We start from the raw sequence: 119432 nt of genomic DNA, 5'->3' as shown, positions 1-119432 counted from the left end.
TATATATTAGCTGTAGAGTTGTTGCAAGTGCCTTTATTCAGGTTAACAAACTTTCCTTCTAATCCTAGTTTACTGGGAGTTTTTATCACAAATGGACGTTGAATTTTCATCAAATACGTTTTCTGTATCTATTGAAAAGATTATAGGAGTGTTTCCCCGCCCCCAACCTGAAAATATGGAGAATTACATTGGTTGATTTTCAAATGTTAAATGAAACTTGTATTCCTGGGATAAACACCACTTGGCTGTGACGTATTATTTGTGTTATTAGTTTAATCAGCTGAAGTTTTGTCAAGGATTTTTATATCTGTGTTTGTAAGGGACAGTTGTTTTCTGCTATTGCCTTCGTCTGATAGCAGTGCAGGGTAACATGGACCTCATAAAATGAGTGGAGAATTCCCTTCCACTTTTGTTTCATGGAAAGATTTGGAGGCGGGCAGGGGGGGGTGGGGGGGGGGAGAGGGAGAGAGAGGTCGGGGGAGGAATATGAGAACTTTCTGGTGTCTCTTGTGAGGATAATAATCCTACTAGATCAAGGCTCCACCCTTAGGATCTCGTGTAACCTTAGTAATTTCCTTACTCCAAATTCAGCTATATTAGCGGTGAAGGCTTTGACGTGGGAATTTGGGGGGAACTCAGACATCCAGCGCGTGACAACACCTTTCTACCGACTCTTTCCCTTGGCTAGTTTCTTGGAGGTGGCAGCATAGCCAAGGGCATCCCTTCGTATACATACCTCCGGTACCTTGTCTCCGGGCCTCTCTCTCCTTTTTGGTATTTTGCTCTGGAAATTGTAACTGCCTCGACCTCCCCAAACTCTGACCTCTGACTCTTGAACTCAGACCTCTGGGCTCTGTGTGGGTTCCCCATCCCTGTTCCACACCCTGAACCCTGCCGACTGGCTGTAGGCTCCTCTCGTGCCTTCCCTCCTCTTGAGAACCACAGCTTTGTGCTGCTTGTTGTCAATGTCTCACAATCATTGTCTTACGTATATATTTGGTTTTCTAGTCCTTTAGGTGCCAGGGTCGCTATGACCCCTGTTACACCATGATGTCTGGAAGCAGAAGTGCATGTTTAGTATAGATTCATTTAATTACAGTGTAGGTTAATTTAATTAGATTAAGTTAATAACTGTGGTTATTCCATGCCTATAGTTGGGGCATTTGTCTGCCTTACCTTCCATATTCCTGCTACAATCTGAAAGTATTTGAAAGTGCTGGAAAGTTTTCCAATGAGAGTGGCCGATAGTCATGTCTTCCCGTCACGTAGCACCAAGGACGGTGGGTTTCAGAGACCTAGAGTTTCAGGGTCCTCACGTTTTCACCCAATCAGAAATTATTTTGCCACAGTGACGTGGATCCCTAAACCCCCAAAGGAGCTGCTCCCCTGCAGAGTGAAATGTCTTTATTTTACACGTTTTCATTGGCTCTTACAGTACTGTGCTTATTTAAAGTGTAGAAGCCTACCACCATGCTGAGGCAGGCAGGTGTGTGCACTGTACACTGTATTTTTGTGGTGAGGCTTAAACTCTCCTTTTCCAGTCTAATGGGATTGGAAATCACCTCGAAAAGATAGTTGGTGTAATTGAAATAAAACGTGAGTGTCAGTTTTTATCTGAAAAGCACTTTTCTCCCATCCCTAGTTTTTGTATTCAGAAATCTGGCTTGAGCAAAAAAGAATGTTCATGAGTAAGTATGTCATGAAAAGTTCTGTCTCCATCCTATTTCCAATTTCATAGAAGACTCTTTTAATATCAATATCACTTTCCAAAATCTGGACTCTTTCACGTCCTCCTAATTTTACTTGTAACTATGGGGCCAGATCTCTGTGCTAGGAAGAGAAATTTGTCCTTCTGGCATCTTCTGAAGGCTCTGCCATTTATTTTGGGTTGGTTCTTATTTTCATCCTGGTCCACTCAGCATGTGCATGTTGAGCATCCGCTTTGCAGAAAACCCTCTGTGAGGTGTAAAGGAGATTTGGAAGTAAGCAAGACTCAACCCTGCTCTTGCTCTAGGAAGGAGACCGCTAACGCGCAGAGCGGTGGGCCATGCCGGAGAAAGTCCAAGGAAGGGAGACACCGTGGCCATTTCTCTGGTGGGAGACACGGGGGAGGGGACGGCTTGGGGACAGGTTCATCAAGGCAGTGGTTTAATAGAGAAACTGATGTCTGACGTGGTGGTGGGAGCTGAAAAAATGGGGACAACATTTCAGGCTGCAGACACAGCTAGAACACCCCTGGAGGAGGAGGCCGTGTGTTCCTTGACAAGCAGGGGAGTATCGTGGGAGGCCTGGATTCACATTCACTTGGCTGTTACGTGATCTCGACTTAACCTCTCTGAGTTTCACTTTCCTCAGCTATAAAATGGGGTTATACTTGTTAGCATGTCTGAAAAGAAACTATATCTGTATTATACATATTTTATATATTTAAAATCTATCATGTAGCACTTAACATGCTTCATCTTTATCCTCTTGAATGCATAAACTATAGTTAAAATTACTCTCTTTATGTCCATGGCTACTAATTATAGCTTCCACATCCTTTGAGTCATTTTCAATTGATTTTGGGTTTTTTTCTCATTTTGGTTCCCTTTTCCCAGCTCTTTTGCGTGCCAGGTGCTTTTTATTGGGACCAGCAATGTTGGGCGCCGGGCATTTTTGTGTTCCTATCCCTGTTAAAATTCTTGAGTTTTGTTCTAAAATTCAGTTACGTGGAACCAGTGTGATTCCTTCAGGTCTGCGTGTTAGGCTGTGGGGAAGGGGCCGGAGCTGTGCTTAGCTTAGAGCTGCCTCTCCCACGGCTGCTGCAGAGCCAGTCCCCACTGGGTCAAGAGCTCTTCCCTGCTCCGTGTGGTGCGCTCCACGCACGGTTCCCTCTCATTCTTTCGGGGGCTTCTTTGCTCAGCCAAGGGTCCTTTTCCCTGCTCACACGTGCTCATCTGTCCCTCAGAGTTCCCCAGGCTCTCTCTTTGCAACTCTTTCTTCTCTGATACTCTGCAAACTGTGGTCACGTCGGCCTCTCAGACTTCCAGCCCCTCAACCCAGGGAGGCTGGCGGGATCCCCAGCTTCCTCTCCCCCATTTGGAGCCTGGAAATTCTCCTCTGGCGCTGTGCTCAGGATGGTAGGGGTCACCTCCTTCATTTCCCATACCTCAGGGGGCCCACTCTCCTTTGCCGCTTTATGGCCAACGTCTTCAAAATAGTTGTGTCATCGATTTCGTCCAGTTTTTAATTATATTGATGATGAACAAATCCAGTCCCTGCTATTCCACCTTCGCTGGGAGCAGAAAACCTCAGAGGCAGTGAAATACCAAAGAGTTAACCTCAGATTGAACGTGGGTGAAGAATTTTGTTTTAATTGCCGTCTTTTTTAACTTTTATACCGTGGGTCCTCTCTGGCCATCTTGTGAAAGCTGTGGACAGCTTCGCAGAATAGTGTTTTCAAAGGCACGGAGTTGTTAGCGTTGGTGGTACAGCGGTGAGCAGAGCTGCCTTTCAAACGCACAGAGTAAAACACAGAAGACTACCAACCCAACAGTCGCAGTGCCGATAGAATATTTTTCTAAGAGACTTAGTAGTCTCTTGTGGAATAGTAATACTCGTACTTCGTAATGCATTCCATCACAAGACCCGGCAGTGGATCTAATAAGTTCTGTGATTTTCACATACCATGGGCGTAAACAGTGTTCTGAGATACGCACAACAGCAATGCAATTTGAATATGTCCACACTCTCTGTGGGTGACAGCGTCAAAGTACTGTTACTGTTACTGTGGTTTTTGTGGCCAGCGTGCATTATGGGTAAGAGACGCTGAATTTCAGTCAGAGCCTAGTGCAAATGAACATGAAATCGTTCTGGCTCCACAAACCCCTTTTGTTCTGAAATTAAGCTACTTGGAACCAATTTGCTTCTTTCCTAACCCTTAGAGCTCTGTGGGTCCAGGGTAAGAACCCCCATTTTAATGAATGGAAACTGGAGTGCCCGGAAATGGCGGATTTTACACAGATTGGCGAAGCTTAGGAAATGGCAGTGATTTTATTTGAATCCACCATGGTGGCCATAAGGTTCCGCGGGGATGGGTGGGAGCGGAAGAGGGACTACGGTGTCCACAGGGCAACTGAGAGAGCCCGTCTGGCCGAAATGGGTCTTCCCTCCACAGACCGAGGAGGTTTGCTCCTAGCGCCGAGGGGCCCACCTGTCAACTCCCATTCCTTAATCTCAAGCCTCGTCACTCACAGCTGACAAATTGGGCAGGTCTGCTGTTTATTTTTGCCCCTGGTCCTTTGGCCAGGCCACAGGCTCGCGGGTTTGTGAATACGCGGTTCTGTTCCTACCCAGTGTGTCCCGACCAGCCAGTCACTGTAATTTTTGGTTTTGCTCCCACACTCCCTCTAAGTGTCATTAGTCATATCCTCCTTCCCATCTCTGCCTTGAATAGGCAGTCATTATGCCGAAGCCAGGCTTGTTTCAGAGCTCCCTGAGAACCACGGTGTCAGGCCGGCGCAGCTCTGGAGCTGGAAATGGAAAAGGCTGTGATCCGGGGCTGGCTGGCACCGTCCCTATGAGTCAGTGTGGAAACACTGTCCCCGGATGCTGCCGAGCGGGACCGGGCTGCTGGTGAGTCCATCTGTCAGAGGAGATCCTCACCCTGTGACATCTCAAAACATTCCATAACATGTGGGATGTGGGGCCTTCCGTCTGGTTTCCTGGTTACAATAAAATTTGGGTGGTTTTATTCTATTTTTGGTTCTCTTGCAGTTTCCAGTGTGTTAAAAAAAAACAAAATACTTTTTTTTTTCAGATTACAAAAATAATACGCATTCATTGTACAGAAATTGAAAAAGACAGAAAACCACACGGAAGAAATTCCACCACCAGAGATATAGATGTTTTTTTTTCCCCTAACGTGTTGCATTTCCTTTAAGATGTTATGTATATGATACTTTTGTAATTCGTTTTAAAAACTAAAACAGTGGAACTCACACAGTCCTCATTTTTAAAAGTATAAAATTATATCATGTTTGCCCTAAAGGAGAACTTACATAAGATACCTAGTTAAACACACTCTGTCTAAAAATGAGAAAAAGTGAATCCCAAGAGGGCAGTTTGCCCCAGGCTCCCAGCTCATCAGCCACGGAGTCAGGAAGGGAGCCCTGGCTCTTGGTCCCGGCATCTTGGTACACTGTGACCTGCCCGAGTCTGCGCTGGTCTCAGACGCGGTCAGGAGGGGCTCTGGGCGCTCAGCCTCTTGCCCTGAGGATAATGTCTGTGGGTTCCTGGGCGACTGAGGAGGAGCTCTGCCCCTGCCTTACTTCGATGCGGGGCCGGCGGCCTCGCTGAGTTGAGGACGGGCGTTTGCAGTTCAGGGACACTCTGTTGGGAAACGCAGCCGTTCTCGTGCGTTTCCAGTGCAAGTCTAAACTGGCAGCAGCTCGCATGGGGGGCATTTGGCACTATCGGGCAAACTTACTTTTGGAGTTAGCAGTCTCATGCTGGGGACCTGATCTTACAGATAGACTTGCACGGGTACAAAATGACACACGTGCAGCGTGGCAACAGTATTGTAGCGTTGTTGCTATTAGAAAAATACTGAAATGTGCAAATGTCCATTTATAGGGCGCTGGCTAGACAAAATGTAGCACATTTATAGATTGGAAGGCTATGCGTCCAAAAATAGGCATCTTGTTTCTGAATATATACAGCAGTTCTAAATAAAATATTAACACATCAAATCCATTAGTATATTAAAACTAATGCATTAAACCCCAACTAAGGGTGTGGTTTATCCCAGTTGAAAGAGGGGGAAGGGAATGTCCTCTGGAGAGGCCAAGAAAAAGCGGTTGACAAAATTGAATGTCAGTTCCTGCTAAAACTGCTTAGCAAACTATAACATCAGGAGGAAATGCTCATTACCTCGACTGAAGGTGTGTGATAGTTATTTGTCCCGTTCACCATATACTCTGGGCTTTTCTCCTTTCCAGCACAATGCAAGGTCACAAAGGCATAGACCAGCCATCATGAAAAAATTGAACTGAACTCCTATGCTGTACTACCATAAAAAAAACTAACTTTAGATACATTAACTAACAAAGCAAATCTTGTCAATAATTAGAAGAAAATATGGGAAAATATGTTCATAACTCCTAAAGGTTTTCTTAAGCAAGATCCATGCAAAAATGGTTACTCTATCATTTGACACTGAAGAAAGTATTCAAAAGTCAAAACATGGGAATGGACCGAGAGAAAATATTTTAAGACACAGAAAGAGGGTCACCGTCTAGACCAACACTGTCCAACAGGACTTTCTGTGATGGCAGCAATGTTCTTGGGGCTCCTCAGCATCCTACCTGTTAGTCACTTGTGCTCAGGAGCACCTGCCATGTGGCCGAATGCTAAATGTTACTTAATTAAGTGAGTTTTAAATTAAATAGACAGGTATGGCTAGTGGAGACTCCTATCGGGCATGAAATATGAGAATATGAAAATGATCATCTAGAGAATATGAAAAACCTTACAGATAGCAATGAAAATCAAATAAGATAAACGGCAGAAAAACTAGCCAAGAATATGAACTGACAAGTCATAAAAAAAAGAAATATAAATGCATATGTAAGAAATACTTTACCCTCTTCCTCATTAATGAGGAAAATCCACTTTTTAAAGTAATGGTATGTTCTTTTGGGTAAAATTTTAGATTCTGTCCATGTCCATGTTGGGGAAGGTGAGGAGAACCGGTCCCCCTTTTTCATTGGTGGGACTACACAGTGTCCCAGTCTTTTTGACAGGCAGCTCAGCAGTATCTGTCAAAACTTTAAATGTGTATAACCGTCACCCAGCAGTCACTCACATTTTTATGGCACTTACTCAATGTGTCCTAAGATTCACCTAGAATAAAAGCGCATGAGGAAAAACAAGAAACTTTTTGAAAAAGAAAAACAGGGTAAGAGAAGGCTCTTGCCCCACCAGAAACCTCTTTCCTAGAAAAATACTAAATAGGAACAGAAAGAGGCATTCATAGAAAAAAAAAGACAACTTTGAGCGTTGGTGATATTACAGGACAGCGTGAATGCTTATACGTTTCTGGAGGTTGTGTAGATTGATATGGCCACTTTGGAAAACCATTTGAAGTGTCTACAAAAGCTGAACGTTAGTATACCCTAGGGGTATACTCAACAGAAATACATATATATTTGCACCAAAAGACACAAGAACATTCAGTGTCGCACCATTCATAGTATCCTCAACTGGAACCTCCCTCAATGCCCATCTGTAGTGTCCTGGCTTGGTAATGTACAACATGTTCATTCATAAGGTGGCAAACTCTACAGCAATGGAAACCACTGCACTACTGATACGCTTACTTACGCAATCGCATCAGTCAGTCTCCCAAGTACAATGTGGAGTCAAACAAGCAAGGTTAAAGACACACCTCAAAGGATCCCATTTATATGTGTCACAAAGAAGCTAAGATAATTGGTGGGGTTAGCAGTCAGGATAATGGTTACCTTCAGGGACAGGAGAGTGACAGCTACCGCAGCGCGTCTGTCCCCTTACGGTGTCTGGTCGCTGGTCCCTTAGGAAGTGGGGCCTATTTCCCACCGGTCCCTCTCCCACCAGGATGCTACACCACAAGGAGAGGTTTCTTTCTCTTGACTCCTGTCCACCTGAGGCCCTGCATTGAGAACTAGCTGAATCTTGGCTGACTCGATGCTTCCCTGTCTAAAGTCGCTCAGGGAGTCTGAGCTGGAAACCCGTCAGTAAACGAGTCAATGAATAACGTGTTTAGAGCCGTGCCTGGCACATCCTAAGCACATCTGTAGGTGTTCGTTCTAATCATCGTTACGCCTTACGTATCCAAATGTGACATTTGTCTCCCCTTCCCCACCTCCAAGGCAAAATCATCGTGTGTAGAGCTTGAAATCCCAACACGCCCCTGAGTTCCCTAAAGCCTGCTTCCTTTCTACACCCATCATTAAAAAATGTTTATTTTGATTGTAAATGTTTCGAAGGTACAAAAAAGTACAGAGAAAAATATTACACATCTCCTCAGAGCCTCCACCTCCCAGATTTAATAGACGTTGGTATTTTGCTCTATTTGAGCCTGATCTTTGTGGGCTTTGTTTTTCTTTTTCTTTTTTTTTAAGTAAACAGAAATAGCTAAGAGTCCCTTCCCTCAGTTCCTCTTTCCTCCACTTTTTCTTTCCATCCCAGAGGGTTTCACTCGCTGAAGTTAGTACATACCACCCCCATTTTTACTTTAAATGCACCCGTTAAACAATAGAGTCCCAATTTAATTTTTTAAACAATTTAAATTTGAAATAATACACAGTCTTGATGATGCCCTTTTTTCAAAATGTCTTTCATAAACAAGGGGGAAAAAACTCTCGAGACAAAAAAAAAAAGTCCATTGGTGGGAGATTTGGTGGAATCAAGGGGCGCTGTTCACATGCGGGATAGGAACCGCCTCACTGTGTCAACAGTTCGGGGACCACGGCCCATGCACAGGCAGCTCTTTCGATTTTAAGCACTAGCATCATCCACCGCAGTGGCTGACCCACAGCACATGCTTCACAGAATGTCCAACAGCTGAGTGAACAAGGTATCAACTTCTGGACGACAGCAGTTAGAGGTGGCACCTGCTTGTGGCTGTGGGCCTTGCCTCCCTGAGGCCCGGGACAGCTGTGACCTGCAGGTGGGGCCCCTGTGGTTCCTTAAACCCCTTCGCACCCCTCAGAGACCTGCTCCCGGCCTCTTTCTGTGGCATGCTCAGGAATCTGTGGCAGCTCTGCTGACAGGTGCCCCAGCACCTGTCGGGGTGAGGACTGCGCTGTCACGTGTCACCTGACATGAGACATGGCGAGCTGTCCTGATCCTAAGGCTTTCTCTATCACGTGGGCTTTTGCCCCCCAGCGGGGCTCCCCTGTGGATTCAGCCCCTGCTGTCAGCACCTTGGCTGGCAGGTGACTCAGGGAACATACGTCTGTGTCCACATCCGAACTATCTTCCTTCACAGAATTGATGGCAATGCTTTTTTCCTTATAGTAAGCACTCAAATACCAACAGATTACGGGATGGTAACCATAGTAATAACAACAAGAACAACAAGATGTTTATTAGTATTTGTTCAGTGGCATTACTCCTATCTGAAGGCTCATAGAGGTGCCATTTTACCGTACGTTGAAATGGCTACAATTTCAAAGTTTTAAATTGTCCTTTGAACGCAAGCATCCCTTGCCTCTTTCGCATTCTGGCGTTTTTTTACGCTGTCTTTAATAATGTGTTTATATCGTGTGCATTTTTAGAAATAAAAAGGAACCCTAAGAAAACATTTTAAATGGTCTGTACCCTTACCGTCCTGATAACCTCTTTTGATAAGTTTTTATAACATGCATGCACATGTATGTGGTCAGACCATTTAAACCAAGTGGGGGACTGATCGCCAAGTGAGAACTGCCTGACGCATGTCCCCACCCCGTCTCTTTCCCCAAAGGACCCGCTGCCGTGCGTTTCTTCCTACCAGAAAGCAAACTGCATATGCTGGGATGGATTTTAAACATAGGTAACCTAGACAGAAAGGAGTCTATTATATATACTGTTCTGTAGTTTGTTTTTTTTCAGGTGCTATATCATAGGGATCATTTCCTATCATCAGGCTATTCTGTAGAATGACCGTGGTATAATTCATGTAACATTTTTCCTCTGGGCCTTCTGCTTCGTTTTAGACTCTTGCCAGTTATAAACAATGATGCAGCGAACATCCTTGTTGCTCTATCTTGGCAAATTTTCTAGATCAGGTTTTCTATGCTAAAGTTGAATTGGTATTGAAAATATCTGAAGAGATCGTTAATTATTTGGATTATAGGAACTGCCCATTCAAGACATAAGGAAAGTATATCCCAGAGGTTGTTTAGCTTATTCACGTACGTGAAGAAAGGAAAGGGTATTCTTTTCCTGTCTGTGCTGCCATGTTTGGGAGTCTACACGAGCAGAGGTGTACTTCGTTTTTGAAGTCAACACATCAGTGATACTCCTGTCTCTGGGTGACCAGAAACGGCCTAGGAATTTGTGAATTCAAAGCCGTTGTTCTCATCCTTAGCTCGCTCACTGCGTCTGCCATTTGCTCTAAGCAAGGAGGCGTGAGGCAAAAAGAGGCAGAGAAATGCCTCCTGGGATCCTTGCGGCTCCCGCTACCCTGCCCGAGAGAGCCTGAGAATGCGCATTTTAAAGCTGCTTTGATAGTTAGTACATTAAATGCAGGCTCTGCACATATAAAATTTTTATTGGGACAAAGGGTTTCACCCTGTCTTCCAGCTTCCCTCCTCAGAGGCAGCTGCTGTTGTTATTTATGAAAAACTTCCAGATTGTCTAGAAGAAGGGTTTGTCAACCCCAGCGCTGTGGATATTTTGTGCTGGATGATTCTCTGTGTCTGAGAGGAGGGCTGGTCTATGTGTTGGAGGCTGTTTGGCAGCATAATGGCCACTAAATGCCCCCTCCGGCTGATTCCAGATACTGTCAGGTGTTCTTCCTGTTGAAAACCACTGACCTAGGGACACATATGCGCTATAGATATATGTAACTTTGATAGGTATTTCTTTTTTGGATTCTATTGCTGCTATAAACAGTTCCATAATGAATACGTGTGAGTATCTCTATGGAGTAAATTCTTATATGCAGAGTTGCTGGGTCAAGGGGTAAGCCCATATAAAATTGAGACAGATATTAACCAAATTGCCTTCCAAAGAGATTGGATCACTTTCTATTCTTGCTACGCGCAAGAGTGCCTGTTTCTACGTGCCTTTGCCAAGTCAGCGTGTTAACAAACCTTTTTGTATCTTTTAGTCCAAAAGGTGGTAAATTAGAGCCTTTCTGTAACCCCAGCTCTGCCACTGTGTTCAGGTTGGGGACAGGTATTCTGAAGAGAAGTTGCTCCAGAAAATGCACCCTTTTATAGAGCCAAAGACAAGGACAGAAGATTCTGGTGAAGGATTTTGATCAAGTTCTGTGCTTTTTCTTTTCTTTTTGGTTTTTTTTTTTTTTTTTCCCCATACTGAGTTCAACTTATCCAAGCTGCTGGAAATTGCAAATGACTGTCAAGGAGAGAACCCAGCCCCTTGAAAACTTGTGCTTAATTCACACAACGTGCCAAAGCATGACTTCTGGAGAGGCCTTTGGCGTTCCTGTAGATACATACACGATAAACTTAGCTTTATCATTTTCTGTGGCGTTCACCGTCATGGTGCTGAGGGGCGCTGTCGGCCTTAATCTGCGCACTGAATTATGGCTCTAAATGATGAAGTGAAGTCAAGACAAGGATCAAACCTCATAAAAATCTTGCCTACAGCAAGTACCCAGAAAAGTCCATTGTGCCAAGGCTATGCAGGCCAAGAGAAGCCAGGGGTTGTGCAACTACCCAGCAGAGGTTGAAATTTCTGACAAAAACAGGGACCTCATTGAAAATGGAAGTATAAAAATGAAGCCTCATTTAACAACAACAACAACAACAAAAAAGGTCACTTTGATAGTTTGCTAATGTGAACATTGAAAACCATGCTTTCTGACCTCTACTATTTCCTTCCTCTCTGAAGCCCAGGATAAAATAGATTTTCCATTCTCGGATTTTCTGGGTTGGTCACTTTGGCTCTAACTTAAACCGAGTTTGCAAGCAGTTGCATCAGACCAGAATGTTCCACACTTTGCCTTTGCCTTGATGGAAGACAAAGATCCTTTCTCTCACTCAGGGAACATTTACTGGAAGCCTACTATGTGTCAGGTCCCCGGCTGGACTCTGGCGAAGGCGCTGGTGAGTAAGACACCACGCCTGCTGGGCATTCCTCGGATTAAAGAAGAACATCTGAGAAGAAAGGCTGGGAGCCGGGGCGTGGAGAGGCCAGTGTGGGCAGAGGCCCCCAGACGCCACCAGCAGGACCTCTCAAGGTCAGGGCTCAAATTAACCCAGTGCAATGGCTCTGCCGGCTCTTAGAGGAGTGATGGAAGCCCTGGCCAGATGGCTCGGGTGATTGGAGCATCGTCCCCTATGCCGGGGGTTGCAGGTTCCATCCCCCCGTCCCCAGTTTGGGAGGCAGCTGATTGATGTTTCTCTTCCTTCCTTTCTAAAAAAAAAAAAAAAAAAAAAATCAGTGGACATATCCTCAGGTGAGGGTTTAAAGAGGAATAAGGGGAAAAAAAGCAATCGAAGTCTGTGTTCTGATCATTTCCTACTCACCCTTCTGGTGCAGAAGGGACCCCACCCGAAGTAATATGAGATGGTTGACACATGACGGTGGACAGATGAGACTGGTAGAAGTTTATTAGTCACTTAGGCTCACAGCCTGGGGAGGAGGTCACCCAACACCAGGCGGGGCTGCGGGAGAGGCGGGGTTGCACCCGGGAGCTGAGCACGCCAGCCAGAGCTGCGGGAGAAAGGCTTTGTGGCAATGGGGGCGGGGGGGAGGTGACCCTGGGACTCTGAGATTTGGGACCGGGTGTGTGTGGCTGGCTGGCCTGGCTGCTCGGGGCACTAGCTGGGTAGGGATGTGTGTATCTGATGGGAATGGGGGGGCTCATGGTTAAGATTTTGGGACCCTGCAAGGATCAGAGATGTCAAGGCAGCACACGGAATGTCAGGCCTTACAATACCGTCTGTTGGGTGTTTTTAGTGACAGTTTTCCTTCCGTGTCTCACTCCTGTCAGGAGCCCAGAGTCAGCAATAAGGATAGAGGACGCGTGCCTGCCACCCACACAGCCCGACTGCGAGCCATGTGGCAGTTGGGGATACCCCCGAATCTTTCAAACAGAGAGTCCTCCCTCTTTTCATTTCTCACTTCTTTTGGTTTGCCTGAGATTCCTGTCACTCGCAGCCAAACAACGGCTGACTAGCAGGGTTTCCTCGCTTGTCCCCTTTGAACAGGAAGGGAGCAGTTTCTATAAGCCCGCTGGTCTTTGGATCCAGTGCTTTTTCATTGTTTTCCCAGAGAGGTAACAACGGTGCAGTAACAACAACTCTCCAGCAGCTTAAGATCCACCCCAGGCCAGGTCCAGCCGCCCTTTTGCTCAGTCCCGCCCAGGGGACTTTGCTGTCCCCTCCACCTGAAATTCTCTTGCCCAGGTCTTCCTCTGTGCAGCCCCTTTTGCCACCCAGTTTAAATGTCCCTGCCTCAGAGAAGCGCTCCCTGCATCCCTACCTAAGGCATCCGCTCTGTTCCTCTCCCTCTCGATCTTGTGATATTTTCATTATGGCCCGACTTGTTTATATATTTTCTATTGTCTGCCCACCCATGACCATAAGCTTCATGAGAACGCGGAGCTTCTCTTTATTCTCAGTGCTTAGAACAGGGTCTGGAACACAGTGGCTGAGTGGAAATTTGTGGAATCAGTGAAGGATCACACATGTAGCTACTACCTGCACAGGTAACGTGTAGATTGGGCAGGTGCTCTATGTGGATAACTCAATCCTTAGAATAACCTCAAAGAAGGATGACTGTTATCTTACAGGTAGGAAAATTGAGGTTTGGAGAAGCTGAGCAACTTGAAGCTGAGCAACCTGCCCCAATGTACACACCCGGAAAATGGTAGCATGTGATTTAAACAAAGGCCCATGAGACTCGTCTTACCTTTTCAGGGACTCCTCCAAGAGATGTCTCAAATTTTAACCTTCTAACATATAAAAATCCTGGCTAGATCATAGCTTGCAACTTGGGAATGATTTGTATAATGGGACTGTCACAAAGAAACCTTTCTCTGCATGAGATCTTAGGGCTTAGGGACATGTAGGCCCAGACTAGGTCTGAATGGACATCCCACAGACAGGGCCTGGTAATGCCTGGGAAGCATTTTGAAAGAAATTATTGCGGGGGAACTAGACAATTCCAACCTTTAGAAAAAATATCTGTGACAAAAATACACAGGCAAAAAGGACAGTAGAGAGAGGCCATGGCCTCATATATACCCTCAGTGTGGGGAGGGTATTGGGCGTATGTGGAGAGCAGCCCTTTTTTGGATAGGCCACAAAACGTGAAAAGAAAATACACACAAGGTTTGGAATGACTCTAATTGACATGTGAATGTATTGTTGGTTGTGGAGAGAATCACAAAGTGTGAATAAACTCTGCACGGAGGAAAAAATACAACCTAACAAAATGACAACGCATAATAGAAATTGAAAGACTTATTTGAAGTTCGACTGTATAAAACACCCAGCTGTCAAAGATTCAGTTTCTTACATTTTCAAAGTTTATTTAATCTTTATGTAGACTTTGACATGTAAGAACATAAACTGAGCAAAGGGAAGGCCTTTTATCTCCTTCTTTGAGAACCTGAATTCCTCATTTTCATTATCAGGCATTCAAGAATAAAAGTCCGTGTGATATTCAAATAAGAAAAGTGCAAACAGCGTTTTTAATGCTTGAAGAAAAATGTAACGGGCAACGGTAGAAGTTACACATGCGTATCACGTTCTGATGTTCAGGAATAGCCACATGGCAGACATGGACCCTGATGCCATGTGTTGTAACTAGAAACATCTCATTCCCCCCCCCCATTCAGAACATTGGCCCCCTCAAAACATTCATACTTATAAACAGTTTACCAGTAGTTTTAATGTTGCTCAGTTGGAAGTTGAACATACTATGTATTGTAAAAGTTTTATACAGTTATGTACACCCCCATGAGGGTTATCATTGGGGAGTTGAGTAAATTATAGAATACTGTTTTATCATTAAAAAATATTTGTAATGTTCACATACTTTCAGACTTACCAAAAGTTGCAAACACAGCCCACACGGTCCCCCCCCCCGCCTCCCCCCGTGTTCTCTTACATTAGGATAGCACAGTGCTCACCCCCGGGGAATGAGCACTGACGTAGCACTATTCACCAAACTGTCGGCCTCGCTCGAATTCCACCCGTTTTCTCTCTGACGTCTCCTTTCTGTCCCAGGGTGCAATCCAGGGCTGTGTGTTGCACGGAGTTGTCCTGTCTCCTTGTTCTCTCTGATCTGTGGCAGTTCCTCCATCTTTCCTGGTCTTTTATGACCGAGACACTTGATGAGTGCTGGTCAGTTATTTTGTTGAATGTCTTTCAAACTGGGATTATTGATGTTTCTCATGATTAGGGGACACGTTTAGAGCAGGAATACCAAAGAAGGGACATGCTCTTCTTGTCACATTATTTCATGGGGTGCCCGGTGTCCATATACCTGGGTACTGGTGATGCTGGCCTTGTTCGCTTGGTTGAGCTGGTTTCTGCTGGATTTCTCTCTTATAAAGTTACTAGCTTTTTCTTTGTAGTTAGTAAATATCTTGCCGGGAGCTACTTTGAGGCTATGCAATGATCCTTTTTGTCATTATTCTTTTACCCACCACTTTTTGCATCCATTGATAGTTCTTGCCTACTATAGTTATTAACTGTGGTGTTTTCCTAAGTTTGTATTGCTCTCATTTCCTCTACATTTTCAATTGGAATTCTCCTGCAAGCGAAGTATGTCCTTTTCTCCCCCATTTGTTTATTCACTCAGTGATTTATTATCAGTATGGACTCATGGGTGTTTATTTCATTCTGTGGGTTTTAATCCAACACTAGCATGATTTGCCATGTTGTTCAAACTCTTCCAGCTTTGGCTACTGGCGGCTCTTTCAGGTTGACGCCTATGTCCCTTGGAGCACAGCCTCACAACTCTTTGAGTACTTCCTTGCTTTCTGGCACATAGATTTATCTAGTTTGTTTGTTTGTTTGTTTCCTTCCCCAGTCCTGGAATCAGGCATTCTCCATGGAACCTGGATCCTTTTATTGGAAAATGGCCTAATATCTGGGTGTTTATCCTAAAACTGGCAACAGAAAAGAAATGTACAAAAAGACTGTCCTGCACATGTGCATTCGTGATTTTAGCTCTCAAGAACTGGCACTGTACAATACAAAGTGGATTATGTTTTTATCTTTAGGTTTAATTTAAAATGGGGAATTTTGATTTTCTGAAATATTTAGAAGTCATTAGATCTTGTGTCAGATTTACAGGTAAAATTTATGAGTAACCTTACAAGCATATGTAATTTCCCTCACATGTGATATTTCTCAATAGGACACAAGACCTTACACAGAGTTAAATTTGGAGAATTCACTATTTTAGGGGGACACTTAAAACTTTCCATTTTTAATTGATTATATTCACACAAGATTGAGACATCGTGGAAATTATTTACTGAGACACTGTGCCTGGTTCACATCATGTTTAATAAGCATCAAGTGTGTTCAAGTATGGGGACCCAGGCTGAGCACGGCATGGTATGATTCCTCTGAGCAGCATACAGAATTAAAACGCCCCTGAGGCTCTATTTTTTTTTTTTTTTACCCTGATCAATTTTGCTTCAGTTTTCCCTGGTTTGGGTAAGCTTATTTTTTTTCCTCTATGTATCCATCTTTTTTTTTTTTTTTTTTTTTTTTTTTTTACAGTCCCTCTCCCCCCATCATCATTCTTCTACTCCATAAGTCCTTTCCCTCTTCTGCAGTCTATATTCCTCAGTTTTAAAATTCTGCTGAAATGGATCCACCTTCAAGAAGCCCTCCCTCCATGATCCAGGCTCATCCGGTTGTATCTTTCTCCTGCCCCGCGAGGCCAAGGCTCTTTGGTCCCCCAGGCATCTCAGGTTCAACGGGAGCGGGTGTAACCCATCTTCCTGCCCTCACCCCTCCCTGTCCGACTCGTCTTCCTCCAGTGCTGCTAGTATCCACCCCGGAGCCCACACCAGGCGCCTGAGGGGCATCTGAGGCTCCTCTGCTGTCCCTGTCCCCAGACGCAGTGGTCAGGCAACTGTTTCCAGTCAAGGCCTGTCTCTTCCTTATCTCAGTCACCATCTGTCTGCAGTGGGTCCCCTGAAAGAAGACCCGGCACAGGGATTTTGGTGCGGGTATCTCCTGTGAGAGATGCTCCCAGGGAGTGCTGTGAGGGAGTCGGGAAGCGAGATAAGGGAAGGGGGAGACGGTAAGAAGCGTGCAAGTGAATGCCTCACTCCTGAGGGCCACCGGGGACCAATCCACGGGACCCCCGTCGCTGAGACATTTTTAGGGAACATGCCTCAGAACTGCCTTCCTGAGGCATGAGGAAGCTAGGGTATTTAATCTCTTGATTTAGGCCCTCTTCTGGGGTCAGAGCAGGTCCTGAACAGAGACCTGCCACCTGCATGCGTGGGGACCGTCTGGGGAGATCTTCGGGGAGGGGACATTCTGACAGCAGTGACTACACCTTGAGTGTCCCCTCGCTGGTTGTCCTGCCATGTCTTGCACCCTCCCACCCCCAACTCCCTCCATAAGTGATCATTTTAAAATGCCTAATAGATCAAGGTACTCACCTGCTTAAAATCGTCAGTGGCTATCCACTGCTTTCCGAAACATCCAAATGTCCTGGCTTCCCGTGCTAGGGCTCTGCATCAGTTCACTCCCGGCCGCTCTTCCAGCCTCGCCCCCCAGCACTTGATCCGGACTCAAGGGTGCAGGGACACTGCACTAGCTGTGGCTTCTCTCTCGAGCCACACTTGCACTAGCGCTTGCTCATAAATATTCAACAATGTTTACTTGACTGTCTGCTACACGCCAGGCACCGTGCTAGATATTGCAGATCAGTTAAGGAGTCAACCACAGTTCTTGTGTTCAAGGAGCTGCCCCCCTAAAGCAGGGAGAGAGGCATGCATAAAGGAATGCTTACCTTCCATCTAGGCACTATGCTAGAGAAGGGCCCTTAGAGAAAACTACGCCCAAGTGGAGACTCGATGGATGCAAAGGGGTTTACCCTGCAGACAGGAGGAAGTAATTTGGTGTGTGCAGAGAAATGGCGCCGATTTCTGAACAGCGATGGTGAGGTGTCTGGTGGGAAGAGGTGAAGGCGATGCTGGCCAGGTGGTCTGGATCCCCTCCCTCCTAGGGGGCTCGCGCTTTATTCTGCAGATCAGGGTCTAATAAAAGAGCTCCCTTTTTCATCCGCAGGCTTTCTAGATTCACTGTGGGTTGCCGCCTCTACGCAGCCCTCCCTAAATTCTCTTCCTTCTTTAGATTCTTACCATCTGTGCTCTTCTAATAAGTACCCTGGGAAACCCCTCTTTCGGTGGCCATTTGGGTGGCTTGTGTTTTAAGGTGCCCCTCCCCCCAAAGGTGTTAGCCCCTTTGAAGGAGTATCGCAGTGCCTGGTACAGTGTGGGTCCCTGCAGCTCAGACACACCTGAGTCGTTTAACGAGGGTTCCGAAAAGTGGGAGGACGGACAGGTGCTGCTCCTCAGAAGTTACCTCCAAGTCAATGGCGGGCATAAGTGCTCACACGTGGTCCATGGCACGTTGTGCGCCGGAAGTTCCCAAAGACGCTGGAGCGCAGGTAGGTTTTCAAGACCTGAGCAAAGGCTGGGATGATTTCCTGAAACTGGTGACTTTAATGACAAATAAGAATGGTTAGTTTTGCTAATGGATTTCGCTGTGCTCTAGAATTTTTAAACTTACTCTTCTTTCCTCCTTACCTCTCCCTGCAATTCTTCGACAACTGCTTTGATGTCCAGGGGGTGCTGGGAGGAGAGAGGTGCTCTCTTAGGTGAAGCAAACACAACTGTTCATTTCTGCTTTGGCTGGACTGACAGCCAAGTTCTCTGTCTGACTTTCTGGAGTGACCAGTGGCATTTGAATGGGTAGGAGGTGGTCAGTGTGAGCGGAGTCTTCTGTGCCCCAAGAAGGTTGGCTTTTGCAAGGGTGGGGGATGGGGTAAAGCCACAAGAATGTGAAAACATCTTGTGGAACAGCCTGTTCTCCTTCCAAAGAGGAGGGCAGGTGGGAATGAGGGAGCCATTGATCACTGTCCCCCACCCCCCGCCCCCCAAATCTCAGACTGTAGTCTTTGAGGGAAAGCTGTTTAACTTTTATGTCCCTGGAGCAGAGAAGCCAAATCTAGCTGGGTTTGCAGCTCCTGGCAAGTTAAAAAGCGTGCATTTCCACATGACTTGCCGAGTTACACCAAATTGTAATGTATTTAAAAAACCTCCCCGTTGGCCCTGTGGCTGGCTCCTCTGAACAAGGACATTGTGGGGCCTCTGAGCAGCACTCTTAAGTTTATTTTCCAGTGTCTGGTGTTTATGCGCCACTTTGGAGTTGGGTTTTCCCCAGGCCATTGCCTGCTCCTTGAGGGAGGAAGCCTGCGAGCCTCCGGCTTCCTTTGTAACTTCCCAGTTCCTCTGCCCACAGCCTCTTGGAGTCTGCTCACCCACCCCGGTCACTTTGTTTTCAAGTGCTGTGGGACTACATTTCTGATCTTCCTAGGGAAATGAGCATTTGCCTTTGTGTCCGTTGCATAAGAGGTGCAGATGTAGGCAGTGTGGCCTTGGAAAAGCTGCCGAGCCGAGCGCCCTTCAGGACGCGAGGGCCAGCAACGGCTCCCCTCCTAGCGACCTTCCGCCACAAAAGCAATCACTCCACCGACAGAACAGCAGTCCCGAGCACATCTCTGCACCTCCCTCAGAAAAGGCAGTAGGCAGAGCGGTTAGTAAGTTCAAGCCCTCCGTGCCCTCCTCCTAAGCTCTGTGACCCCAAAAGGTCACTTTAGCTCTCTGCTTCCCTTTCCTCTTCTGTAAAATGGGAATAGAAACTGAATCCCGTGCATGGCGATGTTGTAAGAAATAATGAGCCATGCTTGGCACATAGCAGAGCGCTCAAGGCACACTGGCTATGCCTATTAGCAATTGGCTCTCACTAATAGAAAAGATTAGGAGGCTGTGTCTCTTGCACGCCTGGGTGAGTGTGGCCGAGCAGTCCCACGTCGCCGTCCTTCCAGACTCCTACGAGCCCAGCTCTCTCCCGGCCGGGTCCCAGCCGTCTCGCCACGGGCCCGGGTACCTTCGTGATGGCTCAACGAGGTGGACCTGGCGGCGGCCAAGGCGCGAGCACAGGTGCGGCCCTGCCCACAAAGGGCTCGGGTGCGGCGAGCCCAGGTCGGGGGAGGCCGTGCGTGCGGGGAGGGGTGGGGGAAGGTGGGGGGCTGGCCCCGCAGGCCTGGCAGGGGGCGCCGAGGCTGTCGCGAAGGGCGCCGTCTGCACGGGACTCCAGGACACCGCGGAGCTTTTGCACCGAAGCCGCAGCCCCGCCCCGCGGCGCCCCGGGTTGGCTGCTGCCCGCGGCCAGGCGCGGCCATTTGCCACGCGCAGCGTCACTAGCTCTGGGCTCGGCCCCCGCGGGCTGGTCAGGGGGGCGGGGGCCCGAGGTCCTCGACGCCACCGGGACGCCACCGGGCCGCCCCGCCCTGGGAGACGCCCCAGCCCTCATCAAGTGACCAATATCCCTCCCTGGAGAACACGCCTTCAGAGGGAAGCAAGGTCCATCCCGCAGCCCGGCGCCAAACCGCCGTCATCTCCCTTCCTGTGCTGGATGATCTGTCTCCTCACCCACCCGGAAAAACATAGTCCGCCCCGCTTGTCCTTGTGGAGTAGCTCTGGCTTCCCATCATTGTGACTGTCTTAGTCCGCACCCTGTCTTTCCCATTTCAAGACTCTAGCGTCCAGCAAGGGGACAAAGCAGCTCCAAAAAGAAACCTTTTGGGATAAGCGCGAGAGGAACTTGGGGACGGGAACGGGAAGGCGAGGCTGGCGGAGGGACACCGAGGCCCTCGTGCGTAGTGCGCATGCGCGCGTGCAGGAACGAGTTCCGGTCTGGCCCAGGCCTGTCTCCTAAAAATAGCCCCGGTGTGGGGATCCGTGCGCGGATGTCCCGGCGAGTCCGGGGCTGAAGGAGGCGTCTCCGGGCGACGCAGAGCGCTGGTGGCGGGTCCTGGCTGCAGCGTGTGTGCGTCCGCCAGCTGCTCCGGAGACACGGTGAGGGCCGCAAACGGCGGGGCTGGGTCCTCGGGGCCGGTGGTGTCAGGCCCGCGTTTCGACGAGGGGGCCAGGTAGGGGCTGCGGGGCGGCGGGGCGGGATGCGGTGCGACCGAGGAGGGGAGCCCGCCGGCCCCAGGGACACCAGGACAGGGCGGCGTCCGGCTGGCAGGAGGCCGGGGCTCAGGCTCGGGGCGCCGGGGCGGGTGGGGTGCGGGTAGGCGGCCAGAGGGGGTCGAGAGGGGTCGGCACCGAGGGCGAGGCGCCCGGGGAGGTGGGGGCGGGGTGCCCCGAGGGCGGGCCCGGGGGCTGAGGGGTGTCCGGGAGGGACTGGGCAGCGCGGACTCCGCTCGTTGAACCTCCCGGAGCACGCACGGCGTTTGGGGCTGGGGGGCGATGGTGGACGTCACCTTCTTGAAAGTTGAAGGAGTTCCCTGGGGGCCCGGAGCCTCTCCCGGGCGGAACGCCCGAGGGCCCTTCCCGTCATCGTTCGCTCCGAGGCGGGGGTCTCCCCGCGGGGATTGACCCCCAGTGTGGGGGGCGTTCTGCGCTGTCGGGGGACTTGACGAAGTTCCCCCACTTCTGCTTTGGGAGAAGGTTGGTGTAACGGGGCGGACCGTTTAGGTCCGCACTCTCCATGGGTGTAGATGTCAATGGCGGGGTCGGCGTTCGGGGGCCGCGGAGGCGGCCCGGGCCGGGGGCACCTGCGGGTGCCGACCGCGGACCCTGCGGGGAAGCGTCGCGGGGAAGGAGGCGCCGCGTGCTGCCCCGGGCGTCCAAGTATCGCAGACCCGGCTCGCGGGGAAGGGTTTGTGTGATAGAAACTTTGCCTTTGAGCGCGATCTCTTCTGCCTTGGAACAGCGAGAATTCAATTAGTAGGTGACATAGTGCAAACAACTTCGGAAGAGGTGAGCGTTTCTGAGTGAGGAGAACCCCTGTCCCCGTGGAAGTGCGGACTGGACGCGTGGCTGCCGAGATGCGAAGCCAGCCTCCTTTCCCGGTCCGGCAGGGGACCGCGCGTGGCGCGGAGGAACCTGCGTTTCAGTTCACGGTGGGATTGGGCTTCCAGCAGCGGTGCGATCAGAGAGGCCTGCTGCGATGCGGTAACAATAGTGTGTGTATTTTAAAACAAATAGTGTGTCTTTTTTTTTTTTTTTTTTTTTTTTGAGCGCAGTCTGTTTCCTTTGTGTCTTGTATCACGTATTGCTCTATGAAGGGAGGGTTTTCTAAAGCTGTAATTAGGTGTACGTTACACAGGAGTACTTTCCCTTTAAGAATCCAGCTGTGTTGTTTTGGCAACTGCCAAGTACTCCAGTTGTCAGTTTTAAAATCTGTTACCTTGGCAGTACTTGAACAGTCGGCCTGTGGAAAAGGTAAACAAAATAGCTCTAAATTTTTTTGGAAAGGAGAAAATAACTATTGTGCTGTTGTAGCTTTTGTGTGTCTACTGTGTGTGTGTGTGTGTGTGTGTGTGTGTGTGTGTGTGTGGTTTTTTATTTTTGGTGGTGGTTGGTTTTTCTGGTTTTGTTTTTGTTTTTTTTTTGTTTTTTGTTTTTTTTTGGTGGGTATATTTTTGGAGGGCTTAGTCCCCTCATTTCTTTAACTGTATCGTAACTTTTGTTTTAGGAAGAAGTAAAACACGTTTTCACTAACGTGGATGCCTTTTACTTAGACTTTAGCACGTGTAATGACCACAGGTTATGTGTCATAAACTATTAAGATTAGTTTGTTCTATATGGTGATGTTCTAATTGATTTTGGAGTCACTTTCAGTTTTCAGTGAGCATATTGTAAAAAGTTGTGATAATGTTGTTAAAATAACGAAAGTATCCTGAAGAGCTACAACTGGGATTTAAATACTTTGTAGACTCAGTTTTGAGATTAACAATTTGTTTGCAAGATTGTTTCCAATGGAAACTGAGTTACTGAAGTAGTTAATATCTTGAAGTCAGAGTGCCCTCGCGAAACAGATTTGCTTATTTGTTTCATTTAATTCACATGCATATGAAACAATTTTATACATGTGTATAAACATTTTTTTCATATTGGAACAAAGGCGATGAAATTATAGTTAACTAAAAGCACTTTACAGTGAAAGTTAAAAAAAATTAAGTGCTGTGAGTGAGGGGCGGGGGTTGTTCAGTGGAAAGAAAACAGCTCATTGGAGCTCAGAAATAATAAGAGTAATGTCACCATGTTGAATTATGGTTTGAGAATAATCTCTTTTGACGTTCTTAAAAGTTTTTATGTTTCCTTAATAGGTATGTGTGACAAAGATTGTTTTTGGTAAATGCAATTGGAAATAGCCTTTTAAAGATGTTGATCATTTTGGAGCGGTGTTTTATCTTTCAAAACAATTGCATTATCGCTTTGTATTTTCCATTTAGAATGCCATGCAGGTTAGTACTAATTTTATTAATATTTAAGCAATAGCAATATTACTTATTTGGTTACCCAGAGAGAAATAGTGAAGTGTATTCTGAGCGTGGTTAAGTAATTATGGAAATATTTAATAGAACTTGATTTTAAAATTTGAACTATTTCAATTAAATCTTTAGTAGATTTGTGTTCTGATTTACAAGGAGGAAGCTGTAAACAATTTTGTTATTGGGAAGTAGCCTGCTCTCAATTAGGTTTTGGAAAGCCTTTTTTTCCCCCCTCCCTTTGCTGCATTTAATCTGACAAAAGGCTGATGATGGTTCTCAGTTGTCCATGGGCACTTATTCTGTCTGCTAATCAGATCATACTGCCATTTTTCCCCCCAAGATATACTCATGGTACTTATGAATGTTACAAAGTCTAGCTGAAGTTTTTTTTGTTTTTTTTGTTTTTTTTTATCAGTGATGGGACAGTGAAAATACTGCTTTGTGGATTGAAAATGATCAGTAATGCTTTTTTCTAGATTAGAAAGAAAATCTGTGAGCATTCTTAGGAATGGAGGAGTGCCCTCTCAGAGTGTAAAAGTAATGAGAGAAATAGAAATATGGAAAATCAAATCAGCCTTTCAGCTAGATAACCTCCTTCAAAGGGACACTTCAGTATGTGCTGATTTGCAAGTCCTCACGAAGGGAGACTTTCAGTTTGTCCTCAGACCTCGGTTCAGATCTCAGCTGTCCCACTGACAAAGTTATGAGACATGTGTAAAACCCAAAGAAATTACACTACCTGCCCCTTGGAATTGTTAGGGTCAAATGAGATAACTGGCGTGAAAGCGTCTAGTACACTGCCTCAGGCCTAGTGTACAAAAGTGCACACTGCCTGGCCTCCCTTTATTCTTTCCTCCATACATCCCTTCGCCTAGTCCTTGTGTGTGTAGTGTCTGTGAGCAAAGGACCCCATTTCGTGTGTAAGTACAGGAGAATGCACATATATTTGTGTGGGGTACAATACCCACGCCTCTTGAATTCGCTGTCACATCAGACATGAAATGTTTAGTCGGCTGTCCTTCATTAGGGTTTGATCTGCAATCGCTGTTTGATTCTAACCTCCGTAATCTCCCCAAATATTAAAAAAAAGTTAGAGTTAAATATAAGTATTTTTCTTGCTCTTCAGTGAAATGTGTCCTTTAGGAATTAACTGGGTCTTCAAGATACAGTAATTAAAATTTAAAATGAGAAAAAGTTTTACAACAGACCTGGAATTAGGTATATTTTAAAAATAGCGTTTTATTTTTTTTTTAGTAGTGAACAGGGTGGGGCAAGAGCAGGTTTGCCGTTGTGAGTGTGTGAAACAGTTTGTTCTTGTATTATTAATTGTATTCCATACAAACAACTGCAAATCTACTTCTGCCCTACCGCGTATACTTTTTTATACTTCGTTTTATCTGCTTTGTGGAACTAAGTGGTTTTACCTGCGTATGCTTCAGCTGTGCTGTCTGTAATATACGGACCTCCGTCCAGTTTATATAACTCACTGTAAAACCATCTCTTCGTGTCTTGGGCGTAGCATATGATGGATGTTGGCACCTCGTTAATAGGTGCTGTATTTTAATGTAAATATTTGTTATTTAGATGTACTAAATACTACTGATTTTAATATTCGTACTTACTGAATTTAATTCCTATTTCTCAAACATAATATTTTATTTGATATTAGTAAGGGCTTGGTGAAATCATAGGCGCGTCAGTTAAACAGGTGGCCGGTTTCTGGGGTGGAGTGCCCTTGCTGGACCGAGGGTGCGCGACAGCAGGCGACTTCTCTAGTTGAGTCACTGATGGTGCTGAAAGCCAGAGCAGTGGTTGCCGTGGGTGAAAAACAGACACTAGTCAGTAAGACATCTAATAAAGATCGACCAAGGTGCATCTTTTTGTGGTTGTCTTGAATCAATACTAATTTTATTTTCTTCCTTATACAAAAATATGAACTTTAATCTATGAACCTAAAAGAATAAACCCCCTCAACCATCAATAAAATTACGTTTTGGGAAATACTTTCGTAGTGGGTGGCAAGTGTGTACTGCACGAGCTGGATCCTTTGACCAGGTTATTGCTGTTACCAGCACATGCCTATGCAGGTTGAGGTGGATTATTTTTGAGGTGTGGTTTGTGACCCTAGGAACAAAGGGGCGCCCTCCTCATTTGACCTGGGAAGGTAGCTGATGGCTCATTGAAACAAGGTGCTCCTGCATTGACTAAGACGACTGTGTTCACCCCTCTCATGTCTGTTCCCCTCCCTAACAACCCATCTTTTCCATAGACAGGGAAGTTACATTTCTACAATTCAGATCTAAATGCCGTTCTTTTTTAAAGAAAAGCTTTGAAAGCATAGAAGATTAGTAGAGGGGCAGTCATTTAAGGGATAAGAGATTGGGCTTTAAAATCACACTGCCTGAGTGAGAATACCCACTCTAGGACTTGGTGTTCTCTGGCAAGCACTCAATCTTTCTGCGGCTCAGTGTATAAAATAGTGATTATAATATTATCTACTTCATAGACTTGTTGAGATGATTAAATGAGATGTGTATTGTGAAGACTGCAGGGCAATGCTTGGTGCCTAAAATGCAGTAATTTTTGTTCCCTGCCACTGCTGTTGCTATTATTTCAGTCATGGTTCCCTTCTTCATATGATTCTATCGTCTCTCTCCAGGTTCACTACCAGCCACTACCCTTCAATTTCTCTGACCCAGTTAAGGCCAGCTGTTTGCTCTTCCCTGAAGAAGGCCGTGAATGCTGCTGATGACCACTTTTATTTTTCTAGCCCAGAATTTCCCCTGAGTTTGATATCCACTTGGGAATCCCGTTGGAATCTCAAATGTAATATTAACCATAGGATTACGCTATCGCTATTTATTCCTTTCCCTCGATCTTCTTCCTCTCTTCTACCCCCAAAGGTTGGCATCTTTGCTGGCTTTTTCTCTCTCGGAAAATGGCAGCACTCGAGTCAGAAACTTAAGATATCTCTCTGGATTCATTTCTTTTCTCTCAAATCCAATTCATCCGCTCGTTCTGTTCCTTCGGAATTTATCTCGAGCCGACCCACCCCCTTCGTCTTCACTGCCACCTCTGAATTTCAGGGCGTTGTTCTCTTTTGCGGGAATCACCGCGGTAGCTCCTCTCGGGGCTCCTTGTTTCTTTTCTTGCTCCTCAGAAGTTCTTTTCTACCACACAGCAGGTCCAGGGATTATTTTAGGAGCCAAATCGTGTCACGTCTCTGCTTAGAGTCTTCCTGTGACTTCCCAGGCCTCGTGACATAGAGCCTGTATTCTTTCTTTGGCCTGAATGGCCCCGATCTTCCTCCTCACGCTGCTCCCTCGCATCATCATTCTCCCCATTCTTTGGTGGCCACCCACAGGGACCTCTCAGTGTTCTTTAAACGCTCTGCGTCTTTAATTTAGGGTCTTCTGCACTTTCCCTAATACCCACTTAAGACGGTCTCCATAAGACGCGTATGTCTAAATCCTTTGGAACTTGGCCCAAATCTCTCTTTCTCAGTGAGACCATCCTGTTTAACGTTGTACTTCATTAGTCACTCTCACACACCTTGTTCATCCTCTTTAAGATACCCATGGTTTATACACATCTTGTTTATTTAGTTATTGCTGACTTAAGGTCTTCCTCCACTACCTGACCGTAAGATCCGTGGAGGCAGAGGCCCTGTCTTGGTGGCTGCATCTCCAGGCGTCAACGCACACCTGGCACTTGGAGGACAGTGGGTGCTGGAATGAGCGCTCCTGTGTCCTTGTTCGTGGTTTGCCAGGGATCGGCACGCTCCTTCGCCCATACGCCTGTCGCACCGTGCGTTCTCTAAGCGGTAGCTCAGATGTCATCTGTGATACCTATTTTAGTCTCTCCCGACGAAGTTTCTCTGCCTTGTTCTTGGTACACTATATGTGGAGTAAATACCATTTTGGAATGTTTGGAGCCCTCTCACTGATGTCACTCTCCTCTGCTAGGCTGAGCGCTGCATCAAAGGCGGCCTCGCTCTGGACGCTCGGTATCCTCCAGGCTGTCGTGGCACATAGTGAATGTGCAGTAAATGCTGAAGTTTTCCTAATCAACTGTTGGGTCGGCCAAAAAGTTTATTCGGTTTTTTTCTGCACAATGGCTCCAGTAGTGCTTAGTTGTCTTTTAACTTCATTTGAAACAATTTTGTTAGATTGTATTGTGACAGCTGTCACATGAGTGTGCGTTAAGAAAAAAAAAAAACTCAGCAGAATTGGGGAATTTTTGTGCAGCCATTTTAACATTGAAGATGGAAGAAAATATGCAACGTTTTTGGCACATCATGCTTTATTATTTCAAGAAAGGTAAAAACGCAACAGAAACACAAAAAATGTGCGCAGTGTAGGGAGAAGGTGCTGTGACAGATCGAACCTGTCAAAGCGGTTTGTGAAGTTTCTCGGTACTGTTGACACTTCGACCAAATAATTCTTTGCCGTGGGGCTGTCTTGTGCATTGGAAGATGGTTAGCAGCACCCTGGCCTCTCCCCACTAGAAGCCAATAGTGGGAGACACCGACATATCAACATATCCCAAATCAACTGGGGAAAATTAAAAATGTGTCTCTTATTTTATGGAAAAAAACCATACGGACTTTTTGGCCAACCCAATAAAATGACCAACCAAAACTAGTTTTCCCAGTCCGCCTTTAAAAATTATAAAGGTACTTTCCAGACTATAAAATACTATCTTACAAATTTGTATACCTATTAACATGCTGTCATCATCATTCTGGGTCAGGGCGGTAATCTCAGAGCTGTTGAGCACAAGTGGCATTTCCTGATATTCCATTTTGCCTTCTTGCTGGGCAGCGGGTAGACATCTTGCTGAGGGCTCTGCTTCCAGTTGGAAATGCCTCTCCCTGTAAAAACAGGGTTAGACAGTGTAGTTGGTTGCTAGTTGCTCCTCACTAACCAACACCCCCTCCATTTCCTCCCTTTAGCTTATCCACCGAATTTTGTGTTATTTCAGAAACGCTGCGGGGAGGGGACTCTGCAATTTAACACAGTACACGTGAAATACAATACTAATTCAAGTGTATTGCTAACAAAGATTTACGAAGAGCTTTTGTGGCCAACATTAGGAACCTAACACTATTTGTAATAGTGAAAAATCATTCCACATTTTAAACAGCTGACTTACAAATGGGCTTTTGGAATATATCCCATTTGCAAGTTGGGGACTACTTTAGCAAAATATTGATTTTGATACTGAAAACCTTTTTCTTAATCGTGTTAACCTTAATTTGACATGGGTTATGAAGGGAAAGGGAGTTAAGATCGTGTTGTTTAGAAAGGGCTCAGTTACCCAAAGTAAAACTTTAGTATTGGCAAAAAGGTGTTTTGTTTTTAACTTTGTGTTTTGGAAAAAACTGAGAGGAAAGTTACAAGAACAGTACAATGAACTGCCATATGCCTGTCACCTAGAGCCATCAATTGTTAACATTTGGCGTGTTTGCTTTATTACTTTTTGTATTTACAGAGTGGCCCCAAAGTCTGGAAACAGATATTAGTATTATTTTACTTACACTTTGAAGCTCCTTGATTACATCTTCTGCAGTATGTTGAGGATGGCAGTTTGCTCAGTTAATGTCAGAGGCTTATCATCTGATGTAAAATATCACAGATGCATGCAAGCGATAGATGGAGATGTAGCATTAATGCACTGTGTATTTTGGTAACAAGGAAACCGCATGTTAAATATATAAGGTCATTGACCGTCTGTCTTGTAGAGTAATAGCAGGAAGCCACTCTATAGATCCCCTTTGGCCTCTTCTCCTTCTTCCTCTTTTTTTCCCTCTTTCACTTATAAATATTTCCATTATTGAACCATTTGAGAGTAGGTTGCACACATCATGATCCTTTCCCCCTAATTGCTTCAGCTGATATCTTTGAAGAACAAAGTCATATTCTTATGTCACCACAGTATGATGGATTCAAAGAAATTTAATATTGATACTATAATATACAGTTAGTTACTGTTAAGATCTCAATTTCGCCAATTGTACCCTTTAGTACAATTTGTTCTAATCCAGTATTACCTACTGTATTGTAATTGTCATTGCATTATTGTCATATCTTGTCTCTTTTAATCTGACACAGTCCTTCAGCAGTTTTTCCCTTTTTCCCCTGACATTAAAAGCTTGAAGAGTACAGGCCCTTTGCTTTGCAGGATGTCTAGTAGTTTGTGTTTGTCATACTGCTTCTTTGTTGTCAGATTCTGGCTAAGCATTTTTGGCAGGAGTGCCACGTAAGTGATGGTACAGCCTCAGCGCCCTACGTCACAGGCAGTGTGATGGCAGCTCGACCCGCTGTGGGTGAGGTTTACTCGGGTCACTCAGGTAGGGTTTGCCTGCTGGTTTTCTCCATAAAGTCATCATCGTCATCTTTGTTATTATTGAAAAATTTGTGGAGACGCAATTTATTGAGATTGTAAATACTCAGTCGGAGGAACTAAAATGTTCATATGATAGTTTCACTATTCATTGATTCTTGCCTGAATCAATTGCATAACGGTTCCCAAATGGTGTTTTCCTATTATTCCTTCCACATTTATTAGTTGGCATTTCATTCCATTGTAAAGAACAACTTTCCCTTCTCATTTCTCATTTAATAGCAATATAAATACAAATACCCGATTACCTGTTAGTACAGTATTCGTGTTGATGTTCCACAGTTCCTCACATTGGGTCAGTGGGTGCTCCTTTAGCTCAACTCATTGATTGTTTTCACATGTTCCTGTCATTTTTGGAGCACTTCCTCCTTTTGGGACAAAGTGTTATTCCAGACTCATCTTCTGCTTTTCCTGCTGCTGTCTTAGACTCAGCCATTTCTTCAAGGAGTCCTGGTTTCTCTCATTGGGTAAGAGTATTTAGAAACTAAGAACTGGGCAGCGGATAACGCTTGTTGGTAGTGAAGTTGCGTTATTTTAGAGCCCTTTCGGCTGACCAGGCTAGGAAATTCTGAGTGATTCCTCAGGCAGTAGATTGTAATTTCTCTTCACATTTCCTGAAACTCCTTAGAAGAAAGTCTTTTCCTTTGAAGGTGTTAACAGTTTAAGTGACTGCTTTCACCTAATTTTTCTATTTAATTTTGTAATGGTTGGGTGTTGTTTTCCAAAACACCGTAAGCTTCTTGGGAGTAAGAATCTGGCTTTATGTTTATATATTCAGTGAATATGTTCCACAGGGCCTTGAATATAGTTGATACCTATGTTGTTTATAACATATAATTACATAAATGACTCAGTCAGTATTATCTCTATTACTCTTATACCATAATTAAATATTCTTATGTTATAACATTTAGGTAATTTTGTGGATTCTTTAAAGTGAATTGGTGATTCACTTGTTCTGTTTTTAGTAGCTCTGCTATCCTAGAAGAAATGAAAAACTTTAAAGATCTTACACTTCAAAATTTAAAATGCTAATTCCTGAGATTAAAGTATGTAAATAAAGAACATCAAAATGCCTAATCCTGGCATTGCTATTTTATAGCGTTTTGTTCTTTAGCCAGTAATAATAAGCTCTCTGGGCATCGCTTTAATTATAAAATGAGTTGATACCTAGATCCTTCTTAACGTTACGTGCTCATACCTAATTAACATTGAATTGTTTATGAAAGTAAAATTAGGCACCACAAAGTATAGCGGAAAGAATACGGTGCTCCCGAGCCAGGAGTCATCGGGCCTTCGTTCTTTGTAGGCGCCGTGTGCCTCCAGCGACTTCCGTCACAGCCGCGGTCACGGCCGTGTCCGGTCCGTGCCCTGGGCCAGGCGATGAGGCACAGCAGCAGGCAGGCTGGGCTTTCACGGTCGGGCGGATGCGAGTGTGGACATATCTGTGTTTACAGTCCACTTTGTTGTGTGCTTGATGTGGACAGTGCACACCAAGGAACATAAAGAAGAGGCGATTCACCCGGTTTAACCGAGGCAGAAAGATTTATTCCAGAGCAAGTGACACTCTCCATGCAGGCTGAAGCCTGCAGAGCGAAGGGGATGAGGGATAAATAGGAGCGGGAGGCGGGTGCTTACCAGGCCTGTGTTAAGGACAGAGATGCACTCAGACAGCTTGAACTGCCCGGAGAAAGTCAGAGTACGAGCAGGCGTGGGTCAGCGCGGGAGAGGGCAGGCACCAGGGAGGGAGGGAAGCGGGGCTGGAGAGGCAAGCAGGGGCCAGGCTGTGAAGGGCCCTCAAGCTATGGTAAGGAATTTGTACTTTATCCTGGGGAAGAGGGAAGCCCCTTAAGCCTGGAAGGAGACTGAGTAAAAGGATGCTCCTGATGGCACTGTGGAGAATTCCCTGGAGAGGGCTAAGACGAGCAGGCAGGGAAAATAGTTAGGGGGCGTTGCGACAAGTTACTGATAGTTAAAAGGGGTAAGGTGGCCTGGAGTACCAGAGTGGGATGAGGATTGGAGAAATTGGTGCATCTGAGAGCTACAGGAGGTAGAACGAAAGGACTCAGTGATGGAGGGCACGTGGGAGGTGAAAAAGAGTTACCGGTGCAGGTGAGGCGCCTGGGCAGCGGAGGGAATGAATGGGCGTTGGCTGAAGTAGGAAGCGCAGGAGGAGGAGCAGGTTTGCGAAGACGGTGGTGCGGCCGCTTGTGAGGCAGGGCCTGGGTGGGCGCAGAAGTGTGTCGGGGTGGGGGGCGGACAGTTCACCACCAGGAGAGGGACAGCTCCTGGGCATGGCAAGGCCTGATGTCCTGGCCGTGGAATGGGTATTTGAAGAGGAACGGGAGCGAAGATGTGAAGTGGGTAGGGGCCTGGGAGGATTTATCTGCAGAAGTGTGAGGACAAGTCTTGATATTAACTCATTCTTTTCTTGTCTTTGTGATCTGGATGCTTTTGAGAAGTACCAGTCCTTACACTTTAGAATGTCTTTCCGTTTGGGTTTGTGTGATGCTTTGTTATGATTCACATGGGATTTTGCATTTTTGGCCATAATACCGCAAGAACAGTGCTGTTACACCAGGAGATATATTTTATATCAGCAGGTATATGACATCAGGGTCTTATTACTGGTGATGTTAATTTTGATCACGTGATTAAGGTGGCCTCTACGGGTTTCTTCATTGTAAAGTTGGTTTTGCTCTTTGAAAATGGTATTTTGAGGGAGAGTCTGTGTTAAATTTCCCGTTTCTCTTCAGACTCTCACCCACTCATTTTAGCATCCATCGGTGGAACTTACTGACAGCAATTATTTCTGTAATATTTACCTAATTGTGGTTTTGTAATTTTTTCTTTCATTTACCAATTGAAAGTCTTCTGTAATGAAGAGTGGTCCCTTCTCCGCCATTTATTTATTTAGTCACTTATTTATATTAGTGTAGACCCACAGATACTTTGTTTTGTAGGCTGTAATTTTATACTCTCATTATTTATTGCTCAGGTTATGCAGCTTTGGCCAGTGAGAGCTCCTTCTGCTTGGCTGCTGGGTCCTTTTTTAAGAACCTCTTCCTTTCTGGTACTGTAAGAGACTCCAGGCTCCACTTGTAGTTTACCTGTCCCAGTCCTGTAATTGCCTTTTCCAAAGAGCGCTGGCTTTTATTGGAGGATGGCATTTAGAAGTCAGGATCTGGGTGCTCGGTGTGCTCATTGCCACTGAGGTGTCATTGTTTCTAGGCCTTCTCAATAGAGCGAAGGAGTATATGTGTCTGTGTACACACACATCTACAGTCAGTTCTATGATATGGCCTACATGTTCCTAAATTCGCTGAGCTATGTGAAGTTGTGCGATAAATTCCACAGGGCTGCCCCGGGCCTGAGGCTCGGTTGGTTGGAACATCGTCCCGTGCATCAAAACAGGTTGAGGATTCCATCCCCAGTTGGGGCACAAACAAGAGGCAACCAATTGATGTCTGTCTCTCTCTCCCCCTTCCTGTATCTGAAATCAGTAAACATATACTTAGGTGAGGATTAAAAACAAACAAACACAAGGCTAATGGGATCCTTGGAGGTGGGAGAACAACCTCAAAAACTTTGTCAGTGACACATTAAAAAGAAAGAATAGGAACCTAATAAACCTATTTAAAATAGCAGCATGGTTTTAGACATCTCAGATGGTTAAGTAAATACAGAGCAAATCCAGTACCTCACTATGAAAAAAAAAACCCAAACCCAAAACGTAAGTTTGCTTATGCAGGCAGTGCCTGAAGGGCCGTAAGTTGCTGTGAAGGGGCCCTGGCTGATAGTGCCGTTCCCGTAAGCCAAGGTTGCGGGGTTGGCGCTCCAGTCAGGGCGCAAGCAAGAGTCAACCAATGAATGAATGAATAAGTGGAACGATAACTTGATGTTTCTCTCCCTCGTCCTCTCTCTCTAAAATCAATCGATTAAAAAAACCCCCCCAAAACGACCACCTCAGTGTGGAGTTGTGGGTAGAGGGTTATCTCACATCAGATGAAACAACATCGGGTGTGGACGCAGGTGGCCCGTCACCTGCGCGGTGCACTGTGGTAGCCCATTTTTATTGGAGTCAGTTCTCCTGTGCCTCACTTGCAGTCTATTCCTCACGTCAGTAGTAATTTTTAATATTTTTTCCATTTCGTTTTGGAACTCAGCCAACTTTTTTATATTTGGTCCATTTTTGTTTGTAATGTTTGAATGTCTGATTCAAAGTGGTTTTCATATCCTCACATACTTGTTTGAATGTATTTAATTCTGTTTGGAGGATTGACTTGCCTTTCCTCCCTGCTGCGTTGAGGTGGTTGTTGGGAGGGGGCTTTCCTCTGTGGATAGGTGTCGAATTCCCGATTTTCTGGATTTCACGTTTCCTTCCTTTATTTCTGTGGTGTCGGGTGTTTTGCAGGATTCCCAGTTTAATGGTGTCCTGTCAGAGTACAGCTGTCCCGTTATCTCAGTGGCTTTTGTTTGTTTGTTTTAATGGTCAGAGAGTGGTTGTGAGACATCCAGTGTTATGATTCTCTTTGGTCTTATAACACCTTAAATTTTCTCCTTTTTCCTTTTCCCTTTACTGTTCAGTTGCCGAATGTGGTTTCCCCCTTCCCTTGGCCCCTTTTCTTCGCCGGAAGCCACGTGTGGCGAAGTTGTGCCCCTGGACAGGGCAGAAAGCCCCCCTCCCCCCAGTGGTGCCTGCTCCCTTGGGTCACCAAAACTTTGAAGTGCTTCCCAATTCTGATGCACCAGACGTGTTTCCAGTATATTCAGGTTTAGGGAGGGTTTAACATTTTTGGCGGTCCTTGCAGAGGACCCGCAGGCCCCTTTGCCAGCCGCTGTGGCTGAGCGGCCTGAGAGGGACTGCCGGAGACGTCACGTGCTGGGACCTGGTGCATCTTCTGTTCTCAGTCACCGGTATTTTGCAGTGTCAGCATGCTTGGTGTTCCGGCCATGCTGAAAGCATGGCTCTGTGTAGAATTTCCTTTTCCATTGTTTTTTTTTAATACGGGTTCGGGAAATATTTTTGGAGTTACTTAGATAGTCTATGACCATTGTTCTCAATAAAGTCCCCACTCTTGGGGGAGAGCGAGTGGGAATCCGTTGACCATGCCAGCGATTTGCGCCCGGGGTGCGCAGGCGCACTGGCGCGCCGCAGGAGCTTTTAAAACATGCCGTACCTGGCTATGTCGTCAGGGTCACTGACCTCTTTTCCTTTAGACTTTCAAATAAAAAAAAAATAACACAACAAAACAATAGCCAACACAACAATAGCCGCCTGGTGTGAATGAATCAAAATTATACCTTTTTTTTCCTGTCAGATCGGCAAATAATATATTTTTTGGCGTGCCGCAGAATTTTAGTAATTAGTGAAAAAGGTTGAAAATCGCTGATTTATGCTGTCAGCGCTACGCAACTTTTAGGTAAGATGAGACATGGGCGGTCACCTTCCACTGGTGAGCCAGACGCTCCCGAACGTACCTCGTATGAGAAATAAACTCATTGAGTATAAATACTCAGACTGCATTTCGATAGCGTGCAAATACAGGTTCTAGGCAATGGCAGGAGCCATAAGTGCTTTCCTCTGTAAAGCAAGGTTATTAAGTCAAAGGTTTGTTTCTGCAATGTATACTGGAAGTGCCTTGGTATTATTGTAGCATGAATGAGTAATAGGCCTATACTCAGCTAAGGGCCTCTTTAGTACATCTTTATTCTAATGGCAGTTGAACACACGAAGTTGTCAGAAAAGGTAACCTCTACATTTAGGATTTATCTGATGTTAACTTCTTTGGAAATTAAGCCACGTGTGTACTTTTTAAAATGATTTTTCTACCTTCTTTTGGTTGTCTCAGTTTCATTTTATGATCTTGATAATTGCACTTTGATTGTAATAAATGGTAGGTGTGGTGCTATTCCCTGACTCTATAGTCCTTACTGTGTTTAATGAGGTGGCACTATGTCTGTGTGCTGTAGCACAAGTTAATTGGTTCTCTGTCTTTTATGCTTTTTAACATGAGAAATTTAACAAAAAGTTGGCATTATACATGGGAGTGCTTTATGATTGGTTTCTAGAATATAGTTGTTTAAATATTTACCTTTAAGCATTTCCTTTTCTAGAATTAAAGTTTTTTGTCAATGTTTGATGTTGTTGGAGTGGAAATGGACTTGCGTTCTTTTAAAAAAGAGCAGAGGCTGCGGGAAGAGGTGCTGGGCCTCATGGGGAGTTTAGGGGACATGGGTGGAGGCAGAAGGGACAGTGGGCATTTCTTGGCATTAGAATCCTATTGCGTATGACACAGTGCTGCCTTCTGTACCCTCTGGCAGAGGATGCAGTGGGTTGTGTTTTGGTGGGGACTGGGTAGGAAGCTGGCTACCAAACCCCATTCAGGGTTTAAAGCTGGAACTGTGCTGTATTCCAGTTGACAGGATTAGTCTTGCCTTCCTCCTCTCTTTGCATTTTTTTGTCACGTTAAATTCAAATGCTTCCCTGTTTTCAAGGGTGTGCGTAATTGTGTTGTGCTGGCTGTGGGTGCTGTGCCCTGCTTTGCTCTTTCTCTTCACACCCACTCAGGCTTGCGGCTTCCTTCTTTCTTACCCCCGGTAATTGGAACAGTCCTGAGTGATCCAGACTCTCACTTTCTTCCTTCAAGTGCATCTGTGAAGTTTTACTGACTTAAAGATGTTGTTTCTTGTGACTTAGTATTTATTTATATGCTTATAAATCTTTGTAAGGCCTTAGCAGTGTTTTCTTTTTTTAATTTTAGTATCAGATATTAAATTATTTCAAATAGAATCCAAATCTTCTAATTTGGATTTTGCTGTAACGTTTGCCTTTCTGTTGTTGTGAACAAAGCAATGAGGTTTTAATAGGAATGTTTTTAACGCATTGATTTCCAGTGACATTCATGCGTTCCACGTGTCCATTTTCCGGGTTATTTCTTTACGAATGTGTTGCCCCTGCAATAAGTAATTAAAATTATTGTGATGAGGGTGATGATTAAAAAAACAGCCCAAGTGATTAGTTACTGTATGCCAGGCACTATGCCAAGCACGTTACATGCTTATTGCCTTCATAAACTGCATTTATGAAGCCTATGAACTGTACTATAGTACAGGTGAAGAAACGAAGGCTTGAAAGACAGTGCTGATTGGTCTGGCCTTAGCTTGGTGCAGTTAGGACCCTGTGTATGTAAGCGGCGCTGTCCGGCGTTGAGCGCTGGCCTTCACAGTATGTGAAATTTTGGATTTTTTATGTTCTCTGCTGGTGGGTCAAAAATTTACAAATTTATTCCTAAGTGGAATCATAGGATATGTACTCTCCAGAGTTTGGCTTTTTCCTGTCACCCAAATGTTTTTGTGGTTGAGTCCTGTGTGTACCAGTCGTTTGTTCCATGTCACTGTTGCCTAGTGTTCCATCGTATGTTTATACTACAGCCTCTCCATTTACCTTTTATGGGCATTTGGGTTGTTTCCTGTTCGGAGCTATTATGAATAAAGTTCCTATGTACGTTTGAGTACAAGCCTTTGGGTGGACATATGCCTTTATTATTCTTGGGCAAATACCAAGGAGTGGGATTTCTGGATCATGTTAAGATTATGCTTCACCTTACAAGAAATTCTAAAACTGTTTTCTGAAGTAGGTGTATAATTTTACAGTCCTACCAGCAATGAGAGTTGCAGTTTCTCCATATCTTCAGCCACACTTTGCGTTGTCAGGTTTTTAAGTTTAGCTATGTTAGTGAACCTCCTACTGTAGATTCACCTGCTACTGTAGATACAGGAGGTGAACCGACGGGAGGTGGCGGGGCGGGTGTATTCCAAGACTGCCAGGTGGGTGCCGGAAGCCAGGGAGAGTACGGAACCTATATACACATACTCTGATGAAGTTTAATTTACAAATTACTTACAGTAAGAGAGTAACAACAATAACTAACAGAACAGTGATAACAACATAATAAATGTTATGTAATGTGGTCTTTCTCAAAATATCCTATTGTGTTATACTCACTTTTTCAACTAAAGGAAGCACTTTATGGCTTCTCTTTGGGGCCATTGTTAAGTAAACTAAGGGTCACCTGAGCATAGGCACTGCGGTCCCACGACAGGGTGTCTGATAACCTGGGAGTGGCTAGTGGGGGGGGCACCGGCAGTGTGGATGTGCCGGGCAAGGGACGCTTCACCCCCAGGCGGAACGGCGCTGGGCAGCGTGAGATTTCATCACACCTCGCAGAGCAGCGTGCGGTTTAACACTTAGGCATTGTTTAGTTTTGGAATTTTTCATTTAATATTTTTCAGACTGTGACTGAAACCCCGGAAAGGGAAATAAACCACAGCTAAGGGGAGACGACTGTGTCCTGACATCTAATTGTAGTTTTACTTTCCGTTTCCTTGATGAGTAATGATGTTAAACATTTTTTATTTACTTATTGGTTATTCATGTATCTTCTCTGGTGAAATGTTTGTTCAGATCTTTTCCCCATTTTTCATTGGATTGTATGCCTTTCTGTTACTAAAATGTAAGAGACCTTTATATATCCTGGATAGAAGTTTTCCTTTTCATTCTCACCATTGTAGAATATTTTCTGCCACATGTGGCTTGATTTTTATCTTCTTATGGTGTCTTTGGAAAAACAGAAGGTTTTATTTTTGATAAAGTTTTGCCAAATTTTTCATTTATAGTACTTGCTTTTTGTGGCCTTTGTGATAAATCTCTGTGTTATATGGGAGAGTGGACTATTTTTTTTTTTTTTGTTTTGCCATGCATTTACTTTTGGAAGTTTTACAGTTTAGCTTTTACATGCAGGTCGGTGATTCTTTCTGAATTAATTTTTGGGAATGGTATGAGGTAATATCAAGATTTATCTATTCTTGTACCATTTGTTGATAGGCTTTTCTTTTGAATTACCGTGGCACTTTTGTTGGATACCAAGTTGACCATATGTGTATGAAGTTATTTCTGGATTCTCTATGCTGTTTCATTTATATATGTGTGTGTGTGTGTGTGTGTGTGTGTGTCTCAGCAATCGCATGCTATATCCTTCAATCTGTGTTTTTTTACAAAGTTGTTTTACCTACAATAAATTTGAATGATGTTTGTCAGTTTCTACAAGAATGCTTACTGGATTTTGACTGGAATTGTGTTGAATATGTAGATCAATTTAGAGAGAGTCAATATCACAATAATATTGATCGAGCGATGTGATCCATGAACATGATCCCTCTCCCTCTTCCTTAATTTCTCTCAACCGTGTTTTCCAGTATTCAGGATAATAGTCTTGCATGTCTATTGTGACATACATCTTTAAATAATTTGTACTTTTGATGCTAAGATGAATGGTATTTTATAAAAATTTAATTTTGCATTTGTCATTACTTGTATGTTGAAGTATGACTTTAAAAAATTTTTCTTCTTGTGTCCTACACCCTTGCAAAACCAGCTTTTTAGTTCCAGTATTTTATTGTAGATGTTTTGGGATTTCCTGTGTATTGTCATATCATGTGCAAAAAGAAGCTGTTTCTTTCTTTCTTTGCCATCTGGATGCCTTTCTTTCTCTTTCTTCCATTATGGCCCTTGTTAGGACCGGCAGTGAAATGGTGACTAGAAATGGTGAGAGTTAGTATCCGAGCTTTGTTTCCAGTCATGGCGGGGATGGATGTTGTCTTTTACTGTGAAGTACGATGTTATGCGTAGGTTTCCCTAGATGCCATTTATTAGGTTGAGGAATTCCCTTCAGTCCTAGTTTGCTGGGAGGTTTCTCCACATCCCTCAAGGAATGGGTACTTTATTATGATTAGGTGCTTTCTCTGCATCTGTTGAAATTAATTGTGATTTTTCTTTTATATAGTATGTTAATGTGAACTACAGTCATTGATTTTTGGATACTAAACCCTGAGACAAACCCCACTTACATGTATTGCTGGATTTGACCTGCTAATAGTCTTTTGGTGGTATTTGCATATACACACACACACACAAATGATACTAGTATGTAGTTTCTTTTCTTGTGGTCTCCTTGTATTGGTATCAAGTGTTATGCTGCCCTCTTTCAATATGGGAAATATTCAAAGAGTTTGTGGAAGGCCAATTATATCTTCTTTACATGTTGGAAGAATTCACTAGGGCAGCCATCTGGGTCTGGAGTTTTCTTTGTGGGAAGCCTTTTTATTTTGAATTCAATGTCGTTGTTAAATAGAGGGTTATTTAGACTTTATTTTGTGTCAGTTTTGGTAATGTGCATGTTTCAAGGAGTTTTTGTCTATTTCATTTGTCAAAGTTATTAGCTAAAATTGTACTTAGTATTATCTTAATATGCTTTTACTGTTTGAAATACCTCTCTTTCAGTTCTGATGTTGGTAATTTGAGTCTTCTCTTTTTCTCTTCTTGACCAGTCTAGTTAGGGGTTCTTTTCAAAGAACCAGCTTTGGTTTTCATTGATTTTATCTATTGTCTATCTCTGATCTGCTTCACCAATTACTACTTTTTATCATTTCCTTACCTCTGTTTTTCCTTTAATGTGTTTTTTTTCCCTTAGCTTCTTAAGGTGGAAGCTAATTTAGAACAATTATGTTAAATTTTTAGTCTTTTCTAACATAAGCACCAAGTATCCTTGTAAATTGCCAAGTATCCTTAGCTCTACCTCACATTTTTGTTGTCATTTAGTTCAAAGTATTTCTTAATTTCTCTCATGATTTCTTTGACCTGTTAGTTTTTGAAAAGTGTTAATTTCCAAATACTCTGAAAAATTTCCAACATTTTTCTGTTATTGTCCTTTAATTCTTTCATGGTCAGAAAAACACTTTTATATGATTCAGTTCTTACGTTTTTCTGGGTGTCTTGTTTTATGATATATGTTCTCTTAGGTCATAGTATTTATTGTTCAGGTCTTTCATTTCTTCACTGATTTTTTTTCCTACTTGTTTTACCAGTTGTTGTGAGGAAGTGTAGAAATCTTCAGCTATAATTGTAGATTTATCACTTTCTCCTTTTAGTTTCGTCAGTATTTTAAATTATTATTGGCTGTGTAAATATTGAGGATTATGTTGGATTTCTGATTGACAGTCTAAGTAGTAGGATATATGTCACTTTTTATACCTTGTAGTAATCATTCCCCTGCAGTCTGCTTTGCCTAACATAGGAACTCCAGCTTTCCTACGATCGATATGTATATGGTATATCCTTTTCTATTTTATGTTTAACCTATCTATATCATATTTAAAGTTAGTATCTTTATTCAACTTACCAGTGTCCACTTTCAGTCTGATAGTCTCTACCTTTTAATTGGGACATTTGACCATATATATTTAATGTAATTATTCATATAGTTGGATCTAAATCTACCATCTTGCTATATGTCCTCCTTTTTTTATTTTTTTTGTTCCGTCTCTGTTCCTACCTTTTTTTGGATTGCATGTTTTTTAGCATTCCATTTTATCTTTCTTCGTTCATTAGTTTTATTTTACTGTTTTCCTTCTTTCTTTCCCTTCCTTCCATTCTGGGGTTTTACAGCATGCATTTGAACTTACCACAATTTACTTTCATCACTGTATGAATGTAAGATCCTTACTCCAGTGTTCTTCCAATTTTCTTCTCCTCAGTCTTTGCTCTACTTTTGTCATGTATTTCATTCCACGTGTTAATTACTTTACATTATTGCCACCTTTGGTTTACACAACCAAGTACCTTTTTAAAAAGTTAAAGAAAGTAAATGGTAAACTCATGTATTTATCAGTTCTGTGCTCTTCCTTTGTGTACAGCTAGGTTTCTGTCTCCTGTTTCTTTTTTAATAGATGTACTTTTAGAGCACTTTTAGGTTTACAGAAACAGTAGATGTATTTTCTTAGAGCATGTTAGGTTTACAGAAAGTACAGAGTTTCAACACGCTTGCCCCGCCCGCCCCCGTCCCCCGCTCAGTCCCAGTCCCCGGCAGCGGCTTGCGTGGGCGTGGTCCCCGGTCGCCCGGTGAACCGATACTTGCACTGCCTGGGTAGCGAAGGCCACAGCGGGCACGGGGGCTCGCGCTCTGGGTTCACCGTCTGCCGCCCGTCCCTTTCTGCAGGGCCCTTGCCGTGTTCCTGGTAGTGCAGGCCTGCTGGTGACGGAGTCTCAGCTTTTGTCTGAAAATGTCCCCCCGCCCCCACCCCCCACTTGTGAGGCTATTTTTGTTTTATGTAGATTTTGGTTTACAGGTTTTTTTTTCCTTTCTAGCACTTTAAATGTGTTGTTCCTTTGTTTTAAACCTGTTTGCATTATTTTTGACGAGGAGTTTGTGGTAATTCTTACCTTTGTTCCCCTACAGGTGTGGCCGTCCCCCACCTTGGCCGCTTTTAGATTTTCTCTGTATCACTGGCTTTCTTAAGTTTGACGAGTATGTGCCTTGGTGTGGTTTCTTTGTGCTTAAGTTGTTAAATTGTTCATGGAGTTTCTTGAGTACATCGGTTCGGTTTTCCTAAGCGTGGAAATGCTTTGGCTCCTACTACTCAGCTCAGATACTCCTTGTCTGCCCATCCTTCTGGGGCTGCAGCTATACAGCCTTTTTAGGCTGCCCTTGTATTCTCACAGGTCCGCATGCTCCTCTTTGTTTCTTTTTTACATCTTCAATTTAGGAATCTTTTTTTCCTGCTCTGTTTAATCTGTTGCTAAGTCTGTCAGTCTTTTTTTTTTTTGTTTGAGATACTGCCTTTTACATCTTTAGAAATCCATTTGAGTCTTTAAAAAAAAATTCTTTTATTTGTTTTTCTTTAAATACTTTAATATGTTTATAATATTTTAAGCTTTACATATCTTTAAAGATATCATCTCTCTATTTCTGGCTCTGTTTCTTTTTTCAGGTTTTTCTTCTTGGTATGGATTACACATTTTTCCATTTTCTTATGTTTAGTAAGTTTTGATTGACTCTTGGACATTCCTCACACCATTGTCTGAATTTTGTTGATTTCCTCTGGAGAGATTTTAATTTTGTTTTGGCAGGTTGTTACATTTCTTGTAGGTCATTTTGAGCCTTTTAAGGCTTGTTTTCAAACTTTATTCTGGCAGGTCTAGAATAGAGCCTTTACTGTAGGACTAGTGTAGCGCTGCCACCAAGTCGCAGCTCTGCTTGGGTTTCTACAGGTTGCCCCACGGGTCGGTTTCAGGGAGTTTCCCCTCTCTGGTTGGAACTGGAACGCCCCCAGCCTTACTGTAATCTCTGGGAATTTGGGGCCTGCTTCTTCCCGATCATTGTTCTTTGCGTGGCCGTGTAGAGTTATACTTTACTCGTGTACGACTTCGTTCCGTGAGGCACCTCATTGTCTAGTATGGCAGCAGTTAGCCACAAGTCGCCATTGAGAGCTTGAATCTTCGCTAGTTCAAATTTAAGTAAGCTCTAGGTGAAACACACACTGAATTTTAGTCAGTTATATCCTGAAACGATAAGGTTTTGAGCACATTGGGTTAGATGAGTTATATTAAAATTAGTTTCAGCTACTGCATTTTACTTTCAGATATGGGTACTAGAAAATTTAAAATATGAATACCTTTTAGGTCTACCTTACATTTCTTTTGGGCAGAACCTCTCTGGAAACCCCTGCAGATTTCAGGAGCACGATCCCTTCTTCATCTCTGCCCTCTCTGCTGCCCTGCCCCACAGGGTCCTCCTGCTCCACGGGGTCCCGCTGCCCCAGCCGCCCTCAGGCCAGTTCTCTGCCTCCGCTCGGGGAGCCCGCCGTTGGCTGCCCTGCCGCCCTGCTCTGCACCGAGGCATTCGTTTGTAGGAGGTGCTTGCCCTTCCTCCAGGCGTCACAGGGCCGGCTGCTTCTTGTCCAGTGTTTTAAAATTATAATTTTATACATCTGACCTTTTTTTAATGAAGTTCAGTGGGAGGAGAGCACGTCTGGTACTAGTTACTCCAGCAAAGCCGTCTTAAGGCGCGAGTAGTTCTATGAGCACCATACATGAGAGCTGGCCCTCATTTGAAACAAAAACACCATCGCCACTAGCCCAAGTTTTGATTACTAACTGAAATTCATATTTGAGCAAAGATGCACTTTGTGTTGTGTTTACAGGCTGTTTTTCGTGTTATCCTTTCACCTGTTTCATTCTTGTCCTGACAGGGATTGACTTTAAAGCTGTTTATTTTCAGATGGAAACCTCGTTTCTTGGGCTCTGCATTATGCTCAAGGCAGAGGTGTTCAATGAAGTTTTGATAATTTCTAATGTAAGACAGAAATTTTCTATATAAGTGTACTGGGTTTTGTTTTGTTGTTTTTTAAATCAAGATTTGAGGAGATGCTTAGGTTTGCAGGCCCTTAAGGTTTGAAACTAGACTCTTAACATGATGTCAGCAGTACTTTGGTTTCACTTTGCCTTCGAGCTTATAGGCATCCACTGATGAGGCACTGAAATAGGAAGCTACTGTAGCAAGAGATAGGAGGTAGGGAGCCGGTTGTTTATTTTGGGTCATTCAGGTCTTCAGTTATCATCAGCGGTTGTATTAGGAGCTGTCTGTTTGCTGGGTAAAGTGTAGCTGAAACATTTGAACAGAGGAGTTTGAACCTTGGTCATTCCGTTTAACTCTTGTTGAAATGGGCAACTGGAAGTTGACAGTAACTTGTGCCACTGATAGTCCCTTCAACGGTCTCATTTGTTTCAGAGCCCCTTCTTTAAAAGCTTTTTTTTTAACCACATGATTTTTGTGATACTGTCCTGTGTAATCTTATTTGTGGTAACTGTCATGTAGAAATTTAAAATATATGTTCCAGGTTGCTGAGAAGTTATCAGTGTTTATCATTCTTGTTCGCAGCAGGCGCTCGCCTGTTATTTGTCAGGGTGACTGCCGTGCAGGTGTGGATGTGCAGTGGATGTCGACGTGCATCAGAAGCTGCTCAAACGTATCAGCCCTCTGAGACCGGGATTTGCTGTGCTCTGTCTTGAACCTGTTGCTCCAGTGTCCATTCATTTTTTCCACTAATTTCATACAGTTTTAAAACGCATTACTTGGACCGTGGTCAGGCGTCGCTGTTAAAGCATGCCTGGATTCTAGTCCTGGCTTCACCGCTTTACTAGCTTAGCTGCGTGCCCGCGGGAAGCTGCTGCTTAGTGTTTTAGTCTCCTCCTGAGGATAGTAGTGAAGTTATTGTTGGTTTTGCATCCGTTAACACATGTAAAGCCGTTAGGATACTGATGAGCAGATGATAAATACTTAGATGTTACTGCTGCTGTTGTTATTACATTAATACCTTTCCCCCATACCTCTTCTCACGGTTAGCCTCCTCCCTATGACAATACATTCTCCCTTGCTTTATTTTCTATTTTTTCCTAATGAAGACATTTTCAGACCTCTGCCACACCCTCCTTCACTGGGGCAAGAACTTGCGCAGAGTCGTGGAGCTTCACAGCTCAGGCGACGGCTTGCAGTCCAGGCTAGCACAGGGCAGGCGGCAGGGCCCAGGAGGAGCACGGCAGCGGGCTGGGAGCAGGCTTGGGAGGCACTGGCCCCGGCCGGGACAAGAGTTGTGGTGTTCGGGGTGGGGGTGGGGGGTCGGCGCAAGGAACTCAGAGATGGCTGGTGCCGCATTAACATTCTGGTTTTGGTGCTGGAAGGTCTGGGTGTGTTTCATTGTAGCTAATTATAAAAGAACTACAAAAAGTTGACTTTTAGAATATTGCCTTTTAAATACTATTTCAGCCCTGTGTACAAAACGCAAGTTATCAACAGCAGTTCATTTACAGAATTTAGGAATGAACTTGATGTAAGAATATGTGCCGTGAGTGTAACCCTCAGATTTGTGTGAATCACTTATTTACATGGGTCAGATCACTAACCTTTAATTCCTGCAGTGGCTCTGACACAAAGCTGTGGCGAACATCCGTAGTAAAGTCATTAGTTTTGTGTAGGTTGAGGACCCATGAAGAATAGTTTCACTTTGAATTATTGAGTTTTAGAAGTTGGTAAGTAATAAAACTGTATTTGAGGAGTTTTTCTTTTCTACATTTCTTGGAATTAGGTTAAAAGCTGAAATTGGCTTTTTAAAGCAAGCTCCTTTTAATCTTGCAAAAAAAGGCTTGCTTGGATGTGTGTACGTGTGTTTTAAAGTTCAAGCTTTTACTACTTAATTTGTTAATATAAAAAGAATATGGAAGTGGGAAAGATGAAGAAAGATATCTATTTCAAATAGAAATAAAATCACATTATCTCAATAATTAATACTGTTGAATCAGATTCAAAAGACCAGTGTTTCTGTGGAGAAACGATGCTTTTCATTTGATGAAGCAGATTTAGTTGAGGGATTGGCAGAATTACCCAGTCATGCAATTGTGTTATTGGATTAGCGTCCTAATCGGTCCTGGCCAGTTGGGGTGAGGAGAGGGCCGGGTGTTGACATTTTTTCCCTTTCAGCCTAAACGTCCTTCTCTTATTTCCAAACAAAAAAAAAATAGCAGGACTAGATTATTGTTAAAGCACTAATCCTTTGGTTAGTATTCACCAGTGTTCCTTTATTAATGTGAAGTATTGACACTGATCAATTTTACCTTCCTTTTTGGCTTTTTATGGTTATTATTTTTATGTCCCCTTTAAAAGATAGAATGAAGCTACAGGTATATACATCATGTATGAATACAAACATATATTATAGCAATAGAAATCACTGGTCCATTGACAATTTTCTTTCTAAATGAGAACATAGTACAATAAACATTTTCCACTATTTTTTTCACAACATACATTCAATAGGCCATGTGTACCAGAAAGTATAAAGCGTTATCAGGCGATATAGAGGGTAGGAAAGTAGGACCTAGGAAACCAGTTCGCGACTCTTGAAGCACATAGAATATTATCGACCATTTGAGTAACACTCCCTTAAAAAATAGATCATGGCATTAGAAATGCTCAGTTGGCTTAACATTATGTTTTTATTAACCAAATAAACAACTGACTTTTAGAAATGTATTTTTTTATTATTCAGCAAGTATTTGTGGAGCTATCTGCCAGGCATTGTGTCATTGTTGGAATTTGTAATAATGAAATGTATGTTTAATTATATGTCAGAGTTAAGAACAATTACTAACCCACTTCATATCTTTTTCTTTATTAGGGAATTGCATTTTGTGAAAGAGGAACGAAAGAGAATTTTCTGCAAGGATCATATCTAAGTGCACTTTTTGTGGATACATCATTTCTAGTAAGACATTTAATTTTTCTGTGATATGTAGTAAATACATACAATGGAAATGCTTTGTTAAAACATTTAACTTTGGGAGTTAAATGTAATCCATTCAGACTGTCTTGTGAGTTTGAATGACAATCACTTTGGAGTTTATTTTGGGAGGTAATGTAGATGGAATTAGGGAAACTTATAGACTCCAGGTGAAGTGCATAATATTATGTAGTGATAATGTCCCATATGTTTTGTATGACACTGCTCAGATAAGTTGAATTTTGCCTAAAATTTCTAACAGCCCTAATATAAATCAGAACTTTATAAAATTAAGTTTGAATGTTTGTTGTTCCTTTACGAAAGTTATATACAGCAAATCTGCATTTACAGTCAAAGTAAAGTGATTTTATTGTTGTTGTTGAATCATTTTTTTAAAATCGTGGCAAATAGCTATCATTGTGTTCATACACCATATCATCGTATTTTAAAAATATCTAATTAGATACAGCATGCACAAACCTGGCTGCAGTTCTGGCTGAGATGAAATCTTTATTTTCCATAAACCAGTAGTTTAATGATAGTCTTAAATTATTTCAGAATTTGAATTTCTGCCTGGATTTAGTTTTTGTAAACACTAATGGAAACAACCTATTTTAGAGGGAACAAAGAAATATTTTTTCATTTTAAAAGCAGTTGAAAGATAATTCTGTAAGGACAAAGAACCTCTGGTTGCATTACAAATTACAGTACAATAGTTACCCCCACCTTGGGCCAAGAGAGTGTATAGTATGAGTGGTTTTTTGTTTGTATATTTTATAAGGGAATATAGTGCAAAATTGTGTGTATGTGTGTCAGTCAGTTTGTGCATAATGTAGTTGCACTATATGGTACTGAAATGGGGATTAAAATTATTTGACATTGCTTGATTCTGATTTTTCAAGGAGGTCTTTTAGCAAAGTGGATAGCCAGTAGGATTTCTTGCTTGCTTGGATAATATTTTTCCCCTTCTAGTAGATGATAATTCGATGACCCCAGGGTAAGCAGTACACTTTTTGAATTACTCTTTTTTTATCTAATTGAAAGTTTCTGAAATCAGGAGTCATATATCTCTGGCCAAGTGGCTCAGTAGGGTGGAGCATCATCCCATACACCAGAAGGTTGCAGATTTGATCCCCAGCCAGGGCACATACCTAGGTTGAGAGTTCAACCCCTGGCGGGGGCGTGTCTGGGTCTTTCTCCCTTCTTCTTTCTCTAAAATAAATAAAAAACATGTCCTTTGGTGAGGATTAAAAAAGAAAGAACCATATAGAATGCTACTAGGGAACTCTGAAATGAAATTAAGAAAACATCTCCATTTACTATAGCAACAAAAAAATAAAATACGTGGGAATAAATTTAACAAAAGTGTGAGAACTGTACACTGAAAACTACAAAACATCATGGAAAGAAATGAAAGAAGACCTAAATAAGTCAAAGGCCTACTGTGTTTATGGATTGGAATACCTAATATTATTAACATTGCATTATTCCTCAAACAGATTGAATGCAATCTGTATCAAAATCCTAGCTGACTTCCCTGCCCGCAGCAATTGATCAGCTGGTACTAAAATTTACATAGAAGCTCAAAATTCCCAAAATAGACAAAAATAACCTTTAAAAATACTAAAGGTGAGGACTCCCACTTCCCGATCTTAGAGGTTACTACAAAGCTGCAGTAATGAAGACGCTGTGATACTGGCACAGGGATGAACAATAAAGATCAATGGAATAGAATTGAGAGTCCAGAAATAAATCCATACGTTTAAGGTCAGTTGATTTTTGGCAGGGGTGCCAAGACCGTTCACCAGGGGGAAAAAGAGCCTTTTAAACAAGCGGTGCTGGGATACCTCGGTACTGACATGTAAAGGAATGGAGTTAGTTTTTTACTTCACACTATATACAAAAGTTGGCTTAGCATAGATTGAAGACTTAAATGTGAGCGCTGAAACTATATAGGCTTGAAGCTTCGTGACCTTGATTAGGTGGCGGTTTCTTAGATACGACACTGAGAGCACAGACAACCAAAGGAGAAAGAGATAGTAATGGGCTTTATCAAAATTAAAAACTTTCATGCTTCTAGGGACACTGTCTCAAGACAGTGAAAAAACAGCCTGCTGAATAGGAGAATATATTTGCAAATCATGTTTGAGAAGGCTCTAGTATCCAGAATATATAGAGAACTCTTACAACCTAACAGTGAAAAGATGAATAAGAAAAGGACTGGACTAAACTTTCCCCCAAAGACGATACACAGATGGCCAATGCGCACATGAAAAGATGCTTTATGTCATTAGTCATTAGGGAAGTGCAAATCAAACCACCTGACATACCAATTCACACCAGTAGAGTGGTGGTAATAAAAAATAAAATAAAAAGCATTGGTGAGGATGTGTAGAGATTGGAATCCTTATACCGTATGTTTCTGGTGGGAATGTAAAGGTTTCTGGTGGCTTGGATAACAGTCTGGCAGGTCCTCTAAAAGTTAGAGTCACCATATGACCCAGCAATTCTGCTCCTGGCTGTTGTATACCCAAGAGAACTGAAAACATGTCCACACAAAAACCTGTGCTCCATTAATCACAGCAGCATTATTCGTGGTAGTTACTACATGAAGCATCTTGACTAGGCAAATCCACGCGGAGAGAAAGTGGATTAAGGATGGCCAGGAGCTGGGGAGTGGGTGGGGCGGGAAGTGGTTGCTAATGGGCATTGAGTTTTCTAGGGTGATGTCGGAAATATTCTAGAGTTAGATACTGGGAACGGTTGCACAGTTTTGTGAATATAATTTAAAAAAACCCAGCAGTGACTTATACACTTTAAAACATGAGTTTTATGGCACAAGTGAATTATAACTCAGTTTAAAAAATCACATAGAAATGAAAACAGGTTGACTTCTGACCTAATTTATTATCAAACCAGGATATTTTGAGAGTGAGGGGTCTTGCTTACTAATTGCACCCTCACAGCGGACATACAGCTGGCTGTTCCAGGTAAACCAGAACGTGTGTTCTCCTTGCTTCCTCACGTGTTTAAACCATCTTTTTCCTTCATAGGAGAACATGGGGGATATAAAAGTCTTGTATCTATCAAATGTGGGAAAAAGAAAAAGGCTAAGAAAGCCATGTAACTTAAGGAAAAGGGAGAGAAGGTACTTCTTTATGGAAATGACTGTAAATGTGTGTATCAAGTGCAATTAGGACTTTACTCATTGATGCGATTTTTGTCACTTCGCCCTCACACCTAGCCAGTGTTTGAATGAGTAAGTAGTTTAGTGTTATGATATAATAAGACAGTTTCTCTGAACTAGGGATAGGCACCAAAATAATCTGTGGAGCTTTAAAGAATTACTGTTGCTTGGGCATTAGTCTCAGTTATGATTTAATAGTTTCATGTGGGGCCAGGATAAGTGCATGAACGCAAAATACATGCTTTAGCCACGCAATTGAACCTGGTATCCATTTGAATTGAGAGCCACTGCATTCACTCAGTGAGTGTTATTGATCCATTTATTGAGATACAGAATTATGACTGTTTTGTGCATGAATAGTAAACAGCAGTAGGGGCTGGGAGGTCCTCAGTCTAAACTGTGCCCGCCCATCACTTTTCTTTTTTCAGGACCAGCCTGTGGGTAATCCAGAAATTGTGATTCCTCAAGAATCACAGTGGTCATTTTAATTCTTCAAGAAGAGAGATTGGGAGGAACCTTATTATTTGTGTATTTTTTTTTAGGTTATCCTGAAGCGAGAGTAGTAGTGGGGAGTAGGTTGAAACTTGAGTTCCTTGGAAATACTCGAAACTATACTCTTGATAGACAGGGAAGGGTATCATCCTTGCTGAGCGAGATAGGAGGGCCGGGGAGGTGGAGACCTTTTAGGAGGTCAGGACCCCCAGTTAGCTGGCAACCGCCCGTGGCCTTTATATTTTGACAGCCCGTTGCAGCCTCAGATGAATTGCCCTCTGATGTTGGAACTGGGGGAGGGCGTAGTGCGACGTGGTGGGCTTTTTAGATCTTTGGGTCCTTTTGTGCAGTCACGTACAATCGAATAGAAATGATGTCAGGACTCTGCTAGTGAAGAGCAGCATCGGCTCATTAAATTGGAGTTGGATGGCTCTTGAAGATTTTCAAGTTTAGTTTATTTGGTGATGAGTCATACCCATCCAAAAATGTCTCCGTGACACTTTTGACTGATAGCTTTTTTTCAGCTACTGCTTAATAGTCCAGTGGTCATTCTGACGGTTGCTAGATGGGAGGAGGATTGGGGAGGTGGGTGAAAAAGCGGGGGGATTAATGATACAAATGGCCATTGATAAAAAACGGGATGTATATAGTACAGTGCAGGGAATATAGTCAACAGTGTTGTGAGAACTATGTTGGATTTTGGATTTACCAGGGTGATCACTTTGTAAGTTATGTAAATGTCTAATAACTATGCTCTACACCTGAAACTAATATAATAGTGTATGTTAACTATAATTGAAAAATAAAAAAAATAAAAAAAAAAAGCCCCAGTAGTGATGTTATACAATTGTGACTGTCCATGGCATTAGAGCCAAAGTTTCCACTCAGCCTCCTTGTGTGACATTGGGTGAATACTGGTATTTTTGGCCCCCACGTCACTCATCCAGGAAGTGGAGCAAACGCGGGCTACCTCACAAAGTTATTGCGACTGTTAAATGAGGTAACATGCCTTGGTGGCACACAGCTATTGGTCCATGTTGGTAATTGGACAAAATGTTAGTTACCTTCCCTTTTGCCAATAATGAAGAACAACTGGAAACCTTCAAAAGGTTGGCTCTTCAGGTCGGGGCCTGAAATTATGCTTCGATCGATTGCTTGCCTTCATTAACTAAGCAACGATTTATTGAGCTTCTCTTTTTGGTTTAGGCACTGGGGTAGCTGCTTGAGTTATAGAGGCAAAATGCAATAGATTTGATCCTCTTCATCACTGAACTTACAGTTTGGTTGGTGGGGGGGGAGAAGTTAAACATTTCATTGTACAAGTACTTAAATTATAGTTGTGACTAATACCGTAAAAGAGAAGTACAGTGGGCTCTGAAGTGCGTGGGGAGGCCTAACATAGTTTGGCTTAGGGACCATTTCATGGAGGAAATAATGGTGATACCGAGACATGAAGAACGTGTAGGACTCTTAGTAAGGGGATGCGCTTGGGATGAGACCTCATGCGAGGCAGCCCACCAACAGTGTGTGTGAAGGCCCTGCCAAGGGTTAGGAGCCTTCTAGGGACAGAATGGCCTGCGCCCGAAGCTCACTGAGCGAGAGGAAGAGTGGCAGAGAAGGAGGGCAGTGGGTGGAAGCAGAGGCAAGGCTAGGCAGGACTCTGTAGGTCACGGTCAGGGCTTGGACTTCAGGCACAGTGCAAGTGATAGCCCGGTATTTAGAGTTTAAAGTCGCCCTAGCAGAAAGGGGGAATTGCATTGGGGAGGCCTCCGAAGGCCCGCCGAGGCCAGCGAGTGGGCTGTTGCACAGCCTCGGCTGGGTGGCGGGGGCGGCGGCAGCGGCGGTCCCTTCAGGCGGAGCACCGTGCTGTAAGTGGGGCCAGGTCTCGCAGTGACCTGGTTCTTGTAGGCAAGGTGGGATCAGTGGGGATTTTATAAATGGGAAAGATTTGGCCAGGTAGGATGTGTAAACAGGGTAGGAAAGGTGTGAATACAGAAAAGGTTTGGTTTTAAAAAATACTGGATTTGGAGATACTTGTAGACACCCAGCATGAGCAGTTGAGAGCATGGTTGGAAATACAAGGCTCCTTAGGCTAGTGATGTCACTCTGGCATCCGCGTGGTGGCCGAGGCCTTTGCAGTAGGTTGGGGACCCGAGTTCCCGGTATTTGTCTTTTATGCCCATCTCTCACAGCAGTTTGGATGCATCTGCTGTGATTTTTCTTAACATTTGTGAACTTGTGCTGCATACCATGCTAAGGATTTTATGTTGTCTCTCTTAATTCTCACAAGCGAATGCGCATTGTTGTTATTCTGATGTTCTGAGGATGTGGCACTGGAAGCTTAGAGAAGTTAAATCACTAAGGTTAGCGGGTAATAAGGGGTGGAGCTGAGGCCTGAACCCAGGCAGGCTCACTGGAGAGCCGGCCCTCTTCAGCACTTCCAGATGCCACGCCTCTGTGCTGTCCTAACCAAGCAAGCACACAAAACTGGGAATGCCTGAATGAGAAAGCATTTATTGACCTTTCATGGATTTTGTGTATACCATGTATTGATTGTGCCTTAGGTGCTTTAATACACTTTCTCATCTACCTTAATGTTTACATAATCTGTGAAGTATTTGGTATCTGGTCTGTTTTAAAAATGGAACTGTGGCCCAGAGAGCCGAAGTGACTTGGTCAAGATCATTAATAGCTAGTTAATGGCAGAGCTGGGATTTAAAACTGGCTCTTGTACTCGAAGGCTGGTATATTTCCTATTATATTACTTAAAAATAAGAACTGTGCAGACCTAAAAAGGAGAACTTTTTCCTTGAACATGATGGATTTAATGGTTATATACCAAAGTACAGTCTTGTTCTTACAATTAAATTGTAGATCATCAGTATTTAAGTTTATACATTGAATTTCAAGCATAAATAGGTGATCAAATTGAAATACTTAAAAATAAAAGGTAGCTTTTATGTGTATACAAAGATTTTTATTTTAGAAGAGATAAAATGGGAAGATTATCTAGCAAATTCATATTTATTTTATAATATCTTTGAAAAAATGAGACAAAGTCATGATATTGATGCATTCGGTGGCGTTTTATAGGCCGTAGATTGTTACCATTGAGGACTGCAATAGTATAGGACTGCGTCTTGATCTTGTTCAATTGAGCCAGTCGTTTAATTTTTTTTCTTTTTTGAGAGGCCAAGTGGAAATTAATGTAATGAGCTAACATAGCATAATGCATTTTCAGTATTGGCTTCTCTTAGTACCAGAGGTCAAGACTTTTATGTTACCAGTACTTGTTAACTGACTACTGAAAATCAGCAAGAGGCAATTAAGCTTAGTATTAACAGCCTACCTCCTCCCTCTTCAGGACCTGACTTTGGGATAAATAATGTTTTTTTCAGTAATCCCTCTGCAGACTTAGTCTGAGGCACATTCTTAAAAAATCACCTGTCACCGGCCTTCATTTTTGTGCCGTCAGCTGATGAGGTGGGGTGTCTTTGAGCACTGAGTGCCTGTCCAGTGGTTCTAGGTTGGGGTTTCTTTGGGTTGCTGAGCTGTGGCCACAAGGGTTCTCGCGTGAAGATGAAAGCCCACCTCACTTTGCCCGCAGAACCCGTCTGAAAAAGATGCTGAATTTTGATTGGTTGGCTGGATGGGTGAGAAATTTGAAGCAGTTTTGTCAGGTCCTTGAGAATTTAGGAAGCGATGAGTAAAGTCAACAAGCTGTTCTAATGTCTCCTACTTTATCTTTGTTACAGTCATTTCTTTATTTGCCTTTTTTCTAAATGTGATTATGATGTGTGTGTGTCTTAAAAGAATCAATTACTCATCTCTGAATGCTGGCTTTTGTCGCCCAACACTGCTGTTTAGCAGTTTTTCATTGTGTTCATTTCACACACTATCATTTCTTGTAAAGACTGTGCTGCGCTGAGTACCTGTAAGATATCAGAAATGGCTTTCTTGAGAACTGTATAGGAAACCCTTTGATTTTTAAGGCTATATATGTGTTTTGCTATATGATTTATATTTACCTACAGGGCATTTTTGTTTTTTCCTGGCTTCTATATGTATCATCTGCTGTTTTGACTTGGGAGATTTTGGTCTTATGACCACTTGTACATCTCTTTGACGTCTAGGATAAAAAATTATAGAATGAACTGATAGATCAAGGAAAAATATTTCTGATTTGATATGAAAATAACCTGCCTGAAACATTTAAAAATGATCTATAATTTACCTATCCTTTTGGGAATAGATTACAATCTGCTCTGAAAATGTGTGCATGGGTCAGACAGGATGCTTTCGGCTGCACGTGACCGAGACGCTGTAACCAGAGCAGGGAGGGTGTGACTGTCGCAACTAATGAGAAAGCCAGAGTTGGGGGGGTGCCAGGGTCGGGGAGCAGGGGCCCCCTTCTCTCTCTTCTCTGTCATTTTCATGTTCTTCTGTTTCATTCCACCTTTGTTTGGGTGGCCTTCCCTAGCAGCACAGGCCCTAGGCTGAGTGTGGGCGACCGAGACTGCGGGGGAGAAGAAAAGCAGGAACTACAGTCACGGACATCTTTGCTCTAGAGTGCTTCTAAAGGTCCCAGTTTATTTTCTGTTTCATCTTTTATTCTCATTGTTGAAACTGAAGGAATATGAATTGTCTTCTAACTATCTACTGGTGTTTATTTTTAAATTACCTATATCCATCAAGGAAAACGGACGTTAAAAGAAGCAGAGAGAATGGCGAGTGTTTCTCTCTGTAGTCAGAAGTGCCTCAGACAGTAAGGAATCCCATCAGCAAATCCAGTCCACTCGTTGTGATGTCCATGGTATAAAATTAAAACGTGTTAACGGGAGGAAATGCTGTTGATGAAAATCTAATGTGTCTAATCATGAACTTTGAATCCATGTAAATTAAAAGATTCTTCCTTTCGTAAAAGAGAATCACATTCTTCTTCCAAATAATCGGCTTTTTCTCTTACTATATATGTAAATTTTTGTAGGTTTGTAATATCTGATGCATTTCTCTAAACACCTTATTAAATTTGCAAAATTTAGACTTGATCTTTGCCTTTTAGTTGTTCCTTAGGTGTCAGCCAAGCCGGTGCTGCCCTCATTAATTTTATGATCAACAAATGGGTACTTGGGGTTGGAATAAATTGAGTGATAACAATGAGTATAATTTTAAAGCACCTGTTAATGCCAGGTGCTGAACAGGTACTTTATTTTTATGAATCCTCACAGAATCATACGTGGAATTCATTATTCTCATCGTACAGATTTGAAAATGCAGGGTACGAGGCGTTTACGTGACTGTACCCCAGAAGAACCGCTGCCTGGAAGCGGACAGGAACTTGGTTTGCGTGTCACCCGTGGGCTCTCATCCTTTGTGTTGTGCCCCAGTGTGTGTTGCGAGCCCATGGAACAGGTCCGTGGGAAAGAACACGGTCCCCTCTGCCGGGGGCCTCCAGAGATTGTACACTGTCGTAGCACCCCACGCGGCCTTGAAGAATACGTTAGGCTGCCTGCCGATTTCTCCTTCCCAGCTTTTGCAGTAGAAGCCTGTAGTCTGCGCAGACCTGTCAGCCTTTGGAGTTCCGTCCGTGTTGCCGCCTTGCAACCTTAGCTTTTTGATAAGCTCAAGAAAAGTTCTGCCTTGTAAATTGTTTGGCCCTTTCTCTTTGTTAGGATAGGAGCAGTGTTAGCTTGAGGCTTTGCAGTTTCCTTAGCTGACGTTGTACCGTTGATCCTTGAATGATGCAGGGCTTAGGGGTACCGGTCCCTGCACAGGAGAGAATGTGCGTGTGACCCTGAATCCGCAGACACTGGGCGCAACTCTTAGCCCGAAGCTTTAATGTGTGATAACGTAGTCAGTTCACACGTATTTCGTATGTTCTGTGTATTATAGTCTGTATTCTTACAATAAAGTAAGGCAGAGAAAAGAAAATGCTAAGAAAATCGTAAGAGAAAAAACATTACGGTATTAACAAAAAACAGAAAAACAAAACAACAAAAAAACCCATGTATAGGTGGACCCGTGAAGTTCAAACCTGTGTTTTTCAAGGGTCAACTATATTGTATAAAGTAAAAAATTTTTTTGAGTAGCTGAACTTTAAAATCCTTTCTTGTCTAAAATTGAGAATGTTGCAAAAACATATTGATTAGTGGACTTACTATCGCTGGTAATTAGTAATTTTAATGTATATTCTCTTTTTAAGTACATAGTTCCCTGGTGTACAGTCAAATTCATTGCAATTGAAAGAATCACATCTTTCCGTGATAGAAATATAATGGAAATATACCAAAATTTCTTAGGATGCATTTGTTTGTTGTTAATTAATTATGTAAAGTAATCTCTCTGCTCTATAAAGAATAAATTGTTGTCTTGATTTCATTTAGGAATGAAAGGTAGGATTCTGTTAGGAGCCTTCATTTTATTTATTATGGTCACAGATGTACTAGGAACAGGAAGCCGGTTAAAGATTTTTGTTCTCTGGTCTTCTTGTATTCTGTGTCTCTCTATAGAAAACAATGATCATAGCCTAGGATGCTCTATAGAACTATATTATTCTTAAAGAAATGTAAAAGTGTCCTCTTCTGTGCTTTTGATACATTCACTGTATTATTTTTTTACATATAACAAAATATTGAAACCCGTGAAGTTATGTTCCTTATCTTTGGCTGTACTGAAAATATATGTATTTTTTTCTTTGCAGTCACTAAATACTTTTTCAGGTAAATAGGGCAAATTTCACTGATTAGAAGTTTTTTTCTTTTTTTAATGATTTTGTGTGTCTTAGTGTCTGGGAATCTACTTATCTTGAAACTGTGCAAAGTTTTTACCTTTCGGAGATTGTCCTTCTCTCTAGTAATATTGTTGAAAATGAGACCCTCGCCTACATAAGCATCATGGAAAACATTATTTTGTGTGGCCTGTATCGGCCCCACTGCCTTCCTGACCAGCTCTGGCACTTGGGGCAGGGTCCTGTGTCTCGGGCTGCGTTTTACTTATGTGTAGAAGAAAGAGACTGGGCTGCATGTCTGTTTTTAAATTGTTGAATATTAAGCATTATAAAACAATATGAAGGTTTAGGAAAAAATGTTTAATGCACATGAATGTTATTAATGAGAACTATTACAGGTGATTTTCTGTTAATCCAAAGATGGGAAACTTTCTTCCATATTTCTCTGGCCAGTGAAGGAAAGTTGGACAAACATAACTTTTTCCCCCTAAGAATGACAATTTTAATAACTGTTTGGATGTCCTTCAACTTCACGTATTATCATTTTGATGATTTATGTTGTCTGAATAGTATTCATAAAGATAAAATCGATCTTTGTTCAGTATAGATTATAATTTTCAAATGATAAAGATTTCATTTTTATAAGTGTTTATAAATATTAATTAGAATCATGGACTGTCAGAGCTAAAATATTGGCCGGCATTTATATAACACACCTGCTCGGCACTCTAATAAGAATTGTATGCCTGTTAGTAAGGGGTAGACGGGCACCGCACGCCTGTGGATGTGACAAGAAGGATGCACGTATTCCTGCTGGGAATTTAGGTGTGGGGAAGTATCAGGCAAACCTAAATTGAGAAGTATTCTGTAGCAAAACTGACGTGTAGTCTTCAAAATGGTGATGTCATGAGCGGCAAAGGCCAAGAAATTTGTCTAGATTAAAATACCTAAAGAGACTGGCAACTAAATATGCTATTGTGTCCTGGATAATGTGGTTCTGTACTGAAGGAGGGGGGCTTTAAAGAACAGTCGTGGGACAACGAGCAAATTGGAATATGGCCCGCACTTCAAAGTACTGTATCAGTGATGTATTACCTGGATTTGATTATTTGGTTATATAAGAAAAAACCCATATTCTTAGGAAATTAACACTTTAAGGATTGATATGTGCAATTTATCCTCAAGTCGTTCAGAGTAATAAATTTTTAATGTGTGTAAGAATATTAGAGAAGGTCAAAGAATATCTGTATCCCGAAGTGTGGGCGAGGAGGAGGAGGAGGAGGCAGCTGGCTGCAGCCTGAAACCGTCGATCGCCGTGCCCTGGCGTGGCCGTGTGGCCGGGAGGCAAGGGCTGGGCGGCGCCAGGCTCTGGGGCCGTGCGGGGTGCCTGTACCTGGCCGGGGCTGGCGGTCGCTGGCGGCTTCTCTCCCTCCACGCTCCTTTGCCAGCGGTGGCAGAAAGGGCGTCTGTGGTAGGTCTGGGCTGGAGACGGCGGGGTGGCCTGAGACCAGCTGCCCTGGGACACTGACGCAGGGCTTTCCTTCTGTCCTCTCACCGCGGCGGCAGAGCGCAGCTCTGTCCTCCGCAGCCTTGGAGCCCTAGAACGGGTCTTGGCCCTGTTTTTCATCACGTCTGACCTTGCGGAAGCAGTAGGTGCTGCCTAGGCCTCGGTTTTCTCAGATTGAAAATGAAAATAGTAATACTGCCTCCCTCGTAAACTGGGTGTGTGGATTTAAGAAGGTAGTGTGGGTCCAGTGCTTTGCTGTTATTATGTACCAGGACCCTTGAAAAATTTCATTTCCCCATTCAACCAACGAACAAATAAAAGAAAACGTGTTCATTGTCTGAATCCGCTGGTTATGAACTTACTTATGGGGTGAACTGGCAGTGAACATATTTGGAATATTATGAAAAGGTGCTTTGAAAGGACTGACAAAAGCTTTTTAAAAGCGTTTTCCCCAAATTGATGGAAGGAATGAATGACGCTAGAACCCATTTCCCACCACTGTTTGAAAACTGCCAAGTGTGTGTTCCCATTTATGAAGAAGACTTCAGAGTCATCTTGAGGCAGCAGTTTGTTGAACAAAAGTAACCTGCTTTTTTGATTAGGAATGCATTTTCAGGATTTCAGCCCTGTCAAAGAAGTTTGCCCCGAGCTTCCCTCTCTCTGATGAAGTATACCTGTGAGATGGGGCTTTTTGATCTGGTTTATAGTAAAACTAAAAATTGGAGTTGTCTTCCTAAATAAAATGGAGCTGAATCCCTCTTTAATACTAATTTTTTATAACCTCATTCCTACTGAAGAAATTACTTTTTAAGTATGCAGTTTTACAATTCAGGCAATTTGATTTATTATTACTTATAGTTAACATGATTATATACATATTGTATGTTATATATGTTTTATAGATATAAAGACAGGTTGGGGCAAAAATAGCTTTACAGTTGTATGTGAAACAGTTTGTTCTCATATTATTTATTTATTCTATTTTTTTCCACACAAACAACTGTAAACCTACTTTTACTGCATTCTGTATATATGTAGTTACCATATACTTTCCATGTCTCATATATCTATTTACCCCATATAATCATAGAAACTATAATAATACCATGATACATATATACACATCTGTACATATATATCAAAATTCTATTTAATTGCTTCCATTTTACTCCATATTTAATTGTCTTTATTATTTTAAGGCTATCTTCCATCTGTGGAAAGTTATACTAATTTTTCTGTTATAGCAGTAATAAGGTTTAGTATTTAAATACATTTATCAAAGTGAAAAAGGGAATTGATAGATAAAATAGATTGGTACGTAATTAGGAGAAAGAGTGGGAAGTCAGTATATGAACGAAATTAAGGAGCAACTGCTGTGTTACAGGAGAAAAGTTCCCGGGTGTGTGAACTGAGACTTTGGAAGGTACGCTTTTTCCCTTGGATTTCAGTTCTTTTTTGCTGAAAGGGTAGAGGTTACAGTACAAGACGATTTCTTAGGGAAACTGAAAATTATAGAATCACACACTTTCCAGGCAGCTCGACGGGAGCGGGGTGAAGAACGAGGCCTCGAGTACAGGGGGCCGGGGGCTGTGGCGCGGGGCGCTGGGCGTCCTCCCCCCTTTTCATCGATAGGCTGTCGGCAGAGAGGGGGTGAAGTCAGGTGCCTGCTGAGCGGAAGGAAAAAATCTAAACTCTCTGTAAGCTATGTGTACATGTAAACACTATATGTATTAACGTAACATGTTACTAATATATGGCAGCGCTTTATCTCATGGTTAGCTTGTTTTTTAAGTAATGTATAGCTTTAGATACCCATTTGACATTCATTTATTGGAAATGAATTACAAGATAATGTCTTATATTTAAATTTTTTTTGGTTTTTATCGCATGTGCAAAAAAGGTAATAATCATGTTTCAAGGGTAGTAAATATGGGAACTAGCATGCACAGAGTAAATAAAGTACTTTATTTCCTGATCCTAAATATTAATAGCACATATGTTCGGTGGCTAATCCTTCGCCCTCTTTCACGCAGCCTCCCTTCCCCCTCCCCTCTGACAGGCGTCCGTCTGTTCCATGTGTCCGTGCCTCTGCCTCTGTCTTGTTCGTCCGTTTATTTTGTTCATTGGATTCCACGTATAAGTGAGCTCACGTGGTGTTCGTCTCCCTCTGACTGGCTCCTGTCGCTCAGCGTGGTGTTCTCCGGGGCCATCCAGGCTGCGACCAAGCGGAAGACCTCCGTCTTTGTTACAGCCGTGCAGCGTTCCGTGGTGGAGGCGCCCCTCAGCTTTTTTATCCGCTCATCTCCTGACGGGCACGTGGGCTGTTGCCACATCTGTTGTAAATAATGCTGCTGTGGACATAAGATTGCATATATTTTTTCAAATTTGTGTTTTGAGATTCCTAGGATATATTCCCAGAAGAGGGATTGCTGGGTCAGAAAGCAGTTCCATTTTTAATTTTTTGAGGAAACTCCATACTGGTTCCCACAGGGGCTGCATTCCCACCCTTAGTGCACTAGGGTTTCCCTCTCCCCGCATCCTCCCCAGCACTGGTTGGTTGGTGATTTATTGATGACGGCCATTCTGACTAGTGTGAGGTGATACCTCACTGTGGTTTTAATTTGCATCTCTCTGATGATTAGATGCAGACGGCAGTGTGGGGATGGCCAGAGGGAGGGTGGGCGGGGCTGGGTGAGGTGGGGCAGGAGGGGGAAATGGGGACCTCTGAAATAGCGACAACAATAAAGAAATTGACAAATAAATAAATGTTAATAGCATGGCATGCTTGCAAATATATTTGTTAATAGTAATCATGAATCACTTTCCCTCAGATATTTGCACACGTATTTTATTCTAGCCTCCTGTGGTACATAGAGCATGTATAATTTCAATTTTCCTTTTATAAAAACAGTTTCTTTCACTATAGAAATTGTCAGCTACCAAAGGTCATTCAACTATGTTAGGGCTAAGTTTTTTACTTTTTTCACTCAACTTCTAGTAGTCCTTCTCAGTCAGAAAATGCTTTCAAATTTCAAGCAAGTTGTGAAGAAAGGGTAAGTGGAAATTGCACAAAATGCTAATGGAGAGGGGACACTTCAGTAATGTTTAAAGTTCACGCTTTCTGGCTTCCTTTCTCGTCTTAATTTTAAAAGCAGCCGTCGGTTTTTGTTGCTTGTAATGGTTCTTCTCCTTAGCCCAACAATGGCATTTATTTTAGGAAAAAAAGTAATTTTTAAAACTAGCCACAAGCGATTAATTTCAGCGACGTGAGTGCGCAGGTCATGCTGTCTTCTGGCGGCGCACGCCACCGCAGCAGGGTTTTTAAAAGCGTCCTAGCATCATGTGTGTCTGCCCAGAAAAATGTGCTGTGAACGCTTGTTGTAAACGGTTGAGGCCTTATTGTTGGCTGCCGTACTTTCCGTATAAATAGGCTGTCGCCGTGCGCTTGCACGGTATCTGCCCTTTCGGGTCTTCATATTACGACGGCACTGGGGTGAGCTTCCCTATACGAATTTTTGTCACTGTCTTCTTATTTTCTTAGGATTTTTGAAAGTAAAATGGAATTTTCAAGGGAAGCTGAAATTCAGATTGCTTTTTGAAAAAAAAAGTGAACAGATGTTGGCCAAATTGTTTAAAAACCTTAAGTCTAGAGGAGGATTTTCAAAGACAATGACAAAATGTTTTGTTCCTTGGTGCTTTCGCTTTCTTTTCATTTTCTGTTTTACCCCCAGATGGGCACATTTTTCCTACAATATTATTATCTGTGTGCCCAAGACTCCCCGCTGCCTATTTTTAGCCCTAATTTCTGAGTGGTATTATCGGCTTCCTATTTGACATTTCAGTTGTATGATCCATGACCATCTCAAGTTTACTACGTCCAAAATTGAATTCTTAAGTTCCTCTCTTTTAAAGAAGGAATGAATCATCATTTTCTTTTGATAGATACCTATGTGTTTATGAACAGCATTCAGTTGTCGATTGTACATAGTTACTTTATTAGAAAGTTTATTTTAGTAGCTTTTGAAAAAATGTAATACACAGTTGATTTACTAGAATCATCAAAATGGTGTGTTCTGATGAACAAACACAAAGAGTGGTGTTGATTTAATAAGAGCCAAGGTGAAAGTAAAGTTCACCTTCTGTTGAAAGTCCATGCTCTTAAAATATTTATGTACTTAAGCGACCAGTTTTTTTTTAAAACAGTAAACAAAATTGATTTTAAAATGCTGAACATCTGTATCAGTATCAGTATAACTTGGTCTGAATTTGATTTCTAGTTTCTGTGTTATCTCTTGAGACAACAAAACTCTTACTGGGAATCTTTTTTTAAAACTCTTAGTTCCTGATTTATTTTTTAAATGACATACAAAAAATTTCAGCTGAGAGTTCAGTTTAAACTGATTTTTTACTGTATCAATGCTGCCTGAATACATTTATAGGCCTTAGGGATTTAATTAGAGAGATTCATTTTTACCCCCTAGGGTAAGATATTTTACTTTCTCTGTGGGAAAAAAAATTCCCAACTGAGTTTGCTAAAGATAGGTTTTAGTTGTAAAAAGTAGGTTTTAAATATTGCCATTTCTGCCAAAACTCTTTGGATTAATAAAAATTGTAACATTCAATTGTTTTAAAGGTGTATATACTTTTTAGAGTATTTGTATTTTTTTTTTTTTTTGGAAATTGTGGTGAAATATACAGAACCCAGTATTTACCATTTTCGCCCTTTTTAAGTATACAGTTCAGTGGCAGTAAGTACATTCACATTGCTGTGCAGCGATCACCACCATCCGCCTCCAGAACTTTCTCCTCATCTCATCTAGAAACTCTGTCCCCTGAAGCAGTAATTCCTCCCATTCCTGCCTCCCTTCTGTCGCTGGCAACTACCATTTAACTTTTCCTGTTTCTATGAATTTGACTGCTCCAGGTACCTCATATAAGTGGAAGCATACAGTTATTTGTTTTGTAGCTGACTTATTTTACTTAGCATAATATTTTCAAGATTCATTATGTGGTAGGATTTCCTTTTTTAAGGCAGAAAAATATTCCACTTTATGTTTATAGTATGTGTATACTATACTTCTCTGTGTTTTCGTTTGTTTTGCGTCTCCATTCATGTGCTCATGGACATTTGGGTTATTTGCACGTTTTGACTATTGTGAATAATGCTCCTATCAGCAGGTGTACAGGTTATGTTACTTGAGTCCTTATTTTAATTTTTTGTGTGTATATACCAAGGAGTGGAATTGTTGGATCAAATGATAATTCTACATTAATTTTTTTGAGTCACCAACATACCGTTTGCCACAGCAAATTTACCATTTTACATTTACAAAGCAGTGCTCAGTGGTTCCAATCTCTCCACTTCCCTTTTAACACTTATTTTGTGTTTTTGTTTGTTTTGTTTTGAAAATTAGCCATTCAGATGGGTGTCAAGTGGTTTCATATTGTGGTTTTGATTTGCATTTGTGACAGTAGGGATTTTGAGCATCTTTTCATGGGCTTATTTTCATATCTTCCTTGGAGAAATGTCTGTTCAAGACCTTTGCCAATTTTTTAAATTGAGTGGTTTATTTTTTGTTATTGAATATTAGAGGTTTTAAAATATATTCCTGATATCAATATTGTATGAGATAATGTGATTAAGTTATTTTCTCCTGTTCTATGGGTTGCTGTTTTACTGTGTTGATAGTGTCCATTGTCACTCTTTGGCATTTGACCATGTGTGCAGGGATTTATTTCTGGTCCCTCTGTTGTGTTAAGTAGGTCTGTATGTCTGTCTTTATGCTAGCACCATACTACAGGGGTGGGCAAAAGTAGGTTTACAGTTGTTCATGTGGAAAAAGACATGCAGGGTATGATTATTACAATAGCTTTAACTCGAAAGGATGTCATTCACAACTGTAAGCCTCCTTTTGCTCGCCCCTGTATTTTGATTACTGTTGTTTTGTAGAAACTTTTGACCGTAGGGACTGTGAGTCCTCCAGCTTTCTTTTCCTTCAAGATTTTTATGGCTTTCTGGAGTTTCTTGAGATTCCATGTAAATTTTAGAATGGCTTTCCTCTTTGTTTTCCCCATTGGGATTTTGATAGGGACTACATTGAATTTGTAGATTGCTTTGTGTAATATTGACATGGTAATGACATCGTCTTTCAATCTATGAAAATGGATTGCCTTTCTATTTATTGTATAGTCTTAATTTCTTTTGTCAATTTTTCTATTTTAGTTTTTAGTGTACATGTTTCATGTTGTTGACTAAGTTAATTCCTCTTTTTAATTTTACTCTTTTTGATGCTATTGTAAGTGGAATTCTTCAAACTTTTCATTGTTAATACATAGAAATGAAACTGTGTGTGTGTGTTGATTTGTATCCAACTATTTTGATGAATTTGTTTATTAGTTCTAACAAGGTTTTTGAGGCATTTTCAAGGGATTCCACATGCAAGATACTTTTTCCTTTCTAATTTGGTTGTCTTATTTATTTTTCTTGTTTAATTGCTCTGACTTGAACTTCTACTACATTGTTGAGTAGAAGTGGCAAAATCAATCATCCTTGTCTTGTTTTCCATCGTAGAGGAAAATCTATGTCTTTCACCATTGATTATGGTGTAAGCCATGGGGTTTTCCTAAACAATTTTTATTATATTGAAATTAGTTTCCTTTTATTCCTAGTTGGTTGCTTTTATTACAAAAGAGTAGTGCATTTTGTCAGATCCTTTTCCTGCATCAAGATGATGATGTGTTTCATTCCTTCGTTCTCTTATTGTGATGATCACCTTCATTACTTGAAGTGTGTTGAATTATCTTTGTATTATAGAAATAAATCCCACTTGGTGATGCTCCTGAATTTTTAACCATTATGTCTTTAAGTACTTCTTCTTCCTCCTATGTTCTTTCTTTCCGGAACTCCAGTTACATGTATCTTGGATTGTCTCTCCATGTTTCGTAATTTTTCCCACTCTTTTCTGTGTTTTCTATTGTATCTTTTTGGGCTTCAATATAAGTATTTTACTTTTTATGATCTTTTGGTTCGGTGATCCTTTCTTTAGCTGTATCTAATCTGTTGTTGACTTCATCGATTTCCTAAAATCTGTTTTCAAAATCATATTTTTTAGTTCTACGTTTTTCATACTTTAAAGAATTGCTAAAATGTTTTTTTAATTCATCGAACATATCAACTTATTTTAAAGTCCTTTGTATAAAACATTATCTGGATCTACTATTGCCATTTTAAAATTTGGGTCTTAGGTCTTGACTTTTATTTTTTACTTTTAGACGTTTTATATAAAAATGATAAAGTAATTTGAATTTCTGGATGATACCTTTTTATCTAATAAGTTTTACTTTAGCTAAAATCTTTTGAGAAGATTTGACTAGTGTAGAGCTGGGTTAACAACATTAGATAGGTCAGATCACCTTGCCTTAAGCAGCGATGGAGGTGATTGGAAGCTGCGTTTCCCTCCTTATGTGGCCTGGTCCGTTTCTGGTTTACCTCTGTACCTAGGGTGTAGTCCTTTGGGTTTTCTCCAGAGGCCTCGCGTGTTTACTGGGGCTGTTCCTCCTTGGCAGGCCCTGGATCTCATTTTTGTGCCCCCACCCATAAATCTCTGCTTAGCTTCTCAGGCTCTCAGCCAGTGATTTAATGACTCTTGGGGAAAAGGAGTCTGAAGTCTGGTCTCGTCTATTTCTTCCAGATCTCAGTCCTACAAATTCTTACTGTATTGAAAGTTCTCCAGTGGTTTTAAACAGGTTACTTTTTATTTTGTTTTTCCAGTTGTTCTGTGAGGAAGGTTTGTTTGAAGCAACCTACTCCACCATTGTCAAAAGCAAAATGCTTAGATGTGTTCTAGAATTCAGGATTTTTGCTATGGTAATGATAGAAATTGAAAAGCTTATTAATTTTGAGCAACAGCCAGATTTAATCAAACCTTGGATTTGCCCTGTACAATTGAAGTTTTATAGATACACATGTATAGTATTAAAAATACTTGAATAGAATTTCCCTGGGAATTAATTTTTGCGCATTTTCTGAAATGCTTTAGTATTTTGTTTCTCGTCTCTCCAAAAATATTTTTATTATATAAGTTTTGAAAGCGCTCAGTGTTTGATACAACTGTCATTCACAGCGTGACACATTGTATCATTGCCAGTCCTTGTACCATAGTGATAAATGGAATAGAAAATCCTTGTTTTTGAAGGATTCACAGACTCAGAGAGAAATGGACTTGGAATTTATATGTCCACACCCACAAAGTGAGGTGCTATGGTGTATTCGACCAACGGGGATTGGTCTCGGCTTCATCGGGGAGGTGACATTCCAATGGACTCTTGACTAATAAGGAGTCTCTTAAGTAACTAACAGAATAGTATTTCCTTTAAATGCATATATTTTTAAAAGATTTTATTTATTTTTAGAGAGAGGGGAAAGGAGGGAGAAAGGAAGGGAGAGAAGCATCAACGTGTGGTTGCCTCTTGCGTGCCCACAACTTGGGACCTGGCCTGCAGCCCAGGCGTGCGCCCTGGCTGGGAATCAGACCGGCGACCCTTTGGTTCGCAGGCCGGCGCTCAGTCCACTGAGCCACGCCAGCCGGGGTGAAGTGCATCTTATTATGGAAATATATAGTGTCTTAGTGGGTTGACAAATTGTTATTTTGCTGGTGTCTATGGCAAGTAGAGTTTGGAAAGGCAGATTGAGGACATCCAGATTTTTAGTTCACCCTTGGACATGGAGACCATAAGAAGCTTTAAGAATATTATATAATGTTTAAGAGAAGAAACTCTGGGTCTAGACTCCCTGAGTTCATATTCTACACTCTGCTCCTTACTGTGTGACTTTGGACACATTATATATCTTTGTGCTTCAGTAACCTTATTTATAAAATCAGATAATAATTACCTTATTTTGCTGCATGTAATGCATTCCCATGTATAATGCACACCCACATTTTTGGCCCAAACTTTAAGGAAGAAAATCTTTTGCTTTAATTTTTTAATTAAATTATTTATTTATAGTTAGAAATAAAACTGATATCGTATTCCAGTGTATTATTTTGCATACAGATATTGTTATTGCTTTCTAGAGTTACACTTTTAACATATAAGCATAAATCAAAGAATTAAAAACATTTATATAGATACAGAAATAGTACTACCCATGTGTAACACACATCCTTATATTTCCCTCAAAAATTTGGCCAACAAAGTGTGCATTATACATGGCCTATACATGAAAGAATATGGTGTAACTCAGAAGACTGTAGTTAGGATTGAATGAGTTAAAACATATCAGATGTTTAGAAAAGTTTCTGTCACATAGAAAAATCCCAATAAGTATTGGCTCTTGTTGTTGCTTTTATTTGCATTGAGAAAAACTCAAAGGTTACAATGGCACTCTTATAGCTAGAACTAGAGGCACGAAAAGATTCAAGAGATAATTTTACGGGCAAAATATTTACTAATTTTATGTAACTAGAAATTTCGACTAATAATGCTGTGAGTGTGCAGCATAGAAACAGGTTTGAAATTTGTATAACATTTTCATGACTTGCAAATTTATAGAACTTAAATTTTCTAATTTGTGTTTTCTTTTAGATCTTATAGAAAATTTCAGCTGTAGCCCTTGGACTAGAAGCTGAAATAATAGAAGCTGTGTACGATGCATTAGGGTATTGAAGAAAATTAATTTTTGAATTAAATATTTGGACTATAAGGAAGGAAAGGTGACTGAAAATGGGGCGGAAGAAAATACAAATCACACGCATAATGGATGAAAGGAACCGACAGGTAAATGAAATTTTAATTTATCTATGTAATTGATGTAAATAATTTTTTTTAAAAAGGAGTGTAGGATAAAATGGTTGATTTTTTTCTTAAATTTAATTTCAAGTCTAAATAATTTTATTTCTAAATTAAATATTTTAACAGTCAAAAAGTTTTGGCTTTTTATCATGTGCTTTAAAGAAATTTTTATTTCAGAAATCAAGTGTGTTAATTGCAAAAAATATAGGCAGAAAAGAAGAAAAGTAAAATCACTGCAACTCTACCACTACCATTCCTTTGCATAGATTTATCATAATATATTTAATCTTCTGTACGTTTGTTTGTTAGTTTTCTGTATCTCGATCATTTTAGATTATCACCTCTGTTTTCACCAGTAGGTAGCACCTAAGTTAGCCTTGGCTATCAGTGATTGGGTTCTGGTCAGTTAAATTTTCTCGTTCACCGACAAATAATGAGAATTTTTTTTACAACTCGTACTATCACAAATATTCTAAAACATTTGTATATGGGGTTGGCAAACGTAGGTTTACAGTTCATATGGAAAATAATGCAACAATGAACAAATAATACAAGAATAAACTCTGTGTTTTGTGTACTCACAGCTGTAAACCTATGTTTGCCAACCCCCTATGATTCAGGTACCAAAGTCAGTAAACTCCGACCCACTCAGGATAATTTTAACGGTACTGATAGATAAAGACCAAAAGCCGCACGGGCTTAACGCAGGGGCTGACAAACCGGCCCGTGGGCCGGCCGCCTGCCGTTACAAACACCGCGCTGTCAGAGCATGGCCGTGCCCATGTGTTCACGCAACTGTCCGTGGCTGTTTCCTCTCGACAGCAGCATCGTTGGGCAGTCAGTTCCCCCAGGGACCCTGTGGCTCGGAGGTCTAAAGTCTCTACTCTCTGGCCCTTGAAAGGAAAACTTGACAACTCCCCCAAAGAAAAAAGGGAAAAATGATTTCCCAGGTTATTGTAGATGAACTATTCAAAGCATATGCATGAGGCAGAGATACTGTCACTGGAAAAGCTCCTTATCAGGAGATGTTTCTCTCTCTCTCTCTTTAGGATTTTATTTATTTATTTTTAGAGGGGAAGGGAGGGAGAAAGAGGGAGAGAGACATCAATGTGTAGTTGCCTCTCACACGCCCCTTACTGGGGACTTGGCCCACAACCCACGCACGTGCCCTGACTGGGAATTGAACCGGCGACCCTTTGGTTCTCGGGCCAGCGCACAGACCACTGAGCCACACCGGCCAGGGCTCAGGAGAAGTTTTAAGACAGCTACAAGGAACAGAACAGTACTAAAAGTGTGTTCTGCAAAGCCTGAGTAGTAGTTCATCTGGCCATATGGATATAATTGGAAACAAAACTCAACTGAGCAACTGGTAGGAACGTCAGTGGGAGCGGTTAGGGCTGCCCATATACCGAGTTGAAGAGGGCCCTTGTTCAGCTCATGAAGGCCCTTAGCTCAAGTGTAAGGCTCACTCAGTAGGATTCATTACCAAGGCTGATGAAATAGAGAAGACTGAAACCAGTCCCTAATTCCAAAGAAATGATTCTAAGCAAGGCCGCGAGTAAATTTCCCTTTACAGATCGGAGGATTTTGACGTGTCGGGGAGGCATGGGGACCTGCTTCACAAATACATGCAGCACACATGTAAAATAGGGTTCATTTGGGGATAACAACAAGCACAGAAGTAGCAAAGTGCCTCATATCCCCTGAGCTCTCACCAGGCGCGCGGAGAGACTGCGCCTACCAGGGGAAAGGACCCCCCGTGACCCGAGGGAGTGGAGTGCCAGGAAAAGATGACTGTGCCCTGGAAGTTTTTAAGTTAAGTAAAGGGCCTTGTTAAAAAGACGGACTCTGCCACTGTAGCTCAGCAATGAGAAGAAGAGGTCTTACAAAAATATGGCCTAGAAGGGAAATACCTGTATGGCATCCATAAACATCTAATTGCAACATTGTGGTAATTGCGGGGGGGTGGGGACAAGGGGGGCAAGTGGTAATAGGCAACAATACAGTAAAAATTGAAAAGAAAAGAGAAAACTTTAAAGGTGAGGGAAAATGTAAACTCTGAAGGGTTATTTTCCTGTTTTGTATCTAACTTTGTTTTACCTAATCTTCTAGGAAGAATGGTTTTAAGCTATAGTCAGTACAGTACTTCCCCCTTATCCATGGGTGACACATTCCAAGACCCCCGGTGGATGCCTGGAACTCCAAATAATCCCAAACCCTTATATATACTATGTTTCCCCTGTTCGTACATGCCTCTTCACTTAAAGGAAGCACTTTACGGCCTCTCTTTGGCATGTCCAAGTTGCCAGCCTCAATCACTGCTGTTGGGCTTTGGGACCGTTACTAAGTAAAATAAGGGTGATTTGAACATAAGACGACTGCTAAATTACTAACAGGTAAGTCGCATATACAGTGTGGATATGCTGGACCAGTGCCCATCCTGGGCAGGACGGTGAGAGAGTTCATTGTGCTCCTCGGACAGTGCCCGATTTAAACCGTGTGAACTGTTTATTCTAAAATGTCCCATTTAATATTTTCACGGCACAGAGTACCACGGGTAACCTTGTAAAGGAAAACTGCAGATAAGGGGGTACTGTTTCTATCTTCTAGGAGATTGTAAAGTATTGGTATAATTTCCTAAATGTTTGGTAGAATTCACCAGGGAACTCATCTGGGCCTGGTGCTTTCTGTTTTAGAAGGCTGTTAATTATTGATCCAATAATAGTCTGACTAGGCCTATTTTTTTCTTGTGTGTTTTGGAAGATTGTTTGTTTCCAGGAATCGCTTTCTTCATCCAGATTATCAAACGTACAGGCATAGAGTTGTTTATATTATTTTTTTTACCCGTGGGACCTGCAGTTGAGTTGTGATGTCCCTTCTTTCATTTCTGATAGTAGTAATTTTTTTTTTCTTTCTTAGTTACCCTGGAGGTATTCAGATAGCCAGTTTTTGGTTTTGTTGATTTTACTCTATTGATTTCCTATTTTCAGTTTTGTTTTCTGCTCTTAATTCTTTCTTTTGCTTTCATTGGATTGACTTGCTCTTTTAAAAATTTCTTAAGGTGGTGGCTTAAATGATTGATTTTAAGTCTTTCTTCTTTGCTAATATGTGCATTCAATGCTATAAATTTCCTCTAAACTTTGCTTTCATTGCATCCCACAAATTTTGAGAAGTTGTATTTTCATTTTCATTTAGTTCAAAATAGTTAATTTCTCTTGAGAGTTCTTCTTTGATTTCTGTGTTATTTAGAAGTGTGCTATTTCATCTCTGAGTATTTTGGGATTTTCCAGCTGTCTTTCTATTACTGATTTTTTTTGTGTGTGTTTATTTTCATTGTCATCTGAGAGCATGCATTGTATGATTTCGATTCTTTTAAATTTGTTAAGTTGTATTTTATGGCCCATAATGTGTCTTAGTGAATGCTTCATGTGAGCTTGAAAGTAATGTATATTCCTGCTGTTGTTGTATGAAGTCAGTATCAATTAGATCCGACCTTACGGATTGCCTCCAACATTTTTGGTAGAAAAGTATTGAAATCTCCTACTGTAATAATGAATTCATCTATTTCTCCTTGCCTCACAGATCTTTGACGCTCTGTTGTTTGGTTCATGCATTTTAAGGAACTAAGGATTGTTATGTCTTCCTGGAGAATGGACCCCTTGATCATTATGTAATGCCCTTCTTTATTTCTGATAATTTTCCTTGCTCTGAAATCTGCTCTCTCTGGAATAAACATAGCTTCTTCAGTTTTCTTTTGATTAGTGTTAGCAGAGGATATTTTTCTCCACCTCTTTACTTGTACTCTATGTGTGTCTTTATACTGAAAGTGGACTGCTTGTGGACAACGTATATTGTTAGGTATTGTTTTCTGATTACCCGACAATCTTTATTTTTTAATTGGTATATTTAGAACATTGACTTTTAAAGTGATTGTTGATCTAGTTGAATTAATATCTATCATATACCATACTTGTGTTCTATTTGTTACTCTTGTTTTTTGTTTTTGTTTTTAATTTTGTCTTATACTCCCTTCTTTTTGTGGTTTTAATTGATTATTTTGCTTCCATTTTCTCTCCTTTCTTAGCATACCAGTTATACTTTTTTTTTTTTTTTTTACTCTTTTTAATGGTTGCCTTAGACTTGCAATGTACACTTGCAGCTAATCCAAATCTGCTTTCAAATAACACTATACAGCCTCACAGGTAGTATAACTACCTTAGAGTAACAAAGTATTCCTAATTCCTCCTTCCTATCCCTTGTATTGTTGCTGTTATTCTTTCCACTATTACCTAAGCTATAACCAATATGCTGTTGCTGTCCTTTTGAACAAACTGTTACCTGCTAGATCAGTTAAGAACAGCAGCAACAAAAGCGTATCCCTGATGCTCTTCCTTTATGTAGATCAGTTTCTGGTCTGCGTTATTTTCCTTCTCTCTGAAGAACTCCTTCAACACTTCTTTCACGGCGCGTCTACTGACAATGGGTTTCCTCCATTTTTGTTTGTCTAGGAAAGCCTTTATTTCTTTTGAAGTATAATTTCTCAAGATACAGCATTTTAGGTTAGTGAGTTGCCCCCTTGACACGTTAAACATGTCCCTTCACTCTTCTTCTTTGCCTGGTTTCTGAGGAGAAATTGGATGTCATTCTTATATTTGCACTTCTGTATATAAGGTTTTTTCCCCCCCTTTGGCTTTTTTCCAGGTTTTTTAAAAAAACTTTGATTTTATATAGCTTATATATAATATGCCTTGGTGCCATTTTTGGTTTTGAGGGATTTTTTGGTTGTCGTTAGTTTGTTTGCTTTCATACTGCTTGGTGTTCTTAGAGCTTCCCCGAGTTATATAGGTAAGGTTCTTTAGCTTTATTCTTTCTTTACAGTGATTATAATCCTGGAGTAAAATGCCAATTTAAAAATTAAACTTTTATTTATTTTGCCTAATAAATCCTGAAATAGCTTTATTAATACTGATATTTAAAAATTATTTAAATTTTATAGTACATAAAAATAAAATGAAGTTAAATATGTGTCATGTACCAAAAAGTATAAGCCTGTTTCAAAAAAGGATTCATATTTATAGGAGGAATTCTTAGTAATCAAGGTAATTGTGAGTGATGAAATAAGGTCAGTTAGAGAGAATGAGGCCAGATCGTTTATTTTGTTTGCTTAATGAGCTTGGATATTACTTTGGATGCAGTGAAAAACTAAACTCCCACTTGCACATTTGTATTTATATGTCAAAAATATCACTCTGGCAGGTATATGGCAAATATTACTATAGGGTGCAGTAGGTGACACAGGAAATCCAGTAAGGTGACTCTATAAATAATACACATTAGAGATGTTAGCCTAGGGTGGCCGTGGGGTAGACAGAAGTGTGTACATCTGAGGCATGTTTGAGAGGTCGAGTAGACACAATTTGTTGGTGGATCAAGAAGAGCCCTTAGATTTTTTGACATTGTTTGGATGGAAGGTGGTGCCAGCCGTGGAAATGGGAAACACTGGAAAGAGCGCATTTGTTGTTTTTAAAAATTACGAACCTGGCAAGGCCTGTGAGGGTCGAGAGGAGGAGGAGCTCAAGTCTGGAGCCCGCGGGTGCCTGAGTGCACAGGGGCGGGGCAGAGGAAGAGGACGCCGCCCCCGAGGCCGAGGGGCAGCGGTCACCGGGGTCAGCGGGAGACCTGGAGAGTGTTGTGCCTTAGTTGGTAAAGGAAGTGTTGGAAGAATGAGAATATGGTCAACTTTCTCAGATGCTGCTGATGTACATTCTAGGATAAGAACAAAAAAGGAGCCATTGACTTGAATCCCATAAACTGAAGGTTGTTACTGACAAGTCTTAGTGGAACGTGGGGAATGGAAGTCTGAGTGCAGTAGGTCGAGGAGAGCGGAGGCGGTGTGAGATTGGAGACCACCGGAACGTTTCTTTCAGACGCCGTGCGCTGCCGTAGAGCGCGGAGGAGGAGGAGTGGCAGCTGGAGGGGCAGTGTGGAATCCGGAGCTCGAGCAAGGCTGTGTGCTTACGGCCTTCGGTCTGGCAGAGAGGGCGGAAGCCACTGGTGGGGGAAGGGAGGGCAGCAGATGGCATATGGGGAGGAGGAGGAACAGAAATGCCAACACTAAGGCAGAGAAGGGAGAGCGTGGAAAGGCACAGACGAAGTGTGGAAACCGGTGATTTGGCGATGGGAAGTGCCATTCCTGTTCTCTCCGTGGGCTGAGACAGCGTGAGGTTGAGGGAGAGAAGGCGGGAAGTGGCTGGCTTGGAGAATGGGCTAACGAGGTGAGTGCCGTTCGGATCGTCAGGCAGCGCTGAGTGTTGGTTGAGATTTATGATCATCAGTTTAGAAACATCGCGTGCGCACGCGCGTGCATGCGCATCTCTGTGTGTGCACGTGTCCTCAGAAGAAGCGTGAGTACTTGGATAAAGAGACGGGGATAATTTGTTACGTGAGTAGGGGGTCAGGCCCTGACTGGGGCCGTGCCAGGCACGTATGTTAATGAGAGAAGGGCAGAGACGCTGTGCGTGTCTGCAAGGGAGTGGAAACAGTGACAGATCACGGAACCTAGAGGCACGAACGGACATGAGAATAGGTAGTAGCAAAGTGGTGAGATAGTAATTGGGGGACTTGATAAAGGTTAAAGAATTTCTGGAGAGAGAATGCAACATAGGGGAGCTGGAAGATAGGCAGTGAGGCGGCGGGGGTGATGTGCTTATTGGTGGTGGCAAGTTAAAGGTACGGTTTTAGGAGCGGGCATTTGACAGTGGGGGAGGTTGGGCATTTGGAAGGTAGAAGGAGGAACTGAGAGGCCACAGTGTTTGTCGTGATTTTCCCCCCACAGGTGCTGCGGTCACCAGGGGTAAGAGCAGGGCTAGAAAGAGAAGTGGTCAGGTGACACTTACCGGTGCATGAGGGAGAGCGACCGGGGGTCTTGGCGCCCACCGCAGGGAGGGTCATTGGGTGGTACAGATGTCATGGCATGAGCTGTAAGGTATCCGGGGGTTTTGAAGGGGACGGAAGGAGAAATAATTTGGGGGAGAGAATTTGGGAGGGAACAAAAAGGACGTACCTTCCAGGTCCTTCAGGATAGGGGATGTAGTATTTAAAAACGAACAAAAATTGGTCTCTATTTGAGAGGACTTCCGGCGACAGGTTTCAGTGAAAGACACACATTCAGAGGACGTGAGGGAATTTGCTGATCCTCGACTGGGAATTTTAGCGGCTGCAATAAAAGGGCGTAGAGGGGAGGGGTGTGCGAGTTAGATTAGTGGGTGTGCTTAGTTGTTTTGCACAAGCCTGAAAGGTGATGGGTTCGTCGGTGTAGGACTTGGGGTTTCTGATGGGAACCATTTTTAATTAGATGGTAAGGGATCGCCAGTGAACTCCCCCCTTTTCTGTCTTTGAAATAGGGCTCAGCTTTGGGAAGACCCCTCTTCAGGTAGCCCATATTCAGTTACTCCTGACGCTTTTAGCAAACACGTTTGTTTCTTTGATTGTCTAGGTCACCTTCACAAAGAGGAAGTTCGGGTTAATGAAGAAGGCCTACGAACTCAGCGTGCTCTGTGACTGTGAGATCGCGCTCATCATCTTCAACAGCTCCAACAAGCTGTTCCAGTACGCCAGCACCGACATGGACAAGGTGCTCCTCAAGTACACCGAGTACAACGAGCCGCACGAGAGCAGGACCAACTCGGACATCGTCGAGGTAACAGCCTGGTGGCCTGAGTCGCAGGGAATGCTGGTCTTCATGTAATGGCTTGAGCTGTCAGACTGTTTTTTACATCCCAGATATAAATCGGTTACAGATACATCTTTTCTCTGAGTCATTTTTTAGAAGGCTCTAATTGTTGCAATATGATTAACCACTTACATTATAAATACATCTTACTCACTGAGACAAAATAAACTGTGCGGTTGTGCCATACAGCCAGCACAACCTAGCGTTTCATCTGTGATTACTTATTTTATGAATTTTTAAATTCATATTCTGAAACCCTAGCATCACTTCGGATAGTAGGGCGTTGTAGTTTTAGTGTCTTAGTTATTTATGTCCGTGATTGCCCACAACTCTAAACGTGAAGGAAGTGAAAGAAAGCGATGTAAATGATGTTTCTCTTTTGCTAATAGTGTTAGTTGAGGGGGGAGGGTGTCCTCCTGTTCCTTTGTCGGCTGCTCAGGATCTCTCGCAGCTCCGCCAGCTTAAGTAAGGGAAGAAAGGGAAGGGATTTTTAATGAATGATTTCTTTCTATTCAGAAAGTGTTTTAAAACTGAACTTTCAGAAAGGAGAACCAATATGCTTCTACTTCCATTCTTTTCTGTTGCAAAATCTTATGAAAGGTAACTTTCCATGTATCTTTCTAGTGGCATTTTAAATGAGTTTGATCTTTTGTCTTTTTTGTTTCTATGTAGAGATTTTGCTTCATTTTTACTCAGTTATTTTCACTACTTGAAAAGATACATACTTTGGCAAGTTTATTGAAATAGGCAACTTACCCCAGGGAATTAGGTGTTTCCTGGTGACAGCGCTGGGACCACGTGAAATGACTCACAACTCTCTGCACAGGAAGGGTCGAGTCTCGCTCCAGAGTTTAGTCAAATAGCTGGAATTAAGATGGAGATGCTTTACTGTGTAGAAATCTAATTTATTCGCCTCCACAGATGATGTCCTAGTGCTGACCATGAGTTTTAAATTCACCCTCTATGGCTCTGCCTTAGCCATTCCTTTTTGGATGGTAATTGTTACTGCAAAAAAAAAAAAAAATTCTACTTTTAGTAAAAGAGCACTTTTATTACTTTTTAGCAGTTAACAGTTGTTTGAAAAGAGAGGGAAAAGTGTAGCGTAGTGAAAGCTCGGACTCGTCTCTGTTGCTTGATTGCCAGGCACTATTTGTGCCGCTCGCTGCTGGGAACCCGCCCTGAAAGCGTAGGGGGCTTTCGATGGGGCTTTGGTTGAACACTCCGGTTAAACCGCATGGTTATGCCCCTCAGTTATATCAGTTGTAAACTGCTTTAGATCACTGAGCATTTTGGTATATCTTACGCACTTACATGTGGTACAAACTATTCAGTAGACTTTTTCCATTACATAGCCATAATGAATTTTTAATCAAAATTTTGTAAGTTAGGGGTCACCATTTGGGTGAGCTTTAGAAGAGACTTTGTAACAGCATGTCCTTGAAATGGGGGGTATCCCTGGCGTGTTTAGTTTCAAAGGATGTCTTATCTTTAAAATCTCTATTTCTATAAAAATGTGCACAGCCTTAAGTAAAACGAATTGTAGAATTGCCTGTAATACTGGCAACAAGTAGATGTCGGAGCGGGTTTCACCGCGGGGGCAGCCTTTCGGGACCCTGGCCCCCGTGCGCCTTTCTGCGGCGGTGCTGCTCCCGGCCCCGAAGCCGAGGGCGCTTTGCGCAGCCCGGCTGGCTTCCTGAGCGACTGTGAAGGAGAAAGCCTGACTCAGTCCTCCCAGAAGTGTCCGAAGACTCCCTCATCTTCCCCTCTGCTGGGCCAGCAGTCAAAGTGTCAGAGAAGAGATCCCAAGCATTTTTTTTTTAATAGTCTCCTATAGTACAGTCTGCTTCAGTATGAGGAAAAACTTTTGCAGCCCAGTTATCAACAGGGATTTTGATACATTCTTTTTCATCAGAATATTTAGAAGTGAACATAAATCTTACCAGTAGGTTTTTATGAAGTTCTGAATCACATTAACACAGTGGATAGAATACACAGTCATTTACAAAGGGTTAATTTGTTGTGAGGATGAACTATAAGGCTTAATTCGCCTTTCGTGTACGTTAGTGAACCTGCGTTGTAAGACGGCGGTGGTTACACCTGTAAGATACTCTCTCCCACACATGGAAGGTGCTACGACTGCACCCTCGCTAGCAGTGTGTCTGTAGCTGAGTTCTCTTCATCAGCAGTGGCCGTGGCTTACGCTAATGCAACCAGAGAGATTGATGTGAGCCAAACTGATAGCAGATGCTTACGCTGAGTTTCCTGTGGGCTGCTTTTCAAAATGCTTTACTAATATCTAAGGGTATTTTTAGAATGCCATTGTAAGTATTTTTTCCTTTTACACATAGTTTCCTTTCATATAGTTGTAGTAATTGGAAGCACACATTTTGATGTCCATTTGTTCATTTCACAAAAATATTTGAGGGGCGCTTGTGCGCTGTGAGCTCTGCAAAGTGATGTTATTCAGAGGTTTCTAATTCAGACCAGAAGACTATTCTTTCTGCCCAAGTTTTATAAATCGTTGAGATCCACTTTTTCCAACTGAGGATTTTGTGTCTGTAACTCCTGACACGTTGCTGTGTGGTGGTCTAGACTGTCCAGCCATCTCCTGCAGCTGAGGACACACTAAAAGGAGGCACAGAGACAGCTGTGAGCGGTGGACGTGTGTGTGATTCCTTATGCAGTGCGATCAGACGCGAAACTGAGAACTTGGCCAACAGCCTCCATAAGGCTCTTACCTGAATTTACTGATTTCCTGTTGCGTGTGTGTTAGTCTTTAAAATCAGCAGGATTTTACTGTCCCTAATATTACTAAAATACCCTTGACAGAGCTTTGAGTATATTAAAATGGAGTCTTCCGCAGATGTCCTTCTGTTGTATCCCAAACACAAGTTCTGTTGGGGTGCACCGTGCAGGGAATGGAGAGGGGGCTCCGGAGTCGGTGATCCAGCCGCGCAGTCTGCAGCATAAGGACGCACACGTGTTGTGCCTGTGGCGTTGGGTTTAGCGTGTTTTCTAGGAGCACTGTGGTAGATATGTATTAAAGGTGTTGGTGGGTGAATAGTGAGGATGAACAGGCAGAAAGACATGACGCTCACATTTATCTGCTGTTCAGTTTTTAACCAGGGGTGTTAGGAACCCTCTCCAGAATGAAGTTCTACTTTTGCTCTTCCTTGTTTCCTACTGCTGGTATTTTCATACTAGCGTTTAAAACTTTAGTTAATTTTAACATTTTAAATATAGCTAATAGCATTTCTACATAGCTTTTAAAAACAACATTTACATATTTTAAGTGACAGGTATTTTAAATTAAGGCTTGCAGTGTCTTGTAGGATGTATATCCTTTCTATGTTGAGGAAACGAACTATATGAAGATGGAAACTCACAATTCGTAAATTAGGTTGTCATTAAGATAAACTTCATATAAGAACCTTCATAACTGGATTTCTTTGAAATGGAGAGTATCACTCCTGTGTTTTAAATAGTATCTTATTTGAAAAAGTTTATACACTGCTTTTCAGGAATGTAATTTTTATAGATAATGAGTTTTATTTATTTCCTATATTAGGAGACATCATACAAAGTATATCATCACAGATGTGCATTTAATATTTTCATGTTAAGCATTGATACAAAAAGTAGTAATTAAATTGAAAGATACAAAGTGTTAGAACCACGTTTTCAGTAAATTAATATATAAAAACATGCGAATTGTATTACAGAATTGTATAAGAACATTAGATATGTCCTAAAGTATGAGAAACTAGAAATGAAAATCACCAGTCAGTTGCTGTTATGTGTACACACATGTGTGTATATACATTGAATTTAAACTAAATAAAAGCCCAGAACCAATAGACGGGTTCTGCATCAAAATAAATTTTATTCTAAAGGCATAAAGTGGGGATTTTAGCAGCTGCTACATAATAAATGCCTGAAATTACTTTTATATCCTTTTTTTGTTTTGCAGGAATATTTGAAATATTAAATATTTCTGCTCAGTATTTTTTAAATACCTATGACTTGATCGCATTGGAGAATATCAGTGCGTAGTCTATGTGGTGACTCATATCATTGTGCTGTCACTTAAGGATCCAAATACAAGGGCCATTGATCTTGCGTGTTAATGTCTTGTGAACTGTGCCCAAATAGAGGTGTTTTATTCACCGCAGGAATACCACAGTGCTTAAAACAAATTCTACTTTTATTATCTCATTTGCTCTTCATATCCAAGGCAAGCATTTTTAGAAGTAGAAATTGAGACCCAGGTTAAATGACTGGTGCTGAGTCAGATGGCAGTTTAGTGGCAGAACTGCGATCAGAACCTGGATCTTTGATACTGTGCCCCGCCCCCGCCCCGCCCTGTCACTGAATCCACTGGAGCCCTGGACTGTTTCACCGAGGGTGGGTAAGATGTCATACCTATACCGGTAATGTTTAACATGCAGCAAACAGGAATAAGTTTTCCTCAATAATGAACAGAAAATGAGTGAGGATCATTGTAACAAGAATAATAGATACTATTTATCAAATACTTAATATGGCCTGGTATTCTTCCAAGATTTGTATTTTTAGTATCTTATTAAATCTCTCTATTGGCCCCATTTTACAGTTGAGGAAATTGAGGCACAGTGATAAATGAAGTAAGAGGATGATAATTTAGATTCTAAAGAAAGAAAAAAAATCTTTGTTGAGTCTTAATAATCCCTGCCTGCTTTCAAATTACAGAGGAATTTAGAGATTATTTCCAAATGAATTAAGAGGATCTTAAATAAGAGCAATTCAAAATAGTATGCCAACATTGTTGTGAATTGCAAAGTAGGAACCCATTAGAAATAGTTCCATTCTACGTGGTTATAAACGCTCCTCTGAGTTTTATTTAGGGGTCTGGTGAGGATGTGTGGGAGGTGGACTCTAGTACCTCAGCTGAGCATAAAAGAAAGAGAAATGACTTTTGTCTCCTGAGGTTATCTAGTGCTGACCTTAAAGAACTGGAGGTGTGATCCCGTTAAGTTTCTGTGACGGTATTATAATGTCCTCAGAGAACCTTTCTGAGCCGACACTCCTTTCTCGCCGTGCTGCGGACGGGAATGGGGCAGACAGGGAGTGTTAAGAGGCTTGCCTGATGTTTTACAGGGCTGCAGTGGAGCGGCAGGGAAAGGGGAAAAGTAATGAGACCTCTGAAGACGAGACAGAGCCTCCCTCCACCTCCAGCCCCCTGCCCTGCTCTTTTGTCCCTAACAGAGCCTGACGCAGCAGGACGGTGATTCACAGGGTGAGGCACGCGATCCTCATGGCCCCTCCTCTTCCCACACGCCCCGAACCATCTCCTCATGCGGCGGTCACCGCAGCTCTTGCAGTTTCCGTGTCACGGTTTTTATTTTGCTATGTATTTGAATATGATCACTCATCGCACAACTATTGGTTTTCATTATGTGCTTTTTATCAGGAACTGTGCATCTCTGTGTGTGGTTTTTATTTTGTTGGGGTCCGATTTTTCTCCATCGAAGTATTGATGTTGATATACAAACAGGAGGTCATGGGGGAAAAGGGCGGTACAGATTATTTTACAGTATAGCTCACACTTCTGTGATGCATTTCTTGTGATTATTGATGAACACCTATGTGTCCTTTTTTGGTCCCTCTCTGTTGGGGATTGAGTGTTTTAGTACTGATGATCAGATAAATTGTTCTTTTTTCCTCTGGCAGTTCTTGGGTACATTGGCCAGATTTTGGACCAGTAAGAGAAGGAGGGGGCAGAGGACCGGGAGAGTGGTCAGAGAACACTCCTCTGAGGGTCGGGTTGGCGAGGGAAAAGGGGTAGAAGCAAGGGTTCTAGGTCAGGGGCTAGCTTATGGGGGGACAGGGGCAGAGGCGTGGCACCGCTATGGTATAGACTTAGAATCAGCCCTGTGTAGCTGTAGCATAGTGTGAAGAGTAGAAATAGCCGAGACCTGCGCAGTAAACCAGATCCCACAGAGGGGTATGAGGCCCTTGACTTTCTCCTGAAGATTTGGGTAGCTATTGAAAGAGCTTAAGAGAATAGCAGCCTAGGTTTTACTCTCTTGTACTTCCCAAGCTGTGGATTGTGTTAGATTTGAATTGTAATTCTTTTGAAAGAGGTTAAAGAGAAAGGGTAAAAATTTGTTGAATGAAATGCATTGTCTCTCTATTTTTTTATTTATTGCATTGATATTTATCATGTGTACGAGGCATTGTGCCAGACACTGGAAGCGTAGTGGTAACTGGCTTACGTTTCTGCCGTTTTCCTAATAAGATGATGTATCGGCTATTTTATTGTCTTAGCACTTAAGTCCCTTTGTTGGATATACTTCAGAAGGATTCAAGACACTTAGAATCCCAAGGTTTTGAAGTTTCCCACCAAATATGAATCATCCAGCATATATATCATACTACAGTAAGAGCTAGAAGCAAAAGAGGCAGGGTATTTGCCCTATGTAAAATGATGTTCTGTGCCTGCCTGCAAAGTGAGATATATATAATCTGTGATATTTCAGTTCTCTTAGAAAAGGGAGCTAATGTAGACATGCAGTTTTTTTTAAAAACTTGGCTGTGAAAACACATAGTTAATATTAAGCAGATAGCTGCATAGTTTTAATATTTATTTTGATTTTTTATAGCTTAGTTCTGTGAGAAACTCTAGGGAATCTGTAGTCTAAAGAAAGGGGTATCTTCTTGGCATAGATTGGTCGTAACTCTACTTTTAAATTTACAACTAAATAGTCAGTGCTGTGCTTGTAAGCAGTTCCTAATGGTAATGTGAACTTCTTATATTTTGGAAAAGTAAGCGTATCTTACAATTGTGTTTGGTAGGTTGATTCCCAACTTTGAATGTGTGCTTTGATACTTGTATACCCTAAGGATAGTCTGTGAAGAATATTATATATGTAGGTACATTGACATGTGGTTATATTTCTTTACTCAAAGAATATTTATTGTAGTTCTTAGTTTAATTCATTAGTAGTAAGATACCAGAAGGTAAACTTTTAATATTGTTGAGGTTAGTGATTAAAACTTCATAAATGTGTTATATGCTTCAGTCTTAGAGAATAAACCAAAGCTTGATTATTTATATTGGAATTTACTTCTTGTAATTCAATGGCGAATATTTCTGTCATGCTTTGATTTTATAGAAATTTCTTTTTATACAGCTTGTTATTTTTTTGGTAATTTATGGGCTTGAGTTATTTCCAGAATCTGTCTTGAAAACCTCAAAAATGTTTATGTTCTGCAAAAAGAACTTAGAAATAGCAACTAGTATTTGTATAGGAATTCTAAAATTCAGCATGCTTTTTTATGCAATTGGTGTTCATATAGGTATATGATTAAAACATTTTATTGCTACTTTCCACATTTGTATAGTTGAATGAAGTTTCTAAAAATCATTACTTAGGGGTATAGAAATCCTAGCCGTCTCGTTATGAAGGATGGTAGAAAATAAGGGTTTAGGTGGGTATATAGTTTTGTGAAAGGTGTTACTAATTCTCAAATTCTATTATTTGATATTTCCTTAATAGTAATTCCAAGTAAATTTCTATAATTAGCATTTCTTGGCTATATTAACCAGTTATTTATTGACTGTGTATGGTACCAGTTACTAAGCTCAGTGTTTAATAGGAAGAGAGACTAGTATTCAAGTTCTAAACCTCATGGGCTTTGAAGTTCAGTTAAAATACCTGAAAGCGTTTTGAAACTAGTCCATATTAGGTTGTCCTGGTTGCAAGCAACAGGAGACCTGGCTGAAACTGGTCTTTAAAGTAGAGGAATCTGTAAAATCACAGCAGTGTAGGAGAGAGTAGGTTCCGTTGGCTCGGGTTCGGGTTTCTGCCTCCCTGCAGGCGTCCGCGCTGCCCCAAAGTTGGTGCCTTTGCGCGGACCGTGGCAGCGCCCGGCCTGCACCCGCACACAGCGCCCTCTAAAGCAGCCCCGCTCCGTGGACCTCCCCATGATGATGGGAATGTTCTGTGTCTGTGCTGTGCAGAACGGGAGCCATTAGCCCTGTGCAGCTGCTGAGCACTTGAAATAGGAGGAGCTGAATTTTTAATTTTAATTATAATTGAAGTAACCACCTGTGGCTAGTGGAGGCCACGTTGAGCACTGGTATAGAGCATGAGAGGTCAGTTGTGTCCCAGAATTCCCAGCAAATGTCCTGAAGTTAGTTTGATTGTACTGGTTTAGATCGCATGCCTCTCCCCCCACCCCCCCGCCCCCCATACACTAATCAGGGTGGCGGAGAGAGAGAAATTGCCGATTGCCTCGCTCTAGCCAGGGGCCCCTCCTCTGAGACATGCTGTAAGGCCATAGTAACCCAGAACGCCTGGTGTTCGCATGGGGTAGCTTTGGAGCCCGGCGGGATGGAACAGAGAGCTCAGGAATACTAGGACCGCACAAGCTTGGTGAACTGCTGTTTGACAAAAGTGCCAAGGCTGATTGATGAGAGAAGGAACGTCTTTTCAATAGATGGTGCTAGGAAAGCTGAATATACGTATTGCGGCGGGGTAGGGGGGACCCTCCAATGTTTACTTCAGAAAATACATACTGCACAAAAGCCTTGGGTGAGCCGGAGCTTGTATAGGGCAGCGATAAAGGTAAGGGAGAGACAGACGGGGAGCAGGTGATGGGGAGCGCCTCGAATACCAGGCGAGGCGTTTGACATTTGGCCTCTGGGCACTGGCAGCCGTTAGAGGCGTTTAAAAGGTAGTCAGGTAACTGTTCGAAGAACACCAATCTGGCAGCAGATAATCGGCATCTTAAAACAAGTTTATAGCTCTTAAAAATAGACTAAGTTATCTCATCTCTTAATTATGACAGGGTTTTAGTAATGCTGAGGCTTGTGTGAAGACGGCTGCTCCACTCAGGGAAGGGAGATTAAAGTGAGGCTGCGGGCTGTGTTCTAAGGGAGAAGGCCCCGATGCCTCTGCTGAAACGCAGGTCGTGCATTCCGGACAGGCTCTCAGGCTGGGAGGCCCGTGCGATTTTGTGTCTTGAGCAGAACCCGCCTCCATGAACATTACAAACCTACGTGGGAAGGGCAACGTTATAGAACTTTTCAGAAGATAACATAGGAAGATGTCTTCATGTTGAGGTAGGAGAAGATTTCTTATACAAGACGTAAACAATTACTGCCATAAGGGAAAACTGTAAAGGGGGGAAAGGATACATTGGACTTTCTTAAAATTAAGAACCCATTTTCATCTCGAGACAAGTATTTTAAAAAGAGACAGAATGGGAAAAGATTTTTACAGTGCGTAAATGAGCCAAGGACTTAGTTGATTACAAATAAAAATGACTATAAAACAGTAAGAAAAAGAAACAGCTCAGTAGAAAACTTGGCCAAGTATTTGACAGGCACTTCACAAAAGAGAAAATCCAAATGGCCAGTAGATACGTCTGTGCTTCCTTTCCTTAGTAGTCAGAATAATGCAAATTAAACCCTCATTGCGTGTAGAAATGTGTATTGTTAGGACTACTAAAAAGCAGCGTGGCATTGTCCAGTGTAACTGAAGACTAACATTTTACGAACGAACAATTTCACTCCTAAGAATGTACTCCAGAGAAGTGTATGAAGATGCACAGACTACCTGCAAAAATAGCACCGTTTTTGTCATAGCCAAAAACGCGGAAGCCGCTGCAGTCGCATGGCTACCCCTCGCCTCCCACCGCAGTGTAGTGCAGTGTTCAGAGAAAAGGAGCAAAGTGCGGCTGTAGGCCGTCCTGTGGGGGACTCTCGTACATGAAAGAGGCAAAGCAGAATAATCCATTGCGTATAAAGAGGCTAGACAAAATAGCATATTGTAGGCGTTTCATTCACATAACACCTAAAAATAAGCGAAGTCAAATTGTGCTTTTAGGGATCTGTATGTCTGTGGCAGCCCCATGAAGAACACGTGGGACGTTGTCATCGCAGCTGCCTGTACAGGCCGTGTGATGGGGCAGGGGCAGGGGGGCTGCTTCCGCTCGGCTCTTTGACTTGGTTAGAATGACCGCTGTTCACCCTGTAAGCATTGAATTTTATATGAGTTTTGATGTACTTTTCTTCGTGTGTGTTTCCCAATTTTTAAAAAATTAAATTTTTTCAATGTATTTTCAACATGTCTAGAAGCTATGTCTTTCAAGATTGGAAACAATTATTAACAATAGGGCAAAAGAAAACAAATTCTAATAGTCTAAGTTCCTTGGAACTGAAGACATTACTCCTTTATTTTACAAGCACTCATTTCTGCCTTGTGCTGGATCTCAGTAATTATCCATTCAGCCAGCATTTATGGAGCATTTACTGCTCAGCTGCCTCACAGGAATGAGACTTAAGGTGGGCGGTGATATTACGGGCTGATTTAACTGGTGAGCTCCCCGTGCATTAAAAACCATGCACGCGCACCTCCTGAGCGCTTTCCGTTCCATAGCTTTACTTCTCTAAGTGGTGTGATTCTGTTAGCTTGGAATGGAATTTGCAGTTATCATTATAGAACTGAGTGTATATTTAAGAACATTTAAGTTCTTTGTAGGCAGTAGGTCAAAAACACAGTCTGGTCACGCGCGGCCTCAGTTAAACACTCAGGCAGGGTAGAATCCCAAATCCAAAATTTAGTGGCATGTCTCAAGATTGCAGAAATCACCAGTCCCTTGGGATTTTAATCCATCCTTATATCAGATACTGTGTCTTCATTACTCAAATATTTACTTAAACATATTTATAATGAAAAATATCCTGAATAGGCTTCTTTACTCCATACACAAACACGAAAGATGATATATATGCATATGTGTGTATATATGTATTTGTTCATATACACATGTGTGCATATATAACTTTAATGGAAAATAAGTATCTAAAATTTCAAATACATTATTTTTTGCTGTTCAGTTCTTACATCAGATATTATATCTTATGCTGATGAGAGAATATAAGCTAAAAGAAATCTATTTAAAATTGACCGCCTCTAATTTATCATTCATTTAAAAATGTTTCTTAAGTGTATTGTGTAGAAGAAAAACTGGGCATATTTGTTAAGTCTCGACACCGTTGTTCTTGCCTCCTCAAGTTTCTTCGCCCTGTCGCCTTCCCACTCCCCCCCTTATTCTGTCCACACCCAGTTTCGCCAACAGATTGAGTAACATAAACTGGAAAAGGGGAGGCCGATGGGCAGGGGCTGCCACGCAGTGTTATATACCCACAATTCTATGCATGTTTTCTTGACTTGAAAGGTAAGGTCGCTAATACTTCATAAGTAAAACAATAGGACGCATGACTCTAAAGGCCTTTGTTGGTGTCCGCACCATTCTGAATCGGGGACCGTCGGCCCCAAACAGGAAACAGCCCTCAGTCACCCTGCTTCCAGGTCTGGGGCCCGTTCCGGACTCTGGGTTGCGGAGGCGGTAGCCAGACTTGTTTTGGGACTTCACCTGATTTAGATAAAGGGACTATTACTCTGTGACCTAAAGGATTATGACCGTTTTGTTCATAACGGTTCTTTGATTGTAAGGTATAGAAATCAATTTTAAGGAGCTCAAGCTACAGGAGAATTCATTGGAAGAGTACAGGCAGGGGTTACCCAAGGCCCGAAGGGACCCCTGGCTCCCTGAAGGCCCAGCAGCAAGAACTGCGCGCAGGGTCTGCGTGGCGTGGCGTCTGCCACCACGGCCGCCTTGCAGGGTGACTCTCTGCCCCCCAACGGGTGGTTTTTATGAAAAACAATGAACCATTTTTGTAATCAGAACATAATTCCCAAATGTAGAAAAAGCCTCAATTATGGTGCTGTTTTTTATGCCTCGGTAGGAGAAAAGATGTAGACCGTTGTCGTAAAGGACCTAGAACAGTTGTATCAAGCCAGCCTGGAGCGATGAATACCCTCTTCACAGCAGATCCCTTTAGCGATGTGTGTTTTGTAATGTTTGTTTTGCTGTAGTATTTAAGAAAATTATTTAAGAAAAACAACTAGGATAAATCCACTTAAAAAAAGCCACTGAAATTTGAAATTACTTTGGCACAGTTGAGGTTTCGCCTTTAAGTTTGCAGTAATGGCACTGGAAACTGTCAGCCACATGTACACGAATAGAGTCCTTTTGAAGTCCCATTTACTTCAGAATGGAGCATTATAATCATCAGAGATAGCCGTGGAGAGTGCACAGCATTAGTTCTCTGGAGGACTTTTCCCCCGACTTAAGAGCAGAGTCCTCATAGTGGCGGTGACTTCTCCGACTGTTTCCTTCCTTGAGCGAGTGTTTTTGTTGTGGCTCACTTGAAGCAGGCGAAAAAAACTGAAGCCAGCCTGTTTCTTATATGCCTCGCCTGGCCTTGTGAATAGATGACAGCATTCCTCTTGTTAGTGCCAGTGACACAGGAGAAACTTTTACTACTGCGCTATGTGGTAATGATAAAGAAGGCTGAAAAGGTCTTTTTATGGTAGTTGGGTCCTCCAAACACCTCTTCATGTCCTAGCGATAAGAAGACACAAGCTGGCTTTCCAACAGGGGCCCATTAGCTGGTTATCGGCGGAGCTGATATGGACTCTCACATTCCCTCGCAGGGACAGGGACCCCTCGGAAGTGAGGGCTCGCAGGGCTGGGCTGCCGGAGCGCGCCCTTCCTCAGGGGCACACGTATCGTCGGCCCTCCTGCTGTCGGGCAAAAGTTGCGAGTAACTCTTAAACAAAAGCTGTATGCTTTTTTCCCTGTACTTCAGAAAATGTTCAAAGAGATACATACTTGGTGATGGCTGTTACCGGAAGTGCAAGGCTATGAATTACCTAGTCTGAAGATACATGACTACGAGGGGACAGTATCGGGAGATTTCAGGCTAGAATAAATCAACAGCTTCATGATAAAATCTGCGTATAGGCACCTACTATATTTGCTCTGTTTCTAGGGCTCTGCAGGTTATGAGAGTTCACTGTGCACCAGGATTCTGAGTGTTAACATCTTCAGATAGCAACTTGGCAGAGCTTTGGCAAGCAGACCTTGCTACCATGGATGGGGGAGGATGCGTGTCTTCATCCTTCAGTTCTAAACAACAGGACCTTTTATGGCCAAGTACACGTGAAGGTCCCTGTGATTAGTTAGACCCATAGAACTCGGACCTGTGGGGCCGCAGAGAGGGAAGTAGGTGTGGCGTTTGCTCTGTGCTCACGGTCAGCGGGTACGTGCCGGGGGCTGCCGGGCGCTGCGGTGGGATTCCTAGCGCGCGCCAAGTAACGTGAGAGGCTGGCATGTCTAGACTACTGACTCCTCATGGTTCTCCAAGCACGGCAAAAATCAAATTGAGTGAAGCGAAATTTGAAAATAATTTCACTGCAGGGAAACTAGGAAAAAATTCTCACATTTTAATGTAAAGCGCGTTACTTTCTAGTTCTTGCAAGAAAAAAAGGAGTAAAATATGCATTCACAATTTTTGTAAGTCATGTTTTAAAGGCCACCAAGATCTGTTATTATGAATTGATTAAAAATATACCTTAAATCTAATTAAAGTAATTATTTATTAGTGAACTTATCTAATGCTAGTCTATTGATCAAACCATTTTTTCTAATTATATTAGCTCTCCGAGGTAGGCTTACCTGGAAAATTTTAACTTCCTAAAATTTCTCTGATTGGCTGGAAAATGAGCAACTCTCAAAGCTATTTAAGTTGTTGAACCCAGTAATTCTACTTTGAAAGAAGATCCAGGATTTCTTAAAAATATAGACATTCTAGAAGTAAATTAGTATTCCGTAGATTGTCAAGCTCTTGGTTTTAAATACTGGACAAGTCATTTCATGATGATTTTAATTTTGAAAAAATTAGAAAACCAACTGTTCACTGTATTTTCACTGTATTAGTAAGAAGAAGAAGAAAAGTCATTTTGGTCTAGGACATACTTTGATGACTTTCAATAAAACTGTCGAGAAAGTCACATTTAGTGGATTAAGTCAACCCATGAAGCAGCTCTAAACAAAGAGATTGGAGAAGATACATACTGAATAACTTATGTTTTACAAATTTTAAAAATATATAAGGTTGCTAATATGTTCATTCTGTATAGGAAAGAGTCATTACCATCATATATTAAGTAATTATTTGAGTTTTATACTTCAAAAGTATGTAGGAAAATGATAGTACCTCAGAACAAATTAAAAATGAAATTGTTGGGATACTGTGCTGGTTTTTTTCTGGGAACAAGGATGACGCTCAGGCAGAGTGATGTCCGTAGGTGAAGTTGCCGAGGTGTCCCTTTTATGAAGGCACCATGATAACTTCTCAGAGCATCATTTTGGTATCTTTCTGTTTCAGTGCTCACACTCATTGGCCCTATCACATTTGTTGAGGAGGCTTTAATCCGAGTGGGTTGTAACTGTCAGAGAGCAGTGAGTAATTTATTAGTATTCTCTTGGAAGTTTGGAAAGAAAAAACCCAAACAAATAAATACTCCTTTGCTCTTAGTGTACAGCGGGAACATTAGTTTTGCTTATAGCAAAGGCTTCCCTCGCTGAAGAGTTAGAGTGCATTCGTGATCATTGAAAACCATTTCAGGAGCCCTTTTTATAACTCCATTCAGCCTGTGCTCTCTTAATGACTGTTACAAACCAGCTCATGGCACGTGAGTATCATGCGTGTGAATTTTCCGATTGTATTTCAGACCTTAAGAAAGAAAGGCCTTAATGGTTGTGAGAGCCCCGATGCTGACGATTACTTTGAGCACAGTCCGCTCTCGGAGGACAGACTCAGCAAACTAAACGAAGATAGTGATTTTATTTTCAAACGAGGCCCTGTAAGTACTTTCGCTTTACCTCTACTTTTTATTTGTTGATCCTTTTTGTTAACTTCATTATTTAGGCTCTGAACAAGAAGGAACACAGAGGCTGCGACAGCCCAGACCCTGATACTTCCTATGTGCTAACTCCGCATACAGAAGAAAAATATAAAAAAATTAATGAGGAATTTGATAATATGATGCGGAATCATAAAATCGCAGTGAGTACTAACGTATGGTTTGTGCTTTTAACTTGTGCATGAAGACATTGACCACACATCTGTGTTTTCACAGTGGGTGATGGCAACACAAAGTAGAAGGGGGGAAAGGCATTATTTTTTTGGTTTTGTAGACCTTTAGAATAAAATTGCTGACATGCTTTGATACGTGTCCAGTCCCTTAAAGACAGAAGTGAAGAGGAACACCCGAACCCAGGCTCTGCCCCTTACTACCGCCTGTACCTTTGGGTAGGCACCCAGAACAGCTGGAGTCCATCCCCGACTCTGTACAGTGAGTGAGTGGCCTCACGTGATTTTTAAGGTCTCGTCCAGCTCTCGATTTCAGTGGTTTTAACTGTAGGCTGCAGAGGACTTCCCCCTTCCTGCCGTGACTTGAGAAAAGCATTGCATGTGCTTCACATAGATCTTGAGACTATAAAGTACAAACGGTTGGATGTATTACAAGATTTGGTGTTTCGGAATGAGTTTTGATTATTGGTATAGTTTCTGTAATAGCAGCAGCTTACTCTCTGGCTCTTCATGAATGTCCTCCCGCCGCTTGGCAGCCACCCCTCCAGACCCCTGTGCTTTTCCTGTCCTGTAGGTGTGGAGGAAGAGGGCCTTGGTTCTATTTTAATTTAAGGAAACAGCGTCCTTAAACTGGTTGCAAAACAAATAGTTGGTTTAAAATTTTCCGTGCTCATACATCTAACCATAATGGAACAGTATTTCTTTGAGCTCATGCTCCTTTGATAGCTCTTCAAAGAGTTCTCACTGGGAGCACCATTGGCAAGAGCTGCTTAGGGCAGCTGCTCTGGATCTGATTTTTGAGTGCTACGTACTTAGTGTAGGCCCCAAACTGGTTCCAATGCTGATATATAGTTCGTTGTCAAAAGACTGTGCCCTGAAGTAGGCATCATGGATTATTTCTTCGGAGTTGTCCTGTGCTATACAACCCACTTGTGAAAAGTAGATTCAAGGAGTTATTTGTGTGCTGATACCATCATTGTTCTTAAAAAACAAACAACAAAAAACAATAGCAAACAAAAAATAATACCCCTTCTGACCTCATACGGATGTTGGTGAACATGAAGTTAATGTTAAGATGCAAAAGTATTGTATTAATAAGTGCTTTACCTTTGAAAACTTTTTAATCTTATATCCATTGTTTTATCTGTTAATGAATAATGATTTTCTACCTGAAGTAAACTATTGAATAGAGTACATAAATTATTTATATTCTTCCAACTTTGAATTAGCAGTGTTACCTTACTTCGCAAATCACTTTTAAAAAAGTCAGAAGAGGAAAGTTTTTCTCTCACTTTAAATTTTATAGAGGATTGTTATTTATCTTGGTTAACAAGTATATTGTAAATGGTCTATGGAAGAATGAAAGAGGAAAACAAGTTATTTAAAGGGAGCACGGAATATTTTGGAGGGAAGGAAGATAGCATTGATAATAATTGTAATTTAATCATACAATTTAAAGAGAGCTTGTTAACTCAGTAGTTAATTTTATTGTTCAGATTCTTTTCCATTATATTTAGATTGCATTGTGTTACATACAGTTTGATTACTATTATTATATTTTTTTAGTATTGTCCGTGAAGAATATCAGTCATTTAAATCATACTAGGTCTTATTTACAATGTCCAAAATTTTATGTATGAAGTTAATTATCTTTATATGCACTTCCCCTTTTTATTATAATTGGAATCTCCCAATAGAAATATAATGTTACTAAACTAGTTTTCATTGAAGTGCCAATTTATGCTTACTTGGTAACATGATATATTTTGTAATGTCTAAATTTGACAACAGTATGTTAATATCAGGTTCTGACATCTAATTTTCATCTCTATGAATGCTTAAAGTATTAATATATACATTATTTTAGTGAATATGTACCAGTATATAAAAAGTTGAAATGGAAAAGGTCCATGTCAAACATACTCATGTTTAAATATAATTCTAAAGAAAATAGCTCACATCTGCAAGTTGATTTAGTAAGAACGTATCCCCATCCTCCACTTTGAATAGTTACCTTGTCAAGTGAAAATTCGTACGTTAATAAAACTACAGATGAAAATGAAAAGTAACCGTTTTCTCCTCCTTGTTCTTTCTTCTCAGCCTGGTTTGCCGCCTCAGAACTTCTCAATGTCCGTCACAGTCCCTGTGAGCAGCCCCAGCGCTTTGTCCTACACTAACCCCGGGAGCTCGCTTGTGTCCCCGTCCTTGGCAGCCAGCTCCGCGCTAGCAGATTCCAGCATGCTCTCTCCGCCTCAGGCCGCACTGCACAGAAACGTGTCCCCTGGCGCCCCTCAGAGACCACCCAGCACTGGTAGCGCAGGTATGGAGAGCGAGCTGTTCTGCCGGCTGTTGGCAAAAGAGGCACAAACTGAATTGCTGACAGGTACCCCTGATCCTGCTACTCTGAACTGTATTGTTTTAGTAAGCAGGAGCCAGTACTATGTGATCGGCTCTCTTTTAGGGAATGTTTTTTGACAGTCTGCTGTGGCTCTAGCCTTGTGTTGGGCCCCGGGGAGCAGTACAGCCAGCCTGCCACCTGTAAGCTGTCCTTACCACGGAAGGACATGCTTTGTCAGGCAGGGCATTTACTGACGGTGTCATGAGAAAACATTGAAAGCTGAGCGTGGACCATCCACATTAAAAATATACAGGACTGGACCTAACCTTTTGGGGTTAGTGTGTTTTGCAGCTCTCCCTGCCTGGATTTGGTTATTAGCGCAGCAGAAGTGTGCAGCGTGTTCACTGCCTTCCTGCGAGTGACGTCCCGGGTTTAGTAGCCCTCCGTTCGCACCGCGCTCGCGCTCTCCGGGGGCGCTGCCCGGTGCTGCGGGGCAGGAAGGCGGGCGCCGCGGCACTGAGAGCTGCGCCCCGCCCCCCGCCCCCGCCCCCCCCTCCGCCGTGGGGGCGGGGCCCGGGGGGAGCCCAGGCCGGGTTGCAGCCGTGAGTGTGCGAAACACAGAGTTTATCCCGGCATGGTTATCTGGTCATTATTGTCCTCCTTACTTGTTTTATCTTATTGTTACTGTTTCATATCCTTACTTACAACTTACCCTTTAGGTGACGACTGGTAATGTAACCTACTTGTATCGTATGCTAATACGAAGTTCAGGCTGGGCTGGTTTGAATTTTTGTGCTTTTTAGGAAGGGAGTGAGGGTTCCCTCTGTTTGTTTGGGTTCATTCAGACACGGAGAGCCAATTCATATTCAATTTGTCCTCTCTCTGTGGTTGTCAGGTGGGATGTTGAGCACTTCAGACCTCACAGTGCCAAATGGAGCTGGAAGCAGCCCAGTTGGTGAGTGAATTCCTCCTGTTTCACTTTGTAGGCGTCTGCCCTGTCTGAGGTGAAAGGAATGTTGTCCCTCCAACAAGGCCTTCTGCCAGATGAGAAAAAAATGGGGCTATATGTCTAAAGTAGATATTTCTCTTTGTAGACTTAATTCCCTTCTGAGGGATACTTTTACTAATGCCTAACATTTTTTTTCATAACTCCTGTATTCCTTACACCTCGGCCTTAAGTTACTCGTTTATTCAATAAATATTATTGGTTGCCTCCTTCATAGCAGATATTGTTCTTTTCTAAAGACTGAATTGCCTTAGTACAATGTTGACATCAAAACTATTGAGAAGCTTTCTGTGTCACCCGTTCTCACCAAAATTACAGTTGTAGACAACTGATACATCTCACAGTAGTGTGAAATGTTTTCAGAGAGATTGCAGTGGGAGGAAATGGTGGGCTGGCTTCTAGAGAGACAAAGAGAATTGAGAAGTTGGTCTCCGAAGGTTCTGGTTTGGTGGTCATGTATAGAGCATTCACATTTTGTCGTGGTTGGAGCCACATTGGTTCTGTAACTTTGGGACCCCTCCCAAGGTGACTAGCGGTTTAAAGCCCTGTCATAAATACGTCTGCCTCACCCTGACGTGCTGGCAAAGATACATATAATCTTACAGTGACCAAAATATGGCGTATATGTCAAAGAATGGTAAGACTTCCTATGTCCCTTTGTCATACGACGTCATCCCGGCCGCCCACTCTGAGTGCCGTCGCAGTCACGTGAGCGAGAGCGGGCGCGCCGCCTGCGCTGGTCAGGGCCGGCCTGTGCTCCTGGAGACGTCGGAGACGGTCTCTTCCAGGGAAGGTTCCTGATGGCATTCAGCTCGTTCATGCCACGGAAATGTACCAGGCTGCTGCCTAAAGAACACTCGCGAGGTGATTGAATAACTTAATTTAAAATGATGAGAAACAAATAAACAGGCATTATTATTAGTAAGACAAATTACAAAACATATAGTGACCTATATGTAGGAATAAATGCATAATTACCATATTTTGCCATGTATAATGTACTCTCGTATATAATGCATGTCCATGTTTTTTGGCCCAGACTTTCAGGGGGAAAAAATCTTTTGTTTTAATTTTTAAATTAAATTATTTATGTATACTTAGATACTTGTTTTTGTGTTATAAAGGAATTTTAGCATTTATTTTTGAACATATTACAGTACAAGAAATTTTATGTCACAAATAATTATAAAACACAAGAACAGATACAAGGTACTTCAGGTACTACCCATGTGTAATGCACATCGTTATTTTTCCCTCAAAAATGGGGGCAAAAAGTGCACACTATACACAGCAAAGTATGGTATAGCTGCCACTGTGTTAGCTGCTTTTTTAATGGAATTAAACAGGTAAGACCTCTCGTAGGATTTTCAAACAGATAATTAATGTGTAAAAATTTATAAAGGTCTTACCTGTTACACATTAGAGCGGTTACACTTGGATGTGCATTTCCAGATATTTGCAGTGTCTTTTCAACTCTGTTTTAGTTTGTTTGCATGTTACATTTTTCCATACATGCTTTTATTCCCCCAACACTACCCGTCTTGCTCTCTCTTCTACTTTCCAGGCCGCTTAAGGTTAGAATCAATCGCTCCTATTTTATTTAATGTTAATTTTAACTAGACCTTGGTTTTATTTCCAAAGTTATTTTTACCTCATGGAATTTAACTTTTTGAAGATGTTCTCCCCGTGCCTTTGTTTTCCTCATCCCGCTGGCACTGTAAACATAGTTTTTTCTCATGTGAAACAAGTGTGTTTCAGTTCTCTCCTCGTCTCTTTCTTTTTTTTTCCCCTCTCCCCACTAAGTTTAGGCTTCGTCTCTGCTGCTCAGTTTTCTTTGTTCCCACTGGTAATTTCAAAGTCAGACTTTGTCATCATCCTTATTTGACATTCTGCATGTAATTCTGTTGCTTTCGTGCCCCCCCCCATAAGCCGCCCCCTGCTGCGCCGATCGCTCGCCCTGGGCCCGGCGCGTCCTCGCCTCGGCGCGGCTCCTGCTTCCGTTCCGCGGCCGTTCCCTCCGCCCGCCGCAGGTAAAACTCTGTTAATGTGCTCGGCATTGACAGTCACGTCGACCAGCGCAGTTAGTGACCACGAATTTCTGTGAAAATTTAAAATTCAGTATTCTAGTATTTTAAGTCCTTAGTGATTTATTTAAGTGCATTTTCATATACAGAGATAAATCCTCTTCCTCAGTGTACATCTCAGCATCTCATAACACACCAAGATTGGATGTCTTGATTCTTCATTGATTCTTACTTTTATATACTATTTTACTGGCACTAGGTCTAATTCTACTTATTTTGCTCATTTGAATAATATCCTAAATCACATTTGTGTTATAACTGCTTTTTAACATATGCTACCTCAGAATTTATATTCAACCACATAGACATCTTGTATCACTTAATTCAGATACCAACTGGAAGTAATTATTTCTGTATAATACTTAGAGCATATGTGGATTTAAAGTGTGTCTTGCTATAAATCCCCCCCCCCCCCACCAAAATAAGATTTCTCATAGGATGCTTAGAACTGTAATTTTTGTGAGGAAGAGTCATGTAATATATCTTAGCTCATTTTCAACACTGGTGCCATGTTGGGTTAGTTTTAGGAAAAAAAAAGTTAAAATGCATTTTTACACTTAAGTGAAGTCTCTGTGAATAAAAAAATTAAACATTAAAAATTTCCAGAGAAATTTAGAAGAAAATATATTAAAAGCTGTAGGTATGATTTCTAATCTACATTTTTCAAAGCACGTCTCTTGGAATTATGAAAAGGACAGACTTACGTATGTATTTAACAAGTCATATACTAAATAGCCTTCCTCACTTACAGGACTTACCAGAACCTTTGAAATGCTAACCTACTTTGTGAATCTTCAAACTTAGTATCTAACATACAGGGGTGGGCAAAATGAGGTTTACAGTTGTGACTATGCCAAACACAGAGCATATTCCTGTATTATGATCATAACATGCATGTCTTTTTTCCGTACAAATAGCTGTAAACGTACTTTTGCCCACCTCTGTATGGTTACTCAGAGTGATTTCACAATAGAATCCTCCCCCCTCCTTTTTTTTTTTTTAATTGAATAAAGCATCTTTCAGTATTAATGCTATATCAAACATATTTTGGGAACTGTTGCTTCTGCTCTTAAGATGCTACATCGGAAAGATGTTGACTAATTTGAAAACGTTCATAAATAAAATTAAAATGGAGGTATAAAAACAGAAAAGCAAGACAATCAGATTTGCGCTGCGATGATGCGGACTCAGTCACTGGACTAACCTTTCATCGTGGAGGACAACTAGCAATGCCAGGCAGGACATTTTTTAAAGGTCTGCGTGAAGGCATTTGAGAGCTGACGAGGTAACGATGCATTACTGGCGCAAGAGTCAGGGAATGGCAAAGACAGAGACTCAAAGGCAGGAGTCCAGGGTATATGGCTGCTTTCCCTCATGTGGCGTTTGCCAGTTCCACAGTGGGGTGTCTAAGGTGTATGTGACAGCCTCAGAGATCTCGGGGGACAGAGAACGTTCGGGGGCCACAACGAATTGGGAGAGCCCAGTATACTCTTCTCACTTTGGGTTGCGGCCCCGAAAGGTTGGAACCTAGAGTTAGAGTGAATGAATGAAGAGTTGCTTCTTATGGATGAGCAAAGGAAGTGGTTTCTTGAGATGGAATCTCCTTCTTGTGAAGATACTCCGAAGATTGTTAAAATGACAACAAAGGATTTAGAATATTAGATAAACTTAGTTGGTAAAGCAGTGGCAGGATTTGAGAGGATCGACTCCAATTTTTTTGCAAGAAGTTCTGTGGTTTGTAAAATGCTCTCAAAACGGCATCACATGCTACGGTGAAATCTTTCATGAAAGGAAGAGTCAGTCGATGTGGCAAACGTTGTCGTCGTCTTATTTTAAGGAACTGCCACCCCGCCCCACGGACTCACCTAAACTGCCCCGCTGCTCCCTCCGCAGCGTCGGCATCAGGGTCGAGGAAGGGCCTGCCACCAGCACAAAGGTTAGGACTCACCGAAGGCTCAGGTGGCAGTTAGCGTTTTTTAGCAATATTTTAAAATTAAGTTACATACATTGTTTTCTTAGACATAATGCTGTTGTATGGTTAAGAGTTGATAAAGCTGATACAGTGTAATATAAACACAACTTTATATGCATTGAGGAGCCAAAAAATTGATGTGACTTGCTTTACTGCATTATTCACTTTATTATGGTGATCTGGAACCAGACCTTCAATATCTCCAAGGAGTACCTGCACATAGTATAAGCAGAAGGCTTTTTGAGAAGAACACATACAAATCATCAAGAAAAAGAAAATTTGATTTTTAAGAATATGCATGACAACACAGACCTTTTACAAAAGTTGCTGTTCAGATGTATAATAAATTTATGAAAAGATGTTCAATCAATCCCAGCAAGGAAGTACAAAATTAAATTCACAGACATTATAAACCTACTGGAACAGCTAGAGCAAAGACGACAGATGATACCAAGCGTTGACCAAGGATAAGGCTAAACCCGAACTCTCATCCTGATGGGCAGCAGTACCAGTCGGTGCAGCCACGTTGACATTCTCTACTACCGCTGGAGATGTGTGTATTCTGTGACCCAGGGTTTTCACTCATCTTTACACACTGCAGAGAAATGCATGTGTGCGCCATGGCCACCGAAAGACGTGTACAAGAATGTGCATGGCACTGTTAGAGCCGACCTCTAGAAATAATCCAGATTCCTGTCACTAATAAGAATGGATAAATACATTATATATGAAGGAATACTATAATGCAGTGAAAACGAAAAAACTGTAACCGCGATCAGCAACATGGATGGATTTTACCAACACAATATGAATGAAAGAAAACAATGCAAATTCTAAAGGATTCTGTTTACATAAAGTTTGACGAGCAGGTGAGGAAAACTATAGTGTTAGTGACCTGTGTGTAGATAGATGGTAAAACTGTAAAGAAAACAAGATGTCCCGTCGAAGTCATGACGGTGGTTACTGTGGGCAGGCGGGACAGACAGCAGCAGTGCCCGGGGGCCCGGGCCCTCCAGGGCGCAGTGGCGGGGCCTGGCGTGTTCTTTTTCTTGTCTGACTGATGGTCACCTGGGCATGCACTTTATGATCACTCCTTCGTCTTTAGGATTTTGTTTTGTGCACCTTTCTGTTATGTGTTCTATGAATGAAAGCGTTAACAATAAATACACATGCTTGTGGCATTGTGAATTAGCCATAGTCTTTCTTAAGAGCTTTTGGCAAGATGCTTCAGTAGTCATAAAAATGTGCATACCTCTGAGCCCACTAATCCCATTTCTGGGAATCTCTCCGAAAGAAATAAACTAGATTATGAAAAGGTTCACTACAACTTTATTTATAGTAGTGAATAATAGGAATAAATCAACATACTCAAAAGTATGAAAATTAAGTACATTAAAATTTCAACTGAATTCCTTTTTAGTTATGATTGAAAACTGTGCAAAAAAAAAATGCACATGGAAAATAAAAAGGAGGGGAATCCAAACTGATTATAATAGCTACGTTCCAATGCTGCGAATATGTGTTTTCCCTTTTTTCCCCCCAGTGTCTGAGCTTTCTATGATGCTATATTGACAGCATGCCTATATAGCCATAAAATTATTATAGTAAATTAGAGCATTCATTTGTTTTTTTTTCCCTTTTAAGCTGTGGTAATTTTTTTCCATTGACGTCATTGTGTATCCAAATAAAACCTGCCAGTTTTGCACACATTATACGTTGTATAAACCTTTCATAGTGACAGTCTGCTTATTTCATTGTGGTTTACTTGGTCTCTTTCTCTTCTGAGAGTTTACATTTAATCGTCAGGTGATACTGTAGTTAAGGTGACTTTGGGAACTCGTTAACTTTTGGGCCTACGTTTAAAGATGAAGCATAAAGTAAAATCTCTGATATCCAGCATCTTCACTTTTTAAAAACATGCTCAGAAAGGAAAACGTGTGCGTGTGTGTGTGTGTGTGTGTGTGTGTGTACACACACACGTATGCTGGACTAGAAACAGAAAGAATCAAGAAGCTCTTGGAGCTTAGAGTTGAGGGGAAGCTAGTCGGGGCCGGGCCGCCGCACCCGTGGCAGTTAAACAGAAGAGATGGAGGAGGCGAAAGGCATTGCAAAGGAAGAGTGAAGGAGCCCGGGGGCTCTGTGACGGTGGCCTGGGCATGAGGGAGGATGACGGGACCGCATGCGTTCGAAGGAGTAGCGTTAGAGATGACCGTGGCTTATAGGGGGAAGGCGGCTATTGGAGGGTTGCGTGGGGACTGCAGGTTTGGAGAGACAAAGGAGAAACAGAGACGCCGGAGTCATGTGGAGACCGTGGGGGAAGCCGTGGGGTGGGAGAGCGTGCCTGAAGTCTGTGAAAGAGAGGAAGTGTGGCCGCGTGGGGGCTGCCCCTCCGGGAGGGGTTGCGGGGCTATACGGCATTCAGGAAGGGCGGCGGTGGCAGCATCTCCTGGGCGCTGGCTCTTCGAGGTTATACACTTTTAATGGATAGGGTTTCTTTTGTCCATCACACATGAATTTCCATTCAGTCAAGTGAATACATTCATCAGCGATTTTAAAACCCAAGGTCTTTTTTCATTTTATAAACATCATTTAGTTCTTTATATAAAAGACATAATTTGATAGACTTTTTAAATGTACTTTTGTTTATTGAATAATCAGCTGAAAGGCTGGCAGATACTATGAAGAACCTGTCAGCTATAAAAATTAATTCTTGAACTTTGCTTTGGATGAATTTTTGAGAATCCTTTGAGAGTTTCAAAATCCTTCACACGCCAGCCCAGCCTGGATCAGAGTCATAGTAACGAGACATTAGAAGCATCACTGCCTGCGCCTTGGCCCTGGGACAGCAGCGTTGAGGACGTGAGCGCTTCCCAGCGGCCGGGAGCATCCGAGCTGCCGGCACGTTCAGAAACGCCGGCCGGCGCTGGGCCGGCGCTGAGCGGTCTGCCTTAGGGCCCGGGTCAGCGTTGTGCTACGTTCCGGAGGCGGGGCTGCGCGGTTCCTCGAGAGCAGATTTGTCGAGTTTGTGTAAGGATGTAATTTACCATAAAACCCCAGAGCACGTCTTAACAGCAGTCACATTCAGTTGACTTTACTCACTCAGAGCTGCTGCTTAATCCCTAAGTTCATAGGCTGTGGCAGGATGAGTTACACACCAGGAGTATCGGCCTCCAAAGTCCATCTCAACAACATCTTCATTTTTGTCAAAAAAAAAATGAGCTGGTAGTATATCACTCCACTCCGCACAATAACCAGTGGCGCATCTAAGGCTCTCTCGTTTCCCCCGGCAAGTCCCCAAACCCTGACGTCACCCTGGAGTCATCTGCTGCGCTCTCGGCTTCAGGGGCAGCCCCGCTTTTAGGTCCTTGACACTCTTGGGACCGTTCCCCCGGGGCCTGCTGGCCGCTGTACCTGAGAGGCAGCGTGGGCTGCGCGCGGCGGGTCGTCAGCGCTTCCCGACGGTGCGCTCTTCTAAATTAGGGCTTTGTGTCCTCGTGTGGTGGCTTTGAGGGGACGCGCTGCGCCATGCTTCCGGTCTGAGTGCCGGGCAGGTCGGTGAGAATCTTCGGAGTGTTATGAGAGATTAAGGACATTCGCGTCATTATTTAATTAAGAGAAATGCCGTTAATCTGTCGTTACTGCTAATCTGACATTCTGTTAGATTCTGTTTTTTGTTTTTATTATAAAGTTGATGATTTATTTTAAAACTATGCAACAGTAGCGTGACCTGTGCTGCATTTTTTTAATGGGCAGCTAACAGTGTATCTTGGATTTAGTAATTAAATTTCCACGAAATATTTTAAGTGTATATTGTTAATTTTCTTTTCTATTTTTTCCTGTTTTATTTGTGATTTATTTAGAAATTAAAATAGCATAGGAGCCTCTGTTTTATAAATGGCATTTTATGGTATCCTCGTTACTTGACTTTTTAAGAATGTGTGGCCTTATCTCCACCACTGAATTGCAAGCGGGTGAATAGTGACTATTGGTACGAGGATACCACCCCCTGCAGCTAACAAAACCATCTGAATGACACCTAAATAACACAGGGCGTTCACTAACTCACATGTAACCGAAAAGCCTCGGCAGCGTGCGCACCACCAGGGTGGCGGGCTCTGCCATTTACTCCCTGTGCGCCTCTCTTCTGAGTCTCAAAATGGCTCGAGAATGAGGTGCTTCCTCGGCCCCTTGCAGAGGGACATGGAAGCTCCCCTCACGCCACGGAACAGCTACCTTCCCTGGGCTTCGGTGGGCTGCTTGTAGGCCCCTGGCCGTGGGGAGGGGCAGGCTGTTCGCGCGCTGGCCTGGGCCTGAGTCAGTGCCCACAGCGCCCGGCCAGCGTGGGGCGGCGGGGACTGACTGGAGTCGCCCGCCTGCGCCGGCACTGACCGCGGTCTCCGGGAAACGGGGTGCTCCCTGCCATCCACTCCGTCTCCGTGGGCGTCCGAAAGCGCTGTGTGTAGGACACATGCTGCAGTGCACCCATTTCCTTGCGTTGTCTCTGAAATGTCTCAGACAGACATTTCTAGCAGGGAAAGTTAAAAAGCAGAAATGGGACGGTTAACGTCAGACAAAGCAGAGACACGGCGTGAAGACCTGATGCCAGTGAGGAAACGGGGCGGCTGAGCCCGGGCCCCGAGGGGACGCGCGGCGAGGCGGCGGCGTTGGGCACTCGGGCTGGTGCGGAGCGGCGAGGGCGTCGCCCTGGTGCCTCGCTTGGCGCCCGGAGCCAGGCAGGGGCGCCTGTGCGGTCACGGGAGGGAACGGGCAGGCCGGGCTCCGTTGTCCTCTCGCACGGCCTCCGTTACTTTGGTCCCCACCAGGAGCTGCTCCGCTAGAAATGAATCCTGCGTTTTCAGTGCTGTCTCGGTCCGTCCAGGCAGGAAGGCTGAAAAGACGCGGCGTTAATCTTAGGCTCTCTTTATATGTGTTTCGGACTTTGGTTAACTTTCTTTGCTTATTTTAAAAATAGTCCAAGGTACATGGCTCACTACTAATGAGTTTTCTTGTAACATGCCTTTGAAATCAGAACTGGGGAAAATGGGATTCATGTTCATACCAAATATTTTAATGACTCTTTTTATGTTAATGAGCGATATTTCCTTTTTCCAGGGAATGGATTCGTAAACTCAAGAGCTTCTCCAAATTTGATCGGAACTACTGGTGCAAATAGTTTAGGCAAAGTCATGCCCACAAAGTCTCCCCCGCCACCAGGCGGCGGCAACCTAGGAATGAACAGCCGGAAGCCGGACCTGCGCGTGGTCATCCCCCCGTCCAGCAAGGGCATGATGCCGCCTCTGGTACGTAAAGCCTTTCTTCAGTTTCGGTCTCTGAAACGCGTGTTTTATACAGAGTCAGTCTGTATTTTCCTTTGGAATGTTCCAGACTTCCATAGAATCTAGACTTTTCCTAATGATTACTTCTGTTTGAAATTAGCATCTGAAGAAACAAGTCTATTTTAAATACACAGAAATCAGATTAAGGAGAAATGGGAAATAAATAAATCTGCTTAATGGTTATTTACCATTAAAGCTAACTACGGAGAGGTTAACTTGGGGTGTAATTTTAATTTTACCAGGCTGGAATCTTGACTTAGAGATTGCATCCCCAAACTGATCAATGACCCAACTTAAGTATTTTTTTACTCTGTACTGTGCATACTTTCAGTAATCTACTGCACATGCTTTTCTGTGAGGAAACACTATACTATTTTTTTAGGAAATCCTGTATACCAAGAGAACTGCTGTAGACTTGAGAAGAATGCATAAAAACCTGAATGAGTTATTCTCCAAACAAGTTTTTGTTTATTCCCGTTCAAATAACCTTCCCACTTAAGTCTGTAAAGAATACAGGTCCTCTCAGCCCAGCACTTGACAGTGCCTTCTTAGTTCCAACCTCATCCACCTGGAGTCCTGTGTGTTTAAGTACAGAATTCAAAAGTTTATCCTCCTAGTATCCTGTGGGAAAAAAATTAGGATGTATGTGCAAGTTTTAAAACAATTCTTAGTTTGGCAGCTGTCTGACTACGCGCACACAGTGCGATGTGCCAGCGGTTCTGTCGACTGAGTAGCTGCTGAACTCAACATGGGCGTTTTCGCAAGTGAAGGCAATGCTCACAGGCTTTAGATAATACTTTCTGCCTTTGCACACGGCTTTGTAGCTTCCTAAACATCTTTATCTGCATTGTCTCCTTTACCGAAAAACTGACCTTGACTGGGCAGAGAGGAGGAAACGGAGGGAGAGGTTAGTATTTCTGCAAGGAAGTACATGAGAGAGCCAGGACCGAAACTCTTTTAGGTCAAAAAACAAAGAAGTACTTTTTTATTTGGAGATACAGAAAGCTGGAAACTGTGTCCCTCCCAGCCTTTCAATAAAAAAAAAGTTGGACAAACAAAACGTTCACAGTTCTCCGTGAACACACTGTAGTGCTAAAATTTCAGGGCGACTCACTGGCCCAGACTCCGTCTGGGGCGAGGGCAGCGGGAGCACTGACTTCCCCGGACAGGGAGGCGCAGGTGGCAGGAGTTAAGCTGGGGCCCTGGGGAGGCGTCGGAGGCCAAGTGTCTGCTGGCCAGGCTGGGGCCCCGATGTGGGGAGTCCGGCTTGTGCAGGGATCTCCGGCGCTCAGGGGACAGACCGGGAGTGTCCTGAAATGGTCCCTTCTGAGCTGGGGACGGGGCAGGAAACTCCGCCTGGATCCTTCTCCCCACCCTCTCCCGTGGGACAGAATCTGTGCGAATCTGCCGAGATGAGCAACAACGCGGGCCCTTCGGACCCTGGTGAGATCCCCTCGTGTCTGGGGAAATGGAAAGGGAGAGCAATGTCAACTCATGTTTATGAGACTTACTAGTAAACGGCAAAGTTGATAGACAAACCACATTTAAGGCTTTTAGCAATTTGCCAAGATTATCTCCGGTTTTCTTTAAAGAAGCGATCACAGAGCATCTCCACGGAATACTCCAAAGCAACCACGTAAACTGTGGATGCTGTGACCCTGGAGGTTGCAGTGAAAAGCACATGCGCGCCCCAGAGTCTGGTGGTGTCTTAGAGTTGGAGGCGTGTGACTGTTCTCTAACTCCAGGGTTGAAGGGCACCTCGTTTGAGTTGTTCGCCAAGTGCTTTTTTGTTTTGTCCCTCCCCCCGCCCATGGCAAACCACCAGCCTTCCTCCTATGTTATGCCATTTCTTGGCAGATAAAGCTGCTTTCAGATTGGGGCTCCATGTATCAGTGATGCTTATAAAGACACCTTCCACAGACTGACAAGCTTGACTTATTCAACTAAAATAAGAAAAAACTAGCCAGCAGAGTATCGCTGGCATGTTAATATTTTCCGGTGTTTCAGAGAAAAGGAGCAAATAGGTTCCGGTCGTCTCCGCCCTGCACGTGGTCCTCTGGCCGCCCCGCTGCAGCCCCTTCCTCCTGTGTGTGGGCTCGCTCTCCTGCAGTGTCTTTATTCACAGGAAAGCTGTGTTTGCAAATGGTAGACACATATGAATCTCTGTTATTTAAAATTGTTATCCACCAGTGTTTGAGGTGTCGTCTCATGACACTGTGCTAAGCTACTGTGGGAAATAATAAGGAAAGTAATTTCTGCCCAAGCATCACCAGACCCTAGCAGGAGATACATGAGGTGCGTGGCCAGGTGGGGCAGGGCTGAGAGGGTGGGAGGGAAGGCCAGAGGTGGGCGCTCAAGGGCCCCGGCACCAGCTGGCCTGGCGGGCGGGGCCCCTTTCAATAGGGCGACGCCAGCCCGCGTGGGCGCCGCCAGCGGGAGAGCAGATTGCGTTGTGGGGAGGCACGTCTCTCGGCCCTGGCCCTGGAGAACGCGAAAGAATCTTTCCAGTCGTTTGAAACCCGCTACAAGTACAGAACCAATAAATAATTTATATTTGTACTTACTGCATATATAATGACCTACTTAAGAGTTTCCAGGAAGTGGTAGTGTCCAAATAACATGTTTTCCTAAAGAAATACTTTACTTTTGAATACCAGCAGTCTCAGTAACTCTCTTATCCCTCTTATGTGCTGAGTGCAGTCGGAGGAAGAGGAGTTGGAGTTGGTGAGTGTGGGCTTCTGCTTGGAGGGAGCTGAGAAAGATGTAGGAAGTGCTGACCCTGCCGCGTGTGTTTACCTAACCAGTGTTCCCTTTGTCACACGGATTTTTTTTTTCTTGTTATTAAACACTGTTCAAACACTTTGAATAACTAAACCAATCTCCTGGTAATGCAGCGTCAAGTTTTCTATTTATAATTGTATATCTTGATCCATTTTATCTGCTGCAGGGAACATTGGATAAAGTGTTTAAAAACAATGGTTGTCCGTGATCACAAGACACTTGTTAAAGATTTCTTTGAAGATGCAAAATACCTTATATAGTTTCCCAAATTATTGACATATTTTTAGAAAATGACTTCACCTTCAAAGTTCCTTGGATTGTAACACATGGTCTTGTGTTATTTCTCTTTCTTTCAAAATGATTACATCATTTTTGGTGAGGTCACCTTTTTCACAGAGTTGGAATTATTTCATCCTGCATGAAAGGCTCTGAACCACAAAGGGGTTCCCTGTGTGCCAAAGGAATGTCTATATTGTACACACATTTACTATTTTTTATCAGAAGATATTCCATTCTCAAAAGCAGCTATTAATACCTTTTTTCCAAAACAACTGATTTCTATTTGCTTTTTGTCTAGAAAATAAGTTTGACTAAAAATAACTTTCAGTTGATCTATTTTTTGTTTGGGAACGAAAACGCAAACCTCACAGAAGTGAGCGCACGCATCCAGCACAGCCGCTCACTGGAGCGCTGGGAGGGCGGCGGAAAGCCGAGGGCGCCCGGCTCCGGCAACAGGCGCAGGCTGCATGCGAGCATGGGGCGCCTGCTGGCTTCCTGGGCATGTTCGTGCATGCTGGCGTGTTGTGCACAGTTGTTTCTTTTAAAGTAAGGTGGTGCTCCGTTTGTAAAACAAGAGCTCGTTCTTTATTTAACTTGGTGATCACTCTCACGGTTTTGGATGTGGTTTTGTATTGGTTAAAATATACTATAAGCTGTCATTGTAGTGCTGGATTGTATCACGTGCAGATTTGGACTGGCTTTTGGGAAAATACTTAACGATACAGTAATGATTACCAAATGGAAGTTTACAATTGGAGATAAAACAATTCATAGTAGATTTAGACTTCACCCTTAAGCAGCTGTCATGAAGGCTTCCTTGGGAATTACCTAGCAGTATATCGCCCTCTAGTGGTCCTGGAAGTCACTCATTCTTATAAAACTCAGTGCCTAACGTCTAGGAAGTTGCCATAGTGGTTTGAACTCTGGAATAGCATCGCGGGCGGCCCCGGCCCTGAGTGAGGAAGGACGCGTGCCCCGGGGCCACACCGAAGACCCCCGCTGTGAGGGTCGGCTGCCCAGTCCTCAGGGAGCCTCGTGGCCCAGGGCACCTCGCCCTCACGGCAGCTCCGGGGCTGGCTGCGGATCGGGAGGAATGATGTGCTGGTCCTTCTCACCAGTTGTATAGAAGTCTTGGGTCCGAGGGTTTGCCGGGACCATAAGGTCCTGTCACACTCGTGCGGCACTCAGTTCCCTCACGCAGCTCTCGGAGCAGCACTGCAAGCAGGCAGCCCAGGGGCACGAGCCCGGGGCCTGGGACACAGCCCTGGGCGGTCCAGCCACGTGCTGAAGGGCCCAACGTGCTCTAACTTAAGGTTGTGTAGAAAATACAGACCAAAAAGGAAGAAACCGAGCTCTGCACCCTTATTTAATACTCAGCGACCAAGTATCTAGATCTAGCCAACAGCCTTCATCTTTGAAAGTGGTGGCAGAGCACCCCACGTCCCGTTCTGATTCTCAGTAACCTCGAGAATGCCAAATTACACGTTCATTGAGGTGGCTCAGACCCCCAAACGCCAGGGATGGGGCTGTAACGTCTCTTAGAGACAACCAACCCTGGAGCTGGGTTCCGGCTCCCTTGTGTTCCGGAGCTTGCTCTGTCCCTCCGACCCTTGGTTTTGGAAGGTGCTCCCTCAAGCCAGTGTGGTGAGAAGCTGCTCTGTCACACACTTTTGCGGGACAGAGCTGACGTGTCTTAGACTGGCTTGAGTGTCCACAGCAGACCTTAGTCACTCAGCCCCAGTGCAGGCAGCGTCCTAGTGGGCGGAGCTGAGCAGTGAGCCTTCCCGCCACGGCCACCCTTCCGAGCTCCCTGCCGGAGCCACTCCTTGCCACTCCTTTCCGAGGAGGCGGAGGCGGAGGCCACACGTGTCTGAATCTGCTGTTAGAAAAGGGGTCAGTGGGTGGGCGATGTTGACGACGCGGGAGGCTCTGCATGTTTAAGGGGGCTTATGAGGAATTGCTGAACCTCCGCCGCGGTGTCCTGTGAACTGAAACTGCGCTAAAGCAAAGCCGTACTTCACATGCGCGCGTGCGCGTCCCCAGCCCAGCCGCGGCACCCCGGGAAGCAAGGCCGGGTCCGAGCTGCCCTTCAGGGAGCCGCGACTTCAGAGTCGTTCTGGCCCCGGTACTGATGGGCTTACAGTTGCTTCGCACACTGGTGGCGTTCGCCGCCCTCAGGTATTTACACCTGCAGGCGTTCTGGCCCGGGCAGCCTGGCCGCGTTTGCGGTGGCCTCGCGCCTGCACTGCCGCTGACACAGAGAAGGGTTAGCACCCCCGCAGCACGTTCCGTGCTGAGGGTGGGTCTCCAACACCAGTCACCTGTAGGCGAAGGACAAGCGAAGATGGATTATTATTGTAAAACATGTCCCTTAAAGTTAAATGTTTAGTTACGCCCATTAGTATTTATTTTTAAGGTTGTCACATCATCACTGCTTCAGGAAATGGCACATCATAAAACTGTGAAGAATGTCACTTTTAAATTGAATGCTATTTTTAAAATGCTAAGTCTGAACGCACATCCTCGCGTGATAACACGTGCTCCTTTCCCCCCTCGCAGAACCCCCAGAGGATAAACAGTTCTCAAGCCGCGCAGCCCCTCGCCACACCGGTCGTGTCCGTGACGACGCCCAGCCTGCCCCCGCAGGGGCTGGTCTACTCGGCCATGCCGACCGCCTACAACACTGGTGAGCCGCCGGCGCCGCCGGCCCTGGCGTTTCCTTCTGTTGTGGGATCCACGTGCGCTTTTGTGATTTTTGTAAAAGAGTGTGTAGTGAGATCCAGTATGTGCGGTATTTTGGGGTCACGTTTCGGGTAGTAAGAAAACATGCCAGCCCGCCCTGAGGACACCCATCGCAGAGCGGTTTCCCAGCGTGGACTTTGCCTTTCCCTCCCGCTGCACCCAGAGCTGCGGCGGGCAAGGCCCGACCCGGTGTCGCTGTCCCGCACAGCGTCCGGCCCTCCCAGGCGCCGCGCCCTGCACGGGTGTCGGCCTGCCCTGCCCTGGCCTCAGGCCCCGGGCTGGCAGAGGTCTCGCTGTGCTGGGCACGGTGTCACCGCCATGTAACTGCCTGTTTGGTTTCCGCTGTTTGGGTCCGAGGGACAAAACCGGGACCTTTCTCGTTTGTCCTGAGCCAGTCAGTCAGTCCCCGCCTCTGAGAGGAACTTTTCACTCGTGTAGGCCTCTTTGGACACTTCACCGTGGAGCCCCCCATTTCAGGGTACGTTAGGAAGGCCGGACGATGCCGCGGTGACCTGAGGGCGCCTTCAGCTCCGGGGCGGAATGCGGAGCAGCCGGCGCGCAGGCCGGCCTTTCGCTGTGCCGTGCCGGGGGCTGGTGGGCTCCGTGGGGCTGGTCGCCCCCCACCACCAGCTGGGCCAAGCGCCTAACGCGCCCGAGGAGGAGGCGGGACACAGTGAGAGCACGCCCGCCTTGCCAGTTATCCCGGCGCTGCCGTGCAGGGTTTGCTCTTTCACGATTCTGCTCAGTGGCCTGTCGGCCCGTTCCAGCCTCGGGGCGAGCGCTTGGTCACGGCGCCCAAGGGCTGCGGGGCCACTGAGATGGGCGATGGCTGCTCGTGTGCCAAGTTGTTCTTTTAAAACAGGAACAACTTTAAAAGGTTTTGTTGAAAATGAAAACCTCTTGGGAAATGGTCACTATGTTCTCTTACCGTCAACATGGAAAAATGTCCAAATCCATCAGATGCAAACCTGGAGCAAAGCTAGGGCGTCCGTGCCCCCAGACGCTGGTCCGGGCGCTCGTCGCCGGCCCTGCAGGGCGCGCTCTGCGGGCCTCTCCTCCCACGTGTGTTCCGGTGAGAACAGGCCAGGCCTAAGTTGGGAAACACGGCGGGGACGTCCTGAGGCGACGTTTAAGTCTTCAATCCATTTTGAGTGTATTCTTGTGTACGATGTAAGAAAGTGGTGTAGGTTTTTGTGTGTGGTTTTTTGCATGCATCTGTTCGGTGCTCCCAGACCTTTTGGAGAAGAGGCTGTCCTCTTCCCACTGTGTGTTCTTGCCGCCTTGGTCAGATGCTAGCTGACCCTGTAGGTGTGGGGGGGGGGGGTGCGCGCGCGCATGCCGGGACCATCCTTTGTATTTATAGCCTGGTAGTGTAGTTTGATACCACGTAGTGCGGTACTTCCAACTTTGTTGTTCTTTCTCAAGACTGTTGTGGTTATGCATGGTTTAATGTGCTTCCACAGAAATTTTTGGATTTTTCTAGTTATGTGAAAAAGGCAGTTGCTTTTTTAAAGAACATTAATTCACTGGGAAGACCCATGTCATCAAACAGCTCTCGAGACAGGAAAAAAGCCGAGAGCAGCAGAGTGGCTGTCGCCGCTCCCCGGGCTCTGGAGGAGCCACGCGTCGGCGAGGGGCTGAACGGGCCCCCGAGGCGCGGACAAAGCGACCGTGGCCGAAGCCTGCGTATAGAGTGACCTGTGTTGTACTTACTGCTGTAACACCGCTTTTTTTCAGTAACTTGGAAATACTTACAGTCAGGGCTGCTCCACAGTCCCTGTGCTTTGAACACATGGAGTCAGTGTGCCTCTGTCGCCGTCGCAGAGCTTGGCTCCCAGGAGGGGGCGCCGGGACCGTCCTGTCCCCCTGCCGCTGTGGCCGCAGGGCCCGCAGGGCAGAGGTGCCCCTTTAGAACAGCAGCCGCCTCGTGCAGCCTTTTTATCATGTACGAGTCTAGAAAAAGTATCTCAACTTTTTGTGAAATAATGAACTACGCGTTTCAATTTTGTGCTAAATGTTTAGTTTATTGATATAATCCCAATTGAACAGAGCTGAGCCTATAAACCTGTCAAAAGAAAGTGTTTTGTGGGTTTTAGACCCATGAGTCTGTTGCTTTAGGCGGGGAAGTGCCCGGCTCCTCTCAGCCCGGAACCTCGGAAGCCGCTGTCGGAGGCCAGGTTTGCAGCGGGCGGCGTCTCCTTCTCCCTTTCAGACTATTCGCTGACCAGCGCGGACCTGTCGGCCCTGCAGGGCTTCGGCTCCCCGGGGATGCTGTCTCTGGGGCAAGTGTCGGCCTGGCAGCAGCACCACTTAGGGCAAGCCGCCCTCAGCTCTTTGGTGTGAGTACCGGCAAGTGCCCCGCCCGCCCCCTGCACCCTCCTGCTACCGGGGACTCCCCTCGGGGGCGCTGCAGGATGTCACCTGGTGTCCTGAGCAGAGAGGCAAGGGGGCCAGCCCGCAGGCCGGCCGGGTCCGGGATGCAGGCCCCCTCTGCTGCGCAGGCCCGCCGTTCTCCTGGCTCCACAAAGCGCTCCGGCGGCCCGAGTACGGGGAGGGAGCTTCGGGCTGCGCGGCTGTAGGTCAGCAGCCCGCACACCGAGCGCAGGCGGCCTGCCGTAGAGAGTGAGAGGCTCCTCTCGGGGACGCGCTGAGGGGGGGGCTCAGCCTGAGGGGCACCCCTGTGCGCCCTGCCCACCGAGCCGCCCGCTCCCACCTGCCAACACCTGCGCGCGGCCCTGCTGTGTGCATGGAGGCGCTGGAAGGCGTTGGGGCGCCCACGGCTCTACCAGCAGAGAGGCGAGGAAGGGGAGCTGCGCCTCGTCCTCCTGCTCGTTTTGGGGGCGGGGGGCGTGGCGCAGAAGTAGGTTTACCGTTGTGAGTACGTGGAACAGTTTATTCTTGTCACTACATGACTTCCTACGCGAGCACCCGTAAACCTGCTTCTGCCCACCCTGTAATGGAGAGAGGCTTACGGGGGCGCCCGGGAACCCAGAGAGCGGCAGGCCCATGGGGCAGGGGGCACACAGCATCCCGGAAGAGGGGACCGCACAGCGGCCCCCCGCGAGGGCTCAGTGAGCCATGCGCTCCGTGCTGCTCTGAGCGCACTGGGAGGTAGGTCCTGGACGTCGCCTCAGGCCTGCGCTAGGCCTCCTGAAGGAGCGTCTTAAAACTGTTCCTGCCACAGAGAGGGGGCGCTGGCGCGCGCCCCTCCCCGGCACCGCTCCACGCAGGTTGCTCACCCTCCGAGACCGCAGGTTGCTCACCCTCCGAGACCGCTTCCTCCTCTGGAAGCTGCTGGGAGCGCAGGGGGCGTGCCCGTCACGGCCAGAGCCAAGGCCAGGCTGTCCCTGTAGGGCTCTGCGCAGGCCCTAGACGCCAGCCCTGGGGTGGGCGCTCTGGCCGCAGAAGTACCAAGGGCGTGGGCAGAACTGGCCCCTGGGGGTCTGGAGTAGACTGTTTTGGGGGTTTCTTCCTGCCAGGGAGATGTGGTTTCTTTGGGGGCCAAGCACTGAAGGAAACAACCAAAGCTTGGGGGGTCCGGCCACAGCCGGCTAACATCTTGTTTTTCCCCTTCAGCTCTGGAGGGCAGTTATCTCAGGGTTCGAATTTATCCATCAACACCAACCAAAACATCAACATTAAGTCAGAACCAATCTCACCTCCCCGGGATCGCATGACCCCGTCAGGCTTCCAGCAGCAGCAGCAGCAGCAGCAGCACCCGCCGCCGCCGCCGCCGCCGCCGCCCTCACAGCCCCCGCAGCCCCCGCAGCCCCCGCCCCAGGCGCGGCAGGAAGTGGGGCGCTCGCCTGTGGACAGCCTGAGCAGCTCGAGCAGCTCCTACGACGGCAGTGACCGGGAGGACCCGCGGGGGGACTTCCATTCTCCCATTGTGCTCGGCCGACCCCCAAACGCCGAGGACAGAGAAAGCCCTTCTGTGAAGCGGATGAGGATGGACGCCTGGGTGACCTAAGGCTCCCGGGCTGGTGGTTTGTACTGTGTCACTGCAGTGAGCTGCCCTACGTATCTAAGTTGGTTGGTAAGGACATGAGGTAAATATATTTATGTGCACATACATACATATCTGCCCTTCACGTATGTATGTATGTGGGTGTGTGTGTGTGAGTGGGTGTGTGTTGCAAACACAGAATCAGGCACTTACCTGCGAACTCCTTGTCGATCTGCAGATACGCGTCCCTGGCAAACCCAGCGCCCCGTAGGCAGAGTCTAGTCGGCACTTCCTGGACTACTTGTTTCACGAGATAACCAGTTTTTGCAGAGAAACGTGTACCCATATGTCCTTCCCCCACAGTAGCTTGCAGAAACCTAGAGGGCCCCTACTCGTTTAATTTAACTGTGCGGTGACTGTAGTACTTCAGAAAAAATGCTTTGTAGAACAGAGCAGTAGAAAAGCAGGAACCAAGAAAGCAATACTGTACATAAAATGTCATTTATATTAACTACCCAACCTGGCATGGGTCTCTTTTGCAAAGGGGTGCATGGTAAAGGGCTGTTGATATTAAAAAACAAAAAAAGCCCCACACGTAACTGTTTTGCACGTGCAAAAATGTATTGGGTCAGAGAAGTGATCTTTAGCTAATAAAAGAGAGAATAGAAAACACGCATGAGATCTTCAGAAAATACTAGCCTAGAAATATAGAGCATTAACAAAATAAATTAATATATTAAGTTATAATTGGAATATGTCAGAAGTTTCTTTTTACATTCGTATCTTAAAAAATAAACTGATTTTAGCTCATGTATATTTTATATGAAAGAAAACACCCTTATGAATTGATGACTATATATAAAATTATATTCACTACTTTTGAAAACATTCTGCTATGAATTATTTATATAAGCCAAAGCTGTATGTTTAAACTTTTTTTTAAGAGACTAGCTTTATCTTGTTTTAACTTTTTAGTTTTATTTTAAGAGGGAAAAAATATCTTGCAAGCAGAACCTTGGAAAAAAAAAGCCATGAACACTTATTATTCTATATATAAATTAAAAGTTGAGCCAAACTTTCTGTATATAGCATCTTAAATATATTATCACCTTTGATGTAAGTACCTATGTATTGTATGGTCACCAGATTAAAAAGTATATTTTTGTGGATTTGCCGCCAATTTGGGGGGCGGGGGGAGGCGAGATCCCTATTAAGTAGAGTATTCACTGTTTAATATTTACTATTTTGTTAAATATACTGTACTTTGGATTTTAATTATTAGCCCAGTCCTTTCAGGGGGTTGTGTAAAGGGGTCCCCCCTCACTGGTGGTGAGTGTGTGGTGTTGCATTGTAATCTTTGTGCCGTATGGGTTGAGCATCATTATATATTTTATATGTGTACATAAATAGCAAAGTGGCAAAAAAAAAAAAATTGGTGTTAAGTTCATCCTGCATAAATATAAAATGTGTTGTAACAGACTTTATAAGGCATTATTTAAAACTTGCCTTTTGTGAGGAAAAAATAGTAGAAAGAGCTGACCTAATATTAAAGAAACTGGCAGAACAGATGAGCACAAAGGTTTTATAAGTGGTAAATGATTAGGGAGCATTCGGGGGGGCGGGGGCCCTTTTCCCCTTGACCCTCTGAAGCGAGACGATGTAGCCCACTCGTGCGGACACGACACCCGTTGGGGGGAACCCTGCCGGGCAGCTCCGGGCGGCCTCGCCGCCCCCAACTCCGACCCTGACCGAGGCCTTACGTGTACCGGGGACAGCAGGTTCGCCCGCGTTCTGGGCTCGTGCCATGAACAAAATTCAAAGTCCTGTAGATCTTTTGCCATAGATTTTTAAATGCTACTTTTCCTGAGAAACTCAAAATGAGGGTTTAAAAATGCTGCTATTTTATATTTTACACTTAATATTGAGCAGCTACCTACAATTTGTACTTACGTTTTTGTCTCCCCCCTAAATTGCATTCCTTCGGATGGTCTCCTTAGATGCTCTTTGTGACAAATCATCAGGCAGGCTTTCTGGCTGGCACGTGGCTATGAACCTGTGGCATCCACAGCTGCGAAGTGCCAGCCCGTCTGAGGGCCGGTCTGGGTAGGCGGCTTTGATGGCGGCCAAAGAGGGAGCGTGGCAGGCTCCCCCTCGTCAGTGCAGACTCACGGCTCGGCTCGCTCGGAAAGGACTCGTTTTTCTTTAAGACACGCTTCTTTTTCTGAACTACTTACTCACAGGCACATTTCTTCATGAGGTCACACCTGATTGAAATGAGACAGTCTCCCAACACTGAATTTCCGAGATAATCCTTACCACTTGTAAACCATTTATAGCTTTGAAAGTGTTAAGTGATCCTTCGTTGTTATTTATGCATGTTCATGAACTTCTGCTGTACATTGGCATAGGAGTTAACAGTCACATTTACTGTCTATTTTCTTGTGTGCCTTATGAGATGGCTTTTCTGACTGTATCTCAATAGTCTTTCTTTCTATGCAGGTTTATAAATCAGTACAACTACTGTTTTCTAAAATAATATTACACAAGGCTCGGAGTTTGTATTTCAATCACAATGACCAAGGAACAATGTATTCCGTTTTCAGGAACTGAATATTAGACTGTTAGCCCTTTCCCCACACGCGCAGTGACCGGGAGCATGTGGACGTGACAGACAGCCCGCACCACGACACACGTGCGAACACACACAGCTCCTGGCGGACGCCGCCTCAGACTGGGCAGGACACTAACGGGGTTACCTAGAACCTACATTTCTTACCCTTTTAGACTCATGTGTTTTGTATGACACCATCACAAGAAAAATTTATCCATTCAGATGAAGTATTTTATTACTAAAAGACAAAAACAAAAAAAGCTTAGCGCGAATTGCACTGGTTACAGCACAGTGTCCAACAGCTGTGCTTTCTTCAGGACCCTAATTACATGGAGAGACGGTCACCACGGGAGGTCTACAGGTGGTCCCAACCAAAACTCCATCTCGTGAGCCCTAATTACGTCCATTGTGTCAGAGACTAAGTCAGGGGTTTGTTCTAAGAGGAACAATATGTTTCACCATTTCCTTTCACTAGAAGGACAACTAATAAAGCATTCACATATTTTCTGTACTAACCATCATGCGCACAAGAAATACATAGTAAATAAGGAACCAGAAACTCCTGGCATTGGATCATAAGAAGCTAGATGATTATTAGAATGTGAAAAAGATTTTACAATGTAAAACTTTTCTTTCTCTGTAGAAACTTTCTTCACTTTGCTGTGCAAGAAGACACTGCTTTGCTATATTTAAAATGGCTTTTTTAAAAGAGATTTATGTATTTGGTAAATGTTTGTAGTCAACAGTTCACACGAGAAGCTGTACGCGGTTTGACCACGTAAAACCGTTTGGCGGCACAAGCTGGACTTTGTTGCCATCCTTGAGATGAAAACTAAGTTAATCTCAATTTCTCCCTGATGTGTTGTTTTTTCTTCATTATACAATAAATATTATAGTGAACTTTTTATCAAATGGATAAGAAAATGCTAGAGGTTGTTGTAAACTATTTGTATCCTGCACTCACTACAGTAAAGACAGACTGGCTTTCCTGTGTACTCCAGACTCTGTCGTGTTTGCCCCCAGCCGTCCCCAGCCCCTCTCCCGTCCCTCCCCCGCAGAAAGGCCTCCCGCCCGCCTGCCAGCCGCGCCCACCGGGCTGGCCAGGGCCCCGCAGGACTCAGCCACCGCTGTGAGTCCACCGCCCCATCCGGGCTCCGACAGTGGCCCTGCACGCGGGTCTCGTGCACACGCCCAGGGGGTGGGGGCGGGGGCTCCCCTTAGAGTCTGTCGTGCAGGCGTGTGGTGAAATTACGTCTCACCCAAGGCGCACACGTAATGCTGAGCTGGGGCAGCAGAAGACAGATTTCCTAAATGAATCCTTACTTTTAAAAGCAATAGGTGGGAAAAACGTGCGGTGCGGAGTGTTCTCTTCCTCTGATTTGCCGTCTAAGCCTAGCCAAGCAGATTCTTGCAGTCAGTTAAACTAAAAGCTACATTTTTATGCCGCCTTTACTTGCTGGCCAGAGGGAGGCTATTCGCAGGGCTCTGAGAGCTGGTGGAGTGCGGCGGCTGAAAATGCCCTCACCGCACCTGCCGCTATTGAAAGTCACGGCGACTGCCCGGGCGCGCGCCCACACCCCTGCTCCCCGCGGTGGAAGCTGGCTCTCCGCCGGCTGCGGCCCGGGGCCCACGAGGGGTCACTGACACGCCAGGGAGGGGGTGGCTGCGTGGCCTCGCGGCCCCGAGCCCGCCTGCCACCGCGGGAGCTGCGGCCACGATCTGCCCGGCGGGCCTGGTCTGCCACGGCTGCTTCCGCAGCTCGGAGGACACGCTCCGGACGCTAGTCGCCTCCGACACACACCGCCTGCCCGCGCGCTCGCGACCACAGCAGATGGACGTCGCTGGGAAGACGAAACATCACAGCCGTGCTAACTGGTTTCACTGCATAACCGCCCACCCCTTTTTAACTTCATTTTAAACGAAACGTCTTAAGAAGTTGAAAAAATAATAGTTTGTGTCACCCAACTTCACCTAATGCTGACATTTACATAACCCAGCGCTGCTCACAACCAAGGTATTCACGTTGATACGGCACTGACTAAATGCTACGTTTGAATTTTACCATTTTCCCACTGTCTGTCTGTCTGTCACAGGATCCAATTCAGGATCCCACGTGGCAGTCAGTTATTTCTACGGGTTCCTCAGTCTTGCCTTTGGAAAGAAAAGACACTTTCGAAGGCCACCGATCAGCTGCTTGAGTCGTGTCCCTCAGTGTGGCTTTGTCTGGTGTCTCACCTTGGGTGGGACCAGCCTGCGCGCGTTCTGGCAGGGATACCGCGGACGCGACATGTCCGCGTCTTACTACAGTTGCTGTGGGCCGTGACCACTTGGTTAAGTGGATTCCGGGGGGGGGTCCCCACTGTAAAGTTGCCTTTCCCTCTGTACCTGCGCAGCGTCTCAGGGAGGTACTTGGAGGCCAGACAGGCGTCTCCTCAGACTTGGGCCCGCTGCCTGCGGCGCCTTGCCCGCCGGCATCCCTGCTGGGGTGCGGCCCCGTTTCGTCCTACACTGGCCATCGGGCTGCCGGGAGGAGAGCTGTCCGTTCCCTCCACTCCGTCAGCTGCGGGCATCGCTGTGGGCTCAGGGGTGCTTAGTTCACCCTGTGGGTTATAATCTAGTGCCGTCAGTAGTTTGCCCCTTGAGTTATTTCACCCTTGGCCACTGAGAGCCCCTCCTGCTGGGGTCCCCTGCCCTTTGGAAAAGCCCCTCCACACTGTGGGCATTTCCTTACTCCCCGGCAGTGCGCGCCCCACTCGGACCGGCCCCGACCCAGGGTCGGACCAGCAGCTTCTCCCAGGAAGACATCAAAGCGGAGATCAAGAAAGGTCTTGAAATAACTGAAAATGGAAACTGTACAAAAACCTACGGGATGCTACGGAAGTAGTTCCTAAAGGAGAAGTGAGTTTATAGAAATACATGGATATATAAAGACAGCAAAGATCTCAAACCTACACTTACACCCCAAGGAACTAAAATAAATAAACAAACAAACCCAGTTTAGCAGAAGGAAGGAAAAACAGTACAGAGCAGAAATAACTTAGAGATCAATGACACTAAAAGCCAGTTTAGAAAAAGACT

The 119432-nt window shown here is 43.5% G+C and overlaps 1 protein-coding gene across 6 annotated transcripts; it reads left to right on the top strand.

Annotated features, from left to right (window-relative positions):
- Positions 1 to 20677: 20677 nt before the first annotated feature.
- On the top strand, positions 20678 to 117379 carry MEF2A (myocyte enhancer factor 2A). 6 transcript variants are annotated; one of them, XM_054561908.1, is made up of 12 exons: positions 20678 to 20824; positions 46726 to 46812; positions 68329 to 68520; positions 76031 to 76234; positions 91095 to 91232; positions 93360 to 93579; positions 94493 to 94552; positions 103772 to 103959; positions 106696 to 106719; positions 109615 to 109741; positions 112010 to 112136; positions 113374 to 117379. In XM_054561908.1, the coding sequence occupies exons 3-12, from the start codon at positions 68467 to 68469 to the stop codon at positions 113765 to 113767; spliced, it is 1536 nt and encodes a 511-aa protein (XP_054417883.1). In that variant the 5' UTR covers positions 20678 to 20824; positions 46726 to 46812; positions 68329 to 68466; the 3' UTR covers positions 113768 to 117379. The 6 variants fall into 6 exon arrangements, with proteins under 6 accessions (XP_054417883.1, XP_054417885.1, XP_054417884.1 ...); XM_054561910.1 differs by lacking the exon at positions 91095 to 91232 and adding an exon at positions 90898 to 91029; XM_054561909.1 differs by having other exon boundaries at positions 20678 to 20898.
- The last annotated feature ends 2053 nt before the right edge of the window (positions 117380 to 119432 follow it).

Source organism: Pteronotus mesoamericanus, unplaced genomic scaffold, assembly GCF_021234165.1.
Source record: "Pteronotus mesoamericanus isolate MK-2021 breed Mesoamerican mustached bat unplaced genomic scaffold, CSHL_Meso_final scaffold_582, whole genome shotgun sequence".
In the NCBI taxonomy this organism is placed as follows: domain Eukaryota; kingdom Metazoa; phylum Chordata; class Mammalia; order Chiroptera; family Mormoopidae; genus Pteronotus; species Pteronotus mesoamericanus.
The sequence above is the reverse complement of the archived record's forward strand: the minus strand, read 5'-3'. Positions and strand labels throughout refer to the sequence as shown.

What these genes read in the sequence shown, in the direction of transcription:
- MEF2A (XM_054561908.1), top strand. Translation starts at nt 68,467, where the DNA reads ATGGGGCGGAAGAAAATACAAATCACACGCATAATGGATGAAAGGAAC. An exon ending in TGCGGAATCATAAAATCGCA is followed by an intron (nt 91,233 to 93,359) that starts GTGAGTACTAAC and finishes CTTTCTTCTCAG; the next exon opens with CCTGGTTTGCCGCCTCAGAA. An exon ending in ACCCAGCACTGGTAGCGCAG is followed by an intron (nt 93,580 to 94,492) that starts GTATGGAGAGCG and finishes TGTGGTTGTCAG; the next exon opens with GTGGGATGTTGAGCACTTCA.